At 37.9% G+C, this 140,334-nt stretch overlaps 2 protein-coding genes and 1 pseudogene across 3 annotated transcripts; 2 read left to right on the top strand and 1 right to left on the bottom strand.

Annotated features, from left to right (window-relative positions):
* Window positions 1–10,511: 10,511 nt before the first annotated feature.
* Window positions 10,512–68,652, top strand: ESRP1 (epithelial splicing regulatory protein 1). 2 transcript variants are annotated; one of them, XM_068525981.1, is made up of 16 exons: window positions 10,512–10,685; window positions 11,193–11,321; window positions 12,645–12,758; window positions 15,639–15,753; window positions 26,356–26,454; window positions 26,599–26,653; window positions 27,911–28,021; window positions 28,149–28,281; window positions 28,391–28,433; window positions 30,373–30,674; window positions 34,062–34,280; window positions 36,523–36,709; window positions 39,840–40,008; window positions 55,883–56,033; window positions 59,589–59,698; window positions 67,120–68,652. In XM_068525981.1, exons 1-15 carry the CDS (start codon window positions 10,554–10,556, stop codon window positions 59,661–59,663), a joined length of 2,034 nt encoding a protein of 677 aa, XP_068382082.1. In that variant the 5' UTR covers window positions 10,512–10,553; the 3' UTR covers window positions 59,664–59,698; window positions 67,120–68,652. The 2 variants fall into 2 exon arrangements, with proteins under 2 accessions (XP_068382082.1, XP_068382083.1); XM_068525982.1 differs by lacking the exons at window positions 10,512–10,685; window positions 11,193–11,321 and adding an exon at window positions 12,409–12,433 and having other exon boundaries at window positions 36,523–36,721.
* An 8,392-nt stretch (window positions 68,653–77,044) lies between these two features.
* Window positions 77,045–134,686, top strand: DPY19L4 (dpy-19 like 4). The gene is made up of 19 exons (XM_068525649.1): window positions 77,045–77,162; window positions 82,623–82,733; window positions 91,996–92,120; window positions 94,597–94,687; window positions 94,964–95,085; window positions 95,201–95,346; window positions 104,274–104,397; window positions 109,530–109,664; window positions 112,172–112,303; window positions 112,405–112,503; window positions 113,061–113,134; window positions 116,128–116,286; window positions 117,208–117,327; window positions 122,470–122,590; window positions 124,903–124,959; window positions 125,679–125,761; window positions 128,330–128,462; window positions 131,791–131,949; window positions 133,770–134,686. Exons 1-19 carry the CDS (start codon window positions 77,147–77,149, stop codon window positions 133,932–133,934), a joined length of 2,172 nt encoding a protein of 723 aa, XP_068381750.1. The 5' UTR covers window positions 77,045–77,146; the 3' UTR covers window positions 133,935–134,686.
* On the bottom strand, window positions 84,607–85,716 carry LOC137751189 (nucleosome assembly protein 1-like 1 pseudogene; annotated as a pseudogene).
* Window positions 134,687–140,334: the final 5,648 nt, after the last annotated feature.

Here is a 140,334-nt window from a genome sequence, read left to right on the forward strand (position 1 = left end):
GGGCAGAGTAGTGTGAATGAAGCATGCTGATCACCTTAGGCTTTATTTTTTTTTTTTTGGCCACACCCGGCCGCTTTGGGGAACCTGTGCCCTCAGCCATGAAAGTGCGGAGTCCTAACCACTGGACCACCAGGGAATTCCCACCTTAGGCTTTTTTTTTTTTTTTCCTGTAATTTAGACAAGTCTTTTTCCTATTTATTTATTTATTTTGGCTGCGCTGGGTCTTAGTTGTGGCACTCGGGCTCTTAGTTGCAGCAGGCCGACTCCTTAGTTGCGGCATGCGGACTCTTTAGTTGCGGCATGCATGCGGGATCTAGTTCCCTGACCAGGGATCGAACCCGTGTCCCCTGCATTGGCAGGCAGATTCTTAACCACTGCGCCACCAGGGAAGTCCCCCACCTTGGCTTTGAAAGCAGGATTTCCAGAGTGAACAGAGTTGGTTGTGGCAGACAAAGATGAAACTATTTTCCTTCTCTGTTTTGTTCCAATTGAAGCAAATTCCTTTGTACCTTTGTCTAACCTAAGGAGGTAGGAAAAGGCTTTAGGAGAGGGTTTGAATCAGCATTTTGTCTGAAAATATTTTTAGTTAGTGAAACACCATCAGTTAACAATATTTAACAATAATTAAAAATGGAACACACTTAGCAGATAGTACCACCCTTACCACCCGTATCTAGACTGCTTCCTCTCCTGTGTCTCCTAGCCTAGGGAATTGCTGGCTGCTCCAACCTGGTGCTTTTCCTTCTTTACGCCTCTGCTCTGCCACCAATAATCTTTCCTTCCAACTGCCTGCTAAAGTCTTAAACTTCTTTCAAAGATTTCAAAGAATTACTGGATCAACAAGTATTTATTGTGTTCATTGAGTACCTCCAGTGTGTAAGGATGAAGGAAGTTCATAGTCTAATTCTAGTAGGGGAAGAAATACATATGAACACACAATTTTAATGCTATATGATAGGTACTTTTTATACACCAGCTTTATTGACGTATAATTCACACACCATAAAATTCATCCTTTTACAGTGTACAGTTCCATGGTTTTCAGTATATCACAGAGTTATGAAACCAACATCACTATCTAAATTTAGAACATTTCATCACCCCCAAAAGAAACTCCAGGTTCATTAGCAGAAATTCCCCATTCTCCTCTCCCTCCCAGCCCCTGGCAACCACTAAACTACTTTATGTCTCTATGGATTTGCCTGTCCTGGACATTTCATGCAAATAGAATTATACAATATATGGCCTTCTGTGACTGGCTTCTTTCACTCAGCATAATGTTATCAAGTTTCACCCAGGTTGTAGCAAGTATCAGTACTTCATTCCTTTTTATAGCTGAATAATATTCCATGGTATAAATATACCACATTTCTTACAGTTAGGTCTATGATCCATTTTGAGTTAGTTTTGGGTACAGTACAATGGAGGAGGCCTAACTTCATTCTTTTGCATATGGCTATCCCATTGTCTCAGAACCACTTTCAAAAACACTATTCTTTCCCTATTAAATGGTCTTGACACCCTTGTAGAAGATCAATTGACCATAAATTTAAGATTAAAAAAAAATTTTTTTAAATTTTATTGAAGTATAGTTTACAATGTTGTGTTAAATTCTACTGTATAGCAAAAGGATTCAGTTATACATATGTATATTCTTTTTCATATTATTTTCCATTATGGTTTATCACAGGATATTGAATATAGTTCCCTGTGCTACACAGTAGGACCTTGTTGTTCACCCATTCTGTATATAAGAGTTGCACCTGCTAATCCCAAACTCCCAATCCATCCCTGCCCCAACCCCCCACCTTGGCAACCACAAGTCTGTTCTCTATGTCTGTGAGTCTGTTTCTGTTTCTTAGATAAATTCGTTTGTGTCGTATTTTATTTTATTATTTTTTTAAAAAAATTAAATTTATTTATTTTTGGCTGCATTGGGTCTTCGTTGCTGCATGTGGGCTTTCTCTAGTTGTGGTGAGCGGGGGCTATTTGTTGTGGTGCGCAGGCTTCTCATTGCAGTGGCTTCTCTTGTTGTGGAGCATGAGCTCTAGGCACGTGGGCTTCAGTAGTTGTGGTGCACGGGCTCAGTAGTTGTGGCGCACGGGCTTAGTTCCTCCGCGGCATGTGGGATCTTCCCGGGCCAGGGCTCGAACCCATGTCCCCTGCATTAGCAGGCAGATTCTTAACCACTGCGCCACCAGGGAAGTCCCCAAATGATTTTTTGTGTTGCCTTTCAGAATGAAGATGTGATTCAAAATATTGTTTGCAGAAATGAATTCCGATTAAAATCAGATATTTCCCCTACTAGCTAAAGCAGGGATACCAATTTGGACAAGAAAGGAGCAGTTCTTCTATTTCAGAAGTGTTTATTCTTCCCTCTAAGGCTAGCAAAACTGATAGATACCCTCACCAAATTTCTTTCCCAAGTTCTAAGCATGAGCAAGTTCTACTGGTTGTTAAAGTGCATATAAAGAGAATTTAACAATGGGAATGAAACCAGCCATAAGGACAGTGACCAATACTTGAGAGTCTAGAATTTTAATAAAAGAAAGTCATTGTTCATGTGAAATAGATAATACAGGGCAGCATTTTAAGTATATAGTCTATAGTGGTAACCACTAAGGGCTTCGCTATCTGGGAAGCATCATAGATGCATTTGAGATTTTACAGATATACAAAGAGTATATATTTTATTCCATAGCTCCAGTTCAATTTGAAAAGGGGAGCAACATGACTGAAGTTGGCTTTTAGACTTTAAAAAATGGTGTTTAGGATTAGTAAGTACTTGTTATTTACGAACGAGGAGGTAACTACCAAAACAGAAAAACAGCTTAATGTGGATAGTAGCTGCCTCTGGGAAGCAGGAATCAGAGTGCAGGGGGAGTGCAGTTCTTTATTATAAACCATGTGCAACTACTAGATTTATAAAAAGATGTATTTATATTACTTTGACTTAAATAAATATATATTAATTTTAAAACAAGTGAGTTTTAGGAAAATCAATTTGTTGATAATTTTCAGAAGCGATCAAGGCACTGGGCTCCGAAACCCTGGCATATAATTTTCCCAATGTGAGGCTGAATGAGTCAAAAAAGGACAATGTGGCAAATTTTTCATAAAGCTGATTCATACAACTAATATAAAAACTGTCCTTTTTTCTGAGATGAGACTTTCTTTTTGGTGTTAAAATAGCCTTTCTTTTATGAAATAAAGGAGACAGTAAATGGTAATTGGTTTTGTTTTGTTTTAAAATACCCTTCTTGGGAATTCTCTGGTGGTCCAGTGGTTAACACTTGGTGCTTTTACTGCCTTGGGCTGGGGTTTGATCAGGGAACTAAGATCCCACAAGCTGCACAGCACGGCTAAAAAATAATAATAATAATAATAATCCTTCTTAGCAAAATTAAAAATTGAGGGACTTCCCTAGTGGCGCAGAGGTTAAGAATCCACCTGCCAATGCAGGGGACACAGGTTCGAGCCCTGGTCTGGGAAGACCCCACATGCCGCGGAGCAACTAAGCCCGTGCTCCACAACTACTGAGCCTGCGCTCTAGAGCCCACGAGCCACAACTACTGAGCCCGAGTGCCACAACTACTGAAGCCTGCGCACCTAGAGCCCGTGCTCCGCAACAAGAGAAGCCACTGCAATGAGAAGCCTATGCACCGCAACAAAGAGTAGCCCCTGCTCGCCGCAACTAGAGAAAGCCCACACGCAGCAACGAATACCCAATGCAGCCAAAAATAAAATAAAATAAATTTAAAAAAAAATTGAAATTCTTTCTATGGCAGTCACTGTTCCGTCCTTTTTGGTTTAATTTTAAAGGTCTGTGAAATCCAGTATTCCTAGAAACTACTGGATGTGTGGGAAAGGTTAGAGCACACAGTGGACGGTTGCAGCCATTGGAAAGTTTCTGCAGTTTTGGCCCAGAAAAGTCACATGAGGAATGGAGCGGGAGTGAGTGTGGAGACTCCAAGGGACTTGGTGAAAACGTAGACATGGGGGGGTGGGGGGGTGGCGGGGAGTCAAGGGTGATGCCCAAGGTCTTGCCTTCTCCTCAAGCACCCTCAGTCTTTATTTCCATAGCCAGCACCCTCCCATCATAGACCTCTGCACACTGTGCTGCTGAGACAGCTCTTTCCCTCTTCCTTACCCGCTCCTACCTCTGCTTATTTCACTACCTGTGGATTTTAATTCAAATACTGCTGCTCATTGGCCTCTTTCTGGTCTCCCTGATAGTGTTTATGTCCCCTTGTGCAATCCCAGAGCACTGTGTACCTTAAGGACACTAAACACTGTTTGCAGTGATACATCTGTTTTTGTGATTATTTGTGCCCCCACTTAATATGGGCAAGGACCCTGTTTGTGTTTATTCCCTATTGATTGTGTCTCCAGTGCCTAATACCTTTCTTGCCTGGTGCATGGTATGGTGTCAGTACATAATTGTTAAACAAATGACTGAATGTATCCATCAGGACTGACACTTTGTATAGACTTTTATAGTCATTTAGGAATCTCTAGGTGAGAATGCACTGACATGCAAATGAGATATAGGCCTCTCATAAAAATTATCTTAATTGTCTTCAAATGGCGGTGTCCACAAAGTAAACTATCTCAACAGCACTTTAAATACTACAAAGAGACACACAGCAGGGCAACAATGATTTCTTGGTCTTTGGGTTACATTTTACCAGAATAACAAAACTGGCCCTTTATCAATCAAATAGGTGGATGAGTAGGCAAAGTACAGGGGAAGCAGAGGAATTTAGGAAATAAGAGTAACAAAACTTCTTTCCTTCCTAAAAATCTTTAAACACTCCCATCAACCCACCTTGACTTAAAATATAAGGTCTGCTGCTGTTCTTTCCTCTCTGACTGGATTTTGAGAGAGGCAGGGAGGTACAGTCATCCCTTGGTATCTGTGGGTAACTGGTTCCATCCCCGCCCCTCCACATACCAAAATCTGAAGATGCTAAAGTCCCTTACATAAAATGACGATAGTATTTGTATATAACCTAGGGCAATCCTCCCATTTACTTTAAACCATCCTTAGATTACTTATAATACCTAACACAATGTAAATGCTGTGTAAATAGTTGCACTTTCTGGAATTTTTTTTCCCTAGTATTTTCAATCCTTGGTTGGTTGAATCTGCCTGTGGATGCAAAACCACAGATACGGAGGTCCGACTGTACTCCAGAGCAAAGGACTTGAGGCCGGGAGTGAGGAGGGAGGAATTCCTTAGGTGGCATCTTCTCCTTGGATGCCCAGTTTAAATGGATCAGTTCTGTGGTACCCAAGGAGAAGACATGTCTTGCCCAGATTCATGGCACATTTCCCTAGGTGTAGTTTTTCTGTGCATTTTCCTACCACCGACAGTCAGTAAAATCTTATTTAATGTTTCATCCTCACTTGACGGTGTCTTTAGTCCAATCTAAGGCCAGAGCCTTTGTGGTTGTTGTCTGGAGAGACCCCTCCTCTTGGGGAGATTCCTATTTTGTAGTAACCTTCCTGGTTCTCAAGTTTTTTTCTTTAAAGAAGACACTTCTTTATACATTTCCTCTCCCCTGAAAACCTATGAAGTGTACATTATCATAATCCCCATTTTTACAGGTGAGAAACTGAGTCCTTGTAAGGCTAAGGAACATGCCCACAGCCACGAGGTAGCACATGGCAGGGCTGATTATTAAACCCATACTTTGTCCACACAGATCACCTATAATAATTGCTATAATAAAGGTTCAGACCAGTAATTTGCTTAAATGTGTAATGCACTGAGTAATTCATAGAAAATTATATATAATGTATTTACTTACCCTGACCATCATTTCCCCCTACCTCTCCACTTCAGAGAGATTGGATTAGTCTAGGGAGTATAAAATGGGATCTCTTTTACAACTTCATCCAATACAAATAACTAAGAAACACCAGTGGCTTGTGGTAGCCTCAGAATAGAGGCTTTTACTTTGATTTGCTCTTTTAAAAACTGAGATATAATTTACATACCATAATATTCACTTTTTAAACTGTACAATTCAGTGGTTTTTAGTATATTCACGTTTGTACAACCACCACCACTATCTAATTCGAGAACATTTTCATACTTTGATTCCTTTTTGAAGGCTGTTTTCTTACAGGTATAAGAGAACAACTGAGTACGTGCAAGTGAGAACTCCAAGAAAGATCTAGAGACCTCAAAACAAAACTGGGGCCAGCAAATGCAGTGCTGCTACTGTAGTCTTTAAAAGAGAGCTGCATTGCAAGTAATAAGAATATGACATCTAGGTACCACTGTGTCAATTGTCAGGCCACGGTGGACACGTTTGTCTTCTGTCTAGTTCAAGAGCTGCTCTCTAAAAGTGGTAAGAGGAGAAGGGTCCAAGGAGCGTAATGAAGATAATTAAAGGATAGTAAGATTCATGATGAAAACTTTAAAGAGCTTGCAGTAATTTAGTCTAGTTATTTAAGAAAATCTTTAAGGATATGAAACGATTTTTATACAGAAAATAGTGACCTTTTCTTTCTCCTTCTTTCACTAAGGAAAAGACAAAGAAAATGGATTCATTCTATACTATGGAGGATTAGGTTAACCTAGAAAGTCATGAGACAGACCCTTTGTTAAACACCAAATGACGGTGGCAGCAAAAAGTCCTCTGATGCTTTAAAAAAAATTTTTTTTTAAGTTGCAAAAAACAGTATAAAGAATTCCTTCACTCAGATTCTACAACATTAACATTTTACACATTTGCTGTATCATTCTCTCTCCATGTATGTATATCTATATATGTATGTATATATGTATATATTTTTTTCAGAATCGTTTGAGAAAAAGTTGTAGACAATGATTTCCCGTTATCACTAAATACTGGGTACTTCCTAAAGCAAAGGATATTCTCTGCTGAACCACAGTCATATTACAAAAATTAGGAAATTAACAGTGATACAATATTATTATTTAATGTTCAGACCTTATTCGATTTTTTCCTATTGTCCCAATAATGTCCTTTAAAGGAAAAAAAAAAAAAAAGTTTGTTCTGGCCCAGGATCCGTATTGCATTGAGTTGTCATATCTTGTAAATTCCTTTAATCTGGAATAGTTCTTCAGAAAATAATTTCAAGGTCTTTCATGACTTTAAGAATTTTAAGAATACAGGCCAGTTATTTTGCTGCCTGTCCTTCAACTTGGGTCTCTGCTGCTTTTAACAAAGATTCGCTTCTGGTTTGAGAGTTTTAGGTGTGGTCTTGAGTGAAGACCATCGGTAAAAGGAGCCTCTCTTCTCAAGGTTCCTCTCTCGTACAGACTATTCCTGCTATATTAGAAATGTTTGTAGCTGGTGGGATGGACAATAAAACGTTTTTGTATTCGGAACTGATCTTTTTGTATTACATAGTTTTCTCAGCATCCCTGCATTTTACAAGAGTTTAATTTCTTTAACAGAAGCAGATCCGTCTGTTAGCAAAACAGGCAATAATAATAATTGTATAATTAGCACCTACTCTTTTAAAAAACATTTGAGACTTAAATTACCTGTAGACTCCCATTTTCATAATCTCACCGTTGCAGTGATGAACTATGCCCTAGCTCAGGAGACAAAGAGCTGCAAAAATGGGTGTGTGTTACTCATTAAAATCATTCAACAAATATTTGAGTACATGGTTTATGTCAAGCTCTGTTCCCAGCCCTCGGAATACATTCGAGAACAAAATAAAACAAAAATCCCTGTCCTTGTAATCTAGTTGGACAAATTAAAATTTAAATTAAAAAAATCGCACACCAGGAATCCGACTTCTTTTTTTTTTTTTTTAGTTGTTTTGTTTGTTTTTTTTATACTGCAGGTTCTTATTAGGCATCAATTTTATACACATCGCTGTATACATGTCAATCCCAATCGCCCAATTCAGCACACCACCATCCCCACCTCACCGCAGTTTTCCCCCCTTGGTGTCCATATGTCCATTCTCTACATCAGGAATCCGACTTCTTAAAGAGGAAGAAGACAAGTCTCTGAGAAAAGGGACAGCTCTGAGGTTCGAGTCTAACGTGGATAACGCCGCTGAACCCCTGGCTGGTCATCAAGTTCTCAGTTTATCCAGACGCGCTACTCAAATGATTAATCCGAACACCAAAGACCTGAAGGGACCGGCGGGGCAGGACTTCCTGAGCTGTTCTAACCACTCTTTCAGCAACAGTCTGCCGCCCGGTGTGGGGCCTGACCGCCCCGCGGGGACCACGCACCTGGTCTCGCGCCCCTGCGCGGTGGTACCTCCGGCGCCCGGCAGGGCCGAGCACCTGGGAATCAGTCGCGCACCGAGAAAGCCCCGCGGGGAGATGGCTCTAGAGAAACGGCTCCTCCGGCGGCCTCGCCCACTGCAGTGCAATCTGGGTGGTTTTTCCAGGTCCCTCCCTGCCTTGTTCCGCGCCCAGCCCCTGCCCCCGCGGCGCCTGCGGGCCCGGGAGGGTGGCTGGGAGACACAAGGACTAGGCGGGGCTGCAGCTGCGAGCTAGCTGAGGGGCGACGGGGGGCTTTTTCCGGCCCCCGCACCCTGAAGTCCAGGAGCCGAAAGCACGCGACGCTGGAACTCCAGCTGCGGACGAGGGTGGTACCCAACACCCTCGTGGGCCCTTGCAAAGCTGCCTGGCCCTGGTAGAGTCCGGCCTTCTCCCGCTCTCTGGGTACGCGAGCTGCGCTACCTGTACCGCGACCGTCGTCGCTAGCACCCTCTCCAGCCAGGAAGCGCGGCGCCGTCGGCCTCAGACTCCTAAAACCCTTCCGCCACCTCCCCACGCAGTCCGCGCTTCCTCCGCGTCAGGAAAGCCGCATCTCCAGCTTCCCCTGACATGCGTCCTGAAAGGTTCTCAGATTTGCACCTGGAGTGGGTTACTGGCCTGATAGGTGTCTGGTTGCCCGTTTTCACATCAGGAATAAAGGGCTGGACACCTGGAGCCGAATTAGTAGTACTTCAGACGGAATTGTGTTCCCAAGAAGAGATCAGTTTCAAATATAAAAGCCGAAGAAACTTCATCTCTAGCGCTTTTCTCTCGAAAATGTCAACAGGACCCACCACACTGCCGTCCGACTTGGTGGCAGGGCGATGGGGGCGGTGGGTGGGGGGCGGAGGTGGGCGCTCAGGCCCCTGGGCAGATCTAACTGCGCTAGGTAGGGAGACCGCTCGGGAACTTGGCCAAATCGACACAGAAGTACAAAGGCGAAGGTATGAGGTAGAGGGCGGGAGATCAGAGCGGGGACCTGTGGAAAAATCTGGCTTTGGCCTGATTTAGGAAAACATTAGGTACTGTAGATACATTTCATTTAGGGCCCAGGGCAAATCAAAGGAAGTGGGCCCCTGCCCGGGAGGCGGCTCCAGTCTTGAGCTAGAATCCAGGACCAAACAAGGAGTAAGCAATTAAGGGAGTAGTTGAGAGAAAAGGGCGTGAGTTCCATTGTGCCTGAACTTCCTCACGGGGGACCCCCTGCTGCTTTGCGCGCCGCAACTGAGTCCTCGGGCGTCACTTGGTGGCTGGGCGTCCAGCCCCGCGAGTTCCGCTCAGCCGCGCGCGGGGGTTTCACTCCCCAAGGTGGGCAGTACCTCGGGGTTCGGAGGAGCGGGCGCCCGGAGAGGGGGAGGGCCCGAAGGGTTTCGCCTGCTGTTTGCACTTCAAGGTGTGTTGGGCTCGGGAGAGGCTTTTCCGGTGCTTGGCAAGCGCTCCCGCCACCTCCCGGCTGCCGTTGGCCGGTCCCTCCCTCCGCGGTTCGCCCTCTCGGGGCGCCGCGCCCTGGGTAGCTCCGCACCCGAGCCACACCTCTGGCCTCCTTTCTCCTCCCCGCGCCAGGCCTTTTCGCTTGACCCTTTAGGACCTCCGGCTTCGCTCCCCACAGCCGGCATTTCTCCAAGACCCCCACAGCTCGGCTACTTCCAAATGGGTAACCCGTCCCTGCGCGCCCTTTACCCCTCACCCTTTTCCCGTGCGGCCTCGGCTACCCTCTGGATGGCAACCGCCTCTTCCCCGCCCCTCGCGTCTCCCCCTCCTCCCTTCTCGCCCTCCCCTCTCCAATCATCCAGCCATTGTCTCCCGCCCCCTCCTCCCCTTCCCCCGGGCGGCCTCCTCCCCCACCGCTGCCACGTCGTGGTTTGAAGGAGCCAATGGGCAGGCGCCGCCAGGTGTCTCCTACCTGCACCACGTGGGGGAGGGGGAAGGGGCGGGCAGGTAGAGCCACATCCCAAAACAGAAAAGCTTTCAGCCATTGCGCACGCCTCCCGCGGGTGCAGCCCTGCTCCAGGCTTTTTGCATAGACGCACGGGCAATTGAATACAAAAAGGGCAGGCCTCCTCCGCCCTCCTTCTCACCCCCCTTCCTGCCCTGGGTGTGGAGCTCGGGCCAGGTGTGGGCTTGGGTGGTTGGTTACCGCCTTTTGCACCAGCGGCGGCGAGGAGGGGGGGGGTGGTCGCTCTTTCTTTTTCTCTTAGAAGAGGTTTTAGCACAGGTTTCCTCGTTCTCACTTCCACCTCACCTCACCGCCTCCCGACCCCCCTTCTCCCCCTCCCCACGTATCGTCATGACGGCGTCTCCGGATTACTTGGTGGTGCTTTTTGGAATCACTGCTGGGGCCACCGGGGCCAAGCTGGGCTCGGATGAGAAGGAGCTGATCCTGCTCTTATGGAAAGTCGTGGATCTGGCCAACAAGAAGGTATTTCTCCACGTTTCTATCCAAATGATAGGAGTGGGGCAAAAGCTTGTAAAAGTTTGGGGAGTCGGTAAACAAGTGCTCTTGTTTGCCCACTTGGGAGGCTGCACCCGGGGCCTAGAGAATCCAGAATAAAACCAAACCTCTTGGCCAACCGCCTTGGAACCGTTTCAGTCCTCCAAAATCTGGCCCAGGTGGGGAGGCCGGGGGCCGCCAAGCCATGCTCTCTACCGGACGGGGGACGCCCCGGGAAGGCGGGGTGGGATCCCTGGGGGCCCAAGTGCTCACTTCCAGGGCCTTTCGGACCTGATCCGGGTGGGGGTGGGGCTGGGGGCTGGGCTGCGACGACCTCTCGGCTACTGGAGCCGCTGGCGACAAGTGAGCTTTGATTCTGAGGCCAGACCCGTCGAGAGGTGTGGGCCGCCCCAGCAGGGGAGCAAGGAAGGAGAGTGAAGGTAGAGGTTCCCAAACTGAGGAAGGGAAAACTGACCCTAATTTTTTCCCCCGGAGGTGGGACAGTTGCACGAAGTACTAGTTAGACCGGATCAGTTGGAGCTGACGGAGGATTGTAAAGAAGAAACTAAGATCGACGCCGAGAGCCTGTCCTCGGCGCCGCAGCTGGACCAAGCCCTCCGACAGGTGACAGTCCTGGGCCGCGCCGCCCACCCCATCTTAGCTACCCGGGCGTCCCTCCAAGCCAGCCCAACCCTATCAGGTCCCACGCCCTCGCCGGGCGGTCCACGCGTGTCCCCGGAGCGAGGGGGCGAGACCCGGGCTTGCAGCCCCTGGTGGACTTTCTGCGAGGAGGTCGCCGCTCCTTTTCGCCTCCCAGCCCCCAGAGTCTTTGGGCCAAAACTTGCTAGCTTTCGAGTTGCTTCCTGAATTATTCCTGGGGCCAGAGAATCGGCCGAGTTTTACCAATCGAGTGATGAGCGGAGTTTGAATCCTAGCGCTCCAGCTCCAGACCCAGACCCAGACCCAGACCCAGACCCAGACCCAGACCCAGGCCCAGGCCCAGACCCAGACCCAGACCCAGACCCAGGCCCCAGACACGCCAGTCCTCTGCCGGGTTTGGGTCTGCAGCTCAGCCCTGGGACAGGGGGCGCTGTGGTGTAGACGAGCTGTGGCGTGGTGGAGGCGGCCCCAGCTGGGTGGGAACCTGAAGGTGCCTGCTTGGGTTTAGGCTCCTGAACTCCCAAAGGCCCGGTTCCGGTTCCGCTTACTTCTTTAGTGGCCTTGGTCCCAGCGCCGGGAGGGTTTGCAGACCCGGACATGTGAGGCTGCTCCTTGGGTCACCGTGAAAGTAGTGGAATCCCCTTACTGGGATTGAGGTGACCTAAAAACCGGCTGCTCCAGGGTGCCGACGGGTACTGGATCGCGGATAGGGCGGGGCGCTAAACACCTGTGCACAGGTGAGTGTCCGGCGCTCTCACGGCTTCTGCCCTAGCACAGGAGTTGCGAATTATAGGGGAAAGTTATCATTTCTGGGGTGTGTTACAGGAAACGTATTACTAGATTTTCCAGAGGTCTGTATACACATTCATTACCCACATTCGTATCAGAAACTGACATCTTTCTTAAGTCTAGAATATCCTAACATAAAAAAAAGTAACACCAGAGAATGATGTAATCAGAAGGCAACTTGCTGATGAAATGAGACCTCTGACTTAAAAGTCTCGAATGCATTTATCACAGAAATAGAAGTCAGTGGGTGTTGAACGGGAGGAAGAATGCATTTACTAAATTCTCCTGTGCGTAAACTGAGGATTGACTGGAAAGCTACCCTATATAAAGGAAGCTAGACAGTTTGTGGGAACGGAGTCTTTCTAATGTTGCCTCCAGCAGCGGTGTTCTTCACAGCAGTTAGCGTGGTTTTCTCAGGTTATAACCAAGTGGGGCCACTTTTCAGAGTTTGTAAATCCTGCATCCATTGCATCCTTGGGTGTGTTTTGTTCTTTTCAGTTTAACCAGTCAGTGAGCAATGAACTGAATATTGGGGTAGGAACCTCCTTCTGTCTCTGTACTGATGGGCAGCTTCATGTCAGGCAAATCCTGCATCCTGAGGCTTCCAAGAAGGTAAGAGTGCTGGCTTCTCGAAAAAACGATTGGACCTTAGGGGTGACTGGAGGCTTAAAAAATGGTTTATCCAAGTTTCTTCATTTTAAAAATATGCATATGAGGAGTTAGTATTTCATGGGTACAGAATTTCAGTTTGAGGAGATGACAAAGGGATGGTGGTGATGGTTGCACAACAGTGTGGATGTACTTAATGCCACTGAATTGTACACTTACAAATTGTTAAAATGGTAAATATTGTGTTATGTATATTTTACCACAATAAAAATGTCACAACACTTTCAAAGAGATGTTTGAGATTACAGTCATTTTATAGATACCCTTTGGTGACTTAATAAAAGTTTCCTTTTTGTTTATGTCAAGTTTTTGAGATGCTTGACATTCTCCCTTTTCCAGAGCATATTAGCTGAATTTTTGACATTTAAAATAACTACAAGTAAGTTGAACTGTATTTTAATACATTGTAATATTCCCATCTGTGTGCCTTACCCTAGAAAGGAAAGAGCAAAGAAAAATCCAACTAAAACTTTTAAATTGCAATTCTAATAATTTCGTTAAAAAGTTTTGTACTCCGACTTAACCATATAACTAGTGAAATGTTAATTATAGCATTCTGTACTTTGTCTGACTTAAAGTAAATGTTCAAAACTGATTGAATTTTGTATCAAAACAATAGGGTCACCCCCATCTTTTACCTTTACTTATCTTTCTGGTATGGAAAAGAGTATGAAATGAGAAAAATACTAGCTTACTGTAGATGTGATTTCTCTCTCTGGGAAGAATACTGAGGGGCTGAGAAAAAATGGTGAGCACAGACAGCAGACCCAGTGTAATCAATCATTGCTAATATAGTTGATCTTATCAACTTAATTAATTAGAGCTGTAACTTTTTATTGTGGTAGGCAGATACTGAACTTGAAAAGATGGAAGTAAAATATTTTTAAGGAAACTTTGTGAGGTAAGTCTTGCAATGAAAAGTTTAGACTGGCAATTGATGTCATAAGTGAGTAGTCAGTGCAGATTTTCTTTCTTTTTACTCCAATAGGGAAAAGGGAAGAAATGAACTAAATGTATAATGACAACTTTGAAGGTTTGAAGGAGAAACTCAAGTTCCTATATCTGGAGGCTTGAAGAAAACACTCCCTTTTACAGCAACCTTAGTAATTATTTGATTAAAAGGGGGGAGTATTTTTTATTAATTAAATGCTAGACAAATTGCTATACCCTTAATCCAGAAATACATATATATGAGAATTTTTTTTCCCCTCAAACTCATATAAGGGATAAAACTTAATTCTTCCCTGTTGGGCTGGAGGAAAACAGCTATTTTTGTTATTTTAGGTACACTGCTTTGGATGTGGGAAAACCTCCAGAGAAAAATTGAGACATTTTCCTGAGCCACTTCTATTAGGATTTTGATAAAGAAAACTAAAACAATTAATTTAGTATCATTATGAAAATAATTCTGTTCATTATAGAAAAATAAGGAAATGGTAAAACATAAAAGAAAATAATCCTTCCAGTCAGAAAACATTAAAGTGGTTTTTTGAATGTGAACATAGTTGAATGTATTCTTTCAGAGTTTTGTACAAAAGCCTTACTTTTACAAGGAGCATTCATACTACACAAACCTTTTAGCCTACTTTAAATTTAATATAACATCAGTATCTTTTGTAAGCAGTAAATAAAATATTCAGTATTTTAAATGGATATACCTATTGAAACCAAACATTTATTGTTGGACATTTGAGTTATTGTCATTATAAACAGCTTTTACATAAGCATTTTTGTAGGTAATCTTGAAGATTCACAATTCTTTTGGTAACTGTTTTGGAAGATGTCACCATGATGTAGTGATACCTATTTCAAATATAGCATGAGCAGGTCACATCTAATAGAATCCAATAAAGGAAATTTAGATAGAGACATTATTACATAAATATTATGGGTCGCAAACATTAAAAAGTATTTATTTCCTTGACTTTATAATGTACAAATTCCCCATAAGTGAATACAAATTATCTTGAAATTTTTAAAAAAATCTAAATTCAGTGTAACAAAATTAAACTTTGAAAATTATTCAATGAGGATTTTTTTTTTTCAGGAAAAAAAAAAGTGACACAATAGTATAATATTTGCTCTGACAGTTGAGCTTTGTTTAATTACCACAAGAGTGATGCTAATAGCTAAGAACGACTGGTAACAATTTCTCCTTTGCCGTTGAGATTTGTGATATATTTTTTTTAAGTGTAATTTGAGTTCTCAGGTTTAGCCAAAATAATAATGGTCAGGAAAACTAATGTGGGACTATAATTTGGCACAAAAATAATCCTCTTCAGGTAATCAGGAATTTACTATCTTAATCTAATTTTAATACACAGAATATGTATTATTAGAACCCAGTATTTTAAACTACTAGGTTTTAATAGAAAACTAAATTTTGATAAACACATAGAATCCTATGTCTAGATATATATTGTAAACATATGAATCTGTATGAAAACTGAGAGGGCTAATATTGCTACGTGAAAATACAGATGGTCTAAAATAATTATGGCTAGACAAAGTACATAATGTTATCAAACAGAAAATATAATAGCCCAAATGTTTTATAGCTTCAGAACTGTTTTGAATGGAATACATAATGGAGCACAAACATATAATCTATTGCCTTAGAATAAGATGAACTTTTTTTCCATGAGACTTTTATGTAGGATGTAATACTGTAACAGAAAATGAAGACACTCTAATGTTTAATTTAAAAATATTTTTTTAAATTGTGGTAAAATATACTTACATTCAATTCTTAGGTTCCTAATTGTTAGGGAGTCACTGAACTAAATGTATCTAGTTAACAGTGTCTACCTTGTCCTTCCTCAGAATGTATTATTGCCTGAATGCTTCTATTCCTTTTTTGATCTTCGGAAAGAGTTTAAGAAGTGTTGCCCTGGTTCACCTGATGTTGATAAACTGGATGTTGCAGCAATGACAGAGTGTATCCTTTAAGTGATGACCCAGGAATCATTTGAAAAGACAGCTCCAGAAAAAAATGGCAATTCAAGAAACTTTAAAACATTTTTAACTTTGACAGTGTATGAAAATTGACTTGTCCAAAATTTGTCTACTGTGCTAGGAAAATGGTGTAATTACTGGCATCTTTCAAAGTAGTTATAATTTACTGAATTTGAATAGTGATTTAGATGGATTTAGACATGGATTTTTGTTAGGTGAACACATCTAAAATAGAATTCAATTTTGGATTATGAGAGTGGTTTTGTTTTGTTTTTTCAGTTGATGACGAATTGATGAATGTGAAGACCACATTCTTTGCCAATTCTAAGGCCGCTTGTTCTGATTATCTTGGTTTTAGGGTTTATTTCATCTTCTTTTGAATGGATAAGAATTTTTTAAAGTTTGGATATACTCTTGACAAACAGCTGTTCATTGGCACCCCTTTTAACCTTCTCTGGGTTTGTCAAATACATGTAGATTGTGGTAATTATTACAAGCCATCTTTTGAGATGATAAAATGAAGCTGAGATTTTACCCCAAATTCTTTCATAACCAAGATAATATATCTGATGCATTATGTATTGTAAAAGTAAATTTTATAATCACAAATCTTGTCATGAATGACCCATCATCTTTCATCCAGTAAGTCTTTAAAGTGCTAACTAATAAGAGTCATGTGCTAACATATCAGATGTAACACTGAGTAATAGAAGGGTTGGGGACTCGCCCAAAGCCACTATGAGAATCATCATGAAGTCAGATTCAAGTTATTTTCATGAACGTGGGGGTATAGATGTTCATTCTAAAAATTTCTCATCCAGTTTCAGGAGCTAAAGCTTGATTTTTGTTTTATTTCAAAATTTCTTGATGAAAAAGATTGTTTGGATATTTTTCCTAACCATTTGTAAACAGATCAAACCCATTTTATTTGCCTTCTTCTTGGAAGTAGGTAGCTAGAATTTTGGTGTAGCTGATTTAGCTACTAGTTAATTACTGGTTTAGCTCCCAGCAGTGCCGGGAGAAGGGTAGAATAAGCTCATTTGAGTGAATTCTTAACAAGAGTTTCATTAGAAGGTTGGGACAGTAGAAAAACTTGCTATGTGTTTTGTTGGTTTAAATGCTGTATGAATTAGCTCAGGCTGCCATAACAAATACCATAGACTGTGTGGTTTATTAGCAACAGATATTTATTTTCTCACAGTTCTGGAGTATGGGAAGTCCAAGATCAGGGTGGCAGCATGGTTGACTTCTGGTGAGGGCTCTTTCTGGCTTTCAGATAGCTGCCTCTTCCCTGTGTCTCAAATGGCGGGTAGGGGGAGTGGCGTGGCTAGGAGTGTTGGGAGAGATATCTTTCTTTTCTTCTCTTTATAAGGCCACAGGCCTAACAGATTAGGGCCACTTCCTTATGGCCTCATTTAACTTTAATTGCCTCCTAAATACTCTATCCCCAGATACAGTCACATTGGGGGTTAGGGCTTAAACACATGAATTTTGGGAAGGGACACAATCCCATCTATAGCAAATGCTAAACCATTTAATGTGCTGGTACAAAATAGAGAACAAAAAATTCTGGCAAAGTATTAATAGATATTGAAGGGAAAGTGTAATAAGTTATCTTAATTTAGAAAAAGACAACTTGAGTAGGAAAGACAGTATATTAAGAACCATTTATCCCTGACTGCTCTGTTTTCTCTTTTAGCAAAGAAAATCTTTCCCTAGTAACTGTAGGTCTGATATTAGTAAAAATTTCCATAGCTACAAATAAGAGGTTCTTATATTTAGGTATTTCAGTTTTCTCAGTGTTTTCACAGTTCAGAGAAAGCTTGTTAAAAGCTTACCTATTTTTTTTCTCCTTGGTTTCTTCTTAAGAGCTTCACATATATAAGATTTGGGGTTATTAGTAAACATCTTCAGTATGGTAACCTGGGCTTTTTACTTGCTCTATGCTGTATTATCTACACAATATATACGTACTTTTTAAAAGTACTATATACTTTTATATAGTTTTTGCATTATCTGACCTTAAAGGTGACCTAAGGTGAATGGGTAAGATGCTATGCTGATTTTTTCTGTCATTCCTTTTTATCCTAGCTCTATAACTATTTGTTGGCAGTTTTTTTTCCAAGTACCATGGAGATGAAAATCAGAAGTATTTGACTACAGTAAACAGGTGAATTGTGAATAAAGCTAAGCTGGGCTTCATTTCAGGCATATAACACCTGACATTTGAGGAAGCATCTCATGACCATTAAGTAATGCATTCATTGAAAAATTAGGGAATTTTTCTGTTTATTTTAAAATAGCCTACTGTTAGCCTAGTTTCTTTGGACTTACATTGGAAGTCTTAGCGTTTATAGTTTTATTGCCAATCAAAAAGTGGATTTTTGTTTTTGTTTTATTTTTTTGTTTTTGGCCGCACTGCATAGAATGTAGGGATCTTAGTTCCCCGACCAGGGACAGATCCCATGGCCCCTGCAGTGCAAGAGTGGAGTCCTAACCACTAGACTGCCAGGGAATTCCCCCAAAAGTGGATTTTAATCTTAAATGTTTTTATTAGTGTTTTATTTGCATACTTCTTTCCCATTTAACAGGTAAGAAATGTTATTACGCCTTTCTATCTGTGGTTTTTGTTTTATGTTGCTGCTGTGATCAATTACTTTATGACTCCTAGTCAGAGGATTCATTATTTCCCTGACTAGGCCATCAAACTAATTCCTCAGGTAAAAGACAGTCATACCAAATTTGACTGTGCAGAGGATTTCTACAACGTCTGAACTAAAGAGCTGTCCAATTCTCTCTCAGACGACTAAACATTTTCCTTTCTAATATGGAAATGGCACTGGATTTGGAAACATAAAGATACTCATTATGCATCCTTGATGGTTTTGCCAAGTAGATGGAGAGTCATTTGCTCCAGAGGGATTACCTGTTCCACCAGGTAATCAGCGGGGGAGGGAGAGAGGCTCTTGCCAACCCTCAGAAAGGAACAAGTAAGAGAATTTGCAGCTTTGCTTCCTTGGGAAAGTTACTGGCCTTCTCCAAGCCTCACTTTTATCTCAGGTAGTCCCCAGTGAAAGCTTTGTGAACCGTGGGTGCTATGTAAGTGAAGCAGTACGACCACTTTGATAAAAGAAAAGGTTTAGGCATTTCTTGAATGCAGTCTTGGTTCATATTTTAGCACATATTTTCCTCTTTTGTCTTTGTGTTGGTTCTAAAACCATTTCTGGTGTTAGTGTTGATCCTCTCTGAGTTATTCCTGCTGCAGTTTTGTTACCTGCTTTGAGTTATGCAGTCCTAGCTGGAAAGAAGACCTCATTTAGCAGGTGAACTGTGGGTGGCATTTTGTAAGCTTTTTACTTAATCATGTGAGGCGGTGAGGGTGTGATGATAGGAATTGGGGCCCATGTGATTTTTTTTTTTTAAAGGAAGAAATTTATCATAGATCCCTTGGGGAAATTAATGCTAGTTGTCCCCTGCTGAAAGTACATTTTGATTATGAGGCTATTTGTATAATGACTTATCTGTTTTTTTAAAAAAACAAACCTATTTCCCCCACAGTATTGGATGGAATTACTTCCTCCTGGTTTCTTAGCCTATTTTTTGTTAGCTTTGTAACTCATGAGCTGATTTATTCTCCTTAATCAAGACCTCTACCGTTGTGTTTATTTCATTTTGCCAAGCCTTTACTAAGAACTCATTTTAAATGAAGTATGGCCTTCTCCGGAGAGCAGGTGAAAGAAGAGGACTATCTATCAACTGGGTGCTTACTATTTATCCCATCAGTAGCCTCCCAAGAGCCCAGTGGAGGAGGTATTGCCCCCTTTTCATAGCTAGGAAAACTGAGGCTTAGAGATTTTATCTTAAGTTAGAAGTGTCAGCATTTGAACCTGAGTCTGAGTGCAGACAGTCTGCTTGTTAACTAGGGGATAATGTTCTAGAATTTATAAAGATTATTTGAGGGTGGGGTTGGCTATTTAAATAGATTATCTCCCTTTATAAATTTATAGTCTATGTTTCCTGAGACTAAATATTCAGGAGAAAAGGGAAGTTAATTTTGTAAAATTTCTAAGTTTTAGGGTATTGCATCCATATGTGCTGTTTGATATTACAAGCATATGCCGTTTCACTAGTGCAGCTTTCCATTAACAGGGCAAAAAAAAAAATCACTAAACCACTCTTGTCTACCCATCCAAGTGTTAGTAGGGGTGTGTGTGTCTTTCCCTGTGTTTGTGTTTCACCACTTCTTGTTGGGGGTATACGATATGTGCTTCTGTGGGCGTGCTACTGACACAGTGACGAGGGCAAGTTTTTCCCATATATTAAAGATGGAGATAATAGCCTTACTAGCAGAGTGGTTAAGAACACGAGCTCTGGAGTCAGATTTACTGGGGATGAATTTACTGTACTTCTCAGCCCCGGTTTTCCCATCTTAAAATGGGCATAACTATTGCAAGGAATAATGAACTAGTACATGCAGCCACTCAGCCACTGCCTGCCCTACTGCTCTCCAGTGTTGACTGGGTTGTAGCATGTCTCCAAAGAAAAAAGCCATCTGCCAAAGACTCTGAAAGGACTTCCTTATTGATTTAAGACCTTATCTAAACTATCTTACACCTAAAAATTTTTTTTCTAATCTTTCATGAGACTGGTTATAGACCTTTTAAAACATCAGCTACATGTTAGTACAGGTAAGCTTTCAGGGTTTAGCTTCTCCATTTGTAAAAATAGTGTGTGCAAGTGTGGTTCATTCTGCACTTATGTGCTTATTTGTTATGACTAGTTGAACTGGGCCTTTGCAGTCGGAAAACTGTCATTGCTCTTCTTAAAAAGTGGAGGCAGATGCTGAATCCTCCTTGGCACCTTTCTGCGTATGAAAGGGATTTTAACTATCACCAAGTGTACAGTTAAGTTGGGTTAGTAGTTGACCTTGTCGGCTGGAGGGGGGAAGAAATTATCTTTGGCACCACATTGGTATGATGTGAGCCAAACTGGCGAATACTCTGGTATGTGGTCTGTAATACGTTAGGTGACTAGAAATACTGTATATTCTTGGCCAGCACTCAGAGTTGTTATGTTAATTTTGTGTGGTTTATTTTGATTATAAAATAATTTACTTTTAAAATGTGAGTTCGGGAATTCCAGGATAGTTTTTTTGTTTTAGAAGGCTTTGGAAGACATTATCATGGAGTCTCCCTTTCCTAATTTATTTATGCCATATAAATGTCTTTTTCTAAAGTAGAAATTTTTATCTTTTTTTTTTTTTTTACATTAGTTCCTACTTCTACCTTATTTCTTCGAAGGTATAACTGACTTGTCAGTTTTGCGCTTTGTTAACAATAATACCTCCTGAAGTAATATTTGTTAGGATGGATCTCGCTTTTTTTGTTTGTTTTTCCCCCTCTTGGAAAGAGTAAGCTTCTGAGGAATAGAGTTAAAACTATGGTTTTAGATTCCCCAGCATTTATTACTGGTATAAAGAAAGTTTTTGTTGCTTTGGCTCTTAGTTACATTCTTTTACACTGGCATTCTTGATTTGCTTCTTTCAAAGCTCATTTTAAAAATATAGCAGGTTATTTATAGAACCTGTTTTTTATTTTTGTATTTTATTTATTTGGCCATGTGGCAGGTTTGAGGGATCTTAGTTCCCCTACTAGGGGTCATACCCCTGCCCCCTGCAGTGGAAGCATGGAGTCCTAACCACTGGACCACCGCAGAAGTCCCTAGAACCTGTTTTTTTAAATTATACAACTCCTATAAGGGTAATTTATCACTTTCTGTTTTCTCCTTCACATAATTGTAGGAAATTCAGTTCTTAGTTGGAGCACGATTTCAACTTTTCTCATGATATTTTATGCTTGCTATTCCTTTGTTCCTTTAGCATAGGAATTTTATTGAAAAATGTCTGGCAATATGGGCAGTTATGTTACTCTTATAAAAGAGTAAACAGAGTAGAAGGGGAAGAAACAAACTTGTTGTCCTGGGGGGGGGCGGTGTTTAATGGTAATGAAAAATGGCTTTGAGTTGGAATTTTGAATTGGGATGCAATTTTAACATAGTTTAAACTTAATTGCTCCACAATGTATTTATTTTATATGTGTGCTTCTTTTATTTTTATTTATTTTTAAATTTTTATTTATTTATTTATTTTGGCTGTGTCGAGTCTTAGTTGCGGCGTGTGGGATCTTCTCTAGTTGCGGTGTACAGGCTTCTCTCTAGTTATGGTGCGTGGGCTCCAGAGTGTGCGGGCTCAGTAGTTGCGGCACACGGGCTCCCTAGTTGTGGCTCGAGGGCTCAGTAGTTACGGCGTGTGGGCTCAGTTGCCCCGCGGCTTGTGGGATCTTAGTCCCCACAACCAGGGATTGAACCTGCATCCTCTGCACTGGAAGGTGGATTCTTAACCACTGGACCACCAGGGAAGTCCCCTACGTGTGCTTCTTTTAGATAGAAACTAAGAACTTAGTTTTAAAGAGAGGTTATTTACTAGGGAAAATTGAGTGTTCTGAAACCAAATGTGTCCATTTTCCGCAGTCAGAAAAGGTAACTTCTTTTGAATGGATAAGTTAATATTGATGGACTTTGTGGCACTAAGGAAACGTTCCTTCTGTTCAACTATAGGCGAAGTCTCTGGACTTCTCTAAGTTCTGTGTAAATGCAGCAATTTGCTCAGTTGTATCCTGACATGCTCATTTTGTTCCCACCATGTCTGGCTTTACTCTTCCTCGTTTCCTCATGGCGTTTCTCATTTGCAAAGCTGGCTAAGCCTGTTGGTGCTGTCGTGGCTGCCTCAAGGGCAGAATGACTAAGTTGCATGACAACCATAAATCAGGAGGCACAGACTCGTCTTTCCTTCTCTCAAGATCAGACGTGCAGCAAGTAATTCAGTATATAATTATAAATTGATAGGAGAAAGAATTGGTACTAAAAGTTTTCTCTCACTTCCGTTTATTTGTTGTTCATGCTGCATTCTGGTAAGAATTATGAAAAACTGAATGAATCTTCCGAAGACAGTGGTGTGAGTGAGTGGGTGGGCGGTTTGGGCATGCAGGAGGTTGGGTGACTTTTAAAGGTTGCTGGGAGCTTAGAGCTGCTGATCTTCCTGGTGTGTGATGACTTGAAGGGAAACATGTTGGGACGTGTTACGTGGGACCAAGTTAGCCAAATGTCTAGAACATATTCTTAATTTAAAAAGTAGAATTCAGTAAAAATAATTCTTCAGCTACAAAACACACAGACAGGATACTTTACGTTGTTGCTTTTGAGCTACCTTTTTCACTTGGCTTTCATATCGTACATTTAGAAAGCTTCTCACAAACTATTGCTCAAAACAAAACAAATTAAGCAAAGCTTCTTATCTTGGTTCAGGGAATTACAGACACATTGTCAAATCAGAGCTGGAAAACTTGAATGAGTTACAGAACTTCTCTCAATCCTAGTTTCTTCATCTGTTTGGTTTTACTGTTATCTACCTGGCAGGGCTACTGCAAAAATAGGAAGAAATAGACAGTGTTTGGCACAAAATGGTGTGTAGTAAATGCCATCATTTATGTCAGTAGAGTCTTAGAAGTAATAGGTGCTGTGGTAGATGGAAAGAGATGAGAGGAAAGCGGACCTGTGCTCAGGAAATGCATAATACAGTTGAAGAGAGTAATATTTTATAGGAATAGTATCTAATCAACTCTTAACTTGATGGTTGTGACCTAGAGCAGTTAGGGAAGGCTTTGGTGCTGAGTGGGAGTGATCCATGGTCTAATTTGGTTATGGGATTAAGAAGATACGAGGGTTTTATAGGGGAGTTACCTGAGCAAAGGTGAGAAGGCTTATGCCTCTTGTCATTGATAGAGGAGAAAAAAACTGGTTTGAATTGAATATAGTTTCCAGTTCCTTCAAAGCTTAATTTTCCCCCCAAGATTCTGTTTTGGGATAGAAGGTTACGATGTGGCAAACATTGCTGTGGCATTCTCTATTTTTGGCAATTTTCATTCCTCTAGGTCAGAAGTCAGCAAACTTTTTCAGTAAAGGGCTAAAGAGTCAATGTTTTAGTTTTTTGCAGGCCACGTACAGTCTCATTCTTTCTTTACAATCCTTTAAAAAAATGTAAAAGCCATACTTTTCTCTGGGCTGCACAAAAATAGGGTGAGGATCAAGGGTTGACTCTTGCTGTGTTTTCATCCATGTTCCTTACGGTGTAGGGTATGCGTGTGTGTGTGTGTGTGTGTGTGTGTGTGTGTGTTTGTCTCTGCTGATAGGGGTTTTGCCACAGCATCAGGTTGGTCCTTATGCAGTGTTTCCTTGGTCAGATTTCTTCAAAATTTCTGTCTAGTAATGGTCTCCTACATGTAAAAGTTTTCTCTGAATCAATAGATGGTAAGGGGTTAAGTTGCCCCTCTTGGGAGCTGTCGGCTTATACCTGCGGTTCTCAACCTGGGCTGGGTTTTGCCTACCTGGGGACATCTGGCCATGTCTGGAGACATTTTTAATTGTTATTCCTGGAGGTAGGTAGAGGTCAGCATGCTACTAAAAATCCTATAGTACACAGGACACCGCCCCACCCCCCAACAAAGAATTATCTGCCCTATGTGCCACTAATGCTGAGGTTGAGAAACACTGGCTTATACGATGGCATTGGTCTCCATTTCTTGGATATGTTTCTCTTTACTTCATTGTACGCCCTTAAAAGGCTGAAAGTGTTATTAGAATTGCAGGGTTCCAGACATTTGGTGGCAGAGTTTACATGATAAACTATAGCTAGTCACAGCTCTTCTTTCTTAGTTCTGTAAGGATCCATAAAGTTCCTCCCATCTCCCCAGAAAACTTAGGGCAGTTGTCTCCCTAAAGCATCTTCATCCTTTGGCTCCAGTTTTTCTGTCCTATCATTATGTTCTTTGAAAATGGCGCTGAATTAATAAATACTTTATAGTACAGCTTTCCAAGGAAAATCATTTTAATGACCCCAGTCAGTGGTCATTGCTCTGTTGCTTGAACATCTCCTGGGATAGATTTTCTAATCCCTTAGTGGGCAGCAGATTTATTTCATCACTAGATGATTGATGTAAAGGGCGGGATTGCAGGGGGAAATGCAGAAATTATCCACCATTTTAGCTTGATGATTATCCTGTGAGCATACAAATAGGCATCTGGTGAGTTCAGATTTTTTAGTCATAAATGTGACCCTCTTAAAGTGTGATTATCATAAGTTATGAAAGTTGGTCACCTGAGGGTTCTAGGAAGAGCGGCGAGAGCATCACGTATTAAATGCCTGCGTTGTGTCCTGGGCTTGTTTTATCTCATTTAATCTTCACAAGAGCCCAGGGAGGTAAAGATTATCACAGCTTTGGCTTTACAGATAAGCTGAAGTTTAGTGGGGTTAAGTAATTTGCCAAGGAACATATGGCTGCCTTTCTACATGTAGCATATTTAACTACAAAGAAATGTAACCGGTTGAGAGACGACACAAAAATGAATTTGCTTAGCATGTCTCTTTACTGGAGAAAGACAAGAGGAAGCTGTGGGGATGAAATAGAAAGGAATTTTGAATTGAGAATAGAATAGAATATTACTCATTCAGAAGACTGGCTATAATTCTTGGTGGGGAGAAACCTCTGAGTTGTTTTTATATCGTATCCTCTTTGTTTGCAGTAAAATAGTACCTACCGACTTTTTCTTAATACTTGTCTTCATTTATTACCCTTGTTACAAAATACCAGTCAGGAAACATTTTTATAAAATAAGGCAAACATCTTAATAACCACCACTCAGATGGCTGTTTTCATTTTAAACTCGAGAAAAGATAGAGTCCCATAGTATTATTTGTTATGTGCATTGTACTACATTATAAAACTTATGCAAAACTTGATGGAAATCTCTTCTGGTTGCACCCTCAAACCCAACTTGAGCCATGCATTTCTTGAAAAGCCATGTTTCCTGGCTTACCCAAACAGTGTACTCACTTAATCAAAAGCTACATTGGCCATTGTTGGCTCTGAGTGCTTGAACCGTTTCTACACATCTACTCTAAAAGGACAAGCATTTGCTGCCATCCAAGATGGCTGTGTTATGGGGTTCCAAAAATCTTCTAGAAGGGAGTTCTGAATAAAAATGGAGTCATAGATACGTCTTCAGTAATCTGAAGTGTTCTGAACATTAGGCTTAAAAAAGTCATTTAATACCTTGTGGTCTTGAAGGATGTAACTGTATCTTTAGGTCAGCATGGTAATTGCCTTGTGTGTGTTGTAAAGACAGGATAGGGATTCTGTTAACTTTGTTGTACGCTTCATGGTTTGATGCTAAAGTGCTCAGTGTTCATGCATTTGCTACCACTCAATAAACATTTTATTCCTGGTATTATTATTATTATTCCTGGTAATCCTCAGGACATCCTTTGGCCATCTTAGCCCAGTAGGGCAATTGGACACTTCAGGAAGCCTGGGTGAAGTCCAGACTGATGGGAAGCAGCTATTTTGAGATTTCAAAGAATTGTCAATCTAGATGCATTTTACTTGGCTTCTTGGCTCCATGAGAGTTTAATTTGGGGTAAAAGCAACCTCATTTTACCTCCCCAAAATGTTTCCTTAACTTAATCTCCCAGGTTTAAATTTTGAGAAGAATAGTTCAGCCTCCCGGTATGGAGCCTGTCAAGTTGAAGATATGGGAAATATAATTTTAGCAATGATTTCAGACCCTTATAGTAAGTATTGGTGTTGTAACAATGCGGGCCTAGTATCTGATCCCATCCACTTTCCCTCGCCTATACTTCTGAATCACCACCACCCGCCCCCTCAGCTTTGTCTCCCTGATGGCTAAGACGATGACTTGTATGTTCTCATTTTAGATCACAGGTTTTCAGATCCAGAAAGAGTAAATTACAAATTTGAAAGTGGCACTTGGTAAGTACTTGAATACTATTCCATTTGAGCCTTTTAATGTGTTTTTATTCATATTGTGATATTTAACTCCTGTTATATTTTAGTAACTTTACTAAACCTTTTGGGTATCCATTTTTAAATATTAGGTCATTTGTTAAAGAAGATTGTATTTTAAAGCAAGCTTGGATGTTAGGATTAACATTTAATGAAATATTTGTATCCTTAGTCACTATGACTTTAGGTACCTCATATGTTTGTGCTGTTTGTGTCTGCGATTCTGATTTTAGCCTCTCTGAACTGTCCATCCTCACTGGAAAACTTCCAAAGGAAAAAATCATAAGCTTTAAAAGAGTTCACAAGGTTTTTACTGAGATAATTTTAAGTATGTTCTATCAGCTCCTACTTTAAAGCAAAGGAAATAACTGGGGAGAAGTATGAAATGGTGGTATCTCTGTTTGTGATCACAAGTAGACATATTTAAGTTTGTAAATCACTGCAGTGAATTGCATGAGATTGCTTGGTGCCTGAAGTGAACAGAAACTTCTGACATGTTTGCCCATAAGAGAGATGTTGAGGCCTATTTAGTTGTGGAGAAAGTGACTCATTAGGAAATGTCCTAGGAGTACTGAAAATATAAATATGGGAGGAATAGAACATCAGAAGGTGTCAAAATATAGAATAGGTGATTTACAAATGACTCATTAAGGTGTGGGAACTCCCAAGCATTTCCATAAACACTCTCTGTGATGCCTCCCTGTTTGATAGGGGAGATATTTTAATGGCAGACTTCTGACCATGTGCACACATTACTGATGTGGGTTCATTACCAGCTTTAGGTGGATCTTAAGTTTTGCTGTCAAACTGGATTTAAACCCCACTGGTGTACTAGCCAGATCAGAGAATGAATTTAAACCTTCTCAGCTGTAGGAACTTACAGGCCATGAGAGTATTGGGAGAACTTTACTTCCTGTGAATTGTGCTGCGTTCTTTTGAGAACAAGGAAGCAGCAACTCAGCTGATAGGTGGTTTGCTGGGTGAGCAAGCTGTGCTGAACTGGCACGGGCAGTTGCCTCTGTATAAGTAAACCACCTAAAGAATACTTTGAACTGTGCCCAGATAATTTTTGAGGTTATGAAGTAAGTTGGGCAGTACTACAAGTCTGTCTGAACTCCAAATAAATAATACCTCAGGTGTAAATAGGCCAGTTGTCTTATGGGGATAATAGGTCAGACTGCCTAGCATTAATCATGCAACCTGACGTTTTGCTTGAATCCGCAGCAGCAAGATGGAACTTATTGATGACAACACGGTAGTCAGGGCACGGGGTTTGCCATGGCAGTCTTCGGATCAAGATATTGCAAGATTCTTCAAAGGACTCAATATTGCCAAGTTGGTTTTCCTTAATCTCTATTTTATTTAACAATCCCAAAAGGATAATAGATTTTCTGTCATTTTCTCCTCACTGTTTGTTTTTTTGTTTTTTTCCCTATTGCTTTCTGTTCTGTTATTTTCAAAGGGGAGGTGCAGCACTTTGTCTGAATGCCCAGGGTCGAAGGAACGGAGAAGCTCTGGTTAGGTTTGTGAGTGAGGAGCACAGAGACCTAGCACTCCAGAGGCACAAACATCACATGGGGACCCGGTACATTGAGGTACGTCCTCACAACCTGACATGTGACACCCTGACAACCCTGGCATCTTGAATGAGTGTTCACATCAGAAGGCTCAGAAACTGTATTTAATTTCCCTTTCTTTTCTTAGGTTTACAAAGCAACAGGTGAAGATTTTCTTAAAATTGCTGGCGGTGAGTACCTTTTATATAATGTGGCTATAATAAGAAGAATCTAAAATTTTACTTATATAGCAAAGGTAGATAAATGGAGTCATGAATGGTAGATAAATAGGGTCATTTTATTCCCAATGAAACATAAAAGTTGACTTTTTTTTTTTTTTAATAGGAGGAAGAAATATCCAGTAGTGTCAGTGTAATGTGTAACGCTTGCCCTAAGGCTTGAGTCAGCCAACTGTAGTTAAATACCCATTAAAAATAGTGCTATACAAAGGTCAAAGGGTCATATAAAGTCGTGCACAAAGGGAAAGAGTAGTTCATGAAAGAAATTAAATGGTCTGAAAACTACTTTCAAACGGCCATATCAGAATATCTGGAATTGTTGCATATCTGCTTCTATTTTTTCTCTTAACTTTTTTACTCATCAGTGGCTGGGAATATGGTAGCATTCTGGCTTCTAGTATTTTAGAATATATGGTGTTTGTAGTAATATGGTCAGAAAGAAGTGGGAACAGATAAAGTCATTATCTAATTCTTGAGTGATTCATAACTTTAAAACCTAAAAATAACAGATGCATAAAAAATGTTAACTGTGGTTTGTCCAACAGATGTTTTTCTATATGTGTACCTACTCTGTAAGTGTCTATTTTTCTGCTCATATTGTTTTAATTTCCTTTCTCCTTTTAGTATATTATGAATATCTTCTTATGCTACTCAAATTTCTTAAATGTTAAATGCTGTACAGTATTATATGTACCATAATTTTTTAAAAAAACAATCCTATTGGGCATTTAGAGCTTACCTCCATTTCACTCTATGTTGCAGTGAATATTTTTGTATCTCTGTATGTGCCACTCATTAGGATAAATCTCTAAAAAGAGGATAGCTAATTCAAAGAATGTGGGTGGACCTTTTAAGGGGCTTTTGACACCTATTGCCAAAATATACTAAGGTGATTTTCACCTAAATACAGAGAACATTTATATCCCTTCATTATATAGTCCTGATAAAAATCTTTGCAACTGTAAAACTTGTAGTAACAACATCCTGTTTATACAATGTGCTGGTATATTTCTTGCACTTTTTTCTTGAGATAAACCAAGGCTTCCCAATTCAGAGCTTCAAGGTTAATAGTGTTTCCATTGTTTGATATTGGTTGGGGATAAAGTATATTTGGAGGTGCTGTGGTCCTGAGGTTCCATGGCAGATAACATTGTAGATGGCAAAGTTAACTAATGTCCACATCAGTGCCTGGGACTTCATGGTATACGGGCAGTATGATAAGAATTTGCGCTTAGGGAAAATGTTACTAGTAAAGGATGTATATTTGAGTATTTGCTGCAGCATAGTACAAAATGCTTTATGTCTGGCAGAGTGCTGATAAGTGTTGAAACTGGCTGCTAAGTATATTCATTATTCTCTCTACTCGAGTATGTTTGGACCTTTCTTAATAAAAAGTAATCAGGAAAATAATACCAAAAATCACTAAAGAGCTTTCTATGTAATAACTTATTCTCATAATTTATGAGGTAGGTAATTTTACTCCCATTTTACAGATGAGGAAACTGAGATACAGAGGTTAAACTTGGCTGAGGTCATAGCTTGGTAAATGGTAAAGCCACATTTGCACCCAGACATTTCTAGTTCCAGGGCGTGTGCCCTTAACCACCGTGATGACTAGTTGCCTCTCCTTGAGAAGAATATGGTGGTTGGTCCATGATGTAACTGTATGGCTACCTTCCTATATTAAGAGGGGTATTTTATGAAAATGGTAGGGGGAACGTTTTAAATTTATGGGAAGAGAATTCTGATTCCTGGGATGTTATTATGAATTCATATGGGAGTGTGGGACTTACGAATTAAAGACATTGCCAAAAATTTTACTTTTTTAAATTTGGTAAAGTTGATGTCTTAACCATTTCTCCCTGTGCTTCCTGATATTTGTGTTCCCTAGGTACATCCAATGAGGTAGCCCAATTTCTCTCCAAGGAAAACCAAGTCATTGTCCGCATGCGGGGGCTCCCATTCACGGCCACAGCTGATGAAGTGGTGGCCTTCTTTGGACAGCATTGCCCCATCACTGGGGGGAAGGAAGGCATCCTCTTTGTTACGTACCCAGATGGTAGGCCAACAGGGGATGCTTTTGTCCTCTTTGCCTGTGAGGAATATGCACAGAATGCATTGAGGAAGCATAAGGACTTGTTGGGTAAAAGATACATTGAACTCTTCAGGAGCACAGCAGCTGAAGTTCAGCAGGTTGGTTTTTAAGAGCATGTTGGTGGCTTTGCGTTATTTCTATTCTTTCTTTTTTTAAATTAATTTATTCTTTAATTGAAGTATAGTTGATTTACAATGTTTCAGGTATACAGCAATGATTCAGTTATACACACATATATATATTCTTTTTCAGATTCTTTTCCATTATAAGTTATTACAAGATATTGAATATAGTTCCTATTCTTTATTTCTGAAAATAATACATTATTCATTGTGTTAAAATAAAACTTGGAAATTACAGAAAGTATAAATGCATGAAAAAATATCTATTCTGTAACCAAATGATAGCCACTGTTATCTTAATATACACACAGAAAAAAATACCGTGTTTTTATATAACTGGAATATTGCTGTAGATATACTTTTGTATTCGGTTTCAAAAGTTTACTCATGTCTGAAAATTTTAATCTTTAAGTTAATACTATGTTTCACAGGGGCATATAATTTATTAATTCTATTGTACATTTGGGTTGGGTTTTTTTCTATCATAAGAAATTTCTAGGTAAACATGCTTATCTGTCAATTTCTTCTTTTTTTAAATTAATTTTTATTTTTGGCTGCATTGGTCTTTGTTGCTGCGCGCGGGCTTTCTCTAATTGTGGCGAGCGGGGGCTACTCTTCATCGCAGTGCACGGGGCCTCTCATTGCGGTGGCTTTTCTTGTTGCGGAGCACGGGCTCTAGGTGTGCAGGCTTCATTAGTTGTGGCTCGCGGGCTCTAGAGAGCAGGCTCAGTAGTTGTGGTGCACGGGCTTAGTTGCTCCGCGGCATGTGGGATCTTCCCAGACCAGGGATCAAACCCGTGTCCCTTGCATTGGCAGGCGGATTCTTAACCACTGCGCCACCAGGGAAGTCCCTATCTGTCAATTTCTCATTGATTTCTTTAGAACTGGATATAGAGTGTGAGCTTTTAAGGTTTTAATGTCTTGCCAAATTTATTTCCCAAAAGGCTTGATCAGTTCCATATTGCTGGTGACAGTGCAAATTGTCCTTTTGTCCTGTTACTACCTTTCAGAATTCAGCGCTGTTTTTGAGGCACAGATGGGACAGCCAGCTCCTGAAGACACACTAAGATCCAAGCATAAAACCATCTGTAGGGTCTCAAGCCTTGCGGCTATTCTTCTTGACTTACCAGCTGAACATTTCTCTTCAAGGGTCAGTTAGTATTACCTTTGCACCTGAGATCCTATAGACTGTTTCACATGGCTCTTCAACTTATTTTACTTGGCTCCATAGTAGAACATAGTCATTTCAATGATTCCTTTGGTCTTTTGCAAGCAGTTCAGACACTGACTCTGTTCTGTTTCTTTTTCTTCTTTTTTTTTTTTTTTTTGGCTGCGTCGGGTCTTCATTGCGGCTCGCGGGATCTTCATTGTGGCTCGCAGGCTCTTTGTTGCAGCGCTTGGGCTTCTCTGTAGTTGTGGCTTGCAGGTTTTCTCTCTCTAGTTATGGCGTGCAGGCTCCAGAGTGTGTGGGCTCTGTATTTTGTGGCACACGGGCTCAGTAGTTGTGGTGCACAGGCTTAGTTGCCCTGTGGCATGTGGGATCTTAGTTCCCTGGCCAGGGATCGAACCCATGTCTCCTGCATTGGAAGGTGGATTCTTTACCACTGGACCACCAGGGAAGTCCCTGTACTGGTACTCTTGAACCCTAAGCTATGAGCATACTTGTAGTTTAAACAATTCTGTACTTTGTTGAAAATGAGTATCATAAATTCTGAATCTCTAAGATATGCTGAGCATGCTTAAGACTTCAAACACCCTTCCCAAACTAGAGGGGGAAAAATGAGATTTTTATTTTAGATCTTTAACTCGAAGAACAGTTTCATGGAAATCATGCCTTAGAATGGACTACCCCAGAGCCTTGGCTACTGTACATTAATTGGCTTGGTTGTAGAGTATGCTTTCTCTGTTTGACTCAGCCATAGGTGGTTTTGAGTGTGGGTGAACTTTTCGCTTTCCAGCCTCCCATCTCTAATAATTTATTTAATAAGTGTTGAAGTAGTCATAGACTTTGCACTGTCTTCTTTTCATTAATAATAATCATTTCTTTCAATAACTTTTTACTGATCTCCTATTTGGCAGGTACTGTAGGTGCTAGACCCTTTCCTGTCCCAAGTTTGTTTATAACATTTATTTTCTATTCGTGTTCTTCCCCCTAATGTTTGTACTGTGTCTGAATTGTTCATATAGTTTCTTAAAGTCTTGCTTTCTCTTTGGCTGTGTTGTGTTTACTCTTTGATTGTTGCCACCTCTTATTCAGATAGCAACTGGACAGGGTGTGAGTGAGGAAATTAGGGCAATTTGCGGGGAGTTCATTGATTGTCTTATATTTAGTTATGAACTGATAAAGGCTGCAGTGGTAAATGGTTGAGAAATCCTGGGGATTCCGCACACGGCATTTGCACAAAGGCCTCCTCGTATTATCAACTAGTAGGCATATTCTAAACTAAGACAAAAGTAGACAACAACCTTGTAACATGAGTTTTGCCTGGGAGCAATTCGTTCTCCAAAATGTACCTGATCTCGCATCCATTCTCAAGATAGCAGGATTCCATGAATTTAAAAGGTAGCCAAGGGACTTCCCCGGCAGTCCAGTGGTTAAGACTCCACCTTCCAATGCAGGGAGGCATGGGTTCGATCCCTGGTCGGGGAATTAAAATCCCACATGCTGTGCAGTGTGGCCAAAAAAAAAGATAGTCAAGATCCCCTGTTTTGCCACTGTCTCAAATTCACATGATTATTTTTATTTTCACTAATTGATTTTTTTTCAGGTTTATGTTACCCAGCCATTCTGCCTTCTGCTTTATTCGTTATAAATGTGACATATTTTAATATAATACAGTCACTGTTTGACCGTGGTTCCTTTGCTGGGTCATTTTCTTTATATTTCTTGGGTTTGGAGGTGGAATGTGAAGACAATATTGAGAGAAACACTAGTGAAATGAAATCTAATAGGTTGTACATAAGTCCATATTTTAACAATATGTCCTGATTCTTATAAAAGCAACAGACTTTAAGGATACTTATCTCACGGCAGATAGTGAGACATTTGCCCAGGTGGATAAGTCCTTAATCTAAGTGCATTGTGTTGTGTGTGGTGTATATCTCAGCAGGCGTCTCACAAAAGTTGGTATCATGCTTTCCCAGCTGAAAACCATGAACAACTTTCTCCAAGAGTGCTTCTCAAACTTTATCATGCTTGTGGATCACCTGGGGATCTTGTTAAACTGCAGATTCATATAGACTAGGTCAGGGTGGAGCTGAGATTATGCATTTCTAGCAGTTCTCAAGGGATGCCAGCACTGGTCTGAAGACAACATTGGAGTAACAGGGCTCTAAACCACTTCTATTTTGCTTTGAGTACAGGTGCTGAATCGATTCTCCTCGGCCCCTCTCATTCCACTTCCAACCCCTCCCATTATTCCAGTACTACCTCAGCAATTTGTGCCCCCTACAAACATTAGAGACTGTATACGCCTTCGAGGTCTTCCCTATGCAGCCACAATTGAGGATATCCTGGACTTTCTGGGGGAATTTTCCACCGATATTCGGACTCATGGGGTCCACATGGTATTGAATCACCAGGTAAGAAAGTCACTTACTGGAAAACTGATTTGCTTATTCTTATTAGATACACCCTTCCAATAAAAAGGTAACAAATGTTCATCAGTTGTATAGTAAGTCTTAAAGGAAAGATTTAACTATAAATGCATGGGGTCTTTAAGATGAACTCCAGAAAGAATGCTATCATTGGTATGGTAATTCAGATTCACCTGATTCCATCATCACATATATCCATCAAATTACCAATAGCCTTGGGTGGGAGACAAATACATTACCAGTCTAATACAACATTTTACTGTTGCAGTTACTGAAGTCTGCAGCTCTGCTGCTGTAGTGTGAAAGCAATCATAGGCAATATATAAACCAATGAGCATGTCTGTGCTCCCAAGTATTTTGTATCCATAGACTGTTTAGAAATGACTTATTTTATTTCACATATATATAGTAGATATCAAATTACATTCAGTAGAGTGCAAACTCAAAAAGAACTTGTATATATACCACCTAGAACAGTATGTGATTATAAAAGGCGCTCAAATGTATTAGTGAATTAATTGTTGAGAATCCTCTATCAAAATCTAATCAGATTCTTATAGTATGCAATATATATTCTAAGCATATTAAAAGTAGTTCCTGGCTTGGTATCTCTCATTTTTTAAATAAAATTAATTATATTAGTTGCTGGGCAATTTGCCAGTATTTTGTGCCATCATAAGCAGGACAGAACTTTAAAAACCCATAAATCACGTAGTTGTAATTAAAATTTTGGAACTCTTTATTAAAAGCAAAGTTGTATCAATTTTTGAAAGTAAGATGTTTTCTGTGCATCATAGTCTGAATATAGGTTTGTATTAAATAAACTGCTAGTTTCCCACTTTCTCTTTTCATGTGATGATTTGGTCACATTCATAACCATAATCCTGTCTCACTGGAAAGCGCATGCCACTGGGTACAAGGAATCAGAAAACATTGAGCCCCTGTTTGGTGTTCCACACCAGCACATGCTCATTCTAACTCTCACGTCAATATTAAGCTATGCAGCATTTTATCTGACTAGGAATCCTCTCAGCATGCTTCACTGATGGGATTCGTTTTGAATAAAATTCCCCACAGTTCAGCATCACCAGGGAATTGTTCGGGTTCTCTCTGAGTCACCACTTCTAATAACCTAGGGGCTATTATTACTCTATGATTAACAACAGTGGACAGATTTGCCTCTCATTGACCCTTGTGACCTATTGTGACTACACTTGGGAGAAATGCTTCTTTGATGATGGACAAGCTCTTAGCTGCCTCGAAGATGTTAGTTTTCCATCTTGGACTGGGTTTCCCTGGTGTCCTTAACTTCCCTGGTATGGTAACTCTTATGGTAACTTGCATGGTAATAATTTGCAATAATAGTCCCTTAGAGACTTTAAAGAAATCCATAAAATAAAAAAGGAGTCTTATAAGCTGGTTGTGCCTTTTTTCTCTCCCATAAAATGTCTGTGCTAAATAAAACTAAGGCATTCTGGTTCTGTGGAGCAGAAATCTACCAGCTTTGTTTTAAATAGGATCTTTAGCAAGCTATTAGTAACAGAGGAAATGTCTATAAACATCTGTCGGCCAAGGTTTAAAACAGAGATGCAAGGGAAGAGGTGAGAGAAGGGCTCCCAAGCAATGCTGATGATAACAGCTCTCACCACCCTTCACTGTGCTTTGCAACTCCCAATTCCTCTCCTCCTCCCCTATCCACAAGCCACGTCCCAATCTAGGCTTCAGGGAGAAGGGGAAGGGATGTTGCAGGTCAGTGAGAGACAGCCTTGAAAGACAAAAGAGAGCACTGGTTTGTTCAGTTTCATGTAGGAGGATGCATAAAGCTCTAATACTGGTTCTGTTACTAGCTTTTCTCAATTTTTTTCTCAAGATTTAATCGGATTTTTCAGAAAGGAAAAACCCAGTATACAAGCCTATACTTTGAAACTGCAGTCACAAGGAGACGCTTTCAAAAGTCCATAAATCTAATTCTAATTGATAAAAAAATCAAAAAGGATCACATTCAGCTATGAGCTCTCAAAACTATTTCTTCAAGGTTTTGTGGGCCATTCTGTTAATTAGGTGATGAAACATTAGTCTGATTTCAGCAGATCATACTGTCACCCAGATGTTATGGCCAAAATGTCTGTACTGTGGGTGATTGTCACTGTGCATGTTTTGTAAGCAACCACTTCCTTGTTGAAGGAGACAGTCTCCTTTTGTTTTTATTCTTCCCCCACGTGCTCAGGGACGCCCATCAGGAGATGCCTTTATCCAGATGAAGTCTGCGGACAGAGCATTTATGGCTGCACAGAAGTGTCATAAAAAAACCATGAAGGACAGATATGTTGAAGTCTTTCAGTGTTCAGCTGAGGAGATGAACTTTGTGTTAATGGGGGGCACTTTAAATCGAAATGGCTTATCCCCACCGCCATGTAAGTTACCATGTAAGTTTTTCTTGGGTCTTGGCGCTATTCTACGCTATATGCTGGTAGGTGCTTAAGCTGCTTTCATAACTTTCTGTGCCCCTGGTTCTTTCTAAGGCAGGTGAGGTGGTTACCTAAGGCTTTCCCATCTGAAATCGGTAGTATCTGGTAATCATTTAAGACCTTGGTTGTGGACACCCATAATTAGAGATTCTACAAATACCTCCTTTCAAATTATATTCTTGCTTTTCCAGTGATAAGCACTTGATTTCTGAAGCTTAGTGTGCTCAAGATAAGCACTGACTCTGGGAGACAGCCTGGCTATGTAGATATTTTAATACATAATAAATATTACATATTAAATACATAACATTTAAAGGTAAAATAAGTATGGACAGATCCTTTTTTTTTTTTCTGCAACACATTAAGCTTTTTTGTTTTGTTTTTTTAAAGAAGGGTGAGTTGATGCCCGTTTTGCATTTTTAATTTTTTGAGCAGTAAGTATTTTTGGGGAAGGGTAACCTGAAGAGCATCCCTCTTGCTCTTCAGGATATCTGGAATGAGCAAGTTAGTAAAAAAAAAAAAAAAAGTTATAAATGCGTAAATAAATTAGCCAAAGTTACCATTGGATCGCAGGATCAGTGCTTAATATCAAGCCATGCTCTTGCTCATTGGCACCTGGGTGCACGCCATCTGGAATCCTGTTTGAGAGGAATAAGCCCTTTAGTCGGGAGACCAAGTTCTGGTTTGTGACTAAGGAACATTTGGGGATCTGATGTTTAAAACTTGAATTTTCTGACCAAGTTTTCACTTTTGAGTAAGACATACCTTGTTAGGAAGCATGCTGGGTATGTTTAAAGAAAGTAGCACTTGGAATACAGTCCAAAGATAACTGAGAAAGTAAACTGGATTATGTGCTTGATTCCAATAAAGTGGGGAGTGTTAAGACATCACTTTCTAGTAAAGAGGGATCTATACCAATAAACCTATTTGATAAAGTATTATTCATAGGACATTCAGTAGGGCTTAATCCTTTATTTCCCTTGGAATTCCTAACTGCTAATGTTCCATTTATCTGCTGCTTGCTATTGGTGGATATCTAAGAGTTGATCATTAATGAGTATCAAGTTGTAAAAATTCATGATTGGGCTTAAGTGGATATCTTAATGTAATCTTAGTTGTAGGTTTCCTGTCCATAAACCACTGATAATATCAGTAACTTTTACAATTTCTCGTACTGATAATCTGTCAGGCATTATGAGATAAGGGAATTTCTCCATCATGTGTAACCCAAATTCTTTTGCTGTGATATCCTTTTACTCCTCTCTTCCTGGTGGAAAAGTTGTCATTACAGACTTTATAAGACTTTTACTTCTTCCCTTTTCCCGCTCACAAGCCCTAAAATAATAATAATTTCCCTGATGGTCCAGTGGTTAAGACTCTGCACTTCCACTGCAGGGGGCACGGTTTCAGTCCCTCAATGGGGAAATAAGATCCCGCATGCTGAGCAATGCGCAGCCAAAAAAAAAAAATTTTTTTTTTTTAAATCTAAATGCATTTTTACATAAGATATATTTCCATATCTTTTAATACTTTCTAAAAATTTTATTTAAAATTTGGCCATTTGTCAATTTAAGTGGAAGAGTTCACTCATTAAAAAATCAGAATTCTAATTTATGCATGCTAATATGCTTGTTCTACTGGACTTTTTTTTTTCCTGCCAACTCGCTTTAAGGCAACAATCTCTTTATGACTTAGGTGCCTCGGTTTGTTCTATTTGCCCTTTTTGTGGACTCTTTTAGGCCAGGGATTATAATTTTAAAATTATCTACATTAGGTATCTACCATGTAGCAATTTTTGATGGGTATGAAGGAGGTACCCAAAAATTGAATATGAAATCAGTATGTTGGTCTTGGGGTTTTTTGTTTGCTTGTCTGTTTTTGTTTTTTTTTTGGCCGTGCCACGCAGCTTTCAGGACCTCAGTTCCCTGACAGGCGTTGAACCTGGGCCACAGCAGTGAAAGCCCTGGAATCCTAACCATTAGGCCACCAGGGAATTCCCAGGTCTTGGGTTTATGTACCCATATTCGGCTGACTGACTCATCTCCATAGACATATAGAAACTCATAAGAAGAGCAAAAGAGACAGTAGAGATTTTCCTGTGAAAATTATCCAGTGGGCTTCAGCTATTCGCAACATATATTAGGTGGTTCTAGGTTTGAAAATTAGAGTCAGGAGTTCCAAATTCAGGCAACCTCTCAGTTATCTCTTCTGTTGGGTGCAGATGGCTTGGAGAGTTGTGTTCATCCTACACATTAAAGCTAGTGACCAGCAAGTGGTCTGACTTAAGTGAGTTACTGGGCCTTGAAGATGTTGCATAACCAAAAGACAAAGGAATTCCATCCTTTCTATTTTCTATTTAATCTGAATCAGATTTTCATCAGCTGACTCTCAGGAAGACTTGCACATATATTTCTTCAGGGTTATCTCCCAGGTTGGATTTTTTTTTTATTTTTTAGACTGGTCTGAAGATGTAGATTAGCATCAAAAACCCATCTTCCGGGTTGCCTTGAAGTGAACATGATCCAGAGTTAATCTACTCCTTTTCGGTCAGTTTACTCTGGCACAGTCTATGCTTTGGCCTAGTACATGGTCCTGGTGAATAGTGTTTTATCATAACTGTCTTCATGTTGTATTATAGAGTAGGTAACAACACGAACTAGCAGCATAGTGCTCAAAGGGGGAAAAAACCCAGCTTTTGGTTTGAAGTTACACTAAATGTCAGTCTGTCCCATGTTTCTTTCCTCAAAGAGTTAGTTTGTGGTAACTGGCACTTAGGAGTGGGGAAAAAAAAAAATCACATGTCATGAAATGGTTGCGAAGACTTGAAAGTCCACTTGATACTGGTTTTTCCAAATTTCAGACTAAGAACCGTTCTTTAAGTTGACAGAGTGTGTGAGATTTGAGATTGCTTCTAGGTGTTATCTGTATAACCAAAAGGAAGATGCTTGGGATGGTATACTGAACTGGTCTCTTTCTTTCAAATGTATGTAGGGAACAGCGACCTTGTAGCTTTAGTGCTAGCACATGTGTCAACTACTACAAATATATCTCAAGGTCTCTCTCTTTGCTTATTTAGGCCTGTCTCCTCCCTCCTACACATTTCCAGCTCCTGCAGCAGTTATTCCTCCTGAAGCTGCCATTTATCAGCCCTCTGTGCTCTTGAATCCACGAGCACTGCAGCCCTCCACAGCATACTACCCAGCGGGCACCCAGCTCTTCATGAACTACACAGCGTACTATCCCAGGTAAGGCTCTGATGGAAGTGGAAATGAGGGACAGAAACAAAGGACTCCTTTAATAGCCGCTGCCTGAGTTCACAAAAGAATGTTGTCTGCCACGTTGAAGGTTAGCATGACCGGCAACGGTTTCTGGTCATATCTCTGACCAAGAAGGTTGTTTCAAGACAAACCAAAATGTTTGTTTTTTAACCATCTATTGACAGCATGATCTTTTAGGTTACATGTGTATACAACTTGCCATTTTTCCTTCTATTTTAGGGTTGTTAGTGAGTAGCACAGTAATCATTGTAATAGGGTGGCAGTATCATGTGAATGAATTACAAAACGGGAAAATCCATGGTGAGGACAATTATATTTTTAAGTAACATGAGTTCATGTCAACCCACAATAAATAAAAACTGTTGCTTTAAATTTTATAGGGCTTGTATTCTTTCCCCTCTAAATCTTTACTAACAAGTCCAGAATGAGATTATTCAGTACTTTATTAGAATCAACATATTTTAAATCTGATTATTTTTAGTTGTCCTCAATTTCTTGGAGGCAACAGGATATAATGGAGAGAAATTTGTCAGTCTGGAAATTGGGAGACCTGAGTTTTGGTCTCATCTGTTCTTCTACCTGAGGCAATTCACTTGACCTTTCTGGTTGTTACAAGATGATGAGATCAGCCAAGCTTTTGGAGTCCCTCCCAGGTCTGATTGCCTGTGATTCTAACTTGGATATATAATAACCTCTTGTTCTCAATTTTCTTTTCAAAAAAAAAAAAAAAATCTTTTTTTGTTAAAGTCTTTGTTTGGACTTCCCTGGCGGTCCATTGGTTAGGACACCGCACCTCCACTGGGGGGGGCCCAGGTTCGATCCCTGGTTGGGGAAGATCCCACATGCTGCAAAGCCAAAAAAAGAAAAAGTCTTTGTTTAGCTACTAACCAGTTCACTTTATTAAAATAAAATTTTACTTTGGCACAAACAATATTGCTCAAAAAATTTTTAAAGTATACCAGACCTTGTTTTTTCCTTCTCAAGCTATTTAAAATAAATGTTTTGAGTACATCCACCAATGTGTATGTGAGGTTTCTGATAAGTGGCCTGGAACTTACCTATCTGATCTCTGTGTGGTGTTTTTTTGGGGTTTTTTTTTGTTTGTTTTGTTTTGGCCTTGCTACGTGACTTGCAGGATCTTACTTCCCCGACCAGGGATCGAACCCAGGCTCCCTGCAGTGGCGGTGCGGAGTCCTAACCACTGGACCGCCAGGGAATTCCCTGTCACACTGTATTTTTTATTCCCTCTCCATCTACAGTTTCCCAATAGGGAGCAAGAACTTTGGAATCTTGGTAGCAGTGAAGCTGGTAGCCACTATTAATTAAATTTGTTTAATTTTTTTAGGAATTTTAAAAACATTCATTAATGCTATTGAAAATAGCATTATTGAAAATAGCATGCTATTGAAAATAGCATTTTTGTTTGTTTGTTTTGTTTTGTTTTTTGAAAATGTTCTTTATTCTCCTGGGGAAGGAGAATAGGGAGAAAGCCATGATAATCATCGGCTGGCCATCTTTTGAAAACTTGAAAGGGCTCAGAAGCATGAGTAATTGTTCATGGTTGAGTACTATGTCAGACACCCAGCCCAATTCCAATCTGTCACCTTCTCTAGACCCTGTGACAGTCACTTGCTGGTAGTGGCTCTGGTTATAAGAAAGATCTCTGTCTTCCTGTCTTACACCATCAGAATGTCAGGAGTGGAATGCTTTGTGCCACTGGATGCCTGGTGCAATTTCTTGTGCCTATAATACACTTGCAAAGTATCCAATTCCACCATTGCCTTGCTATCTGGACACCGTTAAAAGAAGGAATCTCTTAGAAATAGTTTTCCATCATAGTGAGATGGGAACTTGAGTCTTGAATTGAAGCCCCAAAGGCAAGGGGGAACTGACATTTATGGCTCAATAGCTCCTGTAATTTTGGGCCCCTGCTTATATGTTAATTTTTTTCTACTAGTAGTTTTAAAGTTTGTAATGTCCTCATTATTAAGTCTAAGAGAATAGAAGTAGTGAGTAAAAGTAGACTCCCATTTTACACCACACCAAGTCCAAAAGTAACCACTACTATCAATTTGATAACATACATGTATCTGTGTGCTTGTAAATAATGTGGCGTACTAACGTACTGCCCACTGGTTTGTTTTGTCTCTTTGTTTGCTTTAACTTGCCAGTATGTCATTGACTTCTTCCCTAAGGAATATCTGTATATTTACCTCACTCTTGTAACTTCCATATGATATCCCAAGAGTGAAAATATATCATAATTTAACAATTCCTTTATTTTTATAGACATTTAATTTTATTTTTCTGTTAAACAAAACTCGTATTGATCTTTAAATACTTCTGTTTCTGTAGAACAATTTCACGAGAGTGGGATTTTTAAATCAAAAGTCATGTGTGTTATATTTAAATTAATATTTCCAAATAACTCCTAGTATGGTTCACTCTCTTAATTTACATTTCCCTAATTCTAGTGAAATTACTGACACAAACAAAGTGTTCAAACATGGGGATGTGCTGTTAACCATACTTAAAATCTGTAATAATTTAAAAAGCAAATTCCAAAAATGATAAAATATTTTACAGTTTTGGGAGAAAGCCATTAATTTCTAACATCACATGACTGTAAGGCATTTGAGGCTCTGTAACGTAAATGTTTAAGTATATTTTGGCCTATTCTCTGATACATAGGAAAGCGTGAGATAGCATACTTTAGGCTAAAACAGGATATTAAATCAGAAACTCTGGAGTTTGTCTCTTTTTAAATTAAAAAAAATTAAATTCCCTCCATTTTTTTTTTTGTATTTCATTGAAGTATATTGATTTACAGTATTGTGTTAATTTCTGCTGTACAGCAAAATGATTCAGTTATATATTCTTTTCCATTATGGTTTATTACACAATATTGTCCCTCCACTTTTTATTTTAATTTTTAAAAAATTTTTATTGGAGTATAGTTTATTTAAAATGTGTTATCCACTTTTTAAATGAAATATGTCTGTTTGACTTCAGATCAATGCAACATGTTTATTACTTTAAAACATCAAGATGCTAACATTTTGCAGACTTTTAAAAGTATGCCCCTCAAAAAAAGTGACTTTTTTAACTGTTTTTAACTTTGAATTTATCTGGGCAAACTATTATTTAGTACCTCTGTGTGCGACATATTGGGAATATTAGGGTTAATAAAATATGGACCCTTTCTGGTGTAGAGTAGCTGACAGAATTCATCCCTGTGCAAAGTCAGTGACTTCAAAGGGCTCCTTCAGCTAGCGGGCATTTGTTCTTATTTTATTTCCTCTAACTTGGTATATTTGGAGATAGAACCTATGATGGGTGTTTCATCATAAGGATTTGGGTTACTTGAGGAACATTTAAGGAGAAAACAGTGAACCAGTGAATTACTTTTTCTTTTTTTTTTTTTTATACTTTTTTTTTGTTTATTGTTAAATGAGTTTTTAGCAGTCTAAATGTGTGGCTGTAAAAACAGCATCTTGAAGAGCAAGTGAAATTAAAGCAAGTGGTTCTATTTTCTGCTTATGAACATTGGTTTTTCCTTTCACCCTTTGGAAGAAGATTTCGGTTACCCAGTATCCCAGAGCTTAGCCCAGGGTACAAAACAATTAGAAGGGACTATCTGTTCATGCCCACCCTGCTTATTACTCAGAACTCTGTTTTATCACACCTTGTCTCTCCCATTACGTAAAGTCCTACCTTTTGTTCTGACCTCTCATTTTTCTTAGAAAAGAATATTCTCTTTTGCATCAAAGCTGTAGCACAGGTAAGAAACATGCTGGGTCTTCAATGAAATGTCATGTAATTTAAAGAAAGATGGATTAACATAAATGTCTTTTGTGTATCCATTGCCGCACCTTTTGTAGGACATTATAAATAATAACATATCACCTTGAACCAGAAGAGAGGGCAAGGGATGTTTGACATTTTTAATGAGTGATGCTTTATTTGCATGCCCATGAGAAAGGTTTGGGAGGTGTAGGAGGGGACTTTTATTTTTTTGATAACCATTACTTGTAAAATCATATTCTTTCTACCCAAGCAATGAATACATATATTTAGTAATATTGAGGCATTCTGCAACGCTTGGTTTGTTGTGTGGTGTTTTTGTATTCTATTCTGAAATTCTTTGCACTTGAGCCAAAAAGAATACCAAGCCTCTGAGAGATGCATGCATTTCCTATTTTGAACACTTGGCTTTCTTATTCCAGTTTCCTTTTGTTATTGAGATAAGTATAGGTTCACAAGCGGTTGTAACAAACAGTACAGAGGCATCCTATATACGCTTTAACTAGTTTCTCGCAATGGTAACATTTGACAACCAAATGTAAAGTTAAATTTGCTTTCTAATTTACTCATTGAAGGCTTTCTTTTTTTTTAGTATATATTTTATTTATTTATTTTTTGGCTGCATCAGGTCTTAGTTGCAGAACGCAGGGTCTTCCTTGATGCATGTGGGATCTTTCGTTGCAGCGCAGGCTCCAGAGCACATGGGCTCTGTAGTTTGTGGCATGCGGGCTCTCTCTTTGAGGTGCAGGAGCTCAGTAGTTGTGCCGCATATGGGATCTTAGTTCCCTGACCAGGGATCGAACTTGCATCCCCTGCATTGAAAGGCGGATTCTTTACCACTGGACCACCAGGGAAGTCCCGAAAGCTTTCTGATAGAACTAAGAAAAAGAAAGAATTCTTGTTTTAAAAAAATTATTTTTATAACTTAAACATTTAGTGCCACAAATGCAAACTGGAACTCAGCATGCAGTGAAATTATACTAGAACATTGTAACAATGCAATATTAATGCCATATCAGGCAATGTTGTTATAATGGAGAAGCACCAGATAACTTTTGTTGGTGGGAACAACCCTTTTTTTTTTTTAGTTTGAATGACATTGCTAAATGATGTAAGCAGGAACTGCTGTGGGCAATTCAGTCTATACTATCAGTCCCTGAGAATTCAGTGTAGTTTCATGGAATAGTCATTTGTTAGTCTAAAGACCTTATTCATACGATGAGCAGTTCAGGGAATTTAAAATATGCTTAAAATTCTTTTTAGCACTGTAGAAAATTATCAAGTGCAGTGAACTTCAAGGAAAAAAATTTTCATTACCCAAAACACTTGACTGATTTCAATGTATAAGGTTTTTTTCCCCTAAGGATTTTTTTTCTTACAAAATTGGGATGGTATTACACATGTTACTTTCAAGCATAACTTTAAAAGAATCTGTTACAGAAATTTTCAAACTAACATAATTTGGGAGAATATCTATTACCCAATTTCAACAATATCAATATTTCCCAATCTTGTATCATCTGTTTCCATGTGTACCCTGCTATATACCCTTACCCGCAGAACATTTTAAAGCACAAAAACCTAGACATCATTTCTTTCACCTGTTGCTATTTATGTGCCCAATATATCTTTAAATTAAGCACCTTATTCTTAAGCATTAATGACTTTAGTTAAAGCAGAACTTTAAAACACATGTGCCAATCTTGATAAACCTATTTTGCCTCCATTGCCCTATTTAAGCATTTCCTTGGTATATCTTTAAGACATTACCTTGAAGTAGGCTTAAAGGAAAAATTGACATTTGTCTATGAATTTTATCTAATAATACAGAGTAATGACTTTTGATTTTCTTTACTGTGTGTTATGTGGTCTTTTAAGTTGCCTTTTTTTTCTTTTGGCTGCTTTGGGTCTTTGTTTCTGCACAGGGGCTACTCTTTGTTGTGGTGTGCGGGCTTCTCATTGCGGTGTCTTCTCTTGCAGATCTCGGGCTCTAGGCTCACGGGCTTCAGTAGTTGTGGCTTGCTGGCTGTAGAGCATGGGCTCAGTAGTTGTGGCGCACGGGCTCTAGAGCGCAGGCTCAGTAGTTGTGGCGCACGGGCTTAGTTGCTCCGCGGCATGTGGGATCTTCCCAGACCAGGGCTCGAACCCGCGTCCCCTGCATTGGCAGGCAGATTCTTAACCACTGTGCCACCAGGGAAGTCCCTAAGCTGCCTTTTTTAAAACCAAAAGCAAAATGGCTTTATTAGCAAACATTTTCCATTTAAGTTCAAAATAATCAAACCATAATAACCACGAAGCTAGAATGGGATTGCTTCTGGAGAGGTTCTGATCTGGAGGGGGAGGGGTGTGATGAAGTCATGCTGCTGGCTCTGTATTTGTACCTTTCAATGTTGTATGTTATTCCTATTCTAAAACAAGACAAAAGCGCATTTAAAAAACAGAAACGCCAAAATAGTTTACAAAATAATAACTTCTGTAAATGTGCCTCTCTGGAAATTGTTGTCTTCTGTTACTTCTGTTACAAATGTCCATGGTTAACAGTGTGTTTTGCTTCCTTCTTCATCTCGATTTTTCATCAAAATATTACTTTTAAAAACGTCACTGTTTTCTAAACATGTAAGATCAGTTGTTATCATTTTATACTTTAAATGAAGCAAAAAGATTACTTATAAAATAATTTCTACTATAGGATTCAGTTTTCAAATTTAAAATGAAGCTTTGTGAGGGCAATTCTTGTTTTGAGTAAGCAGTCTGTAACTACTATGTATTTGGAGCATATTATGATAACTGTAGTAGGGGTTTTTTTTGTTTGTTTTTGGTAATCTTTGACATAATTAGGGTAAGTTAAGTTTAGTTACCAAACTATTTTGACAGTACCTAAATTTGCTTACTATTTCAGTGAAATAGATTCTTAGAAGATTTCTTTATTCCTTCCAAAGTGTTTTTATATTTGTTGGTTGCTTAAACTTTCTCCAAGAGGTAGATGCACATGCACAGAGCAGCTTGTACAGCCTTTAGGAAGAGCTAAGAGAAATTGAGAATCCAGATGTGATCATCAGTCCCTCTGCCTCAGTATTAAACTCAAAAAGAATGTTGAAAAGTCATCCTTCTTGAGATTGCTCATTTCAGATGAACAAGTTAGTTCAGAAATTTCCTACATGAAAAGTGACTCCAGCTTTTGCACTTGCTAGGATTAAAACATTGTTTCTCCAGTCACTTTCCAAAAATATATGGTCTTTGTAACACTAGGGGTGTTAATAACCTTAATACAAAGGCTTGGTGCAGTAATTTTGCAAGAAGTGGAAACCAGATTTCTTTTTGCAAGACTTCTCGGCGTGTTTTCTACGTTAATGTGTTTTTATGTGTTTTAATTTTCTATGTTTTTTGTGTGTTTTTTAATTAATGTGTTTTAATTTTCTATGTTAATGTCCTCTCATCCAGAGGAGAGAATATAGTCTTCTATTCTTCTTTTCCTTTAACCTCTTTTTCTAATAGGACAGATAATGCTTTGATCCTGTCTCCTCTAGAGAAATATGGCAAGTCCTCAAATTATGAAAATTGTCATGCTATGACTACTTCTATTTTGGAATGCTACCTGATAACATCAGTGTTACCAATGTTTAGTAATTTGTAATTATTAGATGAAAGGGTGTTATGAGAATTGTTTCCGATAGAGTATATATTGTGTTGTTAGACACCCTGGCCTTCAGTATTTTCATATCTTTCCCTGCTCTACAAAGAATTTTCTATGAGTTATTAGGATACATAAAATATTATAAAATTAGATTATGTAAATTAGGAGTTGAAAAAATATAAGATAGGAAGAAATGTTTGATAGTCTGACAACAGAATCTTAGGCAATTAAATGAATATTGGCATAACAATCATGGGCTCTGAGCAGGAGGAAACTTGAATTACAAAACTCATAATTTCAAAGGAAAGAAAGTCATTAATTCTCAGGGAAATACAGTTTTCCTCTACATTGGGTTTGAAAGTTTTTACCCAAATACGTAGAGAGAACATGGAGTACTGCCATGGAGGAAATCTTCACCAACTTTATAATGTAGTCACTGGTGTGCTTCATTCAGTAGTTTCTTTCTTTTTTTTTTTTTTTTTTAATAAATTTATTTTTTTATTTTTGGCTGTGTTGGGTCTTCGTTGCTGCACGCAGGCTTTATCTAGTCGTGGCGAGGGGGGCTACTCTTCGTTGCTGTGCATGGGCTTCTCATTGCAGTGGCTTCTCTTTGTTGCAGAGCATGGTCTCTAGGCGTGCGGGCTTCAGTAGTTGTGGTGCGTGGGCTCAGTAGCTGTGGCGCATGAGCTTAGTTGCTCTGCGGCATGTGGGATCTTCCCGAACCAGGGATCAAACCCGTGTCCCCTGCAATGGCAGGCGGATTCTTAACCTCTGCACCACCAGGGAAGCCCTCAGTAATTTCTTAATGCAATCTCAGTGTGACTTGCTGAATGAGTCTCAGCAGTAATGTCTTCATAACTGCGATGCTCTAGCCGTTTTCTGAATATAAACCTTTGGGGAGACCCCTCTTGTGCTATTTAGTTTTTCCCTTCATTTCCTCTCATCTCCCTTCAGTTCTTTAACCATTCAGGCAACTCCAACAGGGTTTCTTACCCAGCTCAAGTGCATCCTTGTTAGTTTATGTGATGCAGTACAGTCCCTCCATGCACGGTAAGACCTCAGAGTTCAGGGTTACATTGACTCACTCATTTGGCCCCTAACCCTTGGGTTCCTTTGTAGTTCTATCAATTTTTGAACCTCTGTAGCTTTTGAGTAGCGGTTACATTATTGTTACCATGTACACCTGAGACTGATAAATACTGAGAATTCACTTGAGAATCTGAAACCTAACTAAAGATATAATGGAGGTAAAAACCCAAAACAATGACTTAAAATGAATGTTAGGATGAGCTACTGGCATAGTCTTTGTTTTGATGGACAGTTCTCTTTTTGCCATTATTTAGGGTGTGGTTAAAAAATTCCTTATCTTTCTCTAAACCACCACCACAAAGCAAATGCACATAATTTTTATATTATCCTTATTCTGTGGTGATGGCATAATCTATTTATTCTGTGGTGATGGCAGCATCCATTTATACTTTATACTTTGAAGCTATTCTTATGTTTAAAATTGTTTCCCTTATAACATACAGCACTCCCTACCATTCCTTAAATTACATGGGATTTGAAAAAGGCTAAAATTTTCTGATAACTGAGTAACTTTCCATGGAAAGCATTAAATATCTCAAACATTGACTGTAAATTGTACTTAACTGAATTGGATTAGTTGAAAAGTTAATTTATTTACTTATTTTTTTAAATAAATTTATTTATTTATTTATTTTTCCCTGAATTGTGTTGCTGTACACGGGCTTTCTCTAGTTGCGGTGAGCAGGGGCTACCCTTTGTTGCTGTGCGCGAGCTTCTCATTGTGGTGGCTTCTCTTGTTACGGAACATGGGCTCTAGGCATGCGGGCTTCAGTAGTTGTGGTGTGTGGGCTCAGTAGCTGTGGCTCATGGGCTCTAGAGCACAGGCTCAGTAGTTGTGGTGCATGGGCTTAGCTGCTCCTCAGCATGTGGGATCTTCCTGGACCCGGGATCGAACCCATGTCCCCTGCATTGGCAGGAGGATTCCTAACCACTGCACCACCAGGGAAGTCCTAAAAACAGCTTTATTAAGGTAGTTTACATATCATAAAATTAACCTATTTTAAGTATACAATTCAGTGGTTTTTAGTGTATTTACAGAGTTGTGCTGCTAATTTTAGAACAATTGTGTAAACTAATTTTTAGATAATATAACAATCTAATTTTAGAGTAACCCATTACCCCCAAAGGAAACCTGGTGTCCATTAGTAGAAACTCCCATTCACTTCCACCCACTTTACTTGCCCCTCCCCCATCCCTAAATAACTATCAATCTATCTTCTGTTTCTATGGATTTGCTTTTTCAGATATTTCATATAAATGGGATCATACCATATGTGGTCTTCTGTGACTGGCTTTTTTTGGGCAGCATTGGGTCTTCATTGCTGCATGCGGGCTTTCTCTAGTTGTAGAGAGCGGGGGCCACTCTTTGTTGTGGTGCGCGGGCTTCTTATTGCGGTGGCTTCTCTTTTTGCAGAGCACAGGCTGTAGGCACACGGGCTTCAGTAGTTGTGGCATGCGGGCTCAGTAGTTGTGGCTCGTGGGCTCTAGAGTGCAGGCTCAGTAGTTATGACGCACGGGCTTAGATTTTCCGCGGCATGTGGGATCTTCCCGGACCAGGGCTCAAACCCGTGTCCCCTGCATTGGCAGGTGGATTCTTAACCACTGCGCCACCAGGGAAGTCCGGCATGCGAACTCTTAGTTGCAGCATGTGGGATCTAGTTCCCTGACCAGGGATTGAACCTGGACCCCCTGCATTGGGAGAGCAGAGTTTTAGCCACTGGACCACCAGGGAAGTCCCTGCACATTTTTTAATTGAGTTATTTTTCTTACTGTTTTTTAGTTGTAAAATTTCTGTATATATTCTAGGTAGGAGAGCTTATATGACTTACAAATATTTTCTCCCGGTCTGTGGGTTGTCTTTTAATTTTCTTGATGGAGTCCTTAAGCACAAAAGTTTTAAGTTTTTTTTTTTTTTTTAAACTTTGGGTTTATTTATTTATTTATGGCTGTGTTGGGTCTTTGTTTCTGTGCGAGGGCTTTCTCTAGTTGAGGCAAGTGGGGGCCACTCTTCATCGCGGTGCGTGGGCCTCTCATTACCGCGGCCTCTCTTGTTGCAGAGCACAGGCTCCAGACACGCAGGCTCAGTAATTGTGGCTCACGGGCCTAGTTGCTCCGTGGCATGTGGGATCTTCCCAGACCAGGGCTCGAACCCATGTCCCCTGCATTGGCTGGCAGATTCTTAACCACTGCGCCACCAGGGAAGCCCAAAAGTTTTAAGTTTTGATGCAGTCCAACTTATCTATTTCTTCTTTTCTCACTTATACTTTTGTTGTCAGATATAATGCAAGGTCATGAAAATGTATTACTGCATATTCTTTTAAGAGTTGTGTAGTGTTAGCTCTTACACTTAGGTATATTATCATTTTGAATTAATTTTTTATATGGAGTGAGGTAGAGGTCTAAATTCATCCTTTTGCATGTGGATATTTCATTGTTCCAGCACCATTTACTGAAAAGACTATTCTTTCCTCATCAAATTGTCTTGGAACCCTTGTCAAAAATCAATTGACCAGGGAATTCCCTGTCTGTCCAGTGATTGGGACACCACGCTTTCACTGCCGAGGGTCCAAGTTCGATCCCTGGTCGGGGAACTGGGATCACGTGGGCTGTGCAGCGTGGCCCCCCAAAAAAAAAAAAAAATCAATTGACCATAAATGTAAGGGTTTATTTCTCACCTCTCAAATTCTATTCTATTGATCATTGCCTACCCTTATGGGAGTACCACACCATTTTGATTACTGTAGCTTTAGAGTAAGTTTTGAATTTAGGAAATGTAAGTCCTCCTACTTTGTTCTTTTTTAAGAAAGTTTGGCTATTCTGGGTCATTTGTATTTCCATATATGTTTTAGCTTTAGTTTTGTCGTTTTCTGCAAAAAAGCCAGTTGGAATTTTGATAGCTATTGCATCGAATCTGTACAATTTAGAGATAGTATTGCCATTCTAACAAAATTAAATCTTCTGTTTATGAACATGGGCTGTCTTTCCATTTATTTAGATCTTTTATTTTCTAACAGTGTTTCATAGTTTTAGTGTACAAGTCTTGCTCTTTCTTTGTCAAATTTTTTTCCTAAATATTTTGTTCTTTTTGACGCTATTGTGAATGGAATTGATTTCCTAATTTCCTTTTTGGATTGTTCATTTTAGTGTATAGAAATGTAGTTAATTTATTTTGTGCATTGATCTTATATCTTGTAACCTTGCCAAACTGGCTTATTCTAGTAATAGTTCAGCAAACTCTATTCAATTTTCTACATATAAGTTTGCCTTGTCTCTATACTATCATTTTTACTCCACAAGTTACTTTATTTCTTGCTGTTTTTTATTTCAGTAATCTGAAAGACCTGGAATTTAGGTTGAGAGAAAATTCTTATTCTCATGCCCTGTCAGGTAGATACAGATTATTTAATTTTTCTTAAGATATCTTGTCTACAGCAGGTAATCCTAGTACAAAGAATAACGATGTGAATCCCAATTGTATTGTGTTTTGACTTCATTGGACTAGGCGCTACCCTACAGATGCTGAACATAATTGCCATTTATAGCCTTAAATTTCCAGTTAGATAACTTTTATTTTATCTTGGTTGTATTTTGAAGGTATTGGGTTGGCCAAAAAGTTCCTTTGGTTTTTAAGTGAAAATAAAAGACACATTTTTCGTTTTCACCAAGACCTTTATTGAACAACGTATTCACCGTTTTGTTCCACTACCTTCTGCCATTTTTCAGGCAACTTCATAATTCCATCTTCCCAAAAGTTTTTATCTTTTTTTTTTTTTTTAGACTTAATTTTTTGTTTTTTAATTTATTTATGGCTGTGTTGGGTCTTCGTTTCTGTGCGAGGGCTTTCTCTAGTTGTGGCAAGCGGGGGCCACTCTTCATCGCGGTGCGCGGGCCTCTCACTGTCGCGGCCTCTCTTGTTGCGGAGCACAGGCTCCAGACGCACAGGCTCAGTTGTGGCACACGGGCCTAGTTGCTTCGTGGCATGTGGGATCTTCCCAGACCAGGGCCCGAACCCGTGTCCCCTGCATTAGCAGGCAGATTCTCAACCACAGCGCCACCAGGGAAGCCCAAAAGTTTTTATCTTTTTGAGCAAAGAATTCTGAGTGCCTTTTACAGTCTTCCAGGGAATTGAAATTCTTTCCATTAAGAGAGTTTTGTAAAGACCAAAATAAATGGAAATCTGAAGGTGCAATGTCTGGTGAATACAACAGATGAATCAGAACCTCCCAGCCAAGCTGTAACAGTTTTTGCCTGTTCATCAAAGAAACATGTGGTCTTGCCTTATCCTGATGGAAGATTATGCGTTTTCTGTTGACTAATTCCGGACACTTTTCGTCGAGTGCTGCTTTCAGTTGGTCTAATTGGGAGCAGTACTTATTGGAATTAATCATTTGGTTTTCCGGGAGGAGCTCATAATAGAGGACTCCCTTCCAATCCCACCATATACACACATCACCTTCTTTGGTTGAAGACTGGCCTTTGGTGTGTTGGTGGTGGTTCATTTCACTTGCCCCATGATCTCTTCCGTTCCACATTATTGTACAGTATCCACTTTTTATCACCTGTCACAAATTTGTTTTAAAAATGGAACGTTTTCATTATGTTTCAGTAGAGAATTGCATGCACAAATATGGTCAAGAAAGTTTTTCTCACTTAACTTATGTGGAACCCAAACATCAAAGCAATTAACATAACCAAGCTGGTGCAAATGATTTTCAACAGTTAATTTGGGTATTTTGAGTATGTCGGCTGTCTCCTGCATGGTGTAACATTGATTGTTCTCAATTAATGTCTCGATTTGATCGCTATCAACTTCAACTGGTTTTACCCGACCTTGGAGCATCACCCAGCTCGAAATCTCCAGCACGAAACTTCACAAACCACTTTTGACACGTTTGATCAGTCACAGCACCTTCTCCATACACTGCACAAAGCTTTTTTTGCATTTCAGTTGCGTTTTTACCTTTCTTGAAATAAGAAAGCATAATATGCCGGAAATGTTGCTTTTTTTCCCCCCATCTTCAATATTAAAATAGCTACACAAAAATCACCAATTTTGATAAGCTTTTTGTTTTTTTTGTTTTTTTTTTTTTAATGCACGCTGATATGACAGCTGTCACAATGCAATCTGACAAAATTGTTTCAAATGAAGTTAAGACAACTAAGCGCTACTAGGGCCATCTTACAGAAAAAACTGAGCGAACTCTTTGGCCAACCCAATACTAGATACCTAGATTTAATTTATAAGAGATCTTTAACCAGAGACATAGAATATGCCAGGTCAGAGTCATAGAAGTGAGTTGTATACTATGGAAATGATCTGATTTTCATATCCAGTGTGGAAAGTCTGAGTAACTAAGCAAAATACACAGAAGTCTTGATAGTCTTTGAGTATTAGTGTTACTATCTATCAGGCATTTGACATGAGCAAATATGGTCTTTGAATGAATGGTGCTTGTATAGGGGGGAGATACTGAAGTAGAAGTTGAGAAATCTGTGTAGTTCTTCAGTTTTGTGAAGAGCTAACTGGTTGTGTGACCTTTGGGAAATTATTTAACTCTTAGTTTCCATTTCCATCTCTGTAAAAGTGAGGAGGTGTGGCTAAATGATGGCTAAAGTCCTTCTCAGGCCTTAAGTTCAGCATTCCCTCTCTTTGCTCTGACAGTTACACACAGATTGACTCTTGATCTCTAAAGAGACTCTCCTCAGAGAGTTGTAAAAATCTCATCAAGTGACTCTAATATGCAGACAAGTTGAGAATCACTGTTTTAGAGACTTAACAGGTTATGGGCAGCTTGATGTCAAGTAATATTTTCAGGCTCCCATATTTTAGAAGTGAAATGGAAGAATGATTATGGAAATAGCAAGAGTGAGAATAATAGTAGAACAACAAATTATTGCATTTTATGGTTTGTGGAGTAATTTGATATGTTAAATCATTGAAGCTGAAGAACAATTCTGTGAAACTAGGAAGTGTAATCCCCATTTAACAAATGATAAAATTGGAATTCAGAGACATTAAGTGACTTGCTCAAGGTTACTGTGCTACTAAAATGGAGTCTGGGACTGGATTCACCATCTGGTATCGTTCCTATTAACCCATCAGTTACGATTATGTAGGATAGATAATCTCAAAGATTTTTAGTCCCTTCCATTATGTGTTTACTTGTCTTTGAAATGGGATAATTACCTACTTAGAATGATTTATAAGAGTTAATAATCTAAAGCTGTGGGTCTTTATTGCTCTTTAAGCTAATGACTACTTTAAAAAAAAATTTTCCCTATGTGTATATATTTTTAAGTATGGGTATCTAGCAACTAACTGTGGTGGGAAACAGATTGCATAAGGGACAGAGTGAAACTAATTTCATAATATAGTAATTAGTTGAGTTACCACATAAAGAATGCTTAGGGGGACTTCCCTGGTGGTCCAGTGGTTAAGACTCTGTGCTCCCAATGCAGGGGGCCTGGGTTCGATCCCGGTCAGGGAACTAGATCCTGCCTGCCGCAACTAAAGATCCTGCACGTGGCAACGAAGATCCTGAGTGCCACAACTAAGACCCAGTGCGGCCAAATAAATAAACATTTTTTTAAAAAAGAAGAAGAATGATTAGGTATTCATGTGGCTTTTGTTCCTTGGAGGTAATTGCCCCAGATACACAAAGAGGACCCATCATTAGTTTCCCCTCGTGTTAATGGTGGGTGATGTAGTTTGATGCACCCCTTCCAATTTACTTGTTCCTCCCCACCCCCCACACTTTTTTTTCAGTCAGGTTGGAAGCAATAACTCATGGGTGCTATAGTACTTTGCTGTCTTATTATGCTGTACTTACTGTGTTGTACACTTGTGTATAGGAGTAAAACAGTCTATTCTTTGGAGCAATCATTTTGTATACTTTTTGGTCTCTGTGGCTATGGTTTCTATTATTCCTTTGTGTTCATGCCTTTTCATGCCTTAGTATTCCTGATAACTAGCCAGTTAATCATCAATAAGCTAGGCTTTGGAAGTGGTGCTTTGTGGTTGAGTGGCTGCAGAAGTTTCCTTCTTTCCTTCCTTCATTTAGGACTCTCAGAACTGGATCTTTGGGGAAACCCTGTATTTAACTCTGCATTAACCCTTCTATCTTTCAACTTTTGGCTTTTGTGGAACTGTGGGACAGAATAGCTATGGTGTACTTGTCTTGGGAGAGATAACTCTTAAGAATTCTAAGAAAGATCACCTTGAGAAAGTCTGTTTCCTTAAGTAACTAATGTTTTTAGAGTAAATATTAGACATTGTCTATTTCTATTGGTTCACTGTGCTTTCTCTCCCTTTAGCCCCCCAGGTTCGCCCAATAGTCTTGGCTACTTCCCTACAGCTGCTAATCTTAGCGGTGTCCCTCCACAGCCTGGCACGGTGGTCAGAATGCAGGGCCTGGCCTACAATACTGGAGTTAAGGAAATTCTTAACTTCTTCCAAGGTTACCAGGTCAGTACCTTGAAGAAGAAAAATACTCAGTGCCCTTATTACTTAAGTTGATGTGCCTAAAGAATGCAGCCAGGAAAGAAGCAAATTCTCTGAAACTCGTGTGTACAAGTGTTAATAAATAGATTTTCTTTATGAAGAACCAGAGTCAAAGTCAGAGGGACTAGTTTTCTGAGTGCTAACTTCAAACTCATCCCTTTAATAGGATTGGGGCTTTTCCATGCTGTTTTAATTACTTCAACTTAATCTATTGATGCTTTTTTTTTTTTTTTTTTTTCCCAATTGGGCTGCTTTGAGAAAGCTCTTTAGGGCACACAGTGATGTGGGTGTTTCCATCTATAGTAAGATTGGCTAAGAAGGAATTTTCCTCAAACGTGGAGTTGGAGTATTTAAAAAGTAGTCCGAGGCCTCTCTGTCTAATCTGGAAAAATAAGGGTGACTCAGTGAATCTTTAGATGGTAACTCCTTAAAATGAGCTGTAAGATATTCAGTGAGCCTTTTATGATCTGTTAATTCTTGTGAAACTGATATTTACTCTTGTCAGTTTTTCTACGACTGCCTGTGTCCATCAATTGTTCTTTGACTTAAGAACAGCTTGGTAAGAGCTCCTTAACAGCAAGCAAAATCTTCTCATTGTCATCTCACCTGAGCGGACACCTTTCCTTCCTTAAATCACATGGTTAGAACCCGAACTCCTTCCTTTCCTGCAACGTCTGAAAATCAGTATCTTGCAGTCTTTTAATTGCACTAAAAGCCAAAATGGTCTTTCCTCCTGGAGCTGAGCCGTGCTTGAGTCTTCAGAGTTGAGAAGCACTTGTAGGCATAATCATCAAATCCTAAAATAGCCCTTGAGCATTTACAGTACAGCATGATAAGGGCTGTGCCTGCAGGTGCCGTTTCACTCTTAGAACAGGTTTACAAGCTCTTGGTATCCATGAATCATGGAGGATTGTGGACCTCAGCTAAAATGATGTCAGTGGGGATGCCCCGCACCTACCAAGTTACCATCATGGGATATTTTTTGACAAATGAAGAAAATCTGTGTGATAGTGAAAGACTGAATGAAGGTGGACAAAAGTTATCTTTTGTTACTGCTTGGCTTAGCACATTCTTTCCAGAAGTAAGCTATTTTTCAGAGATCAGTAGATACTTTACTTCTTCCCTAAACAATTATGCTGCCTGTTGGAAACCCCTGCAGGAGTAAAAATGTTACTTTCCGAACTTTGTATCTGATTTGCTAGATTATGAAAAGAGTAGAGAATTTTACTGAAGGCTATTGTAAAGATTATTTAATCTCATGGAGAATACATTTGAGTTTTGTATTTTCTCCCATGGTTTTCCATTTCTAGAAAGTATAAGCAAAGTTTCAGGTTTTAGTAGTCAATTGAATTAATTTCTTTTGTTTTGACTAATTAACTTTTATTACCTTCACACTGAATAGAATTAAGTGGTCATACACATATATTGGTTATGAGAGTAAGCAAAATTGCTCTTACTATGAAGAGTGCCATGGCTGGCTTTTGCGGGTATTTATTATACCACAGACACGTAATAGCAGCTATTTCTAGATTTATGGCTAAAAGATTGACATGCTTCAAAATTAAGATAAACTGCTACAGACTGAAGTTATTTTATTTTATTTAAAAATTTTATTTACTTCTTTAAAAGATTTTTTTGATGTGGACCATTTTTAAAGTCTTTATTGAATTTGTTACAATATTGCTTCTGTTTTATGTTTTGGTTTTTCGTCTGTGAGCCATGTGGGATCTTAGCTCCCCGACCAGGGATCGAACCCATACACCCTGCATTGGAAGTCTTAACCACCAGATGGCCAGGGAAGTCCCTGAAGTTATTTCATCTTCTAGTAGCTTCTAGGGAATCATTCAAGGTTGGAGCAGACCTAGTATAATCAGAAGCACAAAGATTCTGTGAAATTACTTTGTCTCAAGGCATTTGCCTTCATTTCTGAAGTGCTTGGAATTTATGAACTGGATCAATAAAGTAGGATTACATAGGAACCTGAATTATCTAATTCAGTATATCATATTATTCTTCAGTAGTTTGAGCTTTAAGGTAGTTACAATGCATACTTTCAAAATCTTTTGTATATAACCTAATTTCATGTCACTCTTACATAAAAGCTTATATTTTCTACTGCCTTTAAGAGTCCTTCCTTGCCGCCTTATTTATTTTTGCCTGTTCTCAGTTATTTTAGTAATAGCCGCTAACCATGAGAGTCTAGATTCTTTTAGATATGGCTTTGTCACAAGACAAAAACCAATGGATGGCTTTTAAAAAAAATTGTTCTCAAATGTAATCTGTGTCGATCTTTACCTATGGTGATTTTATTGCTGTTGCTGATTTCATGGGAGGTTTTCATGTGATTTTTGGTTATTTATGATTCATCCTACATAATTATGTAATTTACTTATGTAATTAAGCAAATCCTTGGTAATAATTGGTTGAATGAATGAAATCTCTTAACGGTTTCTGTTTCTGTCTTTTAAAATATATATATTTTTTATATATAAAATGGCATATGTCATCTTTATAAATGTTATTTTTAATTTTTGGATGTATGTTTCCTCTATCCTCAGCAAAATTCTTTCTGTAAAACTACTCCAACTTAATTTTTCCATACTTTATTTGGGGTTGAGGGGGCTGTAAAGTTGGAAAGGGCAAGGATTTACAAAAAGGGAAGAATTCTGATGCTAAAGCAAGATACAGGACATGGGTTCTGCTATCAAATCTGCATTCTTGTAAAGTAAAAGTACCCGAGTTAGGCCCATTTTGATAAATGAGAGTAATAGAATGAGGATTGAATTTACGAAGGCAAAAAGACTACTATAAAAATATTTGGTGATGAGGATGTCATTCTGGTCATGGAAGTAAATCTGTGTCTATATTTTAGTTGATGGGCCTCTTATTCTGAAATGGGCTGTTAGGTATCCTTATATAAGTCCTTTAACTTTTTCATTTGCTCTTTGCATTAATCTTTACTGTCAACGGCTTTGCATTTTCAGTAGTGCTAGTTTTTGTTTCTCCTCGAAGTACTGACTTTATTCATTATCTCCTTGGGCCTCTCACTGCTTTTTACTTGCTGCACTGCTGAGAGAATTAGGTTGATATTACAAATATATCTCATACTATTTAAAGTTCACCAAGTTATATAGAGAATTTGGGCTTATTGTAGAATACCTTGAAAATAGTTGGTGCTCAAATATTTGATATCTAGTCACACTTGTGGTGTGATGGAAACTGTACTGTTATCAAGATCTGAAGTGTTTGGTGGTGTTGCAGTACGATGTTCTTTTTCTATCCACGTGCTCAATCTAACTTCCCTCCCAGTAGGGATTTTTATGGTATTTAGACGTGTTAAGTAAGAATTGATGACTTGGGATTAGCAGTTACATATATGGCTTGTATCAGCGTTAACTTGTTTCCTATGGTCTAAATGTCCTATAATTCAGTTGGTAGATCTATTCAGTTGAAATACTAACCATCCATAGTGACAGTTTGTCCATCTTTTGATCCTGTTTGTTTTAACTTGCATTTTAGTATGCAACCGAGGATGGACTTGTACACACAAATGACCAGGCCAGGACTCTATCCAAAGAATGGGTTTGTATTTAAGGGCCCCAGCAGTTAGACCATCCTCAGAAAAGAAGGTAAGGCTCTATGATGTGAAAGTTAAATTATAAAGGGCCAAACAAATAGAGGTCAAAAATCTCAAAGTGTTTTTTAGAAGTCAGGTGGCAGATGCCATCTTCCCTTTATGTGATGTAAGAATGTCAGAAATCCTAGAAGGAATGGAGACTGGAATTAAGGTTGTCATCTAAGTAGATAGTATCTAAGCAACATATATGGAAATACTTTTCCATTTGGAAATTTATTCATATCATGTGGAATACAGGTTGGGTATGCTTTCTTTCTTTCTTTTGTTTTTTCTTTTAATTGAGGTAAAAACCACATAACATAAAATAAATCATTTTAAAGTATACAATTAAGTGATTTTTATCAACTCTGAAAGAAAATCCTATACCCATTAAGCAGTAGCTCCCAATTTCCCCTCCCCATAGACCCAGGCAACCAATCTGCTTCATTTCACGTTTTTGATGTTTATCCACACTGTAGTGTGTATCAGTACTTCATTCCTTTTTGTGACCGAATAATATTCCATTGTATGGCTATACCACATTTTGTTTCTTTCATTTATCTGTTGATGGGCATATGGGCTATTTCTACCTTCTGGATATTGTAAATAGTGCTGATATGAACAATTATGCACTAATATTTGAGTATTTTAAATTATTTTGGGTATATATCTAGGAGTAGAATCACTGAGTCATATGATAATTCTATCGAGTTGGTTACACTTTTTTGTCCTAGTTTCTTTTTTTTTTAAATGTTGTGGTAAAATAATACATAATGCCATTTTAATCATTTTTAAGTGTATGGTTCAGTGGCATTAAGTACATTCACATTGTTATGCAAACATTACCACCATCAACTTTTTCACCTTCTCATACTGAAACTCTAAATACATTAAACAATCTCCTTTCCCTCTTTCCCCAGCACCCTGGGAACCGTTATTCTCTTTTCTGTTTCTATGCATTTGGCTATTCTAGGTACCTTATAAATGGTATAACACAATATTTGTCCTTTCATGACTGGCTTATTTCACTTAGCATAATGGTTTTAAGCTTCATCTGGGTATACTTTTAAATATGCTCCATTCCAAAATGACTGAGGTTTTTGTTGCATGTCTTTCTTCTCTTTTAAACTAAATCTAGAAGAAAGGGATCCTGATAGTTCTCCCCACCCCCCCATTAATCTATAAACTTCCCTTAAAGGATACTGACATTGCCTATGAGTCTCCTCAAAAGAGATAGAGTTATAAGGACATGGTCCGGAATTGGTGTGGCTTATTTCTTCATTTTTTATTATTGGGTTTGCTGAAGTTGGTTTGCTGGCGTGTCATTTTCAAATTTTGTAACCATTTTCATGGCCAAGGACCATGTGGGCTTCAACCACATGGATTCTGAATTAGAAAAGAGGTTGCCAGTGCAATGTCATCTTTGAGAAATGACAGTTATAGACTTAGCCTCTCATTCTGAAGTTGTAAAAAACCCCATCCTGGGTTGGAAGTGTTGATTCTCTGCCATTTTCAGTGAGGTTTCAAGATATCTTGGTACTATGAAAGAGCATGCCCAGATACGAGGTAGTATGAATGGGGTATTTTCTAGTCTAGTTCACAGTGATGAGAGCACATTATTCTAACCTGCTGGTGTTATTTTTGGTTCATACTTTGTCTTTTCAAATGTTCTTTATTCAACCCCTTGATGCTGTCTGTGAACTTGACAAGCATATTGTCCATATTGTAAAATGAGTATTTTGAATAAGAAATGACTAGAATTGGGGAATTCCCTGGCATTCCAGTGGTTAGAGCTCAGCGCTTTCACTGCCGGGACCTGGGTTTGATCCCTGGTCAGGGAACTAAGATCCTGCATGCCTCGCGGTGTAGCCAAAACAAAGCAAACGAACAAAAAAATCTGACTAGAAGTGGAACCTTTTGAAATTACATTAGAAATGTCCTAAATTGACTGTGACCATTACTCAATACCTCTATTTCTATCTTATGTATTGTATATTTGGGATCATGATAGGATAACATATCAGCTGCTTTGTTAAAATCCAGACTTTTGCATTTTCTTATAACATCAGATTAATCTGCCTTTATATTGAGGATTTTTAAAAATTCACATCGAGTACTATGTGAAATACTGAACATAAGTTATCTCATTTAGTTAACAACCCTGGGAAGTAAGGATCATAAACGTATTGTGTGCTTATTATAAAGAATTTGGAACATATAGACAGGTACAAGGAAATCACTAATAATCCCACCATCCAGAAATAACCACAGTGAATAGTTCCTTTCAGCTCCTTTTTTTGTATGCCCTCAAGGAACTTTAGACCTGTTTTTTTCCCCTTAACCTTATATTGTGACTGTATATTTATATATTTTTTCTCCTCATCCATATGAATATCAAATTCATCGTCACCAGTCATCTTTGACACCAATAGAGTGGCTTACGCTCTGAGAGCACTTTTATATCTGCAGTCTCCTTTGAGTTTTACCACAGCCCTGTGAGGTATCAGGACAGGTACCCTGACCCCATTTGACAGATGAGATGAAATCCAGAGAGATTAGACAACTTTCACAGAGTCATACAGCTAGTGACCAAGCTGATAAAAAGACCGATAACTTCTAGCTTCAGTCTTGGTGCTCTTTTCCTTTGGGCAAATAAGAGCACAGCAGAGTAAGTGCTTGCATTGAACTGAACAGTGACCGAAAATATATGTCTACATCCTAATCCCTGGAACCTGTGACTTTTGCCTTACATGGCAAAAGATATAAATTAAGGATCTTGAGAGGAGGAGTTTATTTTGGATTACCTGTGTGGGCCCTAAGTGCAATTACAAGAAAGAGGCAGAAAGAGATCAGGTAGACACATATAAGAGAGGAGGTGGAAGTGTAACTACAGAGAAAGAGATTGGAATGATGTGGACACAAGCCAAGGAACACCTGCAGCCACCAGAAGCTGGAAGAAGCCAAGAGTAGATTATTTCCTACAGCCTCTGGAGGGTGTGCAGCCTGGCTGACACCTTGATTTCTGACTTCTGGCCTCCAGAATTGTAAGAATAAATTTATGCTGTTTTAAGCAACCAAACTGTGGTAATTTGTTATAGCAGCCACAGGAAACTAATACAGTGCTCTAAAAATTTATTGAAAGAACAGTGTCACTGCTGGTTATAGAATCAGATAAGGGTAGCCAAAGTCCATGGTGAGGTCTGGTAAAAAGTCACACTGGGGCTTCCCTGGTGACGCAGTGGTTAAGAATCCACCTGCCAATGCAGGGGACACGGGTTTGAGCCCTGGTCCGGGAAGATCCCACATGCCGCGGAGCCTGTGCGCCACAACTACTGAAGCCCGTGCACCTAGAGCCCGTGCTCTGCAACAAGAGAAGCCACCGCAATGAGAAGCCCGCACACCGCAACGAAGAGTAGCCCCCGCTCACCACAACTAGAGAAAGCCCACGCGCAGCAACAAAGACCCAACACAGCCAAAAATAAATAAATAAATAAATAAATAAAATAAAAACGTCACACTATCTGTCTTCTCATGTAGCCTTGTCCTCTCACACCAGCCAATATTTGTTGACTGCCCCAAGAATTACTGTAGATATGCCTCTTTTTTTGATCATAAAAGACCCCCAAGGACAGCTCACAGTCTATTAAAGATGCCCAAGTTTCCCTCCAGAGAAGGAGATTGTGATGGCTGGCTGGAAAGAATGCCTCCTCAGACGGCCAGGGTTCTGGTACCCCCCACTTTCACTGTGAGTTCAAAGTCTCATACTCCTAGGATCTCAAAGGGACAGGGTCAGCTCATAAATTTAAATCTGTCAACAAGTGCTTCTTAACTATATTTACAACTATATTTTGCATACATACGGAGATGATAATTCTTTAGAGGTGACATTTCCCTTCTCTGTAAAAATTGGGAAAAAATCTCTTCTACATATGTAACATTTTTGGGGGGTGAGAATTAGGTGGATTAATGAGTATAACGTTATACAAACTAAAGTTCTTTACGTATACAAATAACTATTTTGTTGCTATGATCACAATAATCATTACACGGGCAATGTTTTTGACTACTATCTACATTTCAGACATTATTCAGATTTCACCAGTATTTCCATTAATGTCCTTTTTCTATTCCAGGATCCAGTCTAGGATTTCACATTTAGTTGGCCTGTCTCCTTAGTGTCCTCTGGTCTGTGTTAGTTTCTCAGTCTTTGCTTATTTTCTAGACCTTGACAGTTCCGAGTTATGCTGCTTTTGAAGTCTTATGGGCTGTCCTTTAGTTTGAATTTGTTTAATGTTTTTCTTGTGATTAGGCTGGGGTAATGGGTGTTAGGAAAGAATACATAGAGGTGAAGAGCCCCTCTCATGAGATCTCGTGATACATAATATCTGTTGTACTATACCCACATGACCTCCCTGGTGGTATTAATTTGATCATTTGGTAAATGGCTTCATCCATTCAGGCTGTCCTAACGCAATTCGATTTCTCACAGTTCTGAAAGCTGGGAAGTCAAGATAAAGTGTTTATAGTTTTCTTTGCTTTTTTGTGAAAACTTTTGTCTGTATACTAGGTATTTTTGGAGATTCTTGCAATATATTAAGCCTGGTATTCTCACAACAGCTAAATTTTATGCAAAAAACAAAACAAAACAAAAAATCTCCATTAACTCTCATTTGAAGAGTGTTTTTTATACTTGGTCTCTTAAGTGTATAGTTTAGATTACTTTGTGGATTGAAAAATCTTTTTATTTTTTTTTTGGATCAATATTTTAGTTTTTGGCCAAAAAATTCAAGGTATCTTTTGTTTGTTTTTGTTTGCTTGATTTTAGAGATTTCGGTTTTGTTTTGTTTTTTAAATATTTATTTATTTATTTATTTATTTATTTATTTATTTATTTATTTATCTATCTATCTATCTATCTATCTGCACCTGGGTCTTGGGCACCCAGGGTCTTCGTTGCGGCATGTGGTATCTTTAGTTGCGACATGCAAACTCTTAGTTGCGGCATGTGGGATCTAGTTCCCTAATCAGGGATTGAACCTGGTCTCCCTGCATTGGGAGCATGGAGTCTTAGCCCCTGGACCACCAGAGAAGTCCCTCAAGGTATCTTTTGGATAAAAAAAGCAGCTTTCAAAATTAGACAAAACTGCTGTCTTCCTCCTCCAACTAGTATTATAAAAATGGGCAAAAACAACAGATAAATGCTGATTCTATTGATTTAAATGACCAACAGGCTTTCTTTGATTAAAGAATCTTGAGTTATGGGTTTTATTTTATCTTTAACATAAGGAAGAAGAAACTGTTCTTCTATCCTAACAAAAAAATCTCACCTATGAATTATACTTTTCAGAAAAGAGGTGTCAGAATTACTGGGAGGAAATAAAATATTACAACTAATCAGAATTGCAAGCTTTTTTTTTAAGGGGTTTAGGTTCATTCCATAGGGCATAACAACAGTTGGTGAAATCCAGATATCTTAAAAGAATTCTTTGTACATAGTACTTTTAATGACAGTTTAGTGCAAAATACAACATGGTATGTTTTAACACAGACCTTACTAGAAAGGAAAGACTGATTTGTGGATACTTGCAGTTGTAGCTTCAAAATTGTCTTTGCATAATAGTGTTTGCTTTTCTGCAGCTAAAGGGGAATAGGAAACATTTTCTCCTTATTTGTCTGAGATTTTCTATTTTTTGCTGGCAGCTAGGAATGTGCTCATTGCTAAATGCTAAAATTCCATTGGATACCACTGGGATTAAAAGGCAGGTCTGAGAAGGTTAAACTTTTAATTTCTTCTGAACTCTTCCACATTTTGACAAAATATGAAGGTATAATTTTCAGCATCTACAATGGTTTCCTACTAGAATACTAATAGTATGGGCTGAGAATGAGGAAGGTGGAATTCATTGACTCTGATAACAGACAGGTCCAGAGTTGACTGACTTGGCTGGATCCAAGGGCTCACTCTCAGCCAAACTCTCTCCATGACGTACCCTCAGCAACTCCTGCCTTCCCACCCTTCCATTGCAAGTCCAGAGGAAGCCAGGAATTCAGTGTCACTGGCCCCACTTTAAGTCCGTCTCTGAAACCACTGTGGCCAAGGACATGCATGGCTCTTATTGGCTATATCTGGGTCACTTGTTGGGCTTAGCAGTAAAGTTGCCTCTTTATGGCCTTGAGATTGGGTGATGGGCAGTCATTTAAGGAAAATCTGTTGCTTTTGCCAAAAGGAGGACAAAATAGTTATTGGGCAATAATGTTGTTGGGTCATTGATAGAGATTTTCTTGTCTGTACCAGGGAGGAGGTTTCAATGCATAATGTTTAAAGCTAAATGTTAACTATGGTCACTTTGTAAACCACATTTTAAAAACGAATTCTAACAAATAAATGTTTCTCTGTTCTTAAAGTACCTGAATCTAAATCTGTACCAATTTTGGAATCTGTTCTAAAAGCAAATCTAGTATTAACCACAGTTACAAACTGGCCATATGAATAAGGCTGAACTCTGAACAGCTATCTTTATTTCTATCTTCATTTCTGTTTCTCATTTACATGTCAGTATACACATGCCTAGTTACAGTTTTCATTTTAAAGATTCCGTGTGGTGTATAAGTAAAGTAGCACAGTGGAACCAATTTACATTCAAATTCTAGATCTTCCAATTATTGGCTTAATTGCTCTGTGCCTCAGTTTCCCCATCTGTAAAGTGGGGATAACATGGTAATATAATAGGGTGGTTGTAAGGATGAAATAATCCACATAAAGGTGGCTTTTATCGATTAGTCACTGACATGTAGAGCTCATGATTGCTACAGTGTCAGTGTCATTCCCCAGTGCTTCTTTTTTTTCTGGCCGCCCCACACGGCATGTGGGAACTTAGTGCCCAGACCAGGGATCGAACTTGTGCCCCCTGCATTGGAAGCGAGGAATCCTAACGACTGGACTGCCAGGGAAGTCCCCTTTCAGTGCTTCTTACTGATACAAATATTCTTGTTTGAAAATTTTTTTAATTTCTTATACTAGAATTTAATTTAAAATTTTTGTCTTAATGGTTTAATTTATTTTTAAAATGGTATTAAACCTCTAGTATCAGTAAAATGTTCTGATAACTCGGGGACCCAGAATAAGGAATGAGGAGAATAGTCTCTTCACAAAAGAGTTAAGTGGGGAGGTGAAAACACACACATTATCCCATGCATGATAATACAAAGGGTAGGGTATTGTGGAAATGCCAATTATCACATAAACTTCACTTGTCAGCACTGTATTCCCTGAGAATTTGCTGTGTAAATCCCAATTACGTCTGTGTAAAATAAAAATTTGGACTACCTAAAGGCTTTTTCAGACCGTTTAGAATTCAGAATCTCTTTTTTTATGGCTACTAAGAATTGTAAAATTTAGAGACTATAATTTTTCCTTTTGTTCATTTTTTTCAGTGTTTGAAAGATGTATGGTGATCCTGAAACCTTCAGACATACGACAACTTCTAGCAACTTCAGGAGAAGTTTGTCTACACTCAGGCTGCAGTATTTTCAGCAAACATGATTGGACAGTGGGCCTGTGCCCTATCTTTTGGTGGAGTGAAAAATTTGAGCCAGTGAAGCCAAATTCTTATTGCAAGCAGCATGCTTGGCTCCTCGCTGATTGCAAATAGGCATTTAAAATGCGAATTTGAAATTGGGTGTCTCCATTACTACCAGCTAACGTGGCATCATAGGTGTTTCCTAAGTTTTAAGTCTTGGGGGTAAAAAAAAACACTCCACTAGTGTCTACTATCTCCATCAGGAACTCTGTTATGGAAGCTTCATTTTTGTGTGTTCCAACTCTTTTCTCCCCATCTCCTGCAAAATCACGTGCTCTTTCCAAGTAACTCAAGAATAAGGTCCTGGAATACTTAAGTCACAAACTTACAAAAAGAAATAAAACTAATATTTTCCCAGTCTCTTGGCCATCACAATGTCTTACAGTTAAAAGCCACCAAAACTATTTTTAAAACACCTTGGAAGAAGTGAGAAGAAATGGCACACCCACCACAAAACATACATAGTTAAAATGTTGGATTTTTTTCTCAGTAGGTATCAGTTGTAAATAAGAATGAACTAGGGGCCAAAATGTAAAACCAAAAATGAAGCAGCTACGTGTAGTTAGTAATTTCTAGTTTGAATTGTAATTGAATATTATGGCTTCATATGTATTATTTTATATTGTACCATTCCCATTATTGATGGTTTGGACTTTAATAAGGAATTCCATAGTTTTTAATATCACAAAAATGAGATATTTGAACAGTGTATTCTAGAAAGCAATATACTAACTAAAGTGAATGCTTGTATATATTAAGATAGCCTTAAAACTTTTTCTCTAATGCCTTAACTGTCAAATAATTAAAACTTTTAAAAGCATAGGGTTATAGTCAGCATGCTAGACTGAGAGGTAAACACTGATGTGGTGAGAACAGGTACTGATGCTGTCAGTGTTTAGCACTGTGTGTTTAGCTGTGTTTATGCTCCAAAAGTGCAATATTAGACACTAGCTAGATAGTACTGCTGCCTCGTGTAACTCCAAAGAGGAAACAGGATTTGATTAATTGAGTGCACATGTTTCTTTAATTTACTCATATTGTCCTTAGCTTGGATGCAATGCCATGCAGATTTATGTGGCTGCTATTTTTATTTACTTTGCATTACTTTAACACCTTGAATGGAGAGCCAAACATTCCCTCTTCACTGACCAGCAATGGCCCTTTAACTGCAGTAGGAGAAATAAAAATAAAAAAGAAAAACCATTTTGTGTGAAAATTGGTGATAACTGGCACTTAAGATCAGAAAAATAGTTCTTTATACTTGGCTACCTTAAGATGCTGTCTGCCCAAAGCTCTGAAAGACTTTAAGATAGGCAGTAATACTACAATACTACTGAGTTTTTGTAGAATTGTTACATTTGATAATAAAACTTGCCTGTTTAATCTCCATGTTTGCATTCTGTTTTGTTATTAGAAGACAAGGGTAATGGTGGAAGGGTGTGGTGGGTAAAGCCTTTTTTTCCTGAGGTAGTAGGATATTTACCTAAGTTACTATAAGTATTTGTAAAAGCTATCAATGATTAATGCACTTCAGATACAGATCAAACAACCATCCTTAGAACATAAATCACTGAGACTTTGATTTTGAAATTCTTAAGTTATGGTAGTGATAGATAGATACTAGTATGTGGTCCTTGCATCTTATTACTAGAGCTCTATTTGCTTGACAATTTGAAAACCTATTCAAGCCACATAAGCCTTTTTTTTTTTTAAGGATTTTTTTTTAAATTAATTAATTAATTAATTTTTGGCTGCGTTGGGTCTTCGTTGCTGCGCCCGGGCTTTCTCTAGTTGCAGCGAGCGGGGGCTGCTCGTCGTTTTGGTGCGCAGGCTTCTTATTGCAGTGGCTTCTCTCGTTGCGGAGCATGGGATCTAGTCGCCCGGGCTTCAGTAGTTGTAGCACGTGGGCTTCAGTAGTTGTAGCACGCGGGCTCAGTAGTTGTGGTGCACAGGCTTAGTTGCTCCGCGGCATGTGGGATCTTCCCAGCCGGGGCTCGAACCCGTGTCCCCTGCAATGGCAGGCGGATTCTTAACCACTGTGCCACCAGGGAGGTCCAAGCCATTTCTTAAAAGCCATATAATAAGAGCTAGAACTTTAGTGTTTCTGAATCCCACATGCTCCTCCTTTATTCCAATCACTCTCTTTGCTAAGGCTGAGTTCTCCAATATTCTCTCTAAGCCAAATTTCTTTAGGACCCTGGTTAAGTCTTGTGTGACTTACACTACACCACTTTAGAGTTACATATATTGTCAGTATCACTTATTTGATGTATATACTCTATTGAGTTCAATTCCAGATTTAGGCTATAACCTCAAGGGCAGCAAGTACCTGTATTTCCCTCAATGTCTAGTACATTTCTACATACATGTTCTTGTTAAGCGTTCACCAAATGAAGTTTAGTCCACCTGGACGGTTTTTCAGTCTCAGTCCTTGCCAATGTCATTTATAAAAATGAAGCAATTTCTTTCAATTTTGTGCTTCAGCTTTGGGTCTCTGTTATCTGCGAGGAGGCAACAGAGCTCTCTGGGCAAGCTGAGGTTCTGCTGCACATTCCTTTGCACTTTGATGTCTCTGGTAGGCATTTAACATTGTCCAGGCTATTCCTTGCCTTCAAGAAAAACAGGTTGCGTGGACTAAGGGGATTTCCTATTTACCTCCTTGAAATAGCACCTCATGTAGCTGCCCTCCTCATGGCAGAAAAGGAACACAGGCAGTCAGGAGGGTATGGAATTGAGTAAAGCTGGTGGGGAAGGAAGAGAGTGAGAATAGAGCGGACTTGAATATATTAAAAAATCGTAAAGGTCCACCTCTTCGGTTTATAGTTGATTTCACAACTTCTCTTCCTCTCTCTGCTTCCCCTAGCTCTTTGGGGAAAAATTTTTTTAACATGTACAAAAATAGAATAATGACCACCATGTCTCTTTCCAGCTTCAACAATTATGAACTCAAGGCCAATCATTCCTATAGATTGATTATGTAATCAATTGTATAATCTGTTATATATAGGATTATGTGTAATTATATAGATTATCCATATTCCTTTCCACTTTCCCCACTGCTGTATTATTTTGAAGCAAATTCTTTGGGTCATGATTAAAATGGAGTTCCAGGTTTAAAACTGGGCCACGGTAGGAAGTGCTCTTATTGAGAAGAGGAAAAGGATAAATAGGACTGAACTGGTGGAAGTAATTCAGTTTCCGGATGTCTTCTGTTTCAGGTTGAATCTCTACAGTTGTGCTCAGTACTCCATTCCCTAGCTCATGTGCTAATATGAGACACAGACTAGACAGGAGGTGATGTAAACTTTGAGGACTGGAAGGCCACCAGGGTGAAATTCAGGAGTAAGAGAGCACTGAGTGGGTGCCATAGGGAGAAATTGTTTTTCTACATTTTTGCTGCCTCCTTTGTGTTATGTGAGATCTTGAAGGCCAAGATCCCAAGGTGTAGCCTGAGGGATAAAAGGTTCAGAAACAAACGGCCTGACTTGCCCCTAGCTTAGACCTAAGTTAAAGGGCAAATGTCCTTATTTCAATGTACTTCCCCTCAATTCCTTTATGTGGAAGGTGGAGGGATATTTCGGGCCAAAACCCAAGTTGGTAATCATTACCTTGGCAGAGTATACTATAAGCTACAACCAAAAAAACCACCAAGAATATGTGTGATCAACAATAAAAAGCATTGCATTGGTTAAATGAATCTTCACAACAACCTATTACAGTAGGTACCACTATTATTATTTTTATAGACCAGGAAATGAAGGGTAGGTTAAGTAACACATGTCACAGTTGCACAGAAAGTACAGGAAAGGATCTAGACTATAAAGATCTGGATACAGGTTGATGTGATTAGTGCTCTCCTAATTGCTTCTTAGCTGCTCTGGCTCTTTTCCTAGCATTGCACAAATACAATCCATCGTTACAGAGTCACAGAGTCAGAGTAGGGCTTCATAGTGTTCCTTTGGTCTGCCTTTTTACTTTATTGCCAGTATGCCATTAATTCAGCTGCTGAATTATTCAATAGCTATGTATTTTTGCTGTACTAAAAGTGAATGTTGATAAATGGGTAACAAAGCTGCTTATTACAGACTCGAATTTGAGCCAGTGTTTTATAATGCATATAAAGCCAATATGATAGTAGAGTTAAACACTAGAAACAATTTTTTAAAAAAAATCAATGTGGAATTCTCAGCTGGTTCTGGACGGTTCTCATCGTGTGTGTGTGTGTGTGTGTGTGTGTGTGTGTGTGTGTGTGTGTGAGAGAGAGAGAGAGATTCATCCTTCCTTACCTGATGGTGTTTCTCATGATTTCTTCCTCAGCCACCTTCTCTATCTGTTCTCTGGGCAAACTCATTAATTTACTTCCACACGCTTCTTTGGAGCTACCGGCTTCTAAACCCAACAATGCAATAGATATTTCCATTTGGAGGTGTCCCTGGGCGTTTCAATTTCAACATGTTAAAAAAGAACATATCTTTCTGTGTCCAAAAACCTGCTGGTCCTTGTGTTCTCTTTACTTCAGGAACCAGCACCCCATACCACCAGGTATTAAAGGTAAGAAAGCCATTCTTAACTTCCTTTCCTCACCATCCTAGTCATCAGTAACTCTCACCAGTTCTTTGCCTCAGTATTGGATTCTTTGTATCAAATTCTGCTTTCCTCTATTGCCAGTATGCTTTTTTAAAAGAACAATCTTTTAAATTAAAAACACAGATCTGATTACATGTTTTTTAAACCACTTTACTGAGGTATTATTGAGATATAAAAAGCTGTACTTATTTAGCATACACAACTTGGTGAGTCCTTGGAGATAAGTCTACACTAGTGAAACCATCACCACAATCAATGCCACCAATATCTATTACCTCCAAAAATTTCCTCCCACCCTCTTTATTTTTTGTGTGCATGTGTGATAAGAACACAACAAAGTGATTATGTGCCCTTAAAATCTTTTTATTAAAGGTTTCCATTTGCTGTAGGAAAAAATACCCAATGTACGACTGCATGCTATTGCATGAGCTGACTCTTGCCTACCTCTTGAGCTTTTTTCAAGGCACTCTTCCTCTCACGCTCTACACTTTGTTGTACTTTTTCCAGTTCTTTGCAGGAGAGATGCACTTTTTGTTTCCTCTGCCTGAAACACATTTTCTTCCTGTTATTCCCCTCTTCACTGACTAACTGCTATGCAGAAATCTTACTTTCTAAGGAAGGCCTTTCCTGACTCACTAGACTCTGTAAGATCTCCCTATAATCTGCTCCCCATGTTGTAACTTCCATCAAGGTAAAATGTGTCTTCTTTCCCCCTGTATCCTTAGTGACTAGCCAGCCCTTGGGATATATACAATAAATATCTATTGAATGAATTAATGTATGTTCATTCCTGCAGGTGAAAACTAATGTGCTTTATACAGTTTTCTTTTAGAGTTGTTTACAAATTTAAATGTTAAAAATCAAAAATTGTTTTTCTTTAGCACCGTTTAAAAATGTTTAAAATGTTAGTATTAATCTAGTTATTAATAGTATGCTTTTTACACTGAGGTACAAATTCAGAGAGTTGCATTTCACATTGATATACACATCCAAAGAGAGAGTTTGGTGTGAAATTTACCTGAACATGATTTCAGCTGCTTCTGCCATCTCCAGGACTCATAGTACTACTGGCTTTTCAGGGTCCTATTCTCAACCAGAGTGCCTATCTAGGATTCTAACAAGATTTTTAAAATATATCTATATTTAAATCATGTCATAATTGATGAACAGGTTTTTGTTTTTTTATTGTATTAAAAAAGTATATCATGGCCATTACTCTGTTACACATAAATTGTTATGGTGATAAGTCATAATTGGTGGGAAATATTTTTCCCCCCACAATCACTGTATGCTTTTGGTTTTAAGATACCTAGACTTTGGAAGTGTGATTAGTCCTCCAAACAGCAGGTCTAGATATGCCCAGTCAATCATCTGCACTGGCTGGTTGACTAAGAAGCAGTTCAATGGCAGCTCCAGGACTGCACTAGACCCATCCAGTTCTAGCTGGAGCCCTTTGTAGGGTGGGAAGACAGCAGAAGCAATTTCATGTATCAGGGCATTAGGAATGGCAGATTCTTTCCTGAATTAATAACTGAGGTACTCAGAGTCCATCTGCTATCTAACTACCTTTCCTCTATCGTGAGAAAGAATTCAGTCTGTTATTTACATGTGCCCAGAAGGCCTAAGAGTAATCAATGCTAGGGAGCTCCTAGCACTGAGGGGGCAGTCTCAATCCATAAATAGGGTCAACAGAGGAACAAAAAATCAAACCAAAAGTAGGATACTCAATTAAATGGAAATTTCAAATAAACAACAAATAATTTTTAGCTTAAGTCTGGCCCAAATATTGCATGGAACATATTATACTAAAGTGTCCTATATTACCTGGCAATTCTAACAGTCAATTCAACTAAATTTCACAAATATTTGGGGGGCTTACTTATCTGAAAGAAGAGAGGATGGAAACTTGGTCCAAAGTCAGCAACCTTTGTCTACTAAAATAGCTTTGCCTGGGAAAATCTTGATAATAGGCCCCTTAGTACCAACAATGTTTTTCTTTATTTATGAATATTATTTCATATGATCAATTTGGTAAGAAAAAAGTCTCTTCCTGGAGGAGTTTTAACTGTAGAAAAAAAACGTACTTTAGAAAATGTCCTAAGATGCTTAATATGTTAATTCAAAAATATCTAAATAGAACACACATTGTTCAATGTGTCCCACTAGGGAGGATTATATGGTTCCCAGTTTGACTCTGTTGGTTTGTATGATTGCAGTTCTCCCAGTCAGTGGAAAAGGAAGACAGCAGATCCTTATGAGTGAAAATAGAGCAAATATACTCAGGAGGCACTGACGCATAGCTTCAAACAATGAGGAAGAAGTGAGGCCTCCTTGAGAAATAACTGCAGGAGCAACTGACAGTGTAGCCCCTTATCCCCTTTTTTACAGAAAAGGCATAGAAAAAAATTAATCCATAGTCACAAGTAGAACTAGTGACAAGCTAAGACAAAACGGCTTCAAATCATAGTTCTCGTTGATAGTGCAAAATATACAGCTTATCACGTTGGTCTTCTAAGACACCCACAGCTAATACTATTGTCAACAACTTTTAAGTCAGTTACCAAAATATTTGTCTACAATGTGTTTCAAAGAGTTGAAAGAATGGTATAAAACATTACCAAAATACAAGCCAGGATATAATGGTGGTAAGAGTGTTATGCGTTTTCAAAGATGAATTGATTATATTTGGTTCAGACTTCACAAAGGAGATGGTGTTTGAAAATAATTTAAATATGTTAATCAATGGATAATTACAAATTTATGACATAATAAAGATGAAACAGAGTTCCATATCTTTAACAGAAGAAGAGCTGAACTAACGCAAAGATTTCACACTAATTATTGTTACTAATAATAAGGTGAAGCATTGGATAGGAGAATGCTTTTAAAATAGACTTTGCCTGTATTTTTTTGGTTTCAAGTAGGTAAGTCTTCAGGGGCTTTTGTTTTATATTTGTCTCATATCCTGGTAACAAACTACTTGGCACACAGAAGACACATAATTAATTTTAAGATAGAAACCTTAGGAATCATTTCAACTCATCATTTATCACATCCAATTTGTCACTAGGCCCTGTAGATTTACCTCCAGCATCTTTGAATCCCTTCTCTTTGAACATTTTTATTTCCATTGCCTTATTTCAAGACTTTATTTTTAACCCAGTTTACTACAACAGCTTCCTAATCTACATTTTCTTAAAAGACTTACAACAAAGCATTTCACATCAATCCCTAAAAATATCTACAGCATACTAAAGGGGTCCTCAAACTTCTAGGGGAGGCAGAAAATCATATTGTTCTTTGAGAGTGGACTGTAAATAAAAGACCATTTGAGAAAATTTGAGGTGTTTAGGATTGGTCACGATGAGGCAAAGGCTAATGAAATAACCCTTCAAATTCTGGATGGGAAACTAGCAGCCCATGGTTTGCAGTCGTAAAATGGTCAATCAAGTTCTAATCAGAAGTTATCTTAGGACCATGTGTCCACTAGTTATGTGCATTACTATCTGGAAGCAGCTGGTCTTATCGAGTTATGGAATGACTTACTGAACGCTCAGCTATACGGCCAGCTGCAAGGCAACATCTTGAGCAGTGAGGAGTACATCTTTTTGGATAAGTTGATATTTTGAACAAAAAATGTCTTATTTTTCTCATAGCAAAATTACCCATTTCAGGGGTAAAATGACCCATTCTCATTACTCTTATGTGGAGGTTTAGGGTTCAAGGGAAGAATGTTTCTACTAGGGAACACAATCACGATTCCACTGATTAGTATCTAAAGACTGAATAACTATCTCTCTTCTTTCATGTTTCCATTTGATTTTGAGAAGCTATTTTTTTCTCTGTCTCCACTACTGTATAGAGCATGCAGTATAATTTAAATTATACCTAAATTTACAATTAAGTCCTTGAGGTGATCATGAAGGAACTATAGGAGGAATGGTCATCCCCTCAAGACCCTAGACTTGGAAAACAGTGGCCCTCAGTGGCCACTGTATTGTTCTCGCATGAGGTGGAGCTCTGCCTGCTTGTCATCTGATAAGCTGGGCACTGAAATCTGCTGCTGTGTACGTGGGCTCTTGTGGTTTTCAAAGACCAACAGTTTTGTTCTCTCTGCTTTGACCCAGGCCTTTTCTGGGCAACTGGTATCTTCCACCCGTGTTTCTAACTCTGGTCCAGTGCTGTTTGACAGGCAAGACATATTTACAAGCAACCAAAGGCATAAAAAGAGTTCCTGGAACTGTTTTTGCACAGCACTGAAAACTGATAGCTTCTCCCCAAATATCCTAACTTGATAAAGGAAGGAGACTCTTGCTGCCTGCTAAGAATGGGACAACCTTAATAACCCCATGACTTCAGTGAGTTCTTGTGCCTTTTTCCTCTCGTTCTATAATGGGCATTTTGTCAGTTCCTAAATTACTTCTTAGTACTGTTGAGGGAGATAGAGCCTGGTATATTTGGAGAATGCCAGATATAATAAAAGTGAAGACAAACAGTATAACAAGTTAAAACTATGTTCCATTGTTGTGGAATATCTAAACGCACCCCCTCCCCCGCACTGACCATAGTATTACTGTTTTCAAAATAATATCATGCAAATACATTTGTTTAACCAGTTTGGGTGGTTAAAAACACTAAGTTCCAAGTACAAGCTTCTTTCCTGTAGATGTCTAGCGGCTTACTAAACCAACGCGTCAACCCAGAGGGTTTTGCCTCGCTCTGAAAGCACCCGGAGGACGCAGGAGCCCTGGGTTCCAGTTCTGGCTCCGACTAGCTTTGTGACTTACACTCGCTGCACCTCAGTTTCCTCTCTGTAAAATGGGGCAGGTATGCGGGCTGGATCTGGATATTCTCTTACTACCTGAGTCCAACCACAAAAGCCCCAGAAAGCCCGCTCGGGCGCCCACCTTTACGGGGAGGACGGGCGAGGGGAGGGGCTGCAGCGGGACCCCCACACTCGCCTCCGGTGGGGGACGGGGGAGGCGGGGGAGGCGGGGAAGCGGGCCCGGAACACCAGCAGTGGGCGGTGCCACTTCGCGTAGAGCCGCCTTCCTGCCCGCGCAGGACCAGGCGCGCCCGCCAAACGCTCCGGCCGCCCTCCGCTCCCGGCACTCTGGTTCCAGGGCCGCCCGGGGGGACGCGGTTGGCCGCGACACCGGAGGGGGGCGGGTCAGGAAGTGGGGGCGTGGCGGCCGGCAGCTGGTCTGGGGAGGCCGAGGGGTTCCGCAACACGGAGGGCGGGAGACTCTGGGCCGCGCGGGAGCCGGAGGGGCGCCCCGGCCTCCGCGGGGACGATGGCGGAGGAAGAAGGTGACCTCCCCGGGGTCCAGCGCGCCTACTGTCGCCCGAGGTCTCGGGAAAGAGGGGCGGGGACTCGAGGGCCCCGGAGGCCGGGGCTGCGGGCGGCCGCGGCGGTCCGGCGGGAAAGAGCGGGGCGGCGGGGGGAGGTGTGTGGAGAAATTCAGGAGGAGCGGAGTAAATAGCCCGAAGTTGTGTCGGCTCTAGTGGGAAGCAAAAGTGGAGCTTGAAGTTGGGAATCGTGTAGGAAGAGAGAAACCCGTGGGGGGGAGTGGTGGAGAGGGAGGGCTGTGAGCAGATGATTAATGGGGTGGGGGACATACTTTGGTTTAGAAGATGTAGGTTTAGGTACTGAGTGCATTTTCGAGAGGGATAGTTGTTTAACCAAATGCCCCTCAGTCTGAGTGCGCTCTTTAGAGGTCTGTGGATTCTGACGAGGAGCCGCAGGCCAAGGGGACAAAAAGAGGCAAGGGCTTGGGGTAGACGTGGTAAGGTGGATTGGGAGGGGATGAGCAAGCAGAAACTGAAGAAGGTCAAGTTCAGTTACAGGTTAGGGCGAGATGGCAAAGGGAGAAGGGATGCAAGTGGTTTTGGGGGGATCCGGAAGCCAGGAGTGCTTTCAGGTGAAAGTGGGTGGGCTGGAGAAAGCTTTTCATGCCCCTTCAGGGCCAATGCCAAGAAAATTAATTCATAGAAATCGATAGGTATGAGGGAAAAATGGGGAGTTGGGAGGAACTTAGAGATGTTATAGGAAACATTCGTGTCATGATATCTTCATGATGGGCATGCTACTTTCAGGCATAGGTATAATGGTGTCTCTTGACTGAGCAGTTAGATTTTTCATCCTTTTGGAAAACATGACTTTTTACCTTACTGAGGGGGGTTGTGAATGTGATCTATTTAGATTGAAGCCTTACTGAACCAAGAGTGCAAGAAGGGAGTTTCAAGAATTCAGTGGAAAGCAATTAAAAAAAAAATTAATTGTAAGAATTGTTTGCTGCTCTGTGACTTGCTGCTCTGTCCCTGTGCTCCCTCTTGCTTCATATTTGCCTCCTCTTCCTTAAGTTTCCTGTGTTAAAACTGATCTAAATTTAAGACACTCTACCTAAAAACAGCTTCAAAACCAAAACTCTTTGTAGTTGATAAGGAAGAATGTAATTCTGTTTGTTGCCTTGGTTTTATCTTTGGTTGCAGTATATGTAATACATTTTTTGATATCTTTTCCTTTTCTGACTAACTGCAAATCTCTAGGGGTAGGTTGATGAGATAGCTTGTATGTTTCCATGAGCACTTAAGTTAAAGCATAAAAAAATTAATACCGCAGTAAGTCTTTAATATTATATATCATGCAAATGAGAAATTGTTTTAAGAGGTTATAGTTACACCTAACCAAATAGGTATGATGTAGAACCAGTTATGGTTTCACAAACCATACAAGTTTGTGAAATTTAATTCTGTGATATAAAATGAAAAATGATTTTTGTTTGTAGAATTATAGATAATCCAAAGCAATGAAATACATCTTGGAACAATTAATGGATTGAAATTTTGTTAAAGTTTATTCAACAAATTTTTTAATTCCATAAATATTCAGCTGTCTAATGTGTTAGGTACTGGGATATAATAGTCAACAATGAGTGAGTAATTCTCATTTATTGTAATCTAGTAATGATATTTATAGTAAACATGTCTATGTCCTAGGCATTATTCTGAGTACTTTCCATTTATTAGGCACTCTATACTTTTTTTCAAAATGCATGTTATTTGTATTCACTGCATTAAAATTAGACTAAATAGTCTATTTTACTTGTATCCAGATGTTCTCTGTATCGCTTTTTACTTATCATTCATGTTCACTTGGATCCTCTTCATTGTCCCACTTTTCTCTAAGTAAATACTCTTTGGGAAATCTCATCTTCTCTTGATGCTGTAGAGGGTCATGGTATTTATATTTATGTTTCCTGGAAGATATGTTAGAGCAAAGGAAGAAGTGATAGCCTTGAGCAGAACAGTGTTCACAATTCACTTGGAAGTTGCTATGTATAGTCTAGATGGGCATTTGCAAGCCTGTTTGTAGCCCTGTTAACTATCTTATGTGAAGATCACTGGGCCAGAGACTGAAATAGCAGGTTATTTTTGTGGCTATGTTATCATTTTTATTTATTTGACTTCTTCTTTTATTCCTTATTTTTTGATATGGACAGGTTCTTTTTTTTTTCTTCCTTTATTTTGGCTGTTGGGTCTTAATTGCGGCACGTGGGGTCTTCGTTGAGGCATGCGGGATTTTTCTTTGTAGTGTGCGGGCTTTTCTCTAGTTGTGGCGTGTGGGTTTTCTCTCTCTAGTTGTCACACGGGCTCCAGGGTGCGTGGGCTCAGTAGTTGTGGCGCACGGGTTTAGTTGCCCCGTGGCATGTGGGATCCTAGTTTCCCGATCAGGGATGGAACCTGCTTCCCCTGCGTTGGAAGGCAGATTCTTTACCACTGTACTACCAGGGAAGTCCCTCTTTTTTTTTTTTTTTTTTAATTGAAATATAGTTGATTTACTACTTTGACTTTTTCTTTACAATGCTAAAAGTATAAGATAGTGAAAAGGAAACCTGGATTCTATCCCAGAGCTTTCCTATCAGGATTAATAATCTAGTTTGTCCACTGCTTTGGCCTTTGTTACTTATCCACCTAAAGATTCTGGGCTTTGTTTATCAATTATGAAGTTAAAAGATCAATATAAAGGAAATGAGGTAAAGTTTGCATCCAGTCAGTTTTGATTTATGGTCACAGGCAAAAAATTTAGGGACAAGATTGAAGAGATTGGTTAAAAAGGTTACTGTATTTCCCAAGTAGTACTTTTTGCTCCCACAATTTAATGCCACTGACATTGCCATGTCTTAAAATCAATGCACATATTTAACATGGTAGTGCCATTTATCCCCTTGAAAAACTTATCAAATAGTATCTTAAAATATATGGCTTCTTAGAATCAAGAAAATGTAGTATTGGAATTCCCTGGCAGTCCAGTGGTTAGGACTCTGCGCTTTCACTTTGGAGGGCCCGGGTTCAATCCCTGGTCAGGGAACTAAGATCCCACAAGCAGTGTGGCATGGCCAAAAAAATAATAATAAAGAAAATACAGTATTATAGATCCTTTACAGATTATTTATTTGTATGATAAACATTGCTAATACAGATTCCTGAGAGATGACTAAGATTTATATACTTCATAAATAACTTGGGGTTCTGTGCAAAATTTTTGTTAAATTCCCTGGTGGTCCAATGGTTAAGGCTCCATGCTTCCCCTGTAGGGGGCACAGGTTCCATCCCTGGTCAGGGGACTAAGATCCTGCATGCTGCGCACTGTGGCCAAAAACAAAAACAAAAACAAAACAAAACAAAAAAACCATTTATGTGCACAGAGAACACTTTGTTAAAATCCTTGTAAAGTGATTAGTTTTATAGAGACATTTTTTTAAAAAGAAAAATGATAGCTTTTTGTAAAGAACACTTTTTTATGTGACTATCCCCTTCCTTCCCAAATTATCTTTATCTTAAATGTGTGCTTTTAGACTGTCTAATAAAAAAAGCCCTATCTAACCCATTGGTCACATAATTTGTTAACTTCCTCAATAGATTTGTTAACTTGATTTCTGAAATCACCCAGTTAAATTTTTTTTTTAATCCAGTACTCTTAATGTGTTTAATCATGCAAGTGTATCTACTAAGTATATGTCTTGTGGTTATATTTTTTCCATGTATTCTTTTTTAATAAAATTTAAAATAATAACTTGCATTTGAAGACTTCATTTGGCTTTACATAAATTTTCATTCTTGTTGAATGCTTCTTACTTTTGCTTTAACCCACAGCGGAGGAAAATTAAAAGGAAATCATGAAGAAGGAATATAATAATATTTATTAGTTGTCCCATATTTTGTATGCAAAAATACTCAATATCCATGGTATGGCTTTTCTAATAATGTCATTTTCTAATGTATTCACTGACTTTACTACTTAACATGATTATAAAATAAATGATAAATAGTATAAAAATGGTTAAAAATTAACTAGTCAGACAGAATCCACTAAATATACAGTATTATTTCCCTCAGTGTGTCAGTGTTTAAGGATATTTTAGCAAACATGTGAATTTGCTTTGAAGCTACTTTAAAATCCATTTTACTCATTTTCCACAGTAAAGTTAGAGAATCAGCCATCTGACCATCAGCAACAGTAGCTGATTCATTTCTCCTTTTTTAACTCCTCTTTTTAGGCTGATTTTTCCTAGCCTTAAGCCATTACTGAGAGAAAAGAAAAAACTCTTCTCTGCTTCTCTTAGAAGGAGATAAGTTCTTGTACCACCTGAAACCTTGACAGCCCATCATAGTATCTTACATCTGCATGACATAGTCTACCTCATAATTAACTCTAGGGAGGAAAAATAGCTAAGTTGAATATCGTAAATTCCTGTTTAATTTGGAATTTAGTTTACTGATTTGGAGGTACTTTCTGCATTACATTTTTTTAATCGGGTATAGAAAGAGTAGATACTCTAATTTTGGGAAAATTTCTGAGAGTTCCCCAAATATAGGGATTTTTATAGGTTCAGCCTATTTTCCAATACCTAAATCTCTAAGACTGTTGAATGATAATGATACCACAGCACTGAAATTCTCTAGAATCTTTAGGATTATTTTTAAAAATGAAGTATAGGACTTCCCTGGTGGCGCAGTCATTAAGAATCCGCCTGCCAATGCAGGGGACATGGGTTCGAGCCCTGGTCCGGGAAGATCCCACATGCTGCGGAGCAACTAAGCCTGTGAGCCACAACTGCTGAGCCTGCGCTCTAGAGCCCGCGAGCCACAACTACTGAGCCCATGTGCTACAACTACTGAAGCCCTCGTGCCTAGAGCCTGTGCTCTGCAACAAAAGAAGCCATCGCAATGAGAGTAGCCCCCGCTCACCGCAACTAGAGAAAACCCACGTGCAGCAGCAAAGACCCAATGCAGACAAAAATAAATAAGTAAATAAAATTTATTTTAAAAAAATGAAGTATAGTTTTATGATCAATGTATTTTATTTTATTTTTATTTAAAAAAAATTGTTAACTCATGAATGATGCATGTTATTCTCTCAGGTAACTAGAATAATAAGCTAATTTATTAAATAACACTTTGTTCTCCAGTCATTCTGGAAAAGAGTTTACTTATTTTGGGATATTTTAAAAATAGCATCATTTCAGGAGAAGAGCTCAGTTTATCAGTAGGACTCTGAAAGCACGAGTTGGAGGCAGAACTTATATTGTCTGTTTGTAGTAAAAGAAAGTTTTGCGGGGAGTGCTAAAATAATTATGAAGAAAGTTATCTTTGGTACAAATAGTTCTTCATGGGACTTTTGCCTAAGTATAATAAAAGTAAATCAGTTCGAGATATAGACAGAATAATTTGATACATACATTGCAATAACTTCTCAAATATTTTAAGGACCAACTATAGAACTGCGCCAAAGAAAAAAGCCAAAGTCTTCAGAAAATAAAGAATCTGCCAAAGAAGAGAAAATCAACAATACTGCAATTCCTGAAAGAGTTCCAAAACGTAAGTTAGATTTGGAGTTTTTGTGCTATTACAAAAATAGTTATGTTAAGTAATATATTTTACATTAATATTTCAAATGTATAAACATATTTTGTCTTAAGTATGTGGTGATATTGGTCGACTTTCATTAGGTTTTGCTGTAGAACAATTCCTAAGTCTCACTGGCTTACGAAAAACATTTATTTCTGATCAACATTACATGTTGCGGCTGTAGGTTGGCTGATGTAGCTTCATGTCATGAAGGCAGAATCCCTATTTGGGATGTATTTTTCTTGTGGCAGAGAAAAAGAGCAGGAAAACAGGCAGAGTCATGCAGTACCTCTTAAAGTTTCTGCTGAACTGGCACACTGTCACTTGTACTCACATTCTGTTGGCCCAACCAAGTCATATAATCAGTCTAGACAGTGGGATGGAGAAGTTTAGTCTTACTACAGGGAAGCATGGCAAGTCACATGGTAATAGGCAGGGATGAAAAATCTTTTTATAGGAAAGGACAAAATAGTTGGGAATAATAATAACAGTCTACCACATTCTGGCCTTTTGGTCATAAATATTTACTTGTCTCCCTCAGACAAAATATACTTGGTACCTCCCCGACCCCAAGGAGGACATTCAGTCTTATCCAGTCAGGGCATCAGTCTTGAAGCCCAAGGTCTTGTTATCTTCATCAGGGTCAGCTATGACTCATTCAATCCAGAGACCTATGAATTAAAAAGACAAGTTATCTGCTCTGTGTCAGGGGTCCCCAAGAACACCCCCATGTTTAGAGCTTAGAAGGAGTCACAGGTCTCAGAATTTAGTCATATTCACAGCTATAATTTATTACGGTGAACAGTACAAAACAAAATCAGCAAAGGGAAAGGGCCTATGGGCTGAAGACTGCAAGAAACTAGGCAGAAGCTTCCAAGTCACATAGGAAGACTAATGCATAATTCCTTCAGGATCAAATTGTGACATTTGTAGGTTTGTCTACCTGGGAAGCTTATTAGCAACTCTGCTCAGGGTTTTTACTGGTGGCTGGCCATGTAGCCTCTGCTTAATGAGTAGGAAAATTCTAGAGTCCCAGAAGGAAAGCAGTATGTATGAACCACACTGTTTGCACAAATAAGTTAGGCACAGTAAACTACTCAGTAGAAAATGGTAGGAACCCTTTTGAAATCCAGGGTCCCAGATGCCTGCCAAGAGCCTACCTTGTAAGCAGGCTTTTCTTAGCAAAGCACATGCTCCCTCTCCCATTATACACTTTTGGATGGGGATAGGATATCAAAATAAATGCTTCCATTCAGAAAGAGGAAGAGCGAGAGACACATTAACCACTGGTCCATAGCAATTTTGAAATCCTACTAGGTAAATATGAGGTCTTCCTCCTCTGGGGTAGGGAATGTTTCTTGATTAGGCCCTAGTTGTTTTCCTTGGAAGTAGTTTCCCAGTTCATTGTTCTTTGTCGTCCTTGGCTTCATCCTCTGGAGGTCCTTCCATTTCTGTTATCCTTCTGAAGCATATCTGAAAGTGGCTTTGGAGAATATGCCATCCTTAGGAGCTGAACATCTTTCATAAATAGATTCTTTCCTATAGGGAGTTCAGGGGCCATTTATATAAATTTGCTCACATAAGATAAAGGCAGTGAGTCACCTACAGATCTAGTTCAAAGGTTAGCAGCAAGAAAACTTTTTGGGAGCTGGAAAATAATAATCCATCTGTGCATGACAAAACATTTTATAAAACTGTTTCCTGTGAATAGCTGCAATTTTAATACTAATTTTTAAATTATTTTAAGTAACAAGATCACAAACAGAATACTACTAGAGTACCTTGATTATCAGCGGCTTTTTTTTTTTTGACATTTTTATTTTAGACTGCAAAAAACAAAAACGAGCAAACAAACAAATAGCAAAAAACTTGAAATAAGCTTGTCAAATGATGTAAATTCATCCTTTCCAGGGAAGCAGAAGGTAGACCAGTGCAGGTTATCCTCAAGGCCACATACATCCTGCTTCACTGCTGCTTGCACTCTGCTGGGTTTTGATCCTTCTTTGGGTCATAGTCTGGATTATTTTCCTCATCTCCTTCTTCTTCCCCTTCCTCATCTGCTTCTTCACCTTCTTCATCATAATCATCATCATCATCTTCAATAGCTTCTCCAATAAAGTATAACACTGATCTTGGGATTATACGCTCACGTAAAAAGTGACCAATTTCAAAGTCCACAGCAAGGATAGCTTCAGCATCATCATCCAGATCTCCACTCTCAGGAACTTCAGGAGGGGCAAAAAAATTAAAGAAAGAGTCATTAGAAATTTTTTTGGTCACAGTACGAACTGTCCCACATCCCTTGTGTTTCTGTTTCTTCTTAATGGTTTTCAAAGTGACATTCTTCCCTTTTTTCCAATCTATCTGGCACACTGTACAACCCATAATTTCTGGTCCATCAAAAGAAAAAGGATCAGAATCATCTGGTTCTGACCTCATCCTATATGTCTTTGTCAACCCTTCATTTGTCAAATATTCATTGGGTTCAAAGTGAAATTCTAAGACAAAACTCATAGGCTGACCAGCATCTGAGAACTTCACTTTAATATCTTTCAAGTGCTTCAGAATAGGTTCATCACGTTCCTGAACCATATCACTGAGCAAGTCAACATTCTTAAACATGGTCAGCCAAAATTCAGGAATTCCCTTGGGGTCTTCTTTTTCTTCATCCATTTTGTCATCTACAATCTTGGCCTTTTATTTTAGCTCCTCCGAAATTTTATCTTCCTCATCTGGTTTCCATTCACATTCTTCTTCTATAGGTTCATAAATGGCATTAATGATCTCAAATCGCTTATCAAATAGAGGCTGATAGAGCACAGCATACTTTCTTTCAAGATCATGAACCTCCTCATAGAACTTGGCTTCTATCTGTGCACATTTAACTTGAAGGTTTTTGAGAGCCATTCACACATCTTTTAACTACCCTAGACAAGTTGTCGATGTCTGCCATGTTGTATGAATGCCAAATATCAGTGGCTAGCGGGGGGAGCCAGGCGGCCAGAGCTGCGCAGGCAGTGACTCAGGGCGGCGGTGGGAGGAGCAGAAGCTATCAGCTACTTTTGATTACAGGAAAGAGATACGTTAGAACAGAATTGGCCCATTTGCAATCAGGAATGAAGAGGAAAATAGGAATCCAAAATTTCTGGGGCTTGTAGTGTTGAAATTAGTATTGTTTGTCTTTTCAACTAGCAAAAAATATTCAATAAAATTGAGAAATACTTTAAGTAACAAAGGCTGATTAAGACGAATCCTTAGGGCAACACTCAAATCAAGGGCATGACTGTCACATAGTTTGTTAAAATGTATGAATGGATTAAAGTAGCTCCTAGTAACTCCTTTCAGTTGAATAAAGCACTCAGGGAAAAAGAACAAAGGGTGTGGCTTTTGTGACAAATAAACAAAGCTTCATAAGCTCAAAATACTTGTAGTTAAATCTTTGAGAGAGGCATATGTAGAGGAAGAATTGTGGGTATAGTTATTGGAGTATGGAGTTGACTGGAATCAAGTAGGTAAAAAGCCAACAAAATTGTTATTTTCTTTGCAAAAATGAATGATTTAATTTTTAAAAATTAAGATATAACTAACATATCATAAAATGCACAGAATCAGGGCTTCCCTGGTGGCGCAGTGGTTAAGAATCAGCCTGCCAGTGCAGGGGACACGGGTTCAAGCCCTGGTCCGGGAAGATCCCACATGCCATGGAGCAGCCAAGCCCGTGCGCCACAACTACTGAGCCTGTGCTCTAGAGCCCATGAGCCACAACTACTGAGCGCATGTGCCACAGCTACTGAACCCTGCACGCCTAGAGCCTGTGCTCCACAACAAGAGAAGCCACCGCAATGAGAAGCCTGTGCACCGCAACTAAGAGTAGCCCCTGCTCGCCACAACTAGAGAAAGCTTGTGTGCAGCAACGAATTCTGTGTGGCAGGCGAATTCTTAACCACTGCGCCACCAGGGAAGTCCCAGGTATCTTTCTTGAGAAGGAGTGAGTGTGTTTTGCCTTTGGGAGGGAAGTAGACATTTGTGACTAATGGGGCAAACCCTGGTGGATCCTTCTATTGTTCCCAAATGTTTTCTCCCTGCCCTGAAAGTGGATTATACATTCCTTCCCATTACCATGTGATTTGGATTGCCTCTCTGAAGTGGAGTATACTTCCCTACCCCATTGTCAGGTTTATCCATGTGACTTTCCTGGGCCAATGGAATGTGAGTGGAAGTAGCAGTGTACTAGTTCTGACCAGAAATTGTAAGAGGCATTGTATGTTTTTGCCTGTTCTCCTGCTCTTTTCCTCTGTAATGAGAACAGCATGTCCCAAATAGGGACTGATTCCATTCTGGAATTCTGAAGATACAAGAAGAGCCACAGCTAATCTAAAGTCTGGAATTGAGTGGAGAGTGACTGCTGACCCCAAACCCACAGTAACATGAATGAGAATTAAATATTTGTTCTGTAAGCCACTGGTAATATAGGGGTCACTTTTTTACTACAGCAAAGCTGACTAATAGAGTGATCATTTAAAACGTTTTGGAAAATACAGTATAAGAAAGGTATTTAAACAATTTAGAGATAGCTCCTATAAAACAGTATTTTCCCCTGGTTACAAAAATATATTTTTAGGGTAGAAAATGTGAAAATAGAGATAAATATAATGAAAATATATGCATAATTCCAGTGGATAATAACTATTCTTAAAATTTTGGCAACTACTGCTTATATTTTTTTCAATGTATTTATACTTTTTTCTTTTCTTTTTTTCACTTTTTGTGAAATTGAGTCCTACAATTTTTTTTTTTTCTTTTGGCCGCGTGGCTTGCCGGATCTCAGTTCCCTGACCAGGGATTGAACCCTGGTTGGGCCACGGCAGTGAAAGCCTGGAATCCTAACCACTAGGCCACCAGGGAATGCCCATGATAACTTTTTTTTAATAAATTTACTTATTATTTATTTATTTATTTTTTGGCTGCATTGGATCTTTGTTGCTACATGCAGGCTTTCTCTAGTTGGCGGTGAGCGGGGGCTACTCTTCGTTGTGGTGCATGGGCTTCTCATTGTGGTGGCTTCTCTTGTTGAGGAGCACGGGCTCTAGGTGTGCGGGCTTTAGTAGTTGCGGCACACAGGCTCAGTAGTCGTGGCATGCGGGCTTAGTTGCTCCGCAGCATGTGGGATCTTCCGAGACCAGGGATCGAACCTGTGTCCCCTGCATTAGCAGATGGGTTCTTAACCACTGTGCTACCAGGGAAGTCCCCCGTGATAATTTTTTAATAAATAATTTTCAGGGCCCAGAGCTCTGTATTTTCTCTAAAATATATACACTTATACCAAACACTGATAGCTTGATTCCAGCTTTGACGCTTTACAAAATCTTTCAAAAACAAAATAGCACTAAGGTAAGGCATTTATATATAAGATTTGGTTGAATATATTTTTTGTAATAGCCTTTGATAATTAGGATTAATTTGTCATTGTCCAAGACTTAATTAAAAAAAAAACAGGAAAAGATATATATTTAGGAACTTTGTAGCACTTTTACCAAATTGCCATGGTAGGTAAGTTTTTTTATTAGTCTGTTTATAGTTTACATTGTGTCAACATTGCTTTAATTAACTGTCATATATTTTTGCAAGTATGCTTCTGTAGCCCAATTATAATACCTATTGATAGTATTTACTGATCTCTTACTATGTGCCAGGCCAAATACTTTACACATACTATTGGAAGCAGTGATTTTATTTAATTAATTTATTTATTTATTTATTTAACATCTTTATTGGAGTATAATTACTTTACAATGTTGTGTTAGTTTCTGCTATATAACAAAGTGGATCAGCTGTATGTACACATATATCCCCATATCCCCTCCCTCTTGCATCTCCCTCCCACTCTCCCTATCCCACCCCTCTAGGTGGTCACCAAGCACTGAGCTGATCTCCCTGTGCTATGCAGCTGCTTCCCATTAGCTATCTATTTTACATTTGGTAGTGTATATATGTCCATGCCACACTCTCACTTTGTCCCAGCTTACCATTCCCCCTCCCCATGTCCTCAAGTCCATTCTCTATGTCTGCATCTTTATTCCTGTCCTGCCCCTGGGTTCTTCAGAACCATTTTTTGTTTTTAGTTTCCATATATATGTGTTAGCATACAGTATTTGTTTTTCTCTTTCTGACTTACTTTACTCTGTATGACAGACTCCAGGTCCATCCACCTCACTACAAATAACTCAATTTCATTTCTTTTTATGGCTGAGTAATATTCCACTGTATATATGTGCCACATCTTCTTTATCCATTCATCTGTCAGTGGACACTTAGGTTGCTTCCATGTCCTGGCTATTGTAAATGGAGCTGCAATGAACATTTTGGTACATGTCTCTTTTGAATTATGGTTTTCTCAGGGTATATGCCCAGTAGTGGGATTGCTGGGTCATACGGTAGTTCTATTTTTAGTTTTTTAAGGAACCTCCGTACTGTTTTCCATAGTGATTGTATCAATTTACATTCCCACCAGCAGTGCAAGAGGAATCCCTTTTCTCCACATCCTCTCCAGTGTTTACTGTTTGCAGATTTTTTGATGATGGCCATTCTGACCCGTGTGAGGTGATACCTCATTGTAGTTTTGATTTTCATTTCTCTAATGATTAGTGATGTTGAGCATCCTTTAATGTGTTTGTTGGCAATCTGTATATCTTCTTTGGAGAAATGTTCTGTTTAGGTCTTCTGCCCATTTTTGGATTAGGTTGTTTGTTTTTTTGATATTGAGCTGCATGAGCTGCTTGTATATTTTGGAGATTAATCCTTTGTCAGTTGGAAAGCAGTAATTTTAAAGCAATTGTGTCATGCTGATTTTTTTTTTAATTTGTATTTTGTTTATTTATTTATTTTTATTTTTTGGCTGCACCGCAAGCCTTGTGGGATCTTAGTTCCCTGACCAGGGATTGAATCCGCGCCCTTGGCAGTGAAAGCGCAGAGTCCTAACCACTGGACCTCCAGGGAATTCCCTGATTCTAATGTTTGATTTATTGGGTAGTGTCTTTCAAGCACTTTGAATATAATTCTTATTAATTTAGTGATATCTAGCTAGTTATTCTATTTCATGTCTCTAGTATGCTATACAAATTAATATTTATTAAATAATGTTTTGAAAATAGCTAAGATTTTAGTTTAGCCAAGTTAATAAGTCAACAAGTTTGTTTTTACAAACCTCTCAGTCATTTAATAATGTAACACTGGGCTTTGGGCCTTCAGGCCTGGGCTTAATTTACTGAATCTTTTTTTTCCCCTATAGTTTTATTGAGATATAATTGACATACAGCACTGTATAAGCATAATGATTTGACTTGCATACATCATGAAATGATTATCACAAAAGTTTAGTGAACACCTCGTATAGATACAAAATTAAAGAAATAGAAAAAAAATTTTTTCCTTGTGATGAGAACTCTTAAGATTTTACTTTCTTAACAATTTTCATATGTAACATACAGCAGTATTAATTATATTTATCATATTGTACATTACATCCCTAGTACTTATTTATCTTACAGCTGGAAGTTTGTAATTTTGACTGCCTTCATTCAGTTCCCTCTCCCCCATCTCTCACCTCTGGTAACCACAGTCTGATCTTTTTCTCTATGAGTTTGTTTGTTTTTGAAGTATAATTGACCTACAATACTGTGTTAGTTCCTGTTACACAACATAGTGATTTGCTATTTCTGTAGATTTCAAAATGATCACCACCGTAAGTCAGGTTGTCATCTGTCACTATAATTATTGACTATATTCCCCACACTGTACATTTCATACCTGTTATTCATTTATTTTGCAACTGGAAGTTTGTACCTCTTAATCTCCCTCACCTATTTCTCTCCTCCCCCACCTCTCTGCGCTTTGGCAACCACCTGTTTGTTCTCTGTATCTATGACACTGTTTCTGTTTTGTTATGTTTGTTCATTTGTTTTGTTTTTTAGATTCCACATATAAGTGAAATCATATAGTATTTGCTATTATTATACTGAATTATAGTTAATAGCTATAGCAGGACTAAATCATCCTGTGTGTAGAAAATTCAAATGTGTTTTATGTTTTCGTCAAAAAGTATTTACATAGGAGCTTCCCTGGGGGTGCAGTGGTTGAGAATCTGCCTGCCAATGCAGGGGACAAGGGTTCAAGCCCTGGTCCGTGAAGATCCCACATGCCGCGGAGCAGGTAAGCCCGTGTGCAACAACTACTGAGCCTGCGCTCTAGTAGAGCCCATGTGCCACAACTACTGAAGCCCACGCGCCTAGAGCCCATGCTCCGCAGCAAGAGAAGCCACTGCAATGAGAAGCCCGCGCACTGCAACGAAGAGTAGCCCCCGCTCGCCGCAACGAAGACCCAACACGGCCAATAAATAAATAAATAAATAAATAATGTTTTTTAAAAAATGTATTTACATATATATAATGTGAATACTTTGTATATGATGTTGTATATGATGTTTTAAATACGTAATCATCAAAAGTCATTGAATTGTACAATTTAAAGAGCTGTATGTAATTTATAGGATGTAAATTATTCCTCAATAAAAAAATTTCTTGATAAGGAAAGAAATAACAATAGTAATTCTGAATGAACCTTTTTTTTTCTCTAGATATTTGGTAGTACGTTCCTTTTATTCCTTTTTTAAATTAGTAGACTTTAATTTTAAATTTATAGAAGAATTGAGCAGACGGTATAGTACAGAGTTCCCATTTTACATGCCCCCCCGAATTTTCCCTATTATTAACATTTTATATTAGTATGGTACATTTGTTACAATTAATGAACTTATATTGATACATTATTTTTAACTAAAGTCCATACTTTATTCATATTTCCTTAGTGTTTATCTAATGTCCTTTTCTGTTCCAGGATCACATCCAGGATACCACATTACATATAGTTATCATGTCTCCTTAGACTTCTCTTGGCTGTGACAGTTCTCAGACTTTCCTTGTTTTTGATGACCTTGACAGTTTTGAGGAGTACTGGTCGAGTATATTGTAGGATGGCCCTCCCTTGGAATTTGCCTGCTGTTTTTCTAATGATTAGACTGGGATTATGGGTTTTGGGGAAGAAGACCACAGAGTTAGAATGCCATTTTTGTCACATCATATCAAGGATACATACAACCTTTGATTACTTTTTCTTTTTAATAGAAGTCCATAAATATAAATATCCACAACTGATCACTTTTAATATGCTTTTTCAGATATATTATTTCAGCGCTTTGCAAAGATATTCATTGGCAGTCTTGCAGCAGTTACTAGTGGTATGATGTATGCTCTCTATTTATCAGCATACCATGAACGGAAATTCTGGTTTTCCAACAGGCAGGTAAGAAGAAAGAATTTTGAACATATGAACGTTTGTTTTAATATTTAATGTTAATTTAAATGTGTTTTCCAGGGAGCCAAAACATATGCATGATAAGTGTGACAAGTGCTTTCTTAATGTTACAGCTGTAAGCCAGTAGGAACAAAATGGTATAGAAGCTGTTTTGAGTCACAGTATCAACCTTGAAAAATTTAATAGAATGTATTTCAAGGTGGTAGAACAGAAATTATGAGGGGGCTTTCCTTCATGCAATTGATTTATCAGGACTTTTGATGACAGTGAAATGTTATGAAGTTTAGTCAGCTTTTTAGTAGTTTTGGTAGTTTACATTTAAGAAACAGTCTGTGGAAGTTTCAGCAACAAAATATTTTAATTTTTAGATTAGAATGTTTTGAGGTGCTGAAAATGATTAGCAGACATAACAGTATTTATTAAAATGTTGCCTCATATTAGTATGTTTAATGTTTGGTTTTAAATCATGTGTTAATCACGGACTCTTTACTCACTGTAGTTATATTCATAATTCATTTGGCCTTTGAATAAGTTTGTTTTCAGACTTACCTTCACAATCAGGTATACCTGTAATATGCATTGGCAAAGTTCGTGGTGTTACCACTTGACTCTAAAGTTTTTTTGTTTTTGTTTTAGCCCAAACTCTTTTTTGTTGTTGTTCTTATTTTTGAGTGAGTAGTCAAGCTGACTAAATGTTTTTAAGCCATTGATTTACCTAACACCACCAAAACATTTAACTGAATAATTACTTACCTGTATTGATTTGACCAAGGCTTTTGTATATCCTGTTTCCTTGAAAATGTTATGAAGATTAAGTATTAGTTGTTCTCAACACTGGATGTACAATAGAAAAATCTGGGATGATTTAAAAAATAACTTCCCTCACAGATTCTTAGGTGGGGTGGGGGGAGTGTCTGGGGTCAATATTGCATGAAATCTTTCCATGTGATTCTGTTATGTAGGCAGAGTTGAGAACAATAAGGTTTGAAAATCTAGAAGACATCCATGAAGAGCATTGTGATGAGCCAGGAGCATTGGCATCATCTGGGAGCTTTTTCAGAATTGCAGATTCTCAGGCCACACTTTAGAATAAGGATCTATGTTTGAATAAGATCTCTAGAAGTTTTAAATGCACATTAACTTTGAGAAGCACTGATTAAGAGTTTACATCTTTGAAATTTTAGAAAGAAAAATCAGTACCCATTCATAAAAAATAATTTTGAGGGGCTTCCCTGGTGGCGCAGTGGCTGAGAATCTGCCTGCTAATGCGGGGGACACGGGTTCGAGCCCTGGTCTGGGAGGATCCCACATGCCGCGGAGCAACTAAGCCCGTGCGCCACAACTACTGAGCCTGCGCGTCTGGAGCCTGTGCTCCGCAACAAGAGAGGCCGGGGTAGTGAGAGGCCCGCGCACCGCGATGAAGAGTGGCCCCCGCTCGCCGCAACTGGAGGAAGCCCTCGCACAGAAACGAAGACCCAACACAGCCAAAAATAAATAAATAAATAAATAAAAATTAAAAAAATAATAATAATAATAATTTTGAGGAAATTTATTTAGACTAATAATCTCTAAATGAGAAAAAAACAAGGGGTTCACTGGTCAAATAGATCTAGGAAAGACTTTATAGAGATTCTCAGTGCATAATGAATACTGAAACTCTGAAAAGTCTTGCAATGAAAAAACTCATTTAACTTTCTCTAATCCAGCCTTGACATAGCTTATTTAACTCTTTTTAGGTAACACCCATTAATACCTTAGGAAGTTCTGTTGATCAAACTTTGGGGAAACTGCTCTGATATCTTTTGTATTAATTGATAAAGTTATGCATGAAAATAAACATGTTTCATTTTAAAAGATTATAGATTTATGAAAGCTTGATTCATCATGAAAAGCACAGGTTTCAATGTTTTTGACTACCTATATTCTTGGTTCTGTACAGCCTAATTTTAGGAATTTTAAGATTTACTTACATTTCTGGGAGTTCATTTGAAAAGAACTGGTTAGTTATCTGCTGCTCTTGAAAAGCCCTAATTAAGGGCTTGCTATTCTGGATACCTAGGGAAGTGGCATAGCAATAGAAAAATAATACTTTCTTTTTAAACTTATATTTTTATTATGGACTTCTAACACCTCAACCATCATTTTTTATTTCCTGCTATACTATTCTTGTTCTCCTTATGGTACTACTTTGGGTTTTCCTTTCAGATTTTTCTTATATATAATAGGCAAATAACTTAACGAGTTACAATCTAGTTTAAACCTTAGGTATTTCGTTAAAGTGATTGCCAGATTATTGAAAAGTGTAATCTTATTAATATGGCCACTAGTGATTAAAGGAATATTCAAACATGTCTTTGAATAAAAGGATAAATAAATAGCATTAATTTGGAATATGAGGAGAGAAAAAGATTGCAGTTGAAATTTAAGACACTGGTATTGAAATAATCATTTCATTTTCTTTTAGGAGCTTGAACGGGAAATCACATTTCAGGGTGATAGTGCCATTTATTATTCTTATTATAAGGATATGTTAAAGGCACCTTCATTTGAAAGAGGTATGATAACTACATTTGTATATTTAGTAACAATATTTTCCTAAAATAAAACATTGTTCTTATATGTGGGAGCCCTTGAATGTGGAGATTTGTCTCAGAATGTAGGTATTGGTCTTTCTTGTAGTTAATTTAAAAATTGGAAAAATGAGGCACAGAGTATTATATTTTGAGATCCTTCTTGATAATAGTTTAAAGTATTTAATGACTTCTGAATAACATGTTCAATTCTTGTAAAAGCAGAATAAATAATCTGGAGAAAAATTTTTCTGGCTTTAGGTGTATACGAACTGACACACAATAACAAAACTGTATCTCTGAAGACTATAAATGCAGTGCAGCAAATGTCTCTATATCCAGAACTTATTGCCAGCGTTTTATATCAAGCAACTGGTAGCAATGTATGTGTCTCTTTTGACTTTAATATTTATTTTCTCACATATTTATGAATCCTCAAAATTATACATTGTCATCCTATTATCTCCTTGTCTCTCTCTCTTTTTTTTCCCCAATTAGGAGATTATTGAGCCAGTATATTTCTATATTGGCATTGTTTTTGGATTGCAAGGAATATATGTCACTGCTTTATTTGTTACAAGTTGGCTTATGAGTGGAACTTGGCTAGCAGGAATGCTAACTGTTGCATGGTTCATTATTAACAGGTAAGAAAGGTGTTTTTAATTAAGTTTTACAGTTTTTTGTGACTGTGGTAGAGTTCTAAAAATGGCTCCCCTCTCCAAACCTTCCATGCCCTGATTCCTGCCTGTGAATATGATGAGATTTCATTCCTGTGATTATGTTGTGTTGTACGGCAGCGGTCCCCAAACTTTTTGGCACCAGGGACAGGTTTCTTTGAAGACAGTTTTTCCACGAAGTGGGGTGGATGGGTCAGGCAGTAACGCGAGCGGCAGGTGAAGCATCGCTCGCTTGCCTGCCGCTCACCTCTTGCTGTGCAGCCCAGTTCCTAACAGGCCGTGGACCAGTACTGGTCCGTGGCCCGGAGTTGGGGACCCCAGTTATACGGCATAGTTGACCTTAAGGTAGGAAGGTTAGCTGGTGGGCCTGATCTAATCGTATGAGCCCTTAAAAGTGAGCAGCTTTCTGCAGCTGGTACAGAAGGGAAGTCAGAGATATTTGAAGCATGAGAAGGATTTGGTGCCTTGTTGCTGGATTGAAGTGAGGAGGAAATGAATTCTGCCAACAACCAGTGAGCTTGTAAAAACTCTACAAGCCCTGGATAAGAACTACAGCCCCAGTTGATGCTTAGATTTTAGCTTAAGGAGGCCCTGAACAGAGAATCCAGCCATACTGTGCTGGGTTTGTGAGTTAATGAATCTGTGTTATTTTAAGCTGCTACATTTGTGGTCATTCGTCATGCAACAGTTGAAAAATAATACACCCACCTCTATCTCTTTTTTCAACCATAGCAACATTGGCATACATGTTTTTCCTCATTTATTTAAAATTGATGACATAGCTTCATGAAAAGAAGGAAGAGGCATCAGATGTATCAGTTTTAAGTTAACCACTATATTAATCTATGACAGTGTGCTTTGAGTAATAAATCCATTCCTTTTGGTGATTAAAGGAGCCTCAGTTCTTTAATAGTGGGTACAAAGAGAGTAGGGGATGGGACTTCTTTGAACTGGAGAGCTAAAATTTTCTTGGCATTGGTCAGTGTCAAAAATTTATTTTTTGAATGATCCTTTTTTGGCTTTTGAAAGTGCTTCCTCTCCATAGCACTTTCCCCTCATAACACTTAACATGATTAAATTTTAGAAAATGAGACCCTTCTTCTGTTACACATTTTCTTTTGGCAACTGCCAAATGAAAAATATGGTACTTCAAAGACACTGAGTTTCAGATTTAGGGCTATATCTCTTACTGGGCTTTGTTTAGGGTCACATGCTGGCAACTGTTTGAAGTAAGCAATTTAAAAAATCTTCCTTAGAAGTTTTCAAGTATAGCTGTCCAGCTTTATGAGTTATCAGTATGTTTCTTCTTAACTCATAAAGGGAGTACAGGGATGAACCAAACTTTATTATTATAAAAGCAACATATGTACATCATAAAAAAATTGAAACCAGCAAAAATAAAATAATAACTTCACATTCCCACCACCTGGAAATCACTCAGCATTGTTTATATCTTGGTGCATATTCTTTTGGACCTTTTTCTATTGTGAATATGTGTGTGTATACATGTATGTATTTGTGGTATATGTATGTATATATATGTATATATTTTTTTAACCAAGATGAGATATATTGCACATACTATTTCATATGCTGCTTTCCTTATTTAGAAGCCTCTGCCTTTCTATTTCAATAACTTTTTTTTTTTTTTTAGACACAAAGAGCTTTTTAATTATTATTTATTTATTTATGGCTGTGTTGGGTCTTCGTTTCTGTGCGAGGGCTTTCTCCAGTTGCGGCAAGCGGGGGCCACTCTTCATCGTGGTGCGCGGGCCTCTCACTATCGCGGCCTCTCTTGTTGCGGAGCACAGGCTCCAGACACGCAGGCTCAGTAGTTGTGGCTCACGGGCCTAGTTGCTCCGCAGCATGTGAGATCTTCCCAGACGAGGGCTCGAACCCGTGTCCCCTGCATCGGCAGGCAGATTCTCAACCACTGCGCCACCAGGGAAGCCCTCAATAACTTTTTTATCTTTTCTAATACCCAGCCCATATTAGAATTTCCTGTGTTGACCCCAAAATATCCTCTATAGCTGGTTTATCCAAACCAGTATTTAATCCAGGACTACGTATTGCATCTGGTTGTTATGTTCCTTAACTCTCTTTAAATCTAACATAGTCCCTTTTTTAATGACAGTTGGCTTGTTGAAGGGACCAAGTCAGTCGTCCTACAGAATGTCCCAACTTCTGGATTTTTCCTGTTGCTTCCTTGTGGTGTTATTTAACTTTTCTCTGTCTTCTGTGTTTATGTAATCTGGAAGATACCTCTAAAGGCTTGATGGATTCAAGATAAGCAATTTTGGTTAGAATATATTGTCGATGATGTAGTTTTCATGTTCTGTGACTTTACAAGTTACAGGGTATTTAGTTGGCCTAACCCTAGTGAAGCTGAAATTGACTGCTGGTTTGAAGGATGACAGTCTGATCTCTCCATTGAATAATTATGTTTTCCTCTTATGACTATAACACAATCTGTGTGGTGTTCTGGGGCATCAAATGAGCATCCTTTTCACCGTTAACAATATACCCAAGGGTTATAACTCTAGTTGACAGTCTTTGCGTAATTTAGGGTTTATAAAATTAGGTTTTTCTATTTTCATTAGCTTCATTCTTCAAAAGTATAATCTTTCTTTATTAACCAGGTTCTTTGGTTACCTTTAAATTCAGTTACTATTAGAAAGTTAGGACAAATGCTTAATTTCACTTTAATTACCAATTTCTTTGTAAGAGATTGTTTTAATAGCTGTCTCATACAGTGATAAAAAGCATTTTCTGGTGTTCTCCTTTTTAAGCATCTTTCTGTACTTAGAGATTTTCATTGATTCAATAGGGCTAAAATACATTACCATCATTGTTCTTTTTCTTGCTTAAATTTTTACAGCATTGGTCGATGGGAGTGCTTTCAGACTGGCTCCCGAGTTCTTTTGACACATCTTCAATAATCTTTGAAAGTGTCCTTTTTTCTGGCTCAACAGGAAGAGCAGGCTCACCTTGTATATTCCAATGAAAGATTTGCAATTAGCCTTTTCTCTCTGGAGCTTTGATTCCTTTTAGTATAAAATAGTATTAAGAGAATCTGGTATGGATGCTAGGGGTATAGATGACTTCTTGTTAAGTCAGAAAGTGCCCGTTAGAGAACATTTTAAGTTGCCATGTACTCTTCTAAAATTTCATTAGGATTCATTGTTAGAAATTTAATAGCACACTCACAGAATTTATTTCAGTGCTAATAGACTAGGTCTAGAAATTTCTTGCTTTTTAGAGTGAAAGTGTGTTTCGTATACAGCATTATTTAAAATAGAGACCTTCTAAAAGGATTGCTTTCTTGACTATGTGATGCATTAGTTATTGCTGTATAACAGATCAACCCAAAACTTAACAGCTTAAAACAACAAACATTATCTCTCACAATTTCTGAGGGTCAGGAATCCAGAGTGGCTTATCTGGGTGGTTCTAGCTAAGGGTTTCTTGTGAGGTTGAGTCAGTAGTTGGTTGGGGCTACAGTCATCTGAAGGCTTGACTGGCCTGGATCATTTTTACTTAGTTCACTTCGTGTGGCTTTTGCAAGAAGCCTCAGTTCCTCACTGGCTGTTGGCCTAGAAGGCCTTAGTTTCTCATCACATGGACCTCTGCAGAGGGCTGCTCACAGCTTGGTTGCTGGCTTCCTTTAGAGTGAATGATCCAAGAGAGACTGGAGTGAATGTGTCATAGTGGAAGCCAGCTATCTTTAATAACCTAATATCAGAAATGACCTAATATCAGAAATGATAGAACATCACTCTGCCATATTCTGTTGGTCATGCAGACTAATTGTGGCACAACATGGGAAGTGGCTACACAGGGTGTTAATACCAGGAGGCAGGGACTGTTATGAACCATCTTGGAGGCTGGCTGTCACCTACAATGAACTTTAATATTCATTTCATTTAATCCCTAGATCTTTCTTCATCAGAAGTTCAAAGAGAAAGACTAGGCAACTTTATCATGTAAAAATAACAGCAATTAAAGAATAATAAGTCTCCCTGTCAAATAAATTATTTTAAAGATCTTAGTGAGAATTGTAAGGAAATTGCCTTATTTAATTATAATTCAGTTGCCTTATTAAATTGCCTTGTTTAATGACACAATATATCCTGGGTAGCTGGAGCAGGAGTTAGGTAGAAATATTAATTTGATATATTCTGTTAAAGTGTATCTTTTAGCAATTGAAACATCTTAGCAAGTAGCTTTTTCTTTATGTGTTTGTTTTACATTGTTTATTTTTTATTGGTATATATTTTCCTTTTTTTTTTTTTTTTTTGGCCGTGTATTGTGCGGCATGTGGGATCTTAGTTCCCCACCAGGGATTGAACCTGTGCCCCCTGCAGTGGAAGCACTGAGTCTTAACCACTGGACCGTCAGGGAAGTCCCATATTGGTATATATTTTATACTGCAAAATATATTTGAATGCCATGAAAGAGTATGCTGTCTTTTTTATTTATCAGCTTTGGTTTATAAATGATTGCCTAGAAAAGTGCAAAAAGATATTAGTCATTCCATTATATTATGATTGTTCGTTGTGTTCTTAATGACATTTTGTGATACTCGTTCCTTAATATTAGAAGTAGAAAGCAGGATTATAAAATAGCTCCTGTTTGTTCAAACTGAAGGATGTAGGTATACTAGAAAATTCAAGAAAATTTCAGGAAATAGCACTGTGCATATAGTAGTGGGGGGAAATCAGAGGCAGATGACTCCCTTTGATCAGACTTATCACCAAAATGGGCTAACCTGAGTCCAGTCTTCATGTGTAAACAATATAGAAATTGCTCTTGGTCCCCACTGATCTTCTCATCTACAAATACATCGTTGAGAATCACTTTCAGTGGACACATGTTTATATTTGAAAAGCAAAGAAAATATATCTGATTAAAAGTCTATACTAGGGGCTTCCCTGGTGGCGCAGTGGTTGAGAATCTGCCTGCCAATGCAGGGGACACGGGTTCGAGCCCTGGTCTGGGAAGATCCCACATGCCGCGGAGCGACTGGGCCCGTGAGCCACAATTACTGAGCCTGCGCGGCTGGAGCCTGTGCTCCGCAACAAGAGAGGCCGCGATAGTGAGAGGCCCGCGCACCGCGATGAAGAATGGCCCCCACTTGCCGCAACTGGAGAAAGCCCTCACACAGAAACGAAGACCCAACACAGCCATAAATAAATAAATAAAATATAAAAAAAAAAAAAAAAAAAAAAAGTCTATACTAAGTTTAATCTTTGGCCAAAAAAGGGTAACTGTGCACATCGGTGATCCATAAAAGGGTAAGATGCAAGGAATGCACATGTCCCAGAGTTAAAAAAAATAATGGTAACACATGGTGCTGGGTCTGTAATAATGATATTGGTATACTCTGGATGCTTGTGGAAGTATAAAGTTTTTCAATTTTAGATGTCAGTTTTTCCCAGGAATTTCATTGTATTCCAAGGAATAATTCAAAAAATAATTTTGAATTATTTAATTATTATTAATAATTTAATAATTCAAATAATTCAAAAAAGAAGGAAAGAGTTCACTGCTTCAACTTATTTATTATAGTATTATTTGTAATAATATGAAAAATTAGAAAACAACCTAAATATAAGGGAATGGTTAGGTAAATTGTAATATTTCAATGCAAGGGAACATATAGCCATTAGAAGTTATACTGATATTGCATAGGTGTTTTTCAACTTTCACACATTATACATTGGATTGACATGCCAAGCTGTTTTTCACGTCTAATCTAAATCAATGTTTCTCAAACTTCAGTTATATATATTTAAAACTTAATAATCATGGATTCCGTGTGTTGATTTAAGTAATTTGAATGGTAATGCTACTTAAATATAAAGCATTAAACTATGTTTTTAAGCTCCTTATGTATTGAAACCAATTTACTAATAAAGTAACAAACCAGTAAAATATTAACTAAAAACTTTAATGTGAAAAATTATATTTTGCTAACGCCAAATTTCTACTTTCTGTGTATGACAAACCTACACAGTTAGGTACCGTGAGATGACTCGTTTCTCATCATGTTGCTCTGTTCAGTCCATTATGAAATCTCTTTTTTTTTCTTTTACCACAGTGATCAGTACATCATTCTGTTTTTACTTGGCAATACATCATTTAGTATTAAGACCATCTCATTTTTTTTCTGATTAGCCCAAGCTAATTGAAGTAGTACTGTGTTACCAACTGGATTGTTAACACAAACATGGAAGTGAGTCCTGAAATCTTTTTGGCAGTAGTGAGTTACAAAGTGGTCATCCAAGTGATTCAGGTTATGTTTATACTATGATGTGTTTAAAATGAAAACACAAAAACTCAGAGTTAGCTGATCTCTGGGAATGTATCCATAGATACAGTTGATAAAAGTAGTTATTATTTGAATTGCTGGTTTGTGCTGCTGTCTGCTAGACTCTGCCGCTGGGGAGAAAAAGTGAGTCTCGTTGGATTTTCTCACATCCCACTATTAGCCTTCTGGTTCTCACTACCACCAGGCATGGATGGTGTGGGGAAGAGCAAGAGTAGCACAGGTGTTCAGGACTGTGGCCGTGAGGAGGTGTGTTCACGTGTAGAGAATAACTGGCAGAGACCCTACTCAGTTTTTGCTGCAGTGACTAGAGAAGATTTCCTTCATCCCTTCTCCAGACAGTGCTTCTGGTGCAGAGTTTTATAGGTTTCACTGCACTACGCTGTGCGTTGGGTCGGGGTAGTGAGTGAGTCTTTGGAATGAGGATTGCCAGGTTCACCTTCCCAATCCTAGGCTGATAGAGTGGTTGACAGAGTCCTGACTGGAGAATAGACATCTTCTCCTTCGTGCTTCCTGACTTATGACATGTTAACATCTTGTTTTGTCTTTTAGAAAGCTAACTTTCACAACAATTTTTCATAAATAATATTGTATGAAAGTAAGTGGCCTTTAGAATACATGATGTTCACTAAATGGTATTGCAGCAATCAAATCTGGAAAAGAAATACTTACTGCACACATAGTAAAATAAATTCCAATTGGATTAAAGAATTAAAAGTTAACAATGAAACCAATGATCACTATACAAAAACATTGGTTCCTATTTTTAAAAACTGTTTTTAATAGGTAAAGTCAGAAACAATGTAAGTGTATAACAATAGGAACTGGTTAGATTATGATAAACCTGTACAGTTATGTGCCATGACCATTCAATATTCTTGAAGTATATTGACATATATACTATGGAAAGATGCTCATAATATATTGTTAAGTAAAAATAGTTCATTACAGAGTTATAAAAGAGATAAGATCTAATACTGTTTACTAGGTTCTGGACACTGTACTAAGTTTTTTCCAGCTTTTTCATTTGATCTTCATGTTTTTAATTTATGTATATATATTCAATTACATATACATTCATAGAACACAGGTTATTTTCTAATACTTTTTAGAAATTTTATTGAGATGTAATTGGCATAGAATAAACTTGTACATATTTAAAATGTAGAAGTTGATAATTTTAGACATTTAGACACACTTGTGAAACCATCAACAAAATCAGTATAATACACATTATCACACCCAAAAGTTTTCTTGTGCTTCTTGGTAATCTCTCCCTCTTTCCTCTTCTTACCCCACCTCTACTGCTGTTCCACTGTCTTCAGGAAACCAGTGATCTGCTTTCTGTCACTATAAATTAGTTTGCATTTTCTAGAATTTATATAAATGGAGTCATATAGCATATACTTTTTCGGTTTTTTTTTTCCTCCACTCAGCATAATTATTTTGAGATTCATGTATGTTGGGTGTATCAATAGTTATTTCTTTTTATTGCTGAGTAGTATCCTATTGTATGGCTATACCACATTAAAAAAATTTTTTTTTAATTTATTTTATTTTTTTGGCCGTGCTGCATGGCTTGTGGGATCCTAGATCCCCAGCCAGGGATTGAACCTGCGCCCTCGGCAATGAAAGCACGGAGTCCCAAACCACTGGACCACCAGGGAATTCCCTATATCACAATTTGACTGAACTAAATTACACACAAGAATGTTTGTCTCCATTAGGAGAATTATGCAGCAATTTTCATGAAGTTTTTTAAGCAATAGCACCTTAGTTTTTTGTGTGGGAAATAGCCATTGGGTTTATGAGATCCAGATTTAATTATTATTGGGAAGGGAGTCCATTGCGGTGTGAGGATATGCATAGGAGACAACAGGCTCTCAATGAAAACTGATAGAGGAGAAACTTAGGATGTGCCTGCAAAGACATCGTGTTTGATTGTGGAGATTTTCAAAGCTCTCTAGATCTATCACATAAAGGACTACTGTAATGTTAATTCTGGGTAACCTGCTGATTGAAAAAAGTATTAAACTAGATATCAGAAGATATGCATTGTAATCCTAGTTGTGTCACCTACTAGCTATATGACTTCATTAACTCATCACCTCTCTGAACTTCGTATTCCTTTTATATAAGGGTTAGTATAAGAACTGTGGATCTGCCAGGCCTGCTAGTTACGTAGTGCACATTGTGCTCTAGAGAGGGATAGCCATCTTGTTAAAGGAAGGGAGGGTAGGGGGCTGAACTCCAGTGTACTCTGCAGCAAGCTGTGTGTTGTAGCATGAGGCTGTATCTGCCCAGAGCAGGGATGCCTTTTTCAACTTCTCACAGAGGCCCATCTATTCATCAAGCAGACACAGCAGCACTAAGTCTTCCTGGGTAGGAGGTAAGGTAAGGGTGAAACACTATTAATCTGTTCAAAGATGCTGTATAGGTAATGGTGGCTTTGTCCATGCCTACCTCACAGGATGTGGAGAACAGTGTGTGAAAGTGCCTTGAAAAGTATAGTGTTACACAAATATAATGTCTTGCTATTTTGCTGTTCATCTGTGGTTCATTTTAGGGTAGATACGACAAGAATTGAATACTCCATTCCTTTAAGAGAAAACTGGGCACTACCATATTTTGCATGCCAAGTTGCTGCACTTACAGGCTATTTAAAAAGCAACTTAAATTCTTATGGAGAGGTAAGATACAAATTTATTTGTCACAATTCTGATGTATTGCAAATGTGGTACATAATTTTAAAGCTATTCATATTAAGAGTTAAATTATATTCAGTGAAACCTGGTTACTACACAGTAAAGGATATAGTTAGGTAGTCTTGTTATAACAGTTATTCTGTAATCTGATTGACAGTAAATTATATTTATGAGAAAGGAGGTGTTATATTGTTTTAGTACAGTTACTTGACAAATATATGAAGAATATCTTATTTTGAAAATTAATGTCTCGTTATTTTACCATTTCTCTCACTTCTGGAACATTGATGGCCTTTAATCATCACAAGTTGAAGAATATTAATGAAGATATAAAGAGTGACTACAAGGGACAACAGTGGTAGCACTGCATATTTTGTTTGCCCGTATGTTTTCTGTGACTGAGGTGTAGGTAAGCTAGTGAGCTTCAGGAGACTATCCTGGATAGTTTAGATTCTTACTGTTGTTGTGCTGTTGTTGTTGTTGCCATAAGCCCTTTCAGCAGTCAAGTGAAGCTTAGAGACTCTGTCTCAGAATAATGATTTTAAATGCATTAAATAAAATAAACGTGATTATAAAATGCAACCAATTACACTGAAATTGACTTAAATGTAGCAATCCTTTGACAGTCTGTCTGCCTGTCTTAGGTTAAGAATTCCTGGCTAGAAAAAGGGACTGTAGGGACCTGGTTGGCCAGGAAATTGTATTTACTTATGGTTCCTTTTTGAAATCTCTGAAAAATGTTCTTTCCTCCTTTCAGTGACGTCAGATGTCCTGAGCATAGCAAACTTTATTTCATTTTTTATAACACTAGTATTTCCTTTTTTATCTAAAATAATAACACATTTCAGATTTGTAATTTTCCTTTTGTTGGTTTTGTATAAACAGCTTTCTGAGAAAGAATATTTTCTGTAATAGGGAGTCTTTGAGTGTTTTCCTGTTATATTGTGCAGCCTTCTCTTAGGGAAGAATAGTTCTTCAATTTTTGAATAAAAGTGTATATAATATAACAAAATGAACTGCCTAAGCTTCTTTGTATTTACCATTATTTTGAATTAATATGAAAGTTTTGTTGCCAAAAAAAAGGTTTATCAAACATTTATTTTATTTTACTTTTGGCCATACCGCCCAGCACGTGGGATTTTAGTTCCCCGACCAGGGATCGAACCCGTGCCTCTTGCAGTGGAAGCGTGGAGTCCTAACCACTGGACCTCCAGGGAATTCCCTTTCAAATATCTTTTTAATAAAACCATTATTCTTATTTATTTTAAAAGAAGGAGTTTTGGAAAAGGTAGAATGAAATGTAAACTTATTTTTTCCCTTCTATACTATATTTTATATTTTTCTGAAAAACTTTTTTTATTGCCATGTTATGTATTCTTTCCAGTATTTTTTAAATTCTAACTTTTTTAAATTAAAGTAATACAGGGGCTTCCCTGGTGGTGCAGTGGTTAAGAATCCGCCTGCCAATGCAGGAGACACAGGTTCAATCCCTGGTCTGGGAAGATCCCACATGCCGTGGAGCAGCTAAGCCCATGCACCACAACTACTGAGCCCACGCGCCACAACTCCTGGAGCCTGCACACCTAGAGCCCGTGCTCCGCAACAAGAGAAGCCACCACATTGAGAAGCCTGCACAGCACAACAAAGAGTAGCCCCCACTCGCTGCAACTAGACAAAAAGCCTGTGTGCAGCAACGAAGACCCAACATAGCCAAAAATAAAATATATAAATAAATAAATTTTTTTTAAAGTAATACATCTACATTGTACAGATGGTAAAAAAAAAATTCAGTCAGTGCAAATGGATAGATATACAGTGAAAAGTATATTTCTGTTCAGTTTACTATTGTTTACCAAGGACCTGGTGCTTTTTGAAGGGATCCAAGAATAGCTTATACCCCTATTTTAGTTTATACTTTGTTTCTCCTTTTTTATTTAACCACAATTATTTTTCTCTATTTTGAAAGTATTCCATAATATTCTCCCTTCTTCCCTCCCTTCCTCTTTCTCTTTTTTTCCTCTCTTCGTATTAAGGTAAAGGAGGAAAATGTCCTTATCAGTTATTTGATTATTTATAACTAACCACTCATCTGATACTCAAGAGTACACAGCAAGGGCAAAATATCTATGCAAATATTAAAGGGTAACAATACTAAGGATTCTATAAAAACATGGTAGTAAAAAAAGCAGGTTTACTCTATTCTTAGCCCTTCAGCTTAAAACTCAATTTTTTAAAAAGCAAAACTGCTCTTTCTGCCTCTGCTGCCGCCATGGTGCCCGTGAAAAAGCTTGTGGCACAGGGTGGGCAAAAAAAAGAAGTAGGTCCTAAAGTTTACTCTTGACTATACCCATTCTGTAGAAGATGAAGTCACGGATGCTGCCAATTTTGAGCAGTTTCTTCAGGAGAGAAAGTGAAGGTTTGTACCTGAATTAATAGTATTGTATCAGCATCAATTTCCTGGTTTTGACAGTGTATAATGGTCGCGTAAGATATTGTCGTTGAGGGAAGCTGGGTGAGGCAGTCCATGGGAATTCTTTTTTTATTTTATTTTTTTCTTTTGTGGCTGTGTTGGGTCTTTGTTGCTGTGCGCGGGCTTTCTCTAGTTGAGGCGAGAGGGGGCTACTCTTGATTGCGGTGTGCCGGCTTCTCATTGCGGTGGCTTCTCTTGTTATGGAGCACAGGCTCAAGGCGTGCGGGCTTCAGTAGTTGTGCCTCGCGGGCTCTAGAGCGCAGGCTCAGTAGTTGTGGCGCGTGGGCTTAGTTGCTCCGTGGCATGTGGGATCTTCCCAGACCAGGGATCGAACCTGTGTCTCCTGCATTGGCAGGCGGATTCTTAACTACCGCACCACCGGGGAAGTCCCATGGGAATTCTTTGTACTGTTTTTGCAACTTCATGTGAACTAATTCAAACTAAATATATATATGTATTTTTTATTATAACATTTTTACATGCATTCCTTTTCTGGAGGGAAGGGTGTATAATTGTATGAATTTTTATCATGTGTAATTTCAAGTAACCATTACCATAATCAAGATGTGTATGTATATATACACACACACTATACGTCACTTATGTTACCCCTTAATAGTCATATCTTTCCCTCAGCCCTAACCTCTGGCAACCGTAGATTTGTTCTCTATCACTGTAATTTTGTCACTTTGAAAGGTTATGTAAATGGAATTCTGTAGTATGTTATCCTTCAAGATTGACTTTTTTCATAAAGCCTAATGCCATAAACATCTATCCAAGTTGATGTTGCATGTACCAGTAGTTTGCTCCTTTTTGTTACTGAGTAGTTGTATAGCAACATGGATATTTTAATCATATATTTTGTACTTTGCTTTCCACTCTTGAGACTAGATCTCATGGTCCCAGTTGCATCAGGATATCCAAGATCAGATCTTTTGTGCAGTTACCTGGAGCCATCCAGAGATATCTGTGGTTGATTACTGAAACCCATTTAATGTTACTTAAGTAATGTATATAAAAAAGCTGACAATAAAGGCATAGTTGAAAATGAAGTGAGAAAGGTAAGGGGTAGACAAGAGTGCATAGAATTTTGAAAATGTCCAGAGAAAGGAGAAACTTAGGTCATTTTCCAGATTGTGTTTAACATGTGTTTCTATTATTATTATTATTATTATTTTTAATTTGGTGGCACCGCACGGCATGCGGGATCTTAGTTCCCTGACCAGGGGTCCAGCTTGGGCCCTGCCAGTGAAAGCGCCGAGTCCTAACCGCTGGACCGCCGGGGAATTCCCTCTATCATATTTTCACTGCATGTTCTTAGAGTAGTTTGAGAATAAACCTTTGGAATTGGCAATTTGTTTCATTATACTGTAGCTTTTCCCTAGCATCCCCAAAGTAATCTCTAAGTGGCCAGTAGGTTACTTAAGCTGGATCTAGATCTGACCCTTCATTGATTTCTGGAGCTGGTTTTTCTGAGGATAATGGTTTTAGGCCTGGTTATTACAGTTCTGTTGTTCCACATTGGAAGATTTCCAGAACACTTTCTCTTACAGCTATGGTGATAGATAGAGCAGAAGCTTATGTCTTCTATCAGTGCTGAGCCCTTCTGGGCCTTGCCCTTGATATTTGATCAACTGGTGGAATTTTTCCATCTCTTACATTTTGTTATCTGGTCTTAATCTTATTCAGGATGCTGAAAAATTCTTACATCTGCTGATGGTCTGAGGTATCTCTGACTCTGGAATTTATCATTGAGTATAGTCAGCTGAGTCTGAAAGATTTAGTTTTAGAGAACACAGTTCTTATCTTAGGTTTCTTGACTTGACTGTTATTGTCCTTTCATTGTTCTTATCAGAAGCAATTCTTTTGACACTATGGCTGATGGAGGAATTAGGAATAAAAAGGTAGGTCCCTAGAAGAAGTTGAGACTGTTGCTAGAAATATGCTAAGACTTGGTTTCTCACTAAGGGATCACTTGGAAGATGACATTTGGAAGGACAGAATAGATTTTAGCCAGGCATATTTCAGGCAAGGGCAGTGAAATCCTTGTGTTTAGTATTTTAGCAGATGAAAACAACTGAGAGTTTTATATGGTTGACAGTATAAACTTTGGGAAAAGGTAAGGCCACACTGTGCTGAAAGGAAATGAGAAAAGAAATGGACTTTTTTCCATGGGGTGTGGAATAGGCTGAGACATAAATAGACTAATCACATGGAAGCTCTTAGGAAAATATGAAGCACCAGGGAGTGAAAATATTATAGAGTGAAAGGAGTTACTTCCACTGTAACTAAAGCCCAGCAGTCAAGTCTAGTAAAAGGCACCATTTAAAAATATTTATTCCTTTATCTCTTTTGGGGTGAAAGAAAATTGTACTGAATTTTCTTTTTTTCTATGTCTTCCTGAAGTTCTCAGTATAATGTTGAACATTGAAGGGCAAGTGGTTGATTTCTCTCTAGAGTGCTTGATTTAAGATCTTATTGTTTATGTAAGGATTTAATAATTATGTGATTTAAAAACAAAGTTTCAAAAATTGTATAGCCTTAAAGTGGAACCCGTAACAGAGCTGCAAAATTTGAGGTAACAACCTCATAGATTTTTATAGTAATGAAGCTGTTGATATTTAGTTTCTTTCTTTGTTTTCCCTAGAGGTTTTGCTACTTGTTGATGAGTGCTTCAACTTACACATTTATGATGATGTGGGAGTACAGCCACTATCTCTTGTTTCTTCAAGCAATATCTCTCTTCTTGCTAGATAGTTTTTCACTGGAGCAAAGTGACAAGGTATTATGGCATTTCAAAATTATGATTTTAAATCTAGAGAATAAATGTCTTTATAGGGTTGTATAAAACCATTTAGCTTTTAAGCTTAATTTGAAATGTTTTAATAGACTCTGACTTATACTTATACTCAAAATGTTGCTAAACTCATTCTCCCCTAGTCCTTTTAGAAGCACTTTGAAATTCCCTTAAACATGGTCTGCTTGACCAAAGTCACCCCTGTGCTTCCTCTCTATTTCTAGCCATTTCTTCATCTTCCCTTTCTGTTTCTTTAAAAAAAGAAAAAAGTGAAATATAGGAATGTACAAAAGAGTATATGTATGCTGTATATACAGTGTATAGAAAATATATGAGTATTTGAACACCCAGGCCAAGATATGGAGCATATGAATACTAGAAGCCCCTTTTTCTCAGTCACATCCTGCTCCCTCCCCATCAGAGGCTGACTGTCCTGAATTTTGTTAATCCTTTCCTTCTTTTTCTTTGTTTTTTTTGCCACCTATCTATGTATTCCTAAAACTATGTTGTCAAATAATGTATTGTTTACTTTTGCCTGATTTCCTTCTGAGATTCATCCCTGGTGATGTACAGAGCTATATTTCATTCATTTTTATTTATTGATGTATTCTATTGCTGATGAACATTTCAGGTTTTTTCCAGTTTATTGTTCATATGACCAATGCTGCTATAACCATTTTTATACATGTCACCTGGCACAGAAGTGCAAGATTTTTCTAGAATATATAGTGGAATTACAAGTCAAATTCATAGTGGAGTTACAAGTCAAAGGATGTGTACGTATTCAATCTAACTAAAGATATCAAGCCTTTCCCCAGAATGGTTATATCAATTTATACTTCAGTCAGCAGTAAAGGTTCCCATAAACATTTTGTTCCTTTGTTTCTTTATCTTTTTCTCTTTTGCCCTCTTTTATCTTTTTTTCTTTATTTATAAACATGTATTAAGTATTCAATATGTTGTCTAAGCCAGAAATTTGGGAATCTTCTCGCTCTTCTCTTCCTTTTCTTCAGATGGTCCAGAATTCTGATGAGTACCAACATTTAGGTTATTTCAATAGAGAGAATTTAATATAAACAATCATTAACTAAGTATAAAGTTGTTAACTTGTTAAATGAAAAGGTAATAAGTACCTGAAAGTATTATAGAGGCAGCAACTTCAGGAAGCAGCTACCACCCCTAGAGCTGAGGGCTGAAAGGAAGAATTTGGAATTATTAACACGTAGAAGCTTAGAGGAGGGAAACCTGTGGAGCTGTAACAGACTTCTGAGGAAGGGCCACTACTCAGCTTTGCTGGTATCTCTGAACTGGGAAGAAGGGCTCTGTGGAAATGGGACCCAGACTTCTGAGAATGGTACTCTGGCCAGCTGATTCTGCCATCTCTGGGGTAAGAAGATGTGATAAAGCTCGTTCTTCAAGTGTTAGGAAAACTGCAGCTGCATCCAGCTGCCTTAACAGGAAGGAATTACTCTGTTGGAGTGAAGAAGCATTGCTGAGGTGATCCTCCCAGGAACTGCAGGCTGCAGTAAGGAACACGCCCCTGCTCTCTCCTCCAACCTTATTATCTCTCTCTAGCATGGATTGGCAGAGATTAATAGGGAACCAAATGAAAAAGCAGAAATGTAGATTGAAGAAGCCGGCCCCAGCATTACGAGGCCAGGATAGAGGGATAGGTTTGGAGCTAAGAGAACCAGCAGCCAAAATGAAAAAATAGACCATTACCAGAACCCAGAAGATCCCAGAATGCCCTCCCTTGTCATTGCTTCAGCCTCCCGACAGTGAGGTATCTTTTTAAAAAATGGCTCTGGCCTTTTAGGGATTTTTTTTCTTTCGGTTTTTTTTTGTTTTAACTTTTAACACTCTGCCTTTTGATTCCTCCCCCTCCCCCCAACTAGTGTCTATATTTTGTCTTAGTTCTCCCCTTTCTAAAAAGAATTTATTTTATGATAGATTAAATTATTATACTATTGAATTTTAGAAAAGAAATATAGTAAGACATAACTTTCCTGGGAGATCTTCTATTAGGAAATTGAATTTAACTTTCTTATTGTCACTGTTAAATGGACCAAGTGCAAAATACTTTTCTCTGGTGCTACATTTCATGGGAGTATATTTTCACTGGGTAGGTTTTGGGAACTGCTGCTAACGGTTATGATTTTTGATTTATGCAGCTCGATGTTGCATAGATGGACAAGACAAACCAAGTGAAATTAAGTCAGAGCCTGGGATTAAAGAAGGTTCTTCCAGTCTAATTTAGACATCCATGGTTTCAAAGCTTTTTACTTCGTTTGCGGAGAGTTCTTTCTAAAAAGGAAGTGATAAATTAGTTACATTCCATGGCATTAAAACTACGAATTGAATGGTTGTAAATATAATACTGTCCAAAATTATAGTAGAGCATTTACTTTATAATTGTAGTCAAATCTTATCTAATGAAAAGATGTACAATAAAATTCATTTTATTCTCATTCATTTTATTTTTGTCCCAACAGGTTCATGAAGTTTATAAAATCTATATATTTTCTCTCTTTCTGGGATATTTACTGCAGTTTGAGAATTCAGCTTTATTGGTATCTCCTTTATTAAGTTTTGTAATAGCCTTAATGCTTGCTAAGTGCCTTCAGGTAATTAGAATTGCCTTTTTATCATTCTTGGGGTGAATTTTTAAATTGTTAATTTTTTTAAACCTCACTTCTTTGTTCATATAATTTTCCCCCCTGCATAGCTGAATGTGAAGAAAGGAACTTTCGTGGCTAAAATAATGAAAGTGATTAATTTTTACTTGGTGTGTACTCTGACAGTGACATTGAATATTATAATGAAGGTAAGTAACTCTGTGTTTGAGATTCATGTGGTAGAGCAAATTGAATAATGAAATATACTGGGCTAAATTTTAACTAGAATAATGGGATAGCAAAGTAATAGAGTTTGTGCAGTAACGTTTTTAGTTGAACAATAATCATACCTAGTATATTAGGTGAGAAAATAGGATTCTGAGTCTTTCCTATAGAAATACTTTTAAAAAATTACACTTTATTTTTCATTTAATTTAAAATGTCATCATTACCCAATTAACACTAAGTAGTATATGGAATAAATTCAGATGAGTAAAAGACATTCAAAAGAGTGGGTAAGTTATTTAAGCCAGGTGGGATAAGGTTAAAATCTTACTACCCCATTATAGTTTTATGCTTAACTATAAGGTAATGTGATTGACTATGCCAATAAATCTCCTTGCTTCATAGTTACATCATGTATTTTTAATTCATATTTTTTGTTTTGTAGTCTTGCTGTGTTTTCTAGTTCTAGTATTGGACTGAAGCATATTGCTATAAACTTAGCTAATAGTTCTTTGTTGTAACTAGTGTTTTTCTCCTTCAGATGTTTGTCCCACACAAAGAAAATGGACATATGCTGAAATTCCTTGAAGTAAAATTTGGACTAAATATGACTAAGTAAGTTTTAGATTATGTAAGTTTACCTAACTCTATACCACTTAGAAGATAAAGAGCAAAAATAATCAAAGGAGGGAGTATACACCTAATTACATACCACTTAGAAAATAATTTGGGATATTACAATATCTAGAAGAAATAAGACATTAATACTTTTCTCATTTGAAAAATAATCTCATTTAAGTCTTTTAAAATTAGATATACTTAAACCTCAATAGCATCACAGTATGTTGAGGCTACTTTCCTTGATGAGGAATGATGATACAATCTAAGGTCAGAATAAATTAAAGATTTAAAATGAATAAAGAACCAAGGAAATTTTAACCACTAACCAGCAAAATGTTATATTACAAAGAGTATGGGTGTAAATCAACTATAGTTCAATTAAAAAAAGAAAAAAGTTCATGATATACTCCAAATCTATACTTAAAAAAAAAAAAAGGGCATAGGCATTAAAAATGGGGTGGTCAGTAAGACATTTCTTTCATAGCAAAGAATCTTACCTTTGGTCATAATAGTGGATTGGACCAGAAGCTGACTTTTTAAATTCAAAAATAGTGTTGTACCTTTTGTTTGTTGGTTAAATGCATTTTTTAAATCTAAAATGAAATAAATGATTTTATGTACTGATAGAGTCCATTTGCATAACAGAAAATATATATTCACCTATATATATCTCTAGTTCATATAGTAGACCGTAGAATCTTATAATCATTTGCTGGGATTCCATGGGATTTTAGATACTGTGAATGAAATTTTATGTTGTGATATATCAGTTAACCAAGTGTTTGACATGGCTTAAACACTGGAGAAATCTTCTGAAGTGTAAATCGTATATGGCTATCTACTAAGATAAAAGGATCCTTTAAGAGGCCATGTGCTTCATAAAGGTAGGGACCATGTCTTTTTCAGGTGTATTTGTAGGCCTGACACTCAGTAGGCAACTAGTAAAAGTTGGTTGCAGACCTCCATAATTGATGGCCTTTTCACTGACTTTCTCTTTAACCTTGGAAGACTCTAGAATGAGCCTAGCATTAAGGTCTGCTTTTGTCCAGTGTTTCTTAGTTGATGTTATATAGTGCGCCTTTGTTCCTCATGTCAGGTACTAGGCTTCCAAGGTAATATACTGAGTATTTTAAGATTAAAACTTATTAATCTTGTCCTTAAGAATATTGCCAGCTCATTAGATAGTTTTTTGTTTTGTTTTGTTTTTTGTTTTTTTAAATCTTTTTTTTTTTTTTTTTAGTTAATTTATTTATTTAATTTTGGCTGTGTTGGGTCTTCATTTCTGTGCGAGAGCTTTCTCTAGTTGCGGCAAGCAGGGGCCACTCTTCATCGCGGTGCGCGGGCCTCTCATTGTCGCAGCCTCTCTTGTTGCGGAGCACAAGCTCCAGACGCGCAGGCTCAGTAGTTGTGGCTCACGGGCCTAGTTGCTCCGCGGCATGTGGGATCTTCCCAGACCAGGGCTTGAACCCGTGTCCCCTGCATTAGCAGGCAGATTCTCAACCACTGCACCACCAGGGAAGCCCCATTAGATAGTTTTTATACAATTAATGTCATGGGTGGTATAAATAATAAGTGCCTTATGCGCAAATGTGCCAGTTGGATATCAGGATTTGTAATTCACCAGAATTTCAGGAAACATTTCTGTTGAGACGGACTTCTAAGAATCAGTAAAGAAGTGTTAATAAATATTTATTTAATGTGCAAGGTACTGGGCCAGGTACTCTGGGGGATACAAAAATGACTGCAATCTAACACATAGCAGATTGCGTTAAGCACTATAATAAAGGGATAATTAAATTACCATGGGAATATGGGGAAGGAAGGATTGAGACTGGGGTTATGGAAAGAATATCATTAAATTGGAATTTGAATTAGACCTTATAGAATTAGTTACTTTAGTAGGCAGATTTTTTTTAAAAGTGCTTTCGTCCTAGGTACAAAATATTTTGATGGCAGCCTCTTTGATACAGTTGTATAGCTGTTTGGCACATTGTGAAACTTTGACCTTTTAGTTTAAACCCAGTGATTTATGAAGCATTCTCAGTCTATCCATGAGCACTCCTGAACATCATTCCATCGCTTACCTCCTCCCCCAGGGCTAGGAATTTCAGGATTAAATGGAGGTTGAAGATGGATTGGGAGTGAGAATGCAGATAAATCTACGTATAACTAGGAGGCTTGTTGATTATATTTAGTGTGGGTTAAAAAAAAAAAGTTTATCCGGGCTCTTATAGCCCAAAAAACTTACATTTCAAATTTTACGATTTCTGTCTTAATAATTAGATACCTCTTTTTAAAATGGGTCCTAGTCGAGTTACATTTATCAATATAAAACAGGGCTGTCCAATAACAATATGACATTAGTTGCATACCTAATTTTCTAGTAGTTGCATTAAAAAAAGTAAAAAGAAACAAGTGAATTGAATTTCAATAACGTACTTTATTTAATCCAACATATTAAAAATATTATTTTAATGTGTAAGCAATATAAAATGATTGAGATATATTTTGTATTTTTTAAATTCCTTTTCTCATGCTTTTTTTATCTTTGAAGTCCAGCGTGTATTTTGTGCTTTAAAGACTATCTCCATTTGCACTGGCCACATTTCATGTGCTATTAGCTACATGTAGCTAGTGGCTATCATACTGGACAGTGCTTTTAGAGGTTAGACAGTTGAATTTTTTTGTTATCTTCCAGGTAAAAATAGAAAGTAAAACTCCCCTAAAACTGTATTGGGTTCTAGAGATGGTCACATTGCTGGATCATAAAAAAGTAGTAGTTTTAAATTTATTAGGGCAGTTTGTTGAGGAGGGTTACTAATGCTATTATTTTCATTTATAAAGGGTATGACCTTGCTGTTGTAAGTTAATGGATTTAGGAAATGTGTTTAGTTTTGTCTTAGTTTTTACTGAGATGAAAAAAATAATTTTAAGTTCAGTACTTTAAAACATCTGTGATTTTAATATCATGCTTTTGTTTTCTGTAGGAATTTTACAATGAATTGGCTCCTATGTCAAGAATCCCTTCAGGCACCATCTCAAGAATTTTTTTTGCGATTGACACAGTCTTCTTTATTACCTTTCTATATTTTAGTGTTAATTACTTGTTTTCTTTCTATGATTCAAGTTATTTTTAGGAGAATTAAGTAAGTACCTGGGAGAACCAATCATATTCCTAACTAATAAATTATGGAAATATATAAAACTTATTTTTAATATCCTTCCAATATTTGTGTGTTTTAGAGTTTCTAATTGAATTCTCTCTTTATCAGTGTGTAAAATATCATTATAAGTTAACTAGATAAAATTCAAATTTAAGCTTATACATCTAAATATGTAATATCCATATTTATTTATTTAAGCAGTGCCGGGTTTTAGTTGCAGCACATGGAATCCTTAGCTGCGGCATGCGGACTTCTTAGTTGCGGCATGCATGCGGGATCTAGTTCCCTGAGCAGGGATCGAACCCAGCCCCCCAGCATTGGGAGTGTGGAGTCTTACCCACCGGACCACTAGGGAAGTCCCTGTAATGTCCATTTTTAATGCAGGAATAATATTTAAATAATCAGTTAAACTTTTACAGACTCATTCACTATTTTACTCAGATTTTTTACTTACTGTAAGCATAATTTTTTCTACTTACATGAAACTAGTAGTATAAGTGATTTTAAATTATAAGGTTTGACTATTTAAAAATATTTTTATCAAGCTTGAAAGGAGGTTGTGTGTAGTATCTTAATTTTGAGAACTTAGTAATTCAAATTATTATTTAACTATATTGATTTAGCAATCACTAGTTTAGTGATAATTCATCTTAGAAAAGGAACCTGTGTATCTTTTTTATTATATTTCCTGAACTTTCATGTTTAGTCTTTATTGAGGCAATTGTCTTCAAGTTTCAAAAGCCATTTTCAAAGACTTGGAGGTATGTAAGTTAGGTATTTGACCAGAAGAATATACTTTCACATTTTAAGAACTACCTGTATTTTTTTTATGAAGATATTAAAGATCTTTGATTTTTCAAATAAATATTTTCGAAGTAGTAAAAAACACATTTCTTTCAGTAGTGGTAAGTCCCTGAAAGAAACTGTTACGCTTGAAGATGGACAAATTGGAGAAAGGCCAGAAATAATTTATCACGTGATTCACACTATTTTATTGGGCTCTCTTGCAATGATTATAGAAGGGTAAGTGTATATTTGAGCCATTTGTTTTTACAAAGAATTGTCCTTTCTAATGGTAGTTAGTGGATACTTTCAAGAACACATTTATAAAACACTATAAAAACTCAAAAAAACCTTAATCTAACTGGAGTTTAGAGAGGTGTTTATAGTACAATGAACCGATATTTACTTATTAATTTATGTGTTCAAAAACTATTGAATGTTTTCCAAGGGCCAGGCATTGTGCTAGGTGCTGGGGGTACAGTGGTGGACAAGAATCTCTAACCTTATGTAACTTATGGTCTAATGAAGGTGACAGATGCTAACCACACAAAAATAAAATTATAACTTTGATAAGCAAAGGAGAGGTAAATGGTGTTATGAGGGTGAGGGTTCAGTATACCCTTTTCTTTGAGGTTTGACTCAGATGAGAAATAAGACATAGGAGTATAAAATGGTTCTGAGCACCCAGTTTCAAAGTGGGGAGGAGGTTTCTTCATACCAACAAACAATTCTCTGGACACCAGTTGGGTATCCTACAATTCAACTCAATTTTGACACTATCTGCCAGAAGTACCGTCAGAATCCACAGGCTTGGGTTCAGTCCAGCAAGACTCCCCTGCTACCTCTTCAGACAACCAGTTACAAATCCAGGTTGTCACCTGTGTTTCTGGTGAACTGGCTATAGATCAGAGGTTCCCAAGACACCCTCCTCAGGTTTGATTAATTTGATAGAGCAGCTCACAGAACTCAGAGAAACATTTTACTTGCTAGATTACTGGTTTATTATCAAAGGATATAAATCAGGAACAGCCACATGGAAGAGGTTCATAGGGCAAGGTATGGGGAAAGGGCTGGAGCTCCCATGCTCTCTCCAGGAGAGAGAAATCCCTACATGTTCACCAACCGGGAAGCTCTCTGAACCCTGTACTTTTGGGGTTTTATGGAGGCTTCATTACATAGGCACGATTGATTAAATCATTGGCCATTGGTGATTGAACTCAGCCTCCAGCCTCTCCCCTCCCCAGAGGCCTAGGGGGTAGGACTGAAGGTTCCAGCCCTCCTCTCATCGCCTGGTTGGCTCCACTGGCAGCCAGTCCCCATTCTTAGCTGCTTTCTGAAAGTCACCTCATTAACATAATAAAAGATACATTTAAGCTCTCAGCACTTAGGAAATTCCAAGGGTTTTGGGTGTTGTGAGCCAGAAACCCGTGGTCAAAAACCAAATATATATGAGAAATATATTTTGGTCATCTGAATGGTTCTGATTCTGATAAAAGTTGCATTGGAGAACTCTTTTTTATGTGTGACCAAAAGGCCTTTGAATATCTTCCACCCCAAACTGAGTGTAGTCCTTAAATTTCAGGCCTTCCCTCGTGAATGGCCAGAGCCTTGGTAAGCCTGCTGCACCTATATACACCCATGCTGCAAAAGGAAGATCCAAAATGTAAAAGCCTATAAGTGTTGGTTGAGCATGCTCAACTGTGTGTCACCTCACACTCACAGATCAGATAAATTGCTGCCACGAGGAGGAGCAGTTAAGGCTCTGAAATATAGGCAGGGGGATGAAAGCAGGGAGAGGTGAAGAGTATTGATATAGTATAAGATTTAAGTTTCCTTTAATTACGAATACAGATACAGAATCACAGTCATTTTAGCAGTACCCGTGGTGCTTTCACCAGCACGAAGCATAGTTATTTTCTCATTGTATTGGTTTTTTACAGGTATCTTGACTATTGTTTATATACATCACTACTTCAAAATTATAGTAATTATTAGACCTGCATTTAATGTATTAATAAACAAGTACAAATATTGCTGTATTACAAATACAAATTTTATTATTTGATATCAGTATTTCAGTATAATTGGTTTCCTTTGTAAGCCCATGTATTTTATGCATTTAGAAATGTTTTCTTATAAGGGGTCCACAGACTTTATCAGACTGCCAAACCCATGACTAGGGGGTATCTCTATGGAAACTTGAAGTGAGAATAAGGTTCACTCTAATAGTTAGCAATCCATAGTGCCTAAATAGGATGAAGAAGTGTATTAATCCATGAATATTTTAAGTGATTCAGGGTTTGAGTCTCATCTTGTTGCCTTGTAGTACTAGAATTTTGGAGCATGGTTTACCTTTTTCCCCTCCTTCCCCAGTTTTATTTCTCTCTGAAAAAGAACTTTTTGTTATTCCCACCATTCTTCATTGTTGGATCTGCCATTTTAAGTTCAAGATCCCTTTTTTGAACATGTAATCTGCATTATTCTATCATTGGTCCTTAATTCTCTAATTTACTCACTAGACCTCTAACACATGATCATCTATTCATGCAGATAACTTGCATGGTCCCCTAGGAGGTGCCCGGCACTCTACCAGGTAGGCAGTAGGGATTAGAGAGATAATGAAATCTAGTCTTTTTGAATCTTTTCAAAGAGTTCCTATTCTAGATAAGTAAACCAAGAGCTAGAACAAAGTAAAATACTATGAGAAAGGTATACAGAGGGTGCTTTGGTCATCCAGAGGAGAGGTACTAACTCACTTGTGGAAGGTAGGTAGGGGAAATCAGCTTAAGGGAGATTTTCTAAACAGGGCCACAGTCTTGAGAGATAGAGATTGGCCAGGCTGTCAGTTTTCTCATGTGCCTGTGTGTGTGTGTATGTGTGTGTGCGTGTATAATAATCTGGGAAAAAGAAGTATTTTTTGGGAACCAATACTATGGGATGAATGTGAGGGAAATAGCGAGACACGTCTGGAAAAATAAGCAGGGAACAGATCAAGTGTTTTAAGCAGAAATTTGACATCATCAACTTTACTTTTTTAGGGAAAATCTGTCTGGCAGCAATGATTGAGAAAGGTTTGAGGAAAACAAGATTAGAGGAAGATAAACCAGTGAAGAAGGTATCATAGTAGAATCTAGAAGTGAGTAGCAATGGAGATGGAGTAAAGGGGCCAAAACTAAGATATTTGGGAATTGGAAACTAAATAAGGAGTAGCAGGGACTGTGGTGGAGGGATCCTAGGAAGAGTTGCAATTCAGAAGCCAAAGGAAGAGTTTTTAAAGGATATGATCAGAGAGAAAAGACAGTGAGGAAAGAGAGATGAGTGTAGACTTCAAGAAGTCTGGCTATAAAGGGAATCAGAGGCTAAGGCAGCAACTAGAGAGGGGTGCAGTTTTACCAGGAGGGAGAAACTTGTGTGCATTATGGAATGGAAACACTGAGATTGTTCTGCAAACTCTGGCTGGAACTCTAATCATTTAGGGAAGTAGTAGGAGAAAAAACTGAAAAGGTATGTCAGGACCATATTTTAGAGGGCCCTGAAAACCATTTGGGTGAGTTTTCATTTATTTCTGTAGGTATTGGGAAACTAAAGATTTTTGAACAGAACATGTCTTCTCATAGTTATGTTTGAAAAGGATTCATCTGGCATTTGGTTGAATTGGAAGAGAATTTAAAAGTTGAGATGTTAATTAGCTGGCTATTGAAATAAAATGGTAAGGAGGGGTTGGATACGAAGAAATCAGTGGATTGGCACAATGGTGCAATGTCTAGAGCAGAGAGCTTGTGTTCCAAGGGATGTCATATACATGTAGTTCAATGTGAGTAGTCTGTCCTGGAGTTATAAAGCAGACTCTAGTATTGTTTCTGGCTGACTGGAAAAATAGGTTTGGTATTTTCTGAAATGGGGAAGTTATTGGTTGGAGGAGATACTGGTTAACCAGAGGAAACGAATGCAGTTCCTCTGTCTTAGCAACATGTATTCTATATACATCCAACTACTTCTCTCAAAGCCTGATTCAGTATTCATTGTTTTAAACCTTAAGTACATTCTCAAATTGGTCCTTTTGCTTTCATATCACCCTAGACCTTATATAAAATTTTTTATACTTATTTTCTAATTGTTTCCCATGTGTTCAGTTTTATTCCATCTTAATAAAGCCCTCCTTGAGGGCTGTAGCCATGTCTTGTTTTTCTTTTTTCCTCTCTAGTACTTTGGTCACCCTGAAGTGTATGATCAATAAATTTTTATTAGATGAATGTTACTTTGTTTTCCCCATTTCATAGCTCTGCTCTTTTATAAAACCAAAATAGTTCACATTTATACTCTGGCCTCATATTCTTCTAGTCTCTTTTGAGTTTGTCATCAAAGAATATATCTTAGAAGGATCTTATTGTTTCCTTAGTCTTAACTACAAAAGTTATCTTCTGAGCTGTTATTTTTCCTTGATAATCTGTGTGAAGCAATGACATCCACAAATTTTTCTAAACTCTTCCTCTTCTGTCTTCAGCTTTTACCATCACCTAGGGTGATGGGTTTCTTTTGTTTCCTCTACAAGTTACAACTTAAAGTAAGGTCCTGCCTTTTATTTGCACAAGTTCATTTTTCTGTACACCTGGATTTTTAATCTTTTTAAGTTAAGGGCCCCAATTTTTCAATCCTGTTTTTAAAAAATTAATCTCAAAAGTAATAATGCAGATTGTGTAACAAACCCAAATAATATAGATATGTATGAAGTAAAAAATGAAAATCCTTCCGTCCCAGTCCTCAGAGGTCACAACTGTCAGCAATATCTTTTCAGATGTTATTTTTTGGCTATACTGCATATATGTACATTAGGAAAAAAAACACCCAAAAACTAGGGTAACAGTATACATAAAATTTTGCAGTTTGCTTTTTTGTTTTTCATAAGGATTTATTATTTAATCAGTGCCTGTTGAAGGATAGTTAGGTTTCTTTTTTTTTTTGCAATTAAAACAACATACTGCAGTTAAAACCCCACATGTATATCTTTATACATTTATGCTAATATATCTGTAGGCTAGATTACTAGAAATGGGATTGTCTTGGGGTATTTAGAATTTTTATAGGTTCTGCCAAATTGCCTTCTGAAAAAGTATAACAGTTTATATTCTCTCCAACAGTACAATTTTACTACACCTCATCTATATTAATGTCTTATTTTATCCTCATTTTAGTAACCCACATGTCTCTTGATTATTTAAGAAGTGAGTAACAATATGTTGCTGAAAATTAGAGGCTAAGCTTTTTCATTCTCCTTCAACATTGTGGTATTTTCATGAGTATTAGGAAAGAACTCAAAAGAGAAATCACATAATGATGATGTTTATAAGATAGCTCATGTATGACTCTTTTTGTCTTTTCCAGCTTGAAATACCTCTGGACTCCTTATGTGTGCATGTTAGCAGCATTTGGTGTATGTTCTCCTGAACTTTGGATGACACTTTTCAAGTGGCTTCGATTACGAACTGTACACCCAGTATTGTTGGTGAGTCATTGTTATTTTGTGTTAAGTTCTTGTTTCTCTTTGAATTATATAAATGGGAACCACATGAATACAATTAAAATAGCATGAGTAGGGCTTCCCTGGTGGTGCAGTGGTTAAGAATCCTCCTGCCAATGCAGGGGACACGGGTTCGAGCCCTGGACCGGGAAGGTCTCACATGCTGTGGAGCAACTAAGCCCGTGCACCACAACTACTGAGCCTGCGCTCTAGAGCCCATGAGCCACAACTACTGAGCCTGCATGCCACAACTACTGAAGCACACAAGCCACAACTACTGAGCCCACCTGCTGCAACTACTGAAGCCTGCGCGCCTAGAGCCCGTGCTCCGCAACTGGAGAAGCCACCGTAATGAGAAGCCCGCGCACCACAACTAAGAGTAGCCCCCACTCACCCGCGTGAAAGAGAAAGCCTGCGTGCACCAGTGAAGACCCAACACAGCCAAAAATAAATAAATTAAATAAATAAATTTATGAAAAATAATAGCATGAGTAAATCGCATTATGATTTATAGGTAGAAAAAAAGATTCTATGGAAAACATTTTTTAATAATTTCTGATTGTAAAAGTAGTGTGTTTCAATGCAGACTACTTAAAAAATAGAAGGTAAAAATATAAGTGAATCAACGTGAGAGGCTTTCAAAAATTAATTTTGATAATATTTTTCTCAGTTTGATTTAGAACTATGGTATGTTTTCAGTGAGAATGGAACATTTACACTGTGCCCGCTATGTGTAATGTGCTTGCAATAAAAAGATAAATAAAACATGATTAGGGGAATTCCCTGGCAGTCCAGTGGTTAGGACTCTGCGCCTCCACTGCAGGGGGGCACAGGTTCGATCCCTGGTTGGGGAACTAAGATCCTGCATGCCCTGTGGTGCGGCCAAAAAAAAAAAAAAGAGAAAACAAAGAGATTAATTTCATCAGGTGGATTACAGTCTCCCAGTCATAAAAACAGATAAGAAGTGTTGATAGGGTGCTGTTGGAACAGAGAAGGGCTAATTAATTCAGTTTTTTTAGGGATTACCTTTTATTCCGTTTGATGTATTCAAAGGGAATAAAAACAGAGGTAAAGAAAAAGCACAATATATTTAGTTTTGTTGGCACATAAAATGTGAGGTAAGAGTGGTCAAGAAATGAGACTGGAGAGGTCTAGGAGGGTAAGGTCATCGAGGCCTTTGAGTGTCCTGTCGTGCTTGGTGTTATCCCGCAGGCAGTAGGAAGACATTGACATGTTTATGCAAGGGCGGGAGAGAGTCAGCCTTACATTTTCTCGCAGCTCACCCTCATAGTTTTGTGAAGGATAGGCTTAAGGGTGAAAGACTGGAATCAGGAAGGGGGCTGTCACCCAGGTACAGGCCATGGAGGATGGAAACGATAAAAACTTCAATTGTTTTGAGAGCTCACTATGTGTCAGGTACTGTTTGAAGCATTTCATATGCTATTCAAAGTTTACAAAGACCCTGTTAGTTAAGTTTTATTATCTGTATTTTATAGACAAACAAACTAAGGCATAAAGTGGTTAAATAACTCACCCAAGATCACATAACTTGTAAGTGTAAGAACCATGATTCACACCCGGGTTCTTCTAGCTCCAAAGCCCATTTACTTAATACTGTACTACACTGAAGTGAAAAAAATAGAAGAGTAATAAGATTTGGTGCCTCATTAAGTATGGGAGAATGAAGAATAGGGAGAAATCATAGATGTTTCTTAGGTTTTGGGTTTGTGTGACTGGATTGTGGGGTCACCAATAGACATAGGACAATAGGAAGAGAACAGGTTTTGGTAGGAAGATGATAAATTATCTCTAATGATAGTCATGTTGTGTTTTGCCAGTCTTTTTTCCGGAGGATTTTATGCATTCTTATCTTAGCATAGTAGTATATTGATGTATATTGGCTATTTTTCCTGTGTTAATTCATTGTCTTTTTGTTGTTGTTGTTAGCTATTTTCATAGCAGTTCAATGTTTTTTGTAAGCTCTTCATAAGTTAAATTCCTGGAAAAATTGTCAAATATTGACTTACTATTTTAAATATTGTGATGTGCATTACCCTTTTTATGTTCTGCCTTAAATTTATATTGCAAATATGTATTTCTCACTTTGTCTCCAGCTTGATATAAAATTTATTATTCTTCACCCATCTCACTCTGTGTACTAGGTTCCATGCTGACTCCAATTTCTCTGACTGAAATTGTTATAACTGTAAGAATATTTGATTGGTCATAGAGTCAGTGCCTCTGTAGTACATTCTGAAATGTATTTATCCATAACCCTTTTTGCTTTAACATTTTAGGCTCTTATTCTGAGCATGGCTGTCCCTACTATAATAGGTCTCAGCTTATGGAAAGAGGTAAGAAAATTAGATTTTTCATAAGATGAAAATATATGTTATCTATAAGGTAGTGATAAATTTATATGTGTGTGTAGGATACTTATATTGGAACAGTATTCTAACAAAATAAAGCGTGATATACTTAATAATACCTAATCTTCTACCAAAAGGAACATGATAGAAGAGGTAAAACATTTTTACAATGCCATCTGATGCAATTTTCTGTAGTCTAATACTGGTATTATTTCAGTTTATAATTGACAAAGGAAATGGCTGAATAAATGGTATTTATTAGTAAATAGTAAAAAGTATTTTGGCAATCCCCCAATTTAAATATTTATAAAATAATGTAAACTCTTTGGCTTATCGTAATGTAACATGAAATTAATTGTCAGTAAACCTGTGAATTATTTGACTTGATCTGAAATTTATTTGTTTGCTTACTTATTTATTCAGTGTGCATGTGCATGAAAGATACAACTGATGATTACTTGTTTGGTGGATAAAATTATGTATTGAGCGTAGGCAGTGAATTAACCACACAGTAGATTATTCGGGCTGAGAAGAACTAGCAGGAAACTGAAGGAAAGTAAAGCAATCCTTGCCATTTTCTGTGTGAGAACTGTGTTGTAACATTGTTTGTCGTAAGTTGGCCTCTTAGTCTTTGGAAGTACTCTGAAACAGTTTTAAACTTTCTAAATACTTACAGGTTTGGGGGATTTTGTTTTGTATTTTAGTTTTTTCCAAGATTAATGACAGAATTAATGGAACTACAAGAATTTTATGACCCAGATACGGTGGAACTTATGACCTGGATAAAGTAAGAACTGAACTGCCCAAGACTGTTGTTAAGCTATTAATTAATCATTGGATGCTATTTAGTGGATTCAGGGGAAATAATAAATTAATCCTTTTCCAAGTTCTTCTCATAAATCTCAGGGATTTTACCCTGTATTTTTAGGGATATTTAGTTTTCATTTAGATATACAATTCTAATTTTCTAATTGAACTCATTTCCATCAAAATATAGTATTGATAAGTTTTAGATATGAAACTCTAGCTGTTAAACATCTAGAAATGTGGAATAAAAAGGAACCAATCTTCTTTTATTTAGATAGTCAAGAGATGCTTCTTTTAACCGGAGTTGGAGATGAATGAGCAGTGGATTTCTAGTCTTGATAACCAAGGTTAACAAGATTTTTAATTTTAATTTTAACACTCATGCAGATTTTAATACGACAGGAGATGTGCTCTTGGGACTATAGAAGCTGGGAATTTTAATTGAAACACCTCGTTCCCTCCCCTAACATACATATATAACTAAGGGACCCTCAAAGGGCTACACTATCAGTGAGAGGATGGACTATCACAAAACAGCCATCAAGTGGTAGAGAAAGATGATAAGAAAGCACGTCTTCCTTGGTTTCAGCTCTTGGTCAGAAATAGTGTCTCTCCTGAATTTGTAGCAATGCATCTGAATTCACATGTTTGTAGTTTGAAATTATACTTGTCTAATCCAGGAAACCCTATATCAAGAGATTAGCATAAAAAGTGGTTCTGGGATGGTCTGGAGTGCCTGATATAATCCTCAACCCAGGCTACCCAGGATCTCGCAAATAAAGCTTCATGAAGATAAACTCTAAAGTTACAAAACACATGAAGAAACAGTTCAACACAGCAAGAATCAGTTGTCGGTTGTGATAAGCAATAGAAGTAGACTTCTAGCAACTTCTGATAATAAAATTTGCTTGTGTCAGTTTTTGCTGCACAGTGGACTACCACAAAACTTAGTGGCGTACAAACAATAAACATTTGTTATTTTGCACCATTTCAGTGGTCAGCTGAGTAGAAGCAATTGGTAGGATTCTTCTGGTCTGGGCTAGCTCATCTGGGACTGGATAGTCTGGCATGGCCTTTCTCACATGTCTAGACTGGGTAGGTGTCAGCTGAGGTCATGGAGTTGACTTAGCCACATGCTTCTCATTATCCAGCCCAGGTGAGACTGGGCTCATTCGTAAGGTGGTGGTTGTCGAGTTCCCAAGAGCAGCAAGAGAGGACAAGTCGCAAGGTCAAGCATGTTTTAAGTCTCTGCTCAAATTATGTTTGCTGTTGTCCTATTGGCCAAAACAAGTCATATGACAAAGACCAGTGTTTCCTCCAAGAGCATATCTGTAGAAAAGAATCATTGTAACCATTTTTCCAACCAGTCTACCCTATGGATAGAGACTATGAAATAGTTTGAAAATTTTTAAACACATAGAAGAAGAAACTAAAACTTGAAAAAGGAATGAAACACTCTCAGAAAAGGCCAGGATACTAGGGGAAAAAAGGCAAAAAATGTTTCTAGAAATGAGGAATAGGTTTATAGAATAGGTATATAGAAATGAGAATAATAGGTCTTATTATAAGTTCTCGTTATTATAATGACACCTCTTGTATGTATAAAAATTATTATTTTTTTAGATCATCCTTAACTACTGCCTATTAATACTTTTTTGTGAATTGTATTTACCTTTGTGGAACACTGATTATATAACCTTGTGTTGTCATTAACAAAAGAGAAAGTCACATTTTTTGTGTGTGATTTACCACAGTATTTTCAAAAACAGCAAAGGCCTAAACATTGGACCTTTTACATCAAATGATTGGACATTTATGTCACTGTGTTGTGATTTTTCTGTTTCATTTTTGTTTCCCCATTACTGGGGGCTCCTTGAGGACAGTGGCTGTGTGCTGTCTCTTTATTTTCATAGCTTGACAATATCACTAGCACATAGTAGGTAGATGCTGAATGTTGAATACAGGGAGGTAATAAATAAGTCAGGACATAAGAGCAGCCCTTTGGGACCTGTCTTGTGAGTGGCATCTATCTGGGACTTTGGATTATGATTTGGAGTAGGGAAGTCCTTCATGTGTTATCTGGAGATAGACATATGGGTAAAGGTAGGGAAGGAGCAGGAGGATAGATGGATCTGGAAGGAGTTGGGTTCTGGTGGTTAATATTTGCCAAAGATGAATTTGAGAATTCACAGTATCAGCATTGAATTGTCACTCCCATTACCCTGCATTATTTTTTAATAGCATTATTACCACCTGACCTATATGTTTATCCTCTCCCCCTGCTCCCTCTTCAAAGCAGGGACCTTGTCCTCCCACCTCTCTTTTTTAAATATTTATTTATCTTTAGCACTCTGAAAAGTTTCTGGCACATAATAGATGCTCAGTTTTTTTTTTAATAAATCCAAAAATTAAATGAAATGAAAACTGACATTGAAACTTAAGTGTGCAATACATTTTAAGTTGCTTGGTATTTCAGAATTGATATAAATCAGTGATCTAAATAGTATACTTACCTTTTCAGTGTGTGAATCTTTATGGTTCTTTGCAGAAGGCAAGCTCCAGTTGCAGCTGTTTTTGCAGGAAGTCCACAGTTAATGGGTGTGATTAAATTATGCACTGGATGGATGGTGACAAGCTTGCCTCTTTACAATGATGATGATCTTCTCAAGAGAAATGAAAATGTAAGGCATTTTAGATTCTACATTTGGATCATTTTTATATGACTCCTTAGTATAGTTCTGTAATGATGCGTATGTTCCTGGTTAGCTAGGAAAATCCAGACAATTTTAGAAGAGTTAATTAGCTTTAGTTTTAAAAAAGCTGTATAATACATTTAATCGAGAGGCCAACATTAGAATATGAAGTTCTTTGTTTTATGGAAAGTATGGATATGTTTCTAGGAGAAACATTTCATTTCCCACAAGGTTTCAAGGGACTGATGTGTAATATTTTATAAAGGGAAGCATTCTTTTGAGAATATCATTGTTCTCAATCAAATTATTGAAGGAAGGCTTTCAGTTAATGTCTTTATACACTTTGTATTTCCAAGCCAAAATTCTATTATTGCTTATAAAACACTGATTTATTTTTCATTATGGGCTATTATTAATAACTTTTAGTATAACATTAGTATGGTATCTAATTGCTTCTTGTTCAGAGAATGTATTATTTTGAATGTTTGGTATGGATTTAAATGGTAACTTCATATCTGAAGGTAATGACCAACTGAACCTGAGTTCTAAATATTCTGTTTTTCAGTTGGAGAGAATTTCATATAGTTTTTAAGTATACTCTAAGCTAAGGAGGAAGTATAGCAGTATAGAAGTTAGACTCTAATACAAAGGTTAGACTCTAAACTTTATGACCTTGAGCAAGTTTCTGAATCTGGAAGTAATAATAGTTCTTACCTCCTAGTTGTGAGAATTAAATAAGATAATGCACTATGCCTGAAACAGTAAAATTTAAATGTTAGCTAGTATTAATATGTACTATTAAATTATAATTGTATGTGCGCACACACATTCACATATAACCACAGAAAGTAGAGAGGAGTTCAAAAGCAGGAGCAGTCAGTTCTGCCTACAAAAATCCAAGTCTTCATAAAGGGCATTTGCTTGATCTGGGCTTTGAAGGATGACTAGAAACTTGTTTGGAAAAAGAATACAGTGATTCCAGGTTAAAAAAGTCACATGAGCCTTGAAATTTGTTTGGCCATGAAACTGGAAAATAAAATAAGACCAAATTCTGGAGGACCTGGAAGGTCATGCTTAAGAATTTAGACTTGCCCTGGAGGCATTTGGGAGTCATCAAAGACCTTTCATAAGCCCAGGAGTGGAACCTTAGATCTGTTTTAGAGTTAATTAAGGTCAGGGAACAGTTGAAGCAGGGGAGAGGTCAGAGACGGGGAGATCTACCTCGCAGTGATTTACCTGAGAGACAACAGCTGCCTCTGATTAGTATTTGCTGCGGTTGAAAAGGTAGTGTTGCTTAGAAGATACACTACTGCATATTTCTAAACTTTACTTTTTGTGGATTTAAGCCAACAGACTCTGACATGGCTTTGTTTTCTTTGTTGTCTTTTGATTGGTCTTTGTCCTAATATAGAATTTCAGAATCACTTATAATTAGGTCAGAGTTCTAATTAGGTTCTAATTAAATTTAAACATTTTAGAGTTTTTAGTTTTATGTGACTTGGCTGTGAGAATAGGAACCATTTTTTTTTTCAAATCTTGGTCTTTCTATATGGTGTCTAGTACATAGCAAGTACTGAATAAATTTTTTGTTAAAATAAAATTCAAATTGAACTCCATAAGTGAGACCATACCATTTGAATTAGACACTGTCTATAATTCATAACATGTGACTAATCTTTATAATCAGTGATTATAGGCCAGCGATTCTCAAACCTGGGAAGATGGTGCTCCCAGGGGACATTTGGCAATGTCTGGAGACACTTTTGGTTGTCACAGCTAGGGGAGGGGTTCTACAGACACCTAGTGGGTAGAGACCAGGGATACTCTTAAACATCCTCCAGTGTACAGAACAGCCTCCATTCTGTCCTGACAAAGAATTACCTGGCCCAGAATGTCGATAGCGTTGAGGTTGAGAAACCTCACTCTAGTCTAACAGTAATGTTATTGTCATTGCATAGAGGTGTTTTTTATATGCCCCAGTAGTATGTTACAGTTTCCCCAAACTTAAAAATAAGTAAAAATATATATAAAAAACTATAAATAAGTATAAGGTGGATAAGATAGAACCATTCACATGAACTTATTTAACAAAGTGAAGTGAGTGAGAAACTTCCTCTTGATTTATTAACATTCTGTGTTCCACAGAATGAGTATCTCTAGCACCTCAATGGACATTGGACCTAAAGTTGCTGAATAGACAGCAACCATAACATGTAGTAAGCAGCTGCTGAATATTCTGCAGATAGACTGGAATCTTGTCCAATCTAGGTTGCAAATCTCAGTATTTTCATAACAAACAGTATATGATACTTCTGGCCTAACTTTTGTGGTTATCCAAGGTTAACATTTCAGAAAACCTGAAAAACGTATTATCTGATAAGATCCAAAGTTTATTATCTAATAAGGTCAGCAAAATTGTAATGAAAAACACCACGTAATCAAGACATGAGTTTTAAGCATGCATCCCTGTTCTTTCAGTATTTGTGACAAGGGTCAAATTATTTTTAGCAACACTGACTTTATCTCATGTATAACATGAGTATAAAATACTGTAATACATGGTAATAAAAAAAAGTAATGGAACGATTACAACTCAATAATAAAAAGACAACCCAATTAAAAAAATGGACAAAGGCCATTTGCAACAACGTGGATGAACCTTGAGGGCATTACGCTAAGTGAGGTAAGTCAGATAGAAAAAGACAAATACTCTATGATATCACTTATATATGGAATCTAAAAAGGCTGAACTCATAGAAACAGAAGAGTTGTGGTTGCCAGGGGTTGGGAGGGTTGGAGAAATGAGATGTTGGTGAAAGAGTACAAACTTCTAGTTATAAGATGAATAAACTCTAGGGATCTAATGTACAGCATGGTGATTATAGTTAATAACACCGTATTGTATATTCAAAAGTTGCTGAGAGTAGATCTTAGATGTTTTCCCCACAAAAAAGAAATGGCGATTATGTAACATGATGCAGGGGTTAGCTAAAGCTATGGTGCTAATCATTTTGCAACATATGAGCATATCAAATAAACATGTTGTACACCTTAAACTTACACAATGTTATATGTCAATTATATCTCAATAAAACTGGGGAAAAATGGGCAAAGGACTTGAATGGACCTTTCTCAAAAGAAGATACACAAGTGGCCAATAGCAGATGAATATAAGCTTCCTGAGGGAAGGAATCAAGTGAATATCATTATTTTCCACAGATAGTACTAAGAACGTAGTAGATGCTTAATGTATAATTTTGATAAACAGAAGTTTTAAATGTCTTTTAAAGTTGTTGTTTTAATTATATTCTTTCAGATCTATCAAATCTATTCAAAGCGATCTGCTGAGGATATTTATAAAATACTGACATCCTACAAGGCTAATTACCTAATTGTAGAAGATGCTATCTGCAGTGAGGTGGGACCCGTGAGAGGCTGTAGGGTTAAAGATTTATTAGACATTGCAAATGGCCACGTAAGTAACCATTCGGAAAACGAAATTTTTTTGAGAAAAATGACTTTATTTAAACCTATAAAAGTATCTTCAAGCTTTATTTTTGGAACTTAACTAAGAATGTAATTAAAAGTTATATAACAGTGGGGGGAGCTTATTAAAAGTAGTTGGAACTATTTTTTCAATGTACAAAAGAAAAGTTGGGCAATTTTGCAAAAAAAAAAAAGTTTACCAATATCTCAATTCCTTATTTGTTGCCTGTACTTGTGCATGTTCAACATTTATAAACAAAAAATAGTTTGTTTTGAATGATGATTTTATTTTAACATAAAGAGCAGCCGTTTGTTTTGTTATATTCTTATGTTGAGAAATTTCTTGTAATCTGATACATATCTAGAAAAATTGCTTACTAAATTGACACAGTCCTGTACATTGAGTCCCTATTATCCACAAACATTAGTGTATTCAGAGCTACTTTAGTTGTTAGGATTTAACTGTATCTTAAGTTTTCATTGATTTTAGCTATTTTACCAAGCTTTCTTACTTCTCAGCCTACAGTGTATACTGTATACCTAGCAACTAAGACTGACAGGGGAGTTTGCATATCTGGTAATTAGTGTTTGTATATCTGATAATTAGGCACTGGAAAGGGTGCCTTTACTCCTGGGAAAGTTGGGGGTGAAGGATCTTAGGCAAAGTTCAGTAGGTCATTCTTGTTTGGAGTGCATATTCTATTCACGTTGCAGCCAGGACTTTTTCTTTCCCTTCCTAATTAATTAGCTCTTTGTCATAATCATCCCAGACCAGTTTGGAGGTGAGAAATTCGTTTGTTGGTTTTTTTTTGGGGGGGCCACGCTCTGCGGCATGTGGGATCTTAGTTCCCCAACTAGGGATCAAACCCATGCCCCCTGCAGTGGAAGCGCAGAGTCTTAACCACTGGACCTCCAGGGAAGTCCCGAGAAATTAGTTTTTATGATTTCCACCTTTCCCTCTCTTCATGACCCCTTAATCTTATAATATAAACTTATTCTGTTTTCTGCTGCATGTATTTTGAATTTTCTCTGTTGGCACTTGATATCTGTGGTCTTTGGCTTCATTGGTGACAAAATGGAACTTTAGTAAGCATCAGGTATTCAGTAATTCCTGCTGTACTGCCATCTGCTGTCTAGAGCCTTCTCCTTCTGCTCTTGGCTACCCTCTTGCTCCATTTTGGAGATCAGGTTACTTCTTCTTTCGTGTAATGCCTGGCATGGACTTAAAGCGAATCCATCCTTTTATTCTTAAAGTTGACTCTCTGACATCTTTCCTAGGCATTAGAATAATACTTAGTATTTTATTATAGAAAACTCTTCAAGCTAGCTAAGCTATCTTAGTGAACCTCATTAAGGTGAAAATGTAAAGGACTGTACTGGATAAGTCACAGAAACTTGCTTACTAATGTGAGTCAGTCCTGCACAAGGAGAAGAGTATGAATATACATTAAGAGTATATGTCCATTTCTCAGCCTTGGTAGGCTCCATGATAAGGTTCTTCAGAGGAATGATAGTAGACTATGGAGACATAGCCTTTTAATTTTAGGATTAAATCTTTTAAAAATTGGAAAACACTTTATACTGATTTCTCAGTCTCAATGGGAAGCTCAAGAATTTAGTGGACATGGTAACTCTTATGAAGAGGCTTTTATTTGCTGAACAATATGAGATGTTTGCTAACTAACGTGAGATAGTCCATGTTTAGCAATAATATTTTTTTTCATATAAACATCATCACTTGTACATTGATTGCATTTCTCCTGTAAGCTTAATAAGCTTTTTAATATTTTGTTTCATATCGTTTGATAGGTGGTTTGTGAAGAAGGTGACAAGATAACCTACTCAAAACATGGAAGATTTTGTCATGAGGTCAAAATTAACTATTCTCCTTATGTGAATTACTTCACTAGAGTATACTGGAACAGATCCTACTTTGTATATAAAATCAACACTGTGATATCCTTTCAGTCTTGAAAAATAGCAGAGCCTTCATTTCAAAGACTTATACCACCTGAAGTAAAATGCAATTTTCTTCTACCTACGTGGTGTCTTTTGGAAATCAGAGTATGGACGTTTGAAGTGTTGCTGCTGCTTTTCCCCTCCTGCTGTTAACTGGATCTAGAATTCTGTGGGGGGAAGAAGATCAAACATTACTGTACTTTGGTAAAATGTCAAATCTGCCACTCTGCATCATTCCAGCCAGGTGTTTTCCTTATTGCTACATGGTCTTTAAAGATTTTACCTTCTAAACTATTGTAAAATTTTCCTCATAAATCTTCATTCCATCATAACATTAGTCTTGAATTTGAATATGTTCAAGGTCAGAGTATATATCTCAAATATAACATTTAATAAATACTTAATGTGATATAGAATAGAAGGAAAGAATTACTCTTTCCCTCAAGGCAGTTTCTGAAGGTATTTCATGGTGTATAATAGAACTGAAATATTACAATAAAAAACTAATTTAAATGTTCACTGAAAATTGGTGGCATTTAAATTAAAATGGAAATTGTATAAAGGAAAGTGATTTTTAAGGATATACATAAAGATATATCCAGATTTTCCATGATACTGCTCTCCTTATCTGCTGCTTATGTAAATGAGCATTTTCTTAGTAATATACAGTGTATGATATTGCATTTCATCACTTTATGACTATCAGGTGGTTAGTTTTTTCACTTATGCCCATAAATTTGATACCAATTGAATCATGATAAAACAGTAACTCTTGTTACCTATGTATTTTTTAAAACAGACATTTAAAAGAATGTTCAAAATTTAAAAATAAGAAAAAAATAAAAGAATGTTGTTTAGGTTTTTAAAAAATATGGATATGGAGTATATAATCTATTCACATGTTTCCTATTGAAGTATTAAGTAAAAAATTAAATCTTTATCAGAATGAGAATATGAGCAACTAAAATGAGCAACAATTTCTGGAGATATGTGCAGATGCTGTTCAACATACCTCTGCATAGAGGTGTATTTATGATAAAACACAAGTGCTATTATTTATGAAACGATGGTACAATCTTCAATATTAAGAGCAAAATGACAATTATAATAAAATTCAGAGCACAGTTCCACAATCTGTTATGTTCCTTTAAGTTAAATGTTTTCATATTTTTAATTATTAATTAAAAGAAATTCTAAGTGATTAATTTGGCCTTATAAAGAGATTCAGGATGGATGTATCATTTTAATAAGATGGGATACATGTTCAGTTTTACCTTATACACCAGTTAAGTGAACAGATTTAAAAATTTTTCACTTGTTAGAGTGCTGTAAAAATTGCAATTTCATTACTCTAAATTACTACATTAGAAAGGAACGTCTTTCCATTTTCTTTATTTTCTGTAATATATATTTTAAAAGTACAAAAGCACATGCATTCTTAGATTAGCTCTAAGATGTTTTGTTCTTTTGGAGCTTAAGAATTGTTTGATGGCAGTGTCATATGTCTGGTGCATTAGTTTTATTGGTTCTCATTTCACGTTTTTATATAACTTTTAACAATTATATTAAGATAGCTACAGGCAGGTTATTTCAGGTTCTCTGTACATCTTAATAGTGAGTCACTAGTATTTAGCATCAAGCCTTACAAAAATATTACCATAGTTACCTAAGTACACAGTGAATAGTCACAGGGTAGTACTTACAATTAGAGGGAGCATGTAAAATAATGTAATTTAAAAGTCAGCTTGCATATTTTGAAAGGGAAATAGAACAACCTACTTTCTACGTAGCATGAAATTGAATTTTTATTGATTTACTTTATGATCAAATATGCTGAATTAGTTTTGATTGTTGTATGTTTTTTGTTTTTGTTTTTGACATATTAGTAAGTTGCTTTTGCTTCTGTCAACTTATTTCTTAAATAAAATCGGTTTGGATCAGTTTTTAATTGAATTTTTTAAATAATGAATTTTTCACTCAGCATCAGTTGAAAAGAAAAATGTGAACTTTATTATAGAAATAATAATACTGGGTATGAAAGATAAGCTTATTTGCTTCTATCTTAGCTATAGTTAAAACAATAGTGCTAGAAAACTTTGAGGAGCATTTAATTAATTTCCTTATTTGTAGAGTAAGAAATGATTAAGAATTCTGCAAGTAATTCCATTTGGGTAACTTACAGTTGTTAGGTATGACAATAAAGATCTACTGTGAAAGGGGCAAAATTTATGGGTTTGGGGTAGAAGGAATTTCTCAAAGAAATACAAAACGTAGATACTTTGCCCTTGATGTTGCAAAACTATTGAAATAAGTGCCTTAATAAGGAGGTTAAAACAAGAAGGTTAAAAGTAAATAAAAGTTTACTTTTTATTTTCAAAAACAATTATCCATTTCTTACTTTTTCGTAAGAAAAGTTTGGTAACTTTTTCCTCATCATTAAGCACAGAGAAAGAATCCTCACTATGCTATTTTCACTATTAACTTTAATTCATTGGTAAGCAAATCTTTGTTAAGGGTAGTGATGGGATTTCTAGCCTGCTAAATTAATTTATTTAGCTTCTCAAATGTCAAACAATCGAACAAGTAAAACTTACTTGATAAGGTGTATGATATTGACTCTGCTGGTTTATATTTTCTCTAACTTTGGCATCTGTGTCGGTGCTTTTTGTTAGACTGGTAGGGTTTCACAGCCTATGGAGTATGCATTGCACTTCTAAATTTTTTTCTTCATTACTTTCTGAATATATAAACAGCATGTTTTTTCAGGACATTTACCCAAATTGGTAAAAGCCTAATGTTATGACACTCTTCCGTACAGTCTAGATTGATTCAAGGAAAAGTAGAAATGGAGGTCAAAGTGTGTTACAAGTTGGGGCTGAAAAATATGCTTTAAAAAAATAGGCTGTTAATTTCTTGAAAGGAACAGTGAATAGCCATCTTATTAAACTTTGTTGTTTTGGGGAAATCAGTTGTTTTTTGGCCCTTTCTATTTTTGAACTGTTAAAACATTTTGTTGCCTTTTGTGGGTAAAAGTAGTGTCTCTCTTTATAAAATTGTTGGGGTTTCTAAAAGTTGTATGTAAATCAATTTCTTGGTAAATTTATTTTAAATGCATGAATATTTAAAAGGCATATATTATGAACTATTCTGTGTATTTAAGAACCTATTGTAAAGCAAATAACTACTTCCTGATTTACATCTCAATATATTATCTCATTTGTCCAGTTTTTAAAATATACATTCTCTATTGTTGCTATTTGCTAATAGTTTTAGATCCCAATATGTATTAAAATGACAGCTCTGAAAAGTTGCAAGTAAAATTGAACAATTTCTTATTGAAATAATAGCTCATTATTTAGTTTTTGAATGTGTAAAATTAATACTTTAAATAAAGTTAGTTGTGAAAATTGCAAAGGAATGTATTTGATTCAGCCATTTTCCATCCATTAAGGTTTCTAAGCATTATATTTGTTTTCCATAATAAAAAAAAGGGGAGCATTTTAGAACCATATTTGCTGAATTTAACATAAAAGCATCTCTGAATCATTTCTGTTTAGAAGTCTCTTAGAATTTGCAACATTCTAATTTTGGTATATATAATCTTATGTGCAGTTTTTTTTTTTTTGGCGCGCTGTGTCTTTGTTGCTGTGCGCGGGCTTTTCTCTAGTTGCGGTGAGCGGGGGCTACTCTTCGTTGCGGTGTGCGGGCTTCTCATTGAAGTGGCTTCTCCTGCTGCAGAGCACAGGCTCTAGGTGCGTGGGCTTCAGTAGTTGTGGTACGCAGGCTCAGTAGTTGTGGCTCACGGGCTCTAGAGCGCAGGCTCAGTAGTTGTGGCACACAGGCTTAGTTGCTCTGCGGCATGTGGGATCTTCCTGGACCAGGGATCAAACCCGTGCCCCCTGCTTTAGCCGGCAAACTCTTAACCACTGCGCCACCAGGGAAGCCCCTTATGTGCAGTTTCATAAGAGGTACACTGAACATCTGACCACTGTATTTAGTGAGATAATAGTATCAAAAAGAAATATGCATTCCATACTTATGGGGTAAGATATCTCATAAACAACCCTTTCATATTTTAAATTAATAGCTTTGTACAGCTATTTAACAAAGATGAATACAACTGATTTTATGTTTGTTGACTTTTGAATCACATCTACAGCAATGTATATTTAGATTGTGTTCTTCCTGTAACTAAGGCTACATCTTTGCAAAAGAATAAAAGTTAATTTCAGTAAACATAAATCCTTTAAAAGAGTTGGGTTATGAACTAGTTTACTTTGTAACATTAAATGTACTTCTATCAAGAATGAAATTATTTCATGCTTAATTACACTCCTTGTTTTGTTTCTATAATAGAATTCTTCTTAGAATTTTAAGTTGTCTTTTATTTATATATGAACCTTTTTTGGTTGAAGCTTTATTGAGATATAATTTATATACCATACAGTTCACCTATTTAAAGTGTGCCATTGAACAGTTTTTAGTATAATCACAGAGTGTGCAACTATCATCACAATCAATTTTAGAATATTTTCATCACCCCCAAAGAGAAACCCCACACCTTTTGGCTGTCACCCACAACCACTCCGTCTTCAAGCAAATTCTACTAATATGCTTTCTGTCTCTGGACAGAAAGTTCTACTGTGGACATTTCACATAAATAGAATCATATAATATGTGGTCTTTTGTGACTAGCTTCTTTCATTTAGCATAATGTTTTCAAAGTTCATTCATGTTGTTGCATGTATCCCTTTTCATTGCCAAATAATATTCCATTGTATGGATATACCACATTTTGTTTATCCATTCATCAGTTGACGGACATTTGGGTTGTCTCCACTTTTTTGGCTGTTCTGAATTATGCTGCTATGAATATTCGTGTACAAGTTTTTATGGTTTTAAAAATTATTTATTTATTTATTTTTGGCTGCACTGGGTCTTCACTGCTGTGCACGGGGTTTTCTCTAGTTGCTGCAAGCAGGGGCTACTCTTTGTTGCAGTGGCAGGCTTCTCATTGCGGTGGCTTCTCTCTTGTGGAGCACGGGCCCTAGGCGCATGGGCTTCAGTAGTTGCAGCAGCAGGCTCAGTAGTTGTGGCACACGGGCCCTAAAGCGTAGGCTCAGTAGTTGTGGTGCAGGGGCTTAGTTGCTCCATGGCATGTGGGATCTTCCCGGACCAGGGATCGAACCCGTGTCCCCTGCATTGACAGGCCTATTCTCAACCACTGCGCCACCAGGGAAGTCCCTGTGTACAGGTTTTTGGGTGGACATATGTGTTCATTTTTCTTGGATTTATGTCTAAGAGTAGAATTTCTGGGTCATGTGATAACTGTAGTAACTGAGGAACTGCCAGACTGGTTTTCAATCCTTCCAACAATGTATGAAATTTCCAATTTCTCCACATCCTCACCAACACTTACTATTATCTTTCTTCTTCATTATTGGCATTCTAGTAAGGTGTGAAGTGGTATATCATTGTAGTTTTAATCTACATTTCCATTATGTCTAATGATTTTGAACATCTTTTTGTGTGTTAAGTGGCCATCTGTATATCTTCTTTGGAGTAATGTTCATTTATAAATTGCCCATTTCTAAACTGGGTTGTCTTTTTATTATTGAATTGTAAAGGTCTTTATAATTCTAGATTATAAATCCCTTGCCAGATATGTAATTTGGAAATACAGTTGTCCCTTGGTATCCATGAGGGTTTGGTGCCAGGATCCCGCCCCGCCATGCCCTGTGTATACCAGAATCTGTGGATACTGAAGGCCCATAGAGGGTCTCCATATCTTCAGATTCGGTATCTGTGGATTCAACCAACTGCAGAACATAAACATAGTATTATATTTATTGAAAAAAATCTGCACATAAGTGGACCTGTATAGTTCAAATCCATGTTTTCAAGTGTCAACCGTACAGTTGTCCCTTGGTATACACTGGGGAATTGGTTCCAGGAACCCTGCAGATACCCAAATCCCTTGTATAAAATGGCGTACAACAGTCAGTTTTCTGTATCTGGGGGTCTGGCATCTGCGTATTAAACCAATCAATCGAAATCATGGCATGGTTGAATCCTGGGATGAGGAACCTGTGGATATGGAGGGACAATTGTATTTCCTTCTAGTCAGTGGGTTCACTTCACTTCCTGGGTAGTGCCCTTTGAAGCACAAATGCTTTTCATTTTGATTGCATTGTTATTCACATTAGGTGTTATTGATAAAAGCGTTTTTACTTTGATGTGTTTGAAGTAGATCTCCTTGTATGCATCCTACTTGGCGTTTGTTCAGCTTCTTGGTTATATACATTAAGAGTTTTTTAAAAATCAGTGCTTCCCTGGTGGTGCAGTGGTTAAGAATCCACCTGCCAATGCAGGCGACACGGGTTCAAGCCCTGGTCTGGGAAGATCCCACATGCCG

This window comes from Eschrichtius robustus, chromosome 17, assembly GCF_028021215.1.
Source record: "Eschrichtius robustus isolate mEscRob2 chromosome 17, mEscRob2.pri, whole genome shotgun sequence".
Taxonomy (NCBI): domain Eukaryota; kingdom Metazoa; phylum Chordata; class Mammalia; order Artiodactyla; family Eschrichtiidae; genus Eschrichtius; species Eschrichtius robustus.

Excerpts from the sequence above, each read along its gene's own strand:
- ESRP1 (XM_068525981.1), top strand. The coding sequence starts at position 10,554 with ATGACGGCGTCTCCGGATTACTTGGTGGTGCTTTTTGGAATCACTGCT. Across the intron at positions 26,654-27,910 it reads AAATTTGAAAGTGGCACTTG|CAGCAAGATGGAACTTATTG; the intron begins GTAAGTACTTGA and ends TTGAATCCGCAG. Across the intron at positions 36,710-39,839 it reads TGGCTTATCCCCACCGCCAT|GCCTGTCTCCTCCCTCCTAC; the intron begins GTAAGTTACCAT and ends TTGCTTATTTAG.
- DPY19L4 (XM_068525649.1), top strand. Across the intron at positions 94,688-94,963 it reads GGCACCTTCATTTGAAAGAG|GTGTATACGAACTGACACAC; the intron begins GTATGATAACTA and ends TTCTGGCTTTAG. Across the intron at positions 116,287-117,207 it reads GTTATTTTTAGGAGAATTAA|TGGTAAGTCCCTGAAAGAAA; the intron begins GTAAGTACCTGG and ends TTCTTTCAGTAG.